The sequence below is a fragment of the Solenopsis invicta genome, chromosome 3 (genome assembly GCF_016802725.1).
Source record: "Solenopsis invicta isolate M01_SB chromosome 3, UNIL_Sinv_3.0, whole genome shotgun sequence".
NCBI lineage: Eukaryota > Metazoa > Arthropoda > Insecta > Hymenoptera > Formicidae > Solenopsis > Solenopsis invicta.
Genome location: NC_052666.1, coordinates 16,256,554 through 16,400,732, shown reverse-complemented (window position 1 = coordinate 16,400,732; position 144,179 = coordinate 16,256,554). Strand labels below are relative to the sequence as shown.

Below are 144,179 nucleotides of genomic sequence, written 5' to 3'. Positions count from 1 at the left end.
GACTTCCTGTCCCACCGTATAAAATATACAATCTACCTTGAAATCATCGCAAAGGATCTGAACAATGCGCGCAACAAGCGTGTCACCGTGTATCATCTACTTCTCTAATTAGCGACATTTAAAAGCGCGACAACAAAGTGTTCCCTGAATATTCATTTATGATTGCGTCATAAAATTTCCTGTGCATCTCGCTACTTCTATGGAAAACTACTCCTCTAAAAAAAAATTTCTTATGTTCAAGCAAATATATTTATTTTAATAACATTGTCTTGATTTTTAATTTGAATATTAACTAGTATAAAATAATTTATTTTTAAACGTAGCAAACATTTATAAATAAAAAAAAATTATAAAAAATGTCAAAATCAAATATATTTACTTAAACATGCAATTTTTGTTCAGTATATCTTTTCAAATCGTTAATTAAAACGAAATCAAATTACTTACTCTCCTAAGTTGTTCGATTAAAAGAATTAAAAGCGTACCTACAAATCTTCAATAATACAAATATCAAAACGACAAATGTATTTATTAATTTAGTAATTTTCAACTAAAATTGCCTTGCCTCAAAATCTCACGTTCCAAGTATGCTGTTACAGAGAATCATAGCTCTCGCCAGTAATATATTAGTGTAGATACACGTAAACCGGTGCGTAATGCTTAGCTTAGTAGCGTTCTAGTAGGCATCGACACTGCCATATACTCGTTACCGCTGACACTTTCGCTGCTCGTCCATAGCGGCAGCCGGTATATCCAGTCTCGCATAATTTCAACCGCAAGATATACGGAGTTTCACCCCGAGGTCAAAGTACGCGCGCATGCAAGCCGTGGACGAATGCCTAGACGATATTATTCCATCGATTCGCCAACGATTTTCGGAAGAAGACGAAAGAGATGTGTAAGAAAGTATGATAAATGATCGGCTCGTCGCTTTACACGTATAAATCTCCAAACGACTTAATTTCGCATAGCTAACGATTTGTCACGCCAATGAATTCTTGTCAATGCGATTCGAGTCGCGCTAATAGCGATTCTAAAAAATTTCAGATATTTATTTTCGCGAACTTATAGTGCATGGTTCAAATGGAGTCCACGACGACGCGAGAAGTATCCGTTCGTCCAATATTTCTGCACTATCATTTATTAATTCATGAATGCAATCTAAATTAATGTTACCCAGACAATACAAAGCCTCAAATCGGGTCATAAGATACTTTTAAGACGTTATTTAGATGCCCCTTTAAGACTATTTTTGGAAATGCTTTTAAAACATTTGTTGGGCCATTAAAATAGTTGTGTAGAACAGTCAAATTAGTTGTTAGGACGTCAAAATATTTTGCAATCTCGCTCATCATGCTTGAACATCCTACTACATAATTATTTTGATGGCCCAATAAAATTATCTTCACACAGATCTGTATTTAACTAAATTTTTAGGTACTACAGCAAAAACTGTTCTTTCCCTGTGGGGAACATGGCTATGTTAAAACACAGATTTGAAAATAATTATACTAAATCATTAAAAAATTTATATTGAACGTTTAAGCTAGATACTAGAATATCAAAATTTGTTGCAACAGTATCAACGTGCTTGAACTATTTTACATAAGTATTTTGATAATTCAACATAAAATAATTTTTGATCTGTATCTAAATTTAATTTTTAAATACTACAATAAAATTGTTTTTTCCGTGTAAGAGCAGAGTTTCAACAACATCCATTGGCTTTAGTCATAGTTTAATTTAGCATAAGATTTAGAAGCAATAAAGTCGATAATGTCATTTATCGAAGCATTTATCGAAAGTTATAAAATTTAATTTTATTCTATCAATTAAATTCCTATTTCTCCCGTCAAAGACAAGTAAAAGTGGACATCGTGCTGTTACTATTCCTATTAATTACAAGCTCCGATAGAAACGTGTTCACGCTCCGGAAGCGAACGTATCCCGACGCTCCCGTTCTCTTCGCATTTAATATTCTCTGGAAGCGCGTAATACAGTCGAGTCATCGAGTCACGGAAGGACGTACCTAATCCTCGTCATCGAGTGGACAACTCGTCGAAAATTAAATTTCCTGCGTGATGCGGACGCGCAGGTCGGATAGGAAAAGAAGCAGATCTCCCGCGGAAAGAGAGCATCTCGAACAAGACGAAGTGATGTAGCCCGCGTCACGTTTTCACGTAGCTCGACGCGGCCGCTCGTAATTCTGCGGAAGACGTACTGCCTGCTCCGTGACGTAAGACCGGTTACACAGGCGGACACGAAAAAGATGAGCGATCGTGTAACGGAGCATACGATGAGTCTGCGGACGCACATTTTTCACAGCAACACGGCTGTTCTCTGATAGCCTCGGAAACGAAATGGGAGCACGTATGTGTCGATAATAATTATTTCTTGTTACTTGATCACGACCGGAGGTGGTTACGTCGACGTTGCAGAAGAGCATATCTTCCTTAGAACCTATTTGTTATAATTATATACGTTATGTACGTTATATATATTATTTCTTATACAGATTCCAATAAAAACAAAGTAGAAAGGGCTAATTCATCTCACGGTCAGATTTAAATCTCAAATTAATTGATTAAAGGCTATCAAATTTATAATTTGTTAGTTTCAGTAATTGCTTAAAACAAGACGGAAGTAGACACAATATTAGCATCGCGTTCAAAATGTGATCTTGATTAGCTTTTACCTCGGGGCGAGTCTGTTGGCTTCATTTCTACGATTGCGTGTTGACGGTGCGACGCATTTTAAAAATGAGACTCAAAAGAAGGCGTGTTACGCAGCATGACTATAAAGCTAATGGTTACTATGCGAGTCACTAATTAGGTACCGGGGAGATTGATGGAACGCGCCGACTATCGAGACGATGGCTGCGGCGGCGAATCGGCACAGACGAATCCACTGTGGTTCTCTGCGCCGACGTAAATATTAGAATCAAATAAAATACCGATCGTTAAAGGTAAAGGCGTTTATTTCAGTTCAGGTTTTCAATTTTATACCAGGCTCCCTCAATAATGCGCGCGCGGCACCTTTCGCGCGACTGTTTGTTGCGCGAACGATGAAATAAAGTCGGTTGTGCGCGGGATATATAGATTTATTTAATTAAGTACGCTTAAGTGCCTCGTAAAAAGCCGCTTTCCACCCGGCGACCAGCCCGACGAATTTTTCTCGCATCTTATATTGCCTCGCGCAACGTAAATGCGGTACCCATGTCCTTTATTGCGTCGCGCTCGCGAAAGAAAAAGGGACGATGAGCCTTTGGAGATGAGCAGGAATTATTCTCGCGACCGCGCAAAACGCGCGACCAGGGAAATTATCGCGCGTGCGAACGTACGATGAAAAATACGCGACTGCTAAGTAAAATAAACACAATCTCGCGCGCGAGAGACGTGGTAACTTCGACGCGGTGTTCAATGAGCAATGAAAGTTCAATCACAGTTAATTACAGATGGTCTACAGAGAGCGAGATGTTCCTTCCTGCGCTCACACATCGTTTATTGGGAAGTGGCTGCAATGACGGATTCGCATTATGACCTCGCGGAGCTCTAATTACCGTGCGCGATATTAGCTATCGCGGACATGAATCATTGCTATCAATGAAATAGAACGGGCGCGCCTTTGAGTGGACTGCTAAAAAAATCGTAAGAATGTTAATAACTTCTCTCTGTTACTTAACCACGTGCGCGCCTTATAAGAGTGGAATTAGTTGCTAATCGAAAGTGTTTGTGTTAAACATACGCACCGGATCGTCAACGTCAAAACTTGAACGTTAGATTAATTAGCAATGATAGGTAATGACTTCGCGTAACATTACAATGCTATTTTCGCGCGTCAAACAGAACGAGACAATTTAATCATATGTGTCTCCGTGAATATGTGTCTCCGATCAAATAAAAAAAGTACAATTTATACACAAAGTATTTAATAAGAAAAAAGGTATTAATTATAAAAAAAAGTGTATATGAATTTAGAACTTTCAACAAAATTAAATTACTTTCAAAATTAAATTCAACAAAATAAATTATTTACGAATTCAAATTTAAAACGAGATTATTTTCTTATTATGCTAACGGAAAAAGTATCTTAATTTTATAATACAATTTAGTTATATATTTATATAACAATATACAATTTTCTAATTTTTCAGCAATGCATATCTGCAGATGTATTAAAATTGTATTTATAAATTGTTTGTTTTATAGATATTGAATTTTGCAAAGAAAATGCTCAATTTCTTTAAAATATTTTGTAAATAATAAATATTGTTTGCTATACGCACTTACTTATCGTGCAGGTAATGAAAGATCTCACTTAAAACAGAAACACAACGACAAAGCAATGCGAGTTCTCCGTGGGAAAGGCCGTTCAAGCGGCAAAGAATCTTAACGGACGCGGATTATGTCCAAAGAAGGACGTTGTTAGTAACAATTAAAGCGCGGACATACGGACGTGGTTTATAACCGAATATCGTCGGACTTTATAGATCCTGAGAATACGTACAGTCTGCGATCTCTAGTAGAAAATTCGCCTGGGGCATCGTTGACTCGTTTACGCAGTTAATAATTGTGCTATAAGTGCCTTTAAGAATTTCACGTTGACTTAATCCTAACGTTCAAATATTCTTCAGTTTAATTATTCAAGTTGCCCTCAATATTTTCTCTCGTCTATATACAAATTGAATTTATATAGTTTAAATTTTTATTGCAATGTGTGAATAGATTTATCAATTAGAAAAAAAATTGTTAATATCCCTTAGAAATCAAAAGTAAAAGACTGGAAATATATTCATATATAAATATAAACAAACGGAAATAAAAATCTTATTTTCTTAAACTTAACTAATTATATATCGTGTCAATTCATAGCTTTGAATGATATTGGTTTAAATTATACGATGAAAGTGTTTGATTAACTGCGGATAGGCTGCGATTTACTTGCGGATTAGTTGCAGATTAATTTCGGATTTATCGCGGATTAATTACGCATTAATTGCAGATCTGTTGCGGATATTCTTTAATAGCACATATAATTGCTCTCCTTTTTGTTTATAAATTTTTTTATAATAACATTTGATAAGTTTCCTAATCGATAAGTCTTATAAAGAAAAATAAATTTTCTTTTAGAGAGAGAATTTATTTCTTTTAATAAGATTACGAAACTTATCAATTGTTTAATCAATCTTTAACAATAAATTATTTATTGTTAATGATTAAAGATATATTATTATTTTAATACCAAATTATCTACTTGTTTTATTTAGCCTTTTTATATATCCTCTACTTTATATATCCTTCTCTACTATATATATTCCTATAGTTAAAGTTTTATAATTTTTTTCAATTTTAAGTTGAGAGCTTTTTCTTGTTAAAAAAAAACCGAGATTTGGGACCACTTCAACCAAATTCTAATTAACCTAATCGACCAATTAGTCCATTGGAATTAATCAATCGCATTTGTCAATTCATATAACAGACAAATGCGATTGGTCAATTCCAATGGATTAATCGGTCGATTAAATTAATTAGAGTTTGGTTGAAGTGGTCGTAAAATTAATTTATGTCGATAGAAATGGATATACATATATAAATGAACCTTACAGTACTTATTTATAATCACTGACGACTATGTTCACCAAGCTATTCTGGTATGATGACACCTTTAGGCGTAATATGTAAAATCTCGAATGTATTACATGTTTAACAAAAAACCTCTCGAGTCTCTCGAAAGAACGTAAGAACAATTTTGCATACCTCAAACATCGGAATCTGCTACTGACTGAAAGCGTGTAACGGCTTCATCCCGCGAAGCAACAATAACCGCGACAGTCGGAAAAGCATTTTAAATGAGATTCCGGACCAGCTGTTACATTCTGATGGTAGACCGTCACTTCAATCGATACTTCCGACAAGGATTCCTAGCATTTGTACATTTTTACGAGGCAAAATTTGTGATTGATCGCAGAGCGATTACACTTTCCACTTCCGTCCGAATTGCCGCGGCAAAACTGTCATGGCGATCGAACAAGGCGCGCGCGCGCGTTGCCAAAATATTCGAATTCAGGACATTTAAGATTAATATTCGCGATGATAATTAGGTAGCCGTCTTTTGACAAGCTACGATGATGAATAACGTTTTATTCGATATTTTGTGTAATTTGAACGGATACGTGGAGATTAACGAATAAAACAATCCGCGAAAGAAACATCCGAAAAGAGAGGACACCGACGATAGAGAAATACAAGAAGAAGAAAAAATCCGTTTATTGGCCCACTGACAAAGAGTATACAGCCATTTAATTTTACATTTAGTTCATTGCTAACGCAGGCGCTGTAGGTGTCGTTTACATCAAAATATTCATTGGAATACAGAACATTTGAATTTGTATAATCTATGAAATCGTATAGGAACAGGTTATATGGTTACCTTACAACTATTAAAATATTCTATAACTATCAATAACTCTTCGGGATTCATTTTTTTTAAGAATTTCTTTAATATCTATCGGCGTTCTTATTTTCAGTCTATTAAAGTTCTCGATCATGGTTCTTCTTTCTTTGGTAAATTTCTCGCACTCCCATAAAATGTGGTTTTCATCTTCAATTTGGCCACATAGGCAGAGATTATTGTCAATAATCTTAAATCTAAATAAACTATTTTTTAAAGAATTATGACACTGCGGAGTCTGTTAATTGTCACGATAGATTTCCTATTGAAATTTGTGTAGAAGAACCATGGTCGAAAGGAATGTTTCCAATAGTTCTCGAAGAAAAAGGTACCCTTGTTTTGTACACGCGCTTTTTGTTGGAGGAACTCCTCATTTTCTTTGGTATACTTAGCACTAAGGATATTTACAACAGCTGAGTATGGCACCTCTTGTTCGAGTAACAAATCCTCCTGTGCTGAACTTTTCGCTAGTTCATCAGCCTTTTCGTTGCCTAGTATTTTTTTATGGGATGGAATCCATTTCTATATTTTTGTTTTTATTTTTACAGTCGTAGAGAAATTTATTAATTTTTTGTATAATGAAAGATTGACTTTTTAGCTTTTTTGAGTTCATTAAAGCTTCAAGAACACTTTTAAAATCCGAAAAAATCAGGAAATCATTAAGATTTGAATTAACAATCATTTTGAGAGTACTCAGTATTGCAAATGCTTCCGCCAAGAAAATAGAAGTGATATCAAAAAGTTTAAATCCTTTAGTAAAGTTTTCATCAATACTCCAAATGGCCATTCCTACTTTGCAATTGATTTCTGTTTCGATTCTCGATCCATCCGTGAAAATGCAACATTTGTTTTTCATTTTGTCTTCAAATATTTTAATAAATTTAGTAGCGGGATCTTCAGCTTCATTAATTGTTTTTCCACTTTTCAGGTCAACATTGATTAAATTAAATTGATTGTTAAATTCCATCCGATAAAAAACAGGCATTTGTGATTTGAATAATAAGTTTTTGTACGGGAGGACTTCCCCATAATTGTTGACCAGCTTTGATTTATTGAAATTGTTCTCATATATAAGTTGTTTGGAGAGATTATTAATGTCTTCTAGTATGTTGATTAATTGGGTTTTTTCATTTGCTATGCATTTGAAAAGGAATTTGTGGCTTAAAACATCAAATCTGTAATCTAGTGTCATAAGTTTTGACTCACTAATAATTATGTTTACGGGCGTAGATTTTCTATAGCCCATAGCTAATCGCAGACATTTTAATTGGATTTTTTCGAGTTTGTAAAACAAGTCTGGTCTACAGGGAGACATAAGGAAGCCACCGTATTCTAATCTAGATCTTATTAAAGATTTATACAAGACAAGCATTGTGGAAGGATCGGCTCCCCACCATGTGTCTCTTATACAACTAAGAATTCTAATGGGAATATCACATTTTTTTGAGATATGTGCAACGTGTTGATTCCAATTGAGACGTTTGTCCAAAATCATTCCCATTTAATATGAGAAGATGGCTTAATTATAACATCCGCAATTTTTATACTAAAGTTATTAGCTTTTTCTTTTCCCCGATTGAAAATTATTAAATTACATTTTTCGAGAGCTAGAATTAAATTTCTGGAGGTCAGCAAATCAGACAAGCATTTGATTTGTTTTTCCAAGTTATTTAAGCTAATCTCTATTTGTGGGTTGTTAGTGTACAATGCTATATCATCTGCAAATTTTAAAATTTTAATTTCAGGACTAATTATGTTATCGATTTTCTTAATATAGATGTTAAAAAGAGTGAGGCTTAGTACGCTACCTTGGGGTAGTCCTTTAAAAGTGGGGCGAGATATGTTGCCCGGATAATTAATGAAGTGGATCTGCCTATACGAGATTAAATGATAAATAAAGAGTATTAATTTATTTAGAATATTCATATCTGTTAAATCTTTGATCAATATTGCTGGGGCAACATTATCATAGGCCCCTTTAATATCCAAAAACACTGCGGCTAATTGTTCTTTTTTGTAGAATTGTTTTTCTGTTTCCGAAATAAAAATAGCGAGACTATTAATACATGATCTATTCATTCAAAAACCGTTCTGTGAGTTATTTATTATTTGATTGTGTTCAAGCCACCAAACCAGTCTTTCATTGATCATTTTTTCTAAAAGTTTGAGAAAACAAGAGGACATGCTAATTGGTCTGACCTTTTTGCAATTAGCTTTGGGAATGAGAAAGCACAGATAGTTTCTCCATTCTTCTGGGAATAATCCCGTATGTAAAACATCATTGAAAATGTCTAATAATGTTCTTTTAAGAAATTCTGGGAGTTTTTCGATGATTTGATAGTTAATCTTATCGTATCTTGGGGCGGATTTTTTATTAATATTTTTTAAAGCAGTGGAGAGTTCACAATAGTCGAAAGGCGTGGTTAAGAAGTGATTGTCTGGTTGAGGGATTTCTGTCGAATTTGGAAAGTTACATTGAGTTCCCGGAGCACATAATTCATTGATACAATCTATCATTGCATCTAAAATTTCTTTGTTTCCTTCATAGGAGCTGGGTTTCGAAAATTTATTGTTGAAACGTTTAATTTTGTTGAAAACATAACCACATTTACTATTTTTATTAAGAGTCTCACAGAATTCGCGAAAGGATTTCTTTTTTTCGTTTTTTAATATTACCTTTGTTTGAGCTTAAATTTTTTTGTATTCAAAGAATTCTTCTCTAGAAAAATTATGTTGGATAGAGATCCATTTGGCCTTTCTGTTCTCGACTGCTCTAGCACAATTATCATTCCACCATATAGCTGGGATACTCTTTTTCTTTTTTTTATTTTTATTATTATTATCGGTAAGATTTGTATTATTATAACTTTTATTCTCTGGCAAAAATAATTCAACTGCTTCAATTATTTTGTATAAGAATATTGAATATCTTTCACAGACAGATAAGTTAAGATAGTTAACTGAATTAAAATCATTTTTATTTTGAAGAGTTTATAGAACATAAACCAATTTAACTTGTTAACTTTATATTTATATTGAGACTTAGGAATGTATTCGGCAATTACATCAACGTTAATTGTAATCGGAAAGTGATCACTCCTCCAATTGTCCGTTTCAACTCTCCATTCACAATCAATAGCCAACGCGGGAAAGACTATAGAAAGATCAATGCAAGATTTTGTCAAGTTGGGGCCTGATACATGTGTATATTTTCCATCATTTAATATAATATAGTGATCCGGATCAGTGTAGTTGTAAATGGTGTTGCCATTTCTGCAATTATGGTCACTATCCCACGAGGTATGGTGAGAGTTAAAATCTCCACCAATAATAAATTTATCATTTTTTTTTTGACCGCTTCTAGCAAGTTTTACCACTCATTGGGAAAGAGGTTATTGTTATTTATCGGTGATCTATAACATGCAATTAAAGAAATGTTACCTCTATTAGTATACACCGATATAGAGTCCGTCTTTAGAGAGATCGGGTTAAAATCTAAGTGAATAGTATCAAAAATGGTGTCTTTTTTAACTAAAAAAGCGATGCCTCCTCGACTATTGTCTAATCAATCGAAGCGGACAGTTTCAAAGCCATTAATATGAAAATCTTTTTGTTCAGGTTTTAAGAAAGTTTCGACTAGCATAATAATATCCCATTCAGTTGCAAATCTTTCTAGTTTGAATGTCTTACCTCTTAAACCTCTACAATTCCATTGTAGAATTCTCAAATTTACACTATTTGTCATTTTTGTTTGTACTGTTAACTAAAATTTTACTTGACTCTTTAATTATTTTAGGATATGTTCTAATTGTCTTTGGTAATGATAGGTCCGATGAACTGTTTGGATGGGTTTTTCCTTTCTTCTCTGTCAGGTGGGATGTTGGATTTATTGAAACATTCTTGAGAATTGGCTTTTGGGTGGACGGCTTCATATTTTCCTTTTCGCTGAATTTCTCGTGCTCTTCTGAGGTTGAAGATTTCGCAGCATTGACCTTGTCAACCATTGGAGATTTGTTCGCTTTAAGAAGAGCTATTCCGTTAGGAAATTGGGATAACTCTCTGGAGTCGATGAAGTCTTCGCAGTTATCTTTATGGAAGTTGTAAAATTGATTGGAATTGATTATCTTGTTTGTATGTTGGCTGGATTCTTTCTGTATATAAGAGGGGCTGTGATTCTTCTGCTTCCTCGCTGCTTTGCTGAATAAGGTGTGTGAATTTGATTGCAGTACAGGAAATTCTTCGATACTAGGTCTAAGCTTACTTTTAACTTTATATACCAGTTTTCTTGCATCACTCATGGCAATATTTTCATAAGCCATAAGTCTTTTGATTTCAAATTCCTTGCAGTAGATTACACATTTTCTATCAGTAGATTTGTGGTCGCCCTTGCAGTTTGCGCACCTTGGAGTGGGAGTATTACAGTTCTCGTTATGTTTATCCTCGCCGCACATGTTACATTTAGTCTCTCTTCTGCATACTTTACTAGGGTGACCAATGCCAAAACAATTGTAGCAGACGATCGATAACATTAATTCGACTTCTATTTTTATTTTATGAAGGAAAATTTCTCTTGGAAAGTTTTGACCAGAGAAGGTGATTACAACTGATTTACTAGGCAGCCATTTAGGGTCTTCTTCTTGTCTATTTGGATCCCTATTTCTCTTATTTAGTCTTCTTACGTTTAGAACTTTAACTTCTGATTCCAAAAATTCCTTTATCTCTTCTTCTGGTATGTCTTCATCTATGCCTTTAACTAGGCCTCTTTGTATCAATCTAAATCTTGGAATGAAAGCTTTTAAGTTGTTGCTTTCCAAAAAAGGATCAATAACCAGCAAGTTAGCTTCTTCAGAATATCTGAAGTTAATTTCAACTGTGGATTTTGATTTACTGTTTATATTAATAATGTTATTGTATTTCTTACATACTAGTTTTCCTACTTTGAACGGACTGAGACTCTTGGCTTGTCTTTGTTCGTTACCTTTATCGATGAGCGCAGATCGAACCCATACTGTGAAGGGACCCCTGTTATCGTCTTGGAAAAAACTAAGTATATTATTTGGCTGTATCTTACTATTTCCTGGATTAGACTGTTCTTTTTTCTCTATAACAATATCGATCGGTGTGCTTTTCTTGCATACAACTTGTTCAAAAGATGAGCTTTTTCTTTTATTGTTGATCACTTGGGACCATTCCATTTCCTCCACCTTGGAGGGAGTTAAGGGAGGCTTCATTGTCCTTGATCTGTCCGATCCTCCCCCGTAATCACGGGGGAGATCACTCAACACGTGGTGAGAATCGTACAGTTTTAGGTTATCTGGTAAGTTGTTTATTTGTACCAGCCCGCCTGCGATCAGACGGATAAAGTAATTTGCAGATATTAGTCCGGAGACAGTTTCCGGCTAGCTGGAACAATTACGGATTGTAGATCTTGCTTCTTTCAGACAATTTCAAATACTCAATCCTGCAATCGCCAGGTATACTCGATCCTCCTGCAATCGCGAATATCAGCTCGAGGGAAATACAAGCATTTTGAGAGTTATGTAGCGTCATCTGAACAGAGTGCCTTGGTACTTAAGTTGTGGAAACCTGCCGAGTTTCAGTCGATAATTTATTTGCCCACCTAATAATTATTAATATTACATTATATTAATGTATAGTATGTACACTGAGAGAAAAAAATATCATAAAACAACAAAATTTTACTTAACACAAAAGAATTATTTACTCGTAGATAAATAATTTATTTACTTGCAGTCAGATTAAAACTTTCTTAATTGAAATATCTATGTAAATAAAATAAAGAAATAATTTTTAATTAAGTAATTTTTCTTGCAATTTAGAAAAGATTTACTGTTAAACTGTTTTCATATTCAAGATGATTAGATTTTTTAATCTAAAAAAAATAACAATAATTTAATTAAATTTAATAATATTATTAGCTTTTTTATAAAATTATTATTTAAATATAAAGAAATGTACAAATAGAAAATTATATACTTAAGGTAATTTATCTTAAAACTAAATATTTTTATTTAAACTGGACAAACAAAAGTTTGCATCAAGATACATGGTTTTAGAAACAAACATTTTTTTTTATTTAAAACTTTTCTCTGTTTAAAACTTTTCTTTGTTTAAAATTTCTTTCTTAATGTAATAAAATAATGTAATAAATGCCCCAGTAAAAAAATTTTGTTAAAAAATTTGAAATTTTATTAAAAGTTTTTTAAAATTGTTCTACATTAACACTTTTTGGCAAAATTTTAGCAAAATTTTAACAAAATATCAACATATCTTCAACAAAATAAAATGTCAAGTACGAGAACATTTCCTTTTAAAGTTAGAATTTTAAAGGAAAGCAAAAAAGTTGATATTTCTCCAAATTACAAGAATAAAAAAGATTATAAAGTATTACGTTATACTAATTTTCTTTTATGCGTGCTGCATGGTGATGGCCTATGCATGTTTTATACAGATAATGCGGACAGAAACTCGCATACAGCATAGACAGTAATATTTTCGCACTTGTCTCATCGTGAGATCGTAAAAGCTGAAATAGTCTGCGCCCCTGCGTAGACTAACCGCAGAACAGTGCAACCATAATGTATTGCTCTTTAGTCAGCCAAGTTATTTCGTTATGACAGCTTCTAACACCTCCTGCAGACACAATTTAGACGCGATTGTTCAGAGTAGATTCGCTAAGCGGTTGTAACAAATGCAAACAGAAGCGTTTTATTTTTAACTTGTGCGACAGTACAGCCTGCGATCCACAATTTATAAACAATTTTGAAAATCTCGATATATTACTCTGAGAATAATTCATATTAAGAGACGCGGTAGCGTCTCGCGTTAAGTATATACCTTTTTTAATTTTTTTTTAACCAAGTAAATAAAAGACGCTACCATGTATCATTTACAGGAAGGAACTCAGTTTTTTACAAATAAATAATTGTCCTTTTTAAACAAATTAATGTTATTAAAAAATGAATGTAGGGGGGGTAAGTGTCGATTTTTCCGAGCACAATGACACAAGAATGATGCCCGTACGTGCATTTGATTCTGAGATATGAATTATACATGTATTTTTTAGCCCGATTTATGTCATTCATATACTCGTACGTCGTCGTCGTCGTCGTCGTCGTCTTCCTCTTGGCATTTCAGAATTGTCCCCTTTGGCGGTAATTTTGAAAAGCTATATGAATATATATAAAAAATATTTCAAAAACTTGGTCTCTCTCTCTGTTTCTCACTCTCTCCTTTGCTTGCTCTAGTTCTTCGACTCTTTCTCTCTCTACCCCCCCCCCTCCTCTCGCTCTTCCATTCTCATGATCTGTACCGTTCTTTTTTGCTCTCTACCGCTCTTTCTCTCGCTCTCCCATGCTTTCTCTCGTTGTCTATCGTTTTTTCTTACTCTCTCTCGCTCTCCTTCGTTCGTTTTTACCATTTTTTCTCTCATTCTCTACCGCTCTCCCTTGTTCTCTTCCGCTCTTTCTCGTCCTCTACTGCTCTCCCTCGCTTTCTACCGTTCGACTTTGCTTTCTTTTGCTCTCCCTTGCTCTTCTTCTCTACCGCTCTCCTTTGCCCTCTCCCGATCTCCTTCACTCTTCCTCCCTCTCTATCGCTTTCCTACGCTCTTCTACGCTTTTTACCGCTCTTCCTCGTTCTCTACCGCTCTCCTTCGTCCTCTACCGCTCTTTCTCGCTTTCTACCGTTCGTCTTTGCTTTCTTTTGCCCTCCCCCGCTCTCTCTCGTTTTCTACCACTCTCCTTCGCTCTCCCTCGCTCTCCTTCACTCTCCCTCCCTCTTTATTGCTTTCCTACGCTCTTATACGCTTTCTATTGTTTTTCCTCGCTTTTACCGCTTTCCTGCGCTCTCTACCGCTCTCCTTCACCCTCTACCGCTCTCTCTCGCCCTCTACTGCTCTCCCTCGCTTTCTACCGTTTGCATTTGCTTTCTTTCGCTCTCCCCCGTCCTCTCGTTCTCTACTGCTCTCCTTTACTCTCCCTCACTCTCCCTCCCACTCTATCGCTTTCCTACGCTCTCTGCCGCTGTCCTTCGTCCTCTACCGCTCTCTCTCTTGCCCTCTACTGCTTTTCCTCGCTTTCTACCGTTCGCCTTTGCTTTCTTTTGCCCTCCCCCGTTCGCTCTTGTTTTCTACCACTCTCCCCCGTCCTCCCTTGCTCTCCTTCACTCTCCCTCCCTCTTTATTGCTCTCCTACGCTTTCTATTGCTTTTCCTCGCTTTCTACCGCTCTCTTTTACACTCTACCGCTCTTCTTCGCCCTCTACCGCTCTCTTTTGCCCTCTACTGCTCTCTCTCGCCCTCTATTGCTCTCTCTCGCTTTCTACCGTTTGCATTTGCTTTCTTTCGTTTTCCCCCGTCCTCTCTCGTTCTCTATCGCTCTCCTACGCCCTCCCTCACTCTCCCTTCCTCTCTATCGCTTTCCTACGCTCTCTACCGCTGTCCTTCACCCTCTACCGCTCTCTCTCTCCCCCTCTACTGCTCTTCCTCACTTTCTACCGTTCGCCCTTGCTTTCTTTCGCTCTCCCCCGCTCTCTCTTCTTCTCTACCGCTCTCCTTTGCCCTCTCCCGCTCTCCTTCACTCTCCCTCCCTCTCTATTGCTTTCCTACGCTCTCTACCGCTCTTCCTCGCTCTCTACTGCTCTTCTTTGCCTTCTACCGCTTTTTCTCGTCTTCTACTGCTCTCCCTCGCTTTCTACTATTTGCCTTTATTTTTTGCCTTCCCCCGTTTTCTCTCGTTTTCTATCACTTTTCTTCGCCCTCCCTCGCTCTCCTTCACTTTTCCTTCTTCTCTATCGCTTTCTTACACTCTCCTACGCTTTCTACCGCTTTTCCTTGCTCTCTTCCGCTTTCCTTTGCGCTCTCTCTCTCTCTCTCTCTCTCTCTCTCTCTCTCTCTCTTGCCCTCTACTGCTTTCCCTCGTTTTCTACCGTTCGCCCTTGCTTTCTTTTACTCTCCTTTGCTCTCTCTTGTTCTTTACCGTTCTTCTTCCCCCACCCTCGCTCTCCTTTACTCTCCCTCCCTCTCTATCACTTTCCTACGCTCTCTATCGCTCTTTTTTGCTCTTTCTCGTTCTTCATCGCTCTCCACTCTTCCACGCCCTCATCCCTTGCTCTTTATCACTCTCCCTTACTTTCTTTTTTTGCCGTCTGCTCTCCTTCGCTCTCTATTGCTCTCCCTCGCTCTCTACCGCACTCTTTTGTTCTTTTTTTTCCCTTGTGTCCAGATAATTACTTTTGCAACTGTTTACAAAACATATACATTTTCTTTTGTGTCTATATACCTTACTATGTCTATGATACATTACTGTAACAAAATATTTACCAAAAATTCGTGAAATATCACATACCGTTTTGTGATTAGTTTATGATTTCTTAAAATAGACCAGTGGAGGTAACTCTATTACATAATTTTAGCATAGACTTCCAAGCATGTAAGATTATTAGATTTCAATAACAACTAAACCGATCAAGTTTAAGTAATCTGAAGCAATAGCTTGGATAAAATGGCATTATAAAAGTGTTTTTATTTTTTCTTTTCGTACCGTACGTGTAGTTTTTATTTATACAGATAGAAAAACTCACTTAAAAAATATTAAAAATGTAAAAGAACTTCTAACTATATTTTTTTTGTAATATTATTAATTTTTGACTTTATTTTGCGAAAGACAGGTAACAACACAGATAACAACACAGTTTGTATTTTTAAGATCGTTTATTATCCTTCTGACACGGACGCCTTCCTCCTTTGGAATGAATGTATATCATTGCGTCACCCAACGTGAGCGATGCAAGCGCCAGAACTCAGGAAAGGGTCAACCGAGTTATTACGCAACGGGAGCGCATTCGGCGCTAAGATTCAAATTCAACACTCCCTCCCGAGGTTGCACCCTCCTGTTTCCTCATTCATGGTTTACAGTCGTCGCTTGCGTCCAATCATATACTCTCAACAGAGTTCCGCTATATTATCTAATTTTCTAATAAAATCTTGTTACAGACTACTATACTGTCATTTTATTTCGGTTACAATACAAATTTTTATCATTAACTCGAATACAATCTGAAAGTAAACTATAATGGACTAAATTTCTCAACATCTACACTACAAATTTTGTATGTAATTCATTTCTTTGGGAAACTCTTCGGTCAACCTCCTTTAGACTATATGTTGATTAATTCCGAATTTACTTATTACGTACATCTGCAACTCATAAAAGAATGTTAAGGTCTGCTGACAATCTACACAATTTAAATAAACAATTACGCTAAAACAATTATGAGAACAGTTATTAAAGTGATCAATTTGTAAGTTTAGAAAACGGAACAGTCGTAATTCAGTATCTTGTCACGTAGTTTCGTATGAGTCTCGAAGCTCAGTGGCTTTGTCATTATGTCAGCCCATTGCTCCTTGGTTGGCACCCAATCGACTACTATTCTTTTGCACTTTACACATTCTTTAACGTAGTCTTCGTGTATTTCAGTCATGTGTCTTAGTTTGTTCCCACCGCTTGTTTTGGCACAAAAGATTGCAGCTCTGTTATCACAATATAAAGTAGCTGGAAGAAAACTATCGTTCAAAATTCTTTGGATTGACTTATCTATTGAGATCGTCTCCTGACATACTTGACTCATTGCCACATATTCGGCCTGACAGGTAGAAAGAGCTACATAGCTTTGTTTTGTTGTTCTCCATGAGATCGTATCGCCAAACAGTCGTATCACATAACCACAAGTGGAGATTGAGTTCTTACAGTCTGCGAAACTCGCGTCCGAAAATGCAACCAGATCATCTCGTCTGCCAAGGTAGTTTAGTCCCAATGACTTTGTGCCTTTTAAGTATTGAAACACTCTTTTGACCATGTTCCATTCTAACTCAGTCGGGTTTCGTTGGTGTCTACTCAGTATATTTATCGCATATGCAATGTCGGGTCTGGTCGTACCGGCAAGATATAGCAGACTTCCTACGGCTTCACGATAAGGAAAACTATCTTCGGTTAAGTTTACCTCGGAGCTGACATCCTCCGAATCTTCTTCTCTTTGTTTGCGTTCTCGATTTGCGACTTGACGCGTGACCATGGGGTAATTTTGGGGTATTCATCGTCAAATCCAAATTTATTTAAGATTTTATTTATATACTCTTCTTGCGTGATTAACATTGTCTTTATTTCTCGATTTCTTTGAATGTTCAGACTCAGAAAATTCTTTGGTTCGCCCAGATCTGTCATTTCAAATGCCTTCATTAGTTTAGCCTTTACTTCAATCAGTTTTCTTTTATTATTACTTGCTAGCAGCATATCGTCAACATAGATGATGAGAATTACAAGGGAATCTCCTAATCTCCAAGTGAATAGACATGGATCATTATCATCGTTTTTAAGTCCTACGGAGTTTGCAACTTCTGTGAATTTTTCGTTCCACCTCTTTGGACTTATACGTAGGCCATATAGCGCTCTTTTCAATTTACAAACTTTTGTTCTTCTTACTTGATCGGAAGCTTGCACACCTTCTGGGATTTCCATGAATATGTCTTCTTCGATAGTTCCATTTAAAAAGGCTGTTTTTACATCCAACTGGCAAGCATCCAAATTGTAATAATTTATCATTGCTAGAATCGTTCTTACAAGGGTTAGTCTTGATACTGGAGCATATGTTTCCTTCAGATCATAGGAATTCGTATCCTTGAATCCTCTTATTACAAGTCGTGCTTTGAATTTTTCTTTCCCATCAGTGTCGCTCTTCTTCTTGAAAACCCATTTAGAATCAATAATATTGGGTCTTTTCTCATCCTTTCCGTAAGTTGGTCTGTCAACCAGTGTCCATACCTCATTTTTGTCCATCGAATCAAGTTCTTCTTGAACTGCCTTTGACCATTCGTTTCTCTCGCTCGTATTCATAGCCTCTCCATATGTTTGCGGATCGTTGTTTAATTTTGTGAAGAGACAGTGCATTAGTTCGTCTTCTGCATGGTCTTTCGTTCGATCAAATTCATCTTCAATTGAAGGTACTTCATAATTTTCTATGTCTATTGCTGTGTGAGCAAATTGAGCAAAACTTGTATCCTTTATCATTCTGCTTCTGGTGTTATAGGGTTCTCGTGTTGTGTTAGACTGTATTTTATCTTTCTTCTTTTGTATAGTCGTTTCTTCTCCCTCCGTTTCTATTGATCGTTTACGTGGTCGGCCTCTTTTCCTTTTTTGTTCTCCCTCCGGTTTTGAGTTGTCTTCGTTGTCTCTTTCATCATTCTTCTCGTCTCCTTTCGTCTCTTTCTTTCCGAACTCTAAGGTCCAATTTTTCAAGTCTGTTCTCTCATTTGGTATTGGCCAGCCTTGTACAGAGTCTTTCTTGTATTTATCACCATACACGAGTTTCTCATTAAAACGTACATTTCTTGATTCAAAGAATTTCCCTGTCTCTGGATTTAGGAATAAATATCCGCTCGGCATGTATCCGACCAGAACACCACGGATTGCTCGGGGTGAAAATTTCGTCTCCGGCTTTCTGACAATTAACCAATAAGCCATACATCCAAATCCTTTTAGTTGACTAATGTCGTAATGAAAATCTGGTGCAAATTTTGTTAGTGGAGTTTCATAATTGATTGAGCTATGGGGTGTACGATTGTATACATATATACTTGCTCCAAGAGCCAGGTCCCACATGTTCAGCGGTAATTTAGAATCAAGCATGTAAGCTCGTACTTTCTTTTGTATTGTTTGATTAAACCGTTCTGAAACACCATTGTGTTGGGGCGTATCCGGACAAGCAGTTTGGTATTCAATGCCTTCCCTTTTTAAGACTTCGTTTGTATGACCTCCCATGTATTCTGTGCCTTGATCGCTTCGAAGATAACAGACTTTCTCGTTTCTACCCAAAAGGTTTCGAGTGCTTTTCAAAAATCTTTCCAGACAATGACCAGTTTGATCTTTACTTTTCATGGGATACGCTAGAGCCAAACGCGAGTAGTCATCAATAAAAACTGAAATATATTGATATCTTGCGGGATGTGTGAGTGGAGATATTTTACCCATCACATCTGAATGTATAATTTGTAAGGGTCTAGTTGCGCGTCTTCTTTCCGTTTGGAATGGCAACCTTTGCAATTTTGAAAGTGCGCAGATTTCACAGTCTAAAATGCTTTTATCGAACACGGCATTCTGCAAATCTCTATTAGTTTTCCATATTTTTTGTAATTTTATCAGATAGCTTAATGATGAGTGGCCCATTCGCGCATGCCAAAGCATAGCTTTGTTCGTTTTAATGAAGTCACTGTACGTCTTAGTGAATGGGGAGTCTGAGTCAAGTATTTCGATAGTTGGTAGCTCGTCTACGTTCGTAATTTTTCTGTCTGTAATTGTGGTGTCGAAATTTGAAAACAAAGAGCTTTCCATTCCATCGATTGTTGCTGATACGTGATCTGTCTGTTTTAAAGTGTTTACTGTCGTCGAACCGTCGTCAGTCTGCGTCACTTGCTCAGCAGCCTCAGTCGTTTTACATTCTTTATCTTGCGCAGAAATAACTTGAAGTTCGTTACTCCCCTCAATCGTAAACAATTCTTTGTCCTTCGTTACATACGTGTCATATGTATATCCAACCTTTGGCTCTGATCGCTTATTAATTTCGAATTCAATTAACCAAAACGGACTGTCATATTTCCCAGAGATAAGAGTTTCATTAGAATTTGGATCAAAAATATTAATGCTTTTATTATCTAATAAAATTTTCCAGCCTGCTTCAACAAAGTGTCTTAAAGAAAGCAAATTTGAGGAAAGTGACTTTGAGCAAATTACATTATTTAGTACAAATGGAGTTCTTTTGTCGGAGTTAGTGAATAAGTGTATCGTTCCTTTACCTTCAGCGATCAAGTCTGCATTACTGTTTTTATTTGCGCATTTGATAATATTTACACCTGCTTTATTAAGTGATTGGAAGATTTCTTCAGTATTGGCAAGGTGTTCTGTAGCCCCTGAGTCTGCTATAAATGACGCAAACTGTCTGTCGTTGCTGTTAAGAATGTCGCAAGTTTCTAAAACTGTTTTACCACTGTTGCTCTCGGTCAAATTTACACGATTTGTCCTACACATGTCCAACTGTCGTTTATCCGTATCAATTTTATTTTTGTCTAATTGACTTACCAAGCTAACATCGAAATGATTATTCTGTATGTTCTCACCTTGGTTATTATTTACTGAGCATTGTTGGTCGTTTGTTAAATTAGCTTGAGGAGTTGAGGTTGTCGCTGGTTTGGATGTTCCTCGCTGGTTTCGGTATCCTCCTCGGTAACCTCCACGTTTTGCGTATCTATTATTCCGGGAGTTCTGGTTTTCTTGCTCGTGATTATCTTGTCTGTTCCCATATTGGTGTTTGCCACCGTGAGATCGTTTAAATGACCTTTTATTGTTTGAGTGCAATCGGTTATCGAATCGCTCTGATCTATTGTTATCGTACTGTCTACCCCGACAACCGCCGCGTCTCCGTTGGTTTTTCTGTTCGGTTAAAGGTGCAGTATCCGGTAGATTTTCGTAAGTCCGAATAATCTCTTCGAATTTATCCCAGAACTGCAGGGCTGTCTCTTTATTGCGGTCATATTTGATGGAGTATAGTTGCTGTCTAATGGTATGGCTGGTGACGTTTACCTCGCATCTTTTGAATTCTCTCAGTTTTTCTATTATTTCGGCGGGATCTTGGATTTGTAGAATTTTTGAGTGGTAGGTCTGGTCTAGTCTATTGATCAGAATATCTCTGACCTTGTACCTTTGTTTTTCTCTTTGTTGTTCGTTCAAATTTTGTGGCGGTTTGACAGTCGCATCAATCACATGGAGTAGGTCGTTGGTACGTAGTTCAGAGGAAAGGAATTCATAAAAATGTTCGAATTTTACTTTTGGGCTTAACTTGTAATCCCGTTTTGTCCCACTGTCCTTGCTCAGCAACTCAATTTTAATTGTTTCTTTGATTCGGTTTGCGAGGTTTTCGTTGGAGTTATTTCCACGACTAGGACTGTTCGTACTGTCCTTCAAGAAGCGTGAACCAGAAGGCAAAATTTCAACTGAAGTGATCCTCGGTTTCTTAGTTGCTCCTTGAATCTCCACTTCTCTCTGCTTTTGTCGACTCTGCCCTTCTAGGTCTTCTCGCACCTTTTTATGCATAGCCATCGTCTTCTCTATTAACTTTTGGAGTGATTTATATTTTTCCGTTAAATCATCATAATTTAGAGCTGCGTGCCTTTCCTCGTTTGATTTCTCCATTTCGTTGTGCGGACCTAAATTTTCTGTAATAATGAATATGTTATTAGCGTTATTTTCTAAACAGTCGTTATGTACCTCTTATGTTGCAATTCTTTTACAGTCGTTACAATTCTTTTACAGTCGTTAGAGATTTTAAACAGTCGTTAACACATCTTTTACAGTCGTTACAGATCTTGTACAGTCGCTAACAGATCTTTTTCAGTCGTTACGGATCTTATACAGTCGTTAGCAGATCCTTTACAGTCGTTACGGATTTTATACAGTCGTTAACACATCTTTTACAGTCGTTACAGATCTTGTACAGTCGTTAACAGATCTTTTACAGTCGTTACGGATCTTATACAGTCGTTAGCAGATCCTTTACAGTCGTTACAGATCTTATACAGTCGTTCTTTACCTGTTTCCAATTTCCGCACAGGTTTAGTAACTTCGGAGAGAGAAGCTTGCACCGTGTTTTCGACTGTCTTTGCCACGGTCTGATCCGAGTCGTCGTTCGTTATACCGTCATTACTATTATTCTCTCGGATCTCTTTTGTCTCTATCTGCTCCTTCTCCTTAGACTCAACCATGTCATCCGTACTGTTATCGCCTGAACCGTCGCCTGAACCCTGGCTTCGTTCGAGATTCGCTATTTCCTTTTTCAAATCTTTCCATTTACCTTTCAACTTTTCTTTACCTAAAAATAACGGAGTGAAGTAAAATGTTGCTGTATAGACTGTCATTGTAGCAGCGAACTCGAAGTTATTTGCTTCTCGATTGCTTTCGTCGAACACAGACTCCAACAAATCGGAAACGAATTGTTCGTCCATAAACGTTACTGCCGTTTATTTCAGAGACAATTCTAGTTACTTTAGCCTTTCCACGATGAACACAACCATGTACGGGCCAAGCAACCCAGGATTCTCGTATTTTATTTATAAAACGGCAAATTGGTTGGTCTAATCAGCGACGGTTAAAAGTATGCATATCTTTTATTTTCATAAAGAAAATGTTGGTAAATAAAAAGAAATTTTCTTTTATTGTGCACAATACGTACTCAGTACCACACGCTCTCCGGCCGCAAACTGCACTGTGAAACAGTGCTCGTCAAGTTCTATCGTTGCCTGAATGTCTTCCTCGTCAATGAAGAATGCCTGTTTGCATTTGTCTACTATTTCTTTTAAAACCGACATTTTGGCCAATCAGTTCGATCGATCGAAAAATCAATAAATCAAATTTCTGAAAAATTGTCACTTAATTTAGGATATTGTTTCACTCAGTTTCTTTCCACGGTGCTTGCAAATATTCTCCCTTTCTTTCTACATGCATGCTCATATTCTTTTAATTCTTTTAAACGTTACATGCAATTACTTTCTCAGTTTCTTTTAACATTATATGCAAGCCTAATTCTAATTTCACGGGTAATTTTTCTCGGCACTGTTGCTATTTCCGTTCAAATGCACTGCAGTGGCGTCTCCCTTTACAAGGATCGCCACGCGGTCGCCGCACGTTGCGTCACCACGCGTCGCGTCGCCACGCGGTTGCCACGCGGTCCGCCCTCCATTTTGAACGCGATCCGCCTTCCCCAATTTCTTGCATCATGCTATTTCATCATTCTATTTGTATTATTCCCAATAAAATATACATGCACATCTCAATGTTCGATTTTACATAGGCACGATGCCTTCAATTTCCCTTAAAAAAGAATGCAAAAGAAACCTGTTGTGAGAGTTTTCAGATCTCGCCTATTGTCCTCCTGTTGCGTCCCGCAGCGCAATTCGTTTTCCTATTATCTCTTAGGGCTCCTTGCTCGTCTTTCTTCACTCAAGCTTCAGGCGCAGTGGAAGCGTGCTGGGCCCATAACCTTTTGACTTTATTTTGCGAAAGACAGGTAACAACACAGATAACAACACAGTTTGTATTTTTAAGATCGTTTATTATCCTTCTGACACGGACGCCTTCCTCCTTTGGAATGAATGTATATCATTGCGTCACCCAACGTGAGCGATGCAAGCGCCAGAACTCAGGAAAGGGTCAACCGAGTTATTACGCAACGGGAGCGCATTCGGCGCTAAGATTCAAATTCAACATTAATGTAACAAAATTCTTAGCAAAAATTCGTGAAATCCACTTAAAAAAACATTAAAAATGTAAAAAAAAGCGTTAAGTATATTTTTTGCAATATATTATTGAGGTAACAAAATTCTTTGCAAAAATTCGTGAAATCCGCCTAAAAAAGACATTAAAAATGTAAAAAAAGTATATTTTTTAAAATAAAAAACCAAATTAAACTAAACCAAAACTGCAATGAATGAAATCAAATATAATACCATCAAAAAGAAGCAAAATCAAAAATATTGAAAGTATGTTTATTATCGATGGGGTGGAAATCTTTTGACTACGTTGCGATTGACCACCAGCCACTTACAGTGTTAAACAGTGGAAAAACTCTAGACACCGGTTGCTCTAAATGACTGTGATCAATCGCAACGTGGTCTAACGGGACACTCCCGTACCAATGAGCAGCAAATTATGTGACAGATAAAATCAAAGATGGGCAAAATCTCTAACAGCAGCATACTTAACGCGCCCTTTTTTTTTATATAACTAATAGAGGAGAAGAGGGTAATATGGCACCCATTTTCATTTTATTGAATCATTTTGTTAATAATTAATATTTTCTATTGAAACTTGAACGATTACATTCGTCAAAATGTTGTTTGACAGATTCTAGGCTCAAAATAATGAGATATTTATTATTTAGGATGTGATTTATAAAAATCTAATGCTCTGCATAATCGGTGGCAGAAAAAAAGTGGTTGTAATATGGCTATCTATAAGAATAATTTAAAAAAGTTAGTTTAGTTTAGGAGAAACACAGTATCTTGTTACAAAATTATATATATTTAATTTTCCATTGTTTAGAATTTTTCTGATATAGAATTTTCTTGCGTTCAGTAATTTTAAAAATACCATTAAGAATTTAGTTAGAAATGTCATTTTATTCCTGTTTAACATTAAACAACAAGCATAAAATAATGTTTTTAATGTTTCTAAACACCGCTCTCTAGAATGACGATCGATTTATTGAAGAAATATTTCAATATAAAAATTTTGCTTAAAAGACAATATTAATAAAATTCCATGTTATTGTTTTAACTTTGTATAACTAAAAATGTGTATAGCTGAATAAAAAGGTAAATAATAAAAAAAACACTCAAGTGTATGTACATTTGTGTGATAATACACTCAAGTTTAAAAATAATGAGAAAGTATGAGTAATTAAAGGTTAAAGGTGAACCTTGAAAAAGTTTAGAAGTGCTCAAAAGTAAAAATGCCTTATAACAATTGTCACTTATTATGTATTGTCATATTAATATCACTAAAAAACGGCGGGCTACTAAATGAATAACTCCATAAGCAATTGTTAGAATACGTCATCTAATAACGGAGATAATAGGGGTAACCATATTGTCGACAGCAGCCATAATACCCTCTTCTCCTCTACCGTTAAAGTTATCTTTTATAACGATTTAGTAATAACGTTATAATTTTTTATAACAATAATAATTATTTAGAACTTAACAAGTACTGTTTTATTATATTTTTGTAATGTTCTAGTAAATCACGAAATTTTTAAATTACATTATTTGACGATTAATATTAAATGTAATGATAAATATTGTAAAAATTTAAACTAAACTATTCTGTACATTCAACAAGCTTATCTTTATGTTAAACTTATCTAATAATTTTTCTAATAATTTTTTAGCATACTGCATTTTATAATATCATTTTTACCAGAATTTGGATTAATTTTGTTAAATATTAATGTTATTATTAGAACTATGTTTTAATCAATGCCAGTAATAAAAATTGATTTAATTATTATTTAACAAGTTTTGTAAATAATGATTAAAGTGTAGGTTATATTTTAAATTAATATGTATATATGTATGTGCACATGCGTGAGATGTAAGTCAACATACACGCACACATACACACACAGCTCATTTTACTATTGTTACTCCTTAAATAACAAGGAAAACAGAATAACTATCATTTTATGTCTAAATTGAAAAGATATTCATTCCTAAACTTTATTATGGTAACAATAGAAGTTATTATTTGACATTTCTATTTTTTAAGTGGATTATATTGCTTTATACAAAATACAAAATTTCGTATTGAATACAAAGTTTAAATAATATAGATTTTAAAGAATAAAGCATGAAGAAGCAATGTGTGAATAATTTGCTTACTATAAAATTTCTTCTTTTATAAAATAAACTTTATTACAAGTATAAACATAATATTTCAAAAAGATTTTGTTAAATAAATTTTAGGCTTACAATGAATCTTAATTTGAATAAATATTTAATAAGTTTGTTAATGCATTTAAATGAACTTTATATGACATTTTCTGCACTAATAATCTTAGTAAAGATTATCGTTATTTTATAATTATTATTATTATAGTAAAAAATTATTACTTGTCGTAAAACGTTATTACTAAATCGTTATAAAAGATAACTTTAACGGTATTAGTTATATAAAAAAAACAAATTAAGTATGCTGCTGCTAGAGATTTTGCCCATCTTTGATTTTATCTGTCATATAATTTGCTGCTTATTGGTACGGGAGTGTCCCGTTAGACCCATAGACATAGGAATATAGAGACGGAGCATAAGCTCAATACATAGACGAGGAGAGTGAAGCCACTAAGGGACGGGTAGTGTGCCCATTTTTTATTGGTCAAAATATTGGTCAAAATGCGCATGTGCAATTCCGCTTAATATGAAAAATTGTCAATCATGGTTACGATTTCTTTTCTCTTTTAGAGAAATTAATTACTGTAAATATTAAATTGGTTAGTGATCAATTACTTTATGTATTGAAAGCATTAACAACAGTGCTCTTAATACTTAAATAATAAATTATTAACCAATTCTTTACATTACAGTAATCAATTTTTCTAAAGATGACTAATAACAATAAGGAAAGTATAACAGAAGATATCAATAAAAAATACACAATAACAAAAAACATTATTAAAATTAATTAAAAAATATTTAACAAAAACAAGAAAAAGAAAAAAAATTTTTAAACTATACACGTAAAAAATAATAATAGAAGAGGAAAGTAATAAAAGAGAGAGAGAGAGAGAGAGAGAGAAAGAGAGGAAGAGAGAGTTAAATAGAATTAAATACATCATTATATGATTATACAAATAGTATTTATTATTATATTATACTTACATGTTTATTATACAACATGCACTGTAAAAAAATATACATACATAGTTTATTACATACCTTTAAATAATGTTATTTTATTATACAATTGGCGATAACTAGGTTTATTTTTAAAATTTAAAGTTATATAGTGTAATCTTATTTTAATGTATTTTTGAATAATCGCTCGTATTAAATGCACAATATGATTTTCTAGAGGTGACTGATCATGTGTATGCTCTTTTAAGTCTTCAAATAAAGATATATTGATGAATAATTTTAAGACTTGATTAGAAAGATATGCCTCATGAAACTTTTTGTTCATTAATCCATTATTATCACTGACATGAAGAGCATGCCTAATCATAGTCTCACATTTATTACATATTATAATAACGTCATTCGACGGAAATATTAATGCTTTTCGATTTTTTATATTTATCAGATTGTTATTATTGTCATCTTTTTTTGTTAATGCACAAATGCATTCCTCACAACCTAGATTTTTTTTTAATTGTTTTGCAACATAGCCTGCTATACATTCAATAATATTTTGGGAAAAATTAGATATTTCTCTAACATCTGTTAAATAATTGTGATCATTTATTATATGAAATAGATTTTCAGCTTCATTTATATCAGCAGAAACATTTATATTAGTATCATTAATCAATCGTGATAAACGTGTGCTAATATTTATAACATCTTCAGAATTAGACAATTTATTAGCTGATGAAACATGCAAAATTGCAATGTGTTCTAATGGAATACAATTTCCGGTATGTACGTCACGTACTTCTGCATGAACTAGTATTTTTTTAATAGCTGCTTTAAATTGACGAACAGTGGGATTATTGTTATTTCCTCCATGACGTCTTATACATCCAAATAATAATTCAACATGATCCTGGCTTAATTTATAAAAAGGAATATACTTTAAAAGTTGAAGCTTTTCACAAACTTTTTCATACAATTTAAGCGTGCTGTGAATACAGATTAAAAAACCTATAAAACCTGTTTTTTTGCGAGAATTAATTAAAAATTGACCATTATTTGTTTTTAAAGATAAAATACATAACTTAATTTCATTTAATTTATTTGTTATTAATTTTATATTTTGCATGTTTAAAGGTTGCTTAAATTCTCTTTGTTTCATACTTTTTGAGTTCAAAATATCAAATAAATCATTAAAAACTCGCAAAAATTGAATTGTTCCTTGACAAAATTGAAACTCTTTTAATTTCAAATTGTCTTTACAAAAAGAAAGTGCATTTGCTAGAGATGTACTAAAAATTTGTGATGCTAATTTTACTTTCATTTTCTGCTTGTGATAATGAATATGAGCACTTCTTAATTTATTTCCCAAATGCATACCTTCATTTTCTTGAAGTTCATGTAATTTAACTATATCTGACCAATTAACAGATTGATCATTTCCATCAATAATGTTTTTAACATCTCCAAAAACATTACGTACTAACTTCAACATATGGCAGGGATCCGGAAATGCGAAAATTTCTTCCCCTGTGTCAGGATGTGGAAATGATGTCTGTAATGATGTAACATTATCAAAATTACACCCAAGAAGCTTAAATAAACTAAAATTTGTACTTGTTCCGTCACAAGTAACAGACACCACTCTCAAGCCAGTATTATGGATTGCGGAAATGCATTGTAGCGTAAGGTTTCTTTTTTGCTCGGCAGTTAGTTTATTTATAAAAAAATATGCTATAGGGATTTTCCATGCAGAATTAATGCATACAATAGTAAAAACTAAGGCTTCAGTTGCAATAACAGTATTATCACATGCAATATAATCACCCATATCAACGTAACCACAAAATTTTGAACCATCATATTCCACATGCTGTCGAATTGCCATTTCATCAAAAATTAAGGATCCTACTAATGGATAATCTGTACTTTTTACACGTTGCTTAATACAATTCAATGCTTCCGAATTTATACCAGGTTTTCCTTCAATGCTATGATACCATTTAGCAATAGTTTTTACATGTGGCAAGCAAGAATTAAATTTAGAGCGAACATATTCATATGCACGTAGAGAATAATAATGTATAGTTAAAGCAAAAGTGCGCAATTGCTCATCATATTTTCTAGGCAAACATTTGTTTTTCTGCTTTATTAATTGTTTAAAAAGTTTACCATTTGATTCATCCAAAGTTTCTAGAATATCAGCTTCTTCATTATTTAGTAAATTTTTTTGTTTTAATGTATTCAATAAACATTTTAACGTTGTTATCCGATTAGCTTTTCGACGCACATTTTGTTGTAAGTTTCGCATTTTCTTTTTATAATGCTGTTTCAAAAATGTTATTCTTTTCCTCAGTCTACATTTCTCAGGAGAGTAATATGTTCTGCTAGGTGATACCATGACTGCTTTGTCGTTTCTTGATGTTGAAGGTTGTGCTAAAAGTAATAATAATATAAGTATTTCATTATTATTATAAATTTCAAAAATAATGATTAAAAATTTTTACATTAATTTAAATTGTGTGTTAAATTTAAATTGTTATAATTTAATATTATAATAACTGCTACAATAAAATAACTATTTTTTACATATAAAATTATCCATGATTGGCGTTGATGGTCTCTCTGTTGATTCTTTAATAACTGCTATATTATGGCCTTCTGTTTGTATTTTGTAAATATTTGTTTCCATTTGTGTATTTGATATATTTATTTCACATTCTCTCTAAAATATATATATATTTAACAAAAAGAAATGAATTTATATTATACATATTTCAAAATATTTCTGTTGTTATTTAAACCTGTATACGTTGTGGCAAAACATTAGGCTTCAGTCGCACAATAGACGATGACGTACAAAATGCTTCTTCATCAAAATGATCAGAACATATACGTGCTCCCCTCCCACAGATATACATGATGAACTTATGTTTAAATGCTCGAGCCACAACTTTCGTGTTACAGAATTTCTTGGAAAGCTAAAAACATGGTTTTCCAACATTTATTGATAAAACAAGCTGGGCAAGCAAGTATAACACGAATTTATTACCTGTGAAATGAAATTTTTCGTTTTATTCCTCTGCTTTCAAGTCTTTTTTTCCAATTTCGATTATCAGATCTATTTTTACAAAAAGGGACGGAACATTGCACCATTTTATTTAAAATTATTTCACTTCACGTATTAAACTTCAAACTTCTGAATTTACAGTAGAAACGCTAAAATCCTAACCTAAGAAGCTGTGACTATACAATACGACGCCTGCGTAGAGAAACAGCCAATAAAAAGTGGGCACACTTTACCTCGGCACCTTCCCCGCAAAAGCTTCCACCGTAGAACGAAATGCTCCATCCCTATATTCCTATATCGATGGTTAGACCACGTTGCGATTGATCACAGTCATTTAGAGCGACCGGTGTCTAGAGTTTTTCCACTGTTTAACACTGTAAGTGGCTGGTGGTCAATCGCAACGTGATCAAAAGATTTTCACCCCATCGGTAATAAATATACTATCAATATTTTTGATTTCACTTCTTTTTGATGATATTACATTTGATTTCATTCATTGCAGTTTTGGTTTGGTTTAATTTGGTTTTTTATTTAAAAAATATACTTGGCGCTTTTTTTACATTTTTAATGTCTTTTTTAGGCAGATAGATCTTTAGGAAAACAAAATTTTTTGAGAAACAAAGAAATAAACAAAGTTTTCAAAAATCTATCAATGGAAAGATTCCATTTTAGCATTAATCGTTAATATTATGGATTGCATAACGATTGCATGTGATATTTAATGAGTTACTATTTGTAATGTATCTCGTAAATATTTTGGACACTCGCGAGTAATTTTTGAACATGCGCGAGCTTCAAGGCTCCTGAGTACTTGCCGCGCCTATATTGAAGTCGTGACGTTAGAAGTGAGAAATTGCGTGAAATGACACGTAATTTTGTCAAACATGCCATTTGTAAATGAAGCCAATTTGAATAAAACAGACTAAGCAGATGGCTTTAAAACACTTCTAAATATTGGTCACGACTATCTTTTTTTCGCCTAGCAGTCAGTAAATTGTCATAAAAATTACGTAAAGTGATGCCTATTCAGACAGGAAAACACACAGATAGCTATTGAAAGGAGTGAAAAATGTACTTTTATGTATAAAATTCAAAGAAATTTTACTCGCGATCCATTTTTACGAATTTGGTAAATACGAGACAAGTCATATTTTCATAATAACAAAGTGACATGCACGACAACATCTCATCGTCAATCTGTCACGTTTCACGTGTATTAGTTCTAATTTTGTCCGCGACGGAATGTCGCTACCGTTAACGCGGAGTTCTTGGCTGAAGAGTCAGGAGCCTTAATAGAATATATTATTTATTCAGTTACCATATTATTTTAGAAATGAATAAGATTAAAATAAAATATTTTTATATAGTATAGATATATTAATTCAATATATAAAGCAGGTCAATGATGAACTTTAAAATAAGTATAATAATAATGAATATAATTAACATTCAGAAATACGTAATGATGGATATTTTAGACTTGCTTGTTCTTCATCAGCATCTAATTATTAATTGTAACTTGATTAAATTAACATTTGTTAAATCAAAACTAATTACTTACAAAAAATGCCCAGTGTCTCAAATACAACTAAATAATCATAATTAAACTACAGACAATGTTACACATTAAAAATTGTCGGAGCCTAACAAACTTCTTTCTAAAACATCTTTTTGTAATATCACTTCCAATTATACTTACCATTTGCATCAAAAATTTGAATTGCTTAAGTCAATATCTTGAAGTCTGAAGTCAATAATGATTTTGAAAAAAACTTTTTCATACTTAGAAACAAGACGTTTTGTCAGTTGCTTACAAACTTAATGGGATTTTAATTTGTATCTAAATATAATAACACTGTAATACAAATCAATATTATTATATTAATCAACATTATTATATTAATGTTGATTTGCATTACACTGTCTGTTACTACGTTTAGATATAAACTAAAATCCCACTAAGTTTGACAGCGACTGACAAAAACATCTTGTTTCATAGTCTGAGGAAATTTTTTTCAAGATCATTATTGACTCCAGCAATTAAAATTTTTGATGCAAATGGGAGGTTTAATTGAAAGTGATATTACAAGATGTATTAGAAAGAAATTGTTAGACTCCAACATTTTTTAATATGTAACATTGTAAGTGGCTTGATTATGATCAATATTTAGTTGTATGTTTAGACACTAGGTACATTTTGTAAGTAATTAATGTTGATTTGACAAATGTTAGTTTAATCAAGTGGACAATTAGAAGCTAATAAAGAACAAGGAAGTCTGAAATATCCATCATTATGTATTTTTAAAAGTTAATTATATTCATTTATTATTACACCTATTCCAATAGCTCATTATTATTCTGCTTTATTTACTGATTTACTTTTGTACAATTGAGCTACACAATTACGATTAGATATATTAAATTCTCTTAGTTCTTGAACAGAATAAAATACATTAAATAATATTTTATAAATTTTTAGCAAAAGTATGAAATAAAAATGCATTTTTATATTCAAATTGCAAAAAATACGAATACAAAAACACGCAAAAGTACGTTTTACACATAATTAATAAAATAATATAAAATAAAATAAATATTCACCGAGTTACTCCGACGGATGCTGCTTTCTCGCCGAAATTCTGCTGTCATCTCATTCTACTACACTCCTCGAATCACACGTTAATATACCAATCACCCGAAATTTTTCAACATTATCGTTACTGCACGGATTAATATGTCACGCGATAAAACGGGTGCAAAAATGTAGCTTGTCGCAATAGAGCTCTATATTATAAGAGTAGCGCAATCCTTTTATCTTTTAGCGATGTCGACTGATGGACCTAATGATCTCTCATCCAGTGAGCACATTCAGTGATTTTAGTTTCTACACTTTTCAGCCAATCAGCATTAGGTTCAACAGGGCGGCGTTTGCACTGTTCTTATAATATAGAGCTCTATCTCGCAACGCAACAAGTGCTGATGATGCACGAGCATCTTATTAACGCGATTATTGGTACGCAGCATCACGCTGTTAAAATGATCGTCTACTACTACACGCCCCTTTCAATATCTATATTCACAACAAGCACTCGGAAAAAGCGAAAAGTACAAAATGCCCGAGCGAAAGCAAGTTACGAGTATACCGACAAAAATGGCAGGATGATGAAAGCAGAGCGACCGGCATATGATGTCGTGCACAACCTTGACCTTGCCCGAATAGCGACGAAAACCGTGTGAATAAATGCATAAATAGAATTGTTACAGACTAAACTCACTCCCGATACAGAAAATTTTGTGTCTAACACGAGTTTATTAACATCGCACGACGATTAGCAACGTATCATCGGCATTAGCCAGAAGACAGATAATGCATTCTATGCAAGAGCGCGCGAGAATCTGGAGTGCCACGACAAGCACATAGAGCCGCGTATCGCAAACGAGTGTAATCACTTCCGTACATGATATTATTGCCACTCACGTATCGAAACAATCAATTGTTATCACATTCAGCTCTCATTGGCCTAGTTTACATCGTGCACTTGATATGCGTATTAAACACTATATTCGTATCAAATTCGTACTAAAATTTTAGTACTCACAATGTAAACGCTGCCGGATTAACTTGGTACGAACGTATCAAGCAGGAGTATCGTACCAAACTGATACGCTCACCAAATGATACAAATGACAATGTAAACACTTGAAATGTATTTTGCAGGGGATTGAGTTTAATTTTAATTGACCGGTCTTAGTAGTCTGATAAGTAAACGACAACATATCTTTGAAAAAATGTCTTGCAAGAAAAGACTAAATTGGGGAGAAGAAGAAACAAGAATTTTTATAAAATTGTGCACAGAAAAACGAATTATTTTATTAATGGACGGGAAAAAACATAAACATGTAGATAGTTTTCAGTCTTTAGTGGAATGTTGCGTCGAATGCGCATTTGTGGGCCCACTATTACATATAAGAACGCCGATCTAGATAATTCCATGAACTTCTAGAGCGTACACGAAATTTCTTGTACATCCGTGCAGCGTGATGCGTCGCCACGCGTCTCCCTACCAAGGGACTGCAGCCAGGACTGCAGGGCAGCGATTGGCCGGCGCGGTCTTGTCTCCCGGTATATATATGAGACGTCCGTTGACGAAAACCCTCTTTTTATTTTGGATAGCAATCGTCACTATAGCTTTGCGATATTATACGAGCCCGAGAGCTCTCGTCGTAAAATGATATACAAGGCCGAGTCCTCTCACATTTTATTTACCATTATAAGGGCATTAATATACGAGGCCGTGTCCTCTCATAATTCATTGTATATCACATAATTCAAATCAGTGTAATAGATAATTTTTAATAAAACGAATTTTCTACACAACATTTTGGTGCCTCCTGTGAGGTACGTTCGTGACGCGAGCGTAGACGACCTCTGGACGAAGCTACGAGGCATACAGACGACCGGCTGGAAAATCGAAGCATACCTAGAGACGACCGGCTGGAAAAAACGAGGCACATAGACGACAGGCTGAGGGCAAGTACAATCCAGTACATTCCACGTGTTCATAAGGTCGAGTCGATTAAGCAATATTCCCGTTCCCTTACCATTTTTCATTATCAAGATGGATAGAATCGAGTTACTCGTTCAAAAGCGAACATCCTTAAAGGCGCAGATTACCAATCTAACAAATATTCTCGAAAAAGATCTATACGACAATAACGCGTTAAAAATACGCATGACACGCATGTTACCGAGCTTTACCATGCATACGAAGAGTTCAACGATGAACTAATATTACTTGATCCGAACGACTATCATAGAGACGAATTCGTGAACGTACAGGAGAAGTTTTATGCACTTGCGATTAGAATTAATAGAATAACAAACGATAACAGACCCGTCACGATCGCGAGCACGTCGAGTCTCCCCACCCCCCTTTCCGAAACGGGAACTGCGATCGTCACGAAACGACGTATAAAGCTTCCGGAAGCGTCTCTCCCCAAATTCGATGGCCAATACGAGAATTGGCTACCATTTAAAAACACATTTATAGCTATGATAGATTCACGTGAAGATTTATCCGATATAGAAAAACTTCATTATCTACAATCAGCATTAACAGGCGACGCGGCCAATAAAATAAAGATCTTGGCAATAGAAGGTTCCAATTATTCTACGGCATGGGACTTATTAAAACGTGCACATGAAGTGAAACGTATTCTAATCTCACGCCATCTTTCTCTACTTAGAAATTTGTCTGTTGTCGAGAAAGAAACCACCGAAGGTTTGTCGAAACTTGCCGACGATGCACAACAACACGTCGCAGCATTGACCGCGTTGGGAGTTAGTGTTAGCTCTGAAATGCTCTTAAACCTCCTAGAAAGTAAAATGCCGAAGAAAACGGCCGAGAAATGGGAAGAGACGCTTAGCCGAGACGACTATCCAAACATAGATGATTTGTATGAATTTCTATACAGAACCGCAGTCCGTGTGTCTAAACGCAGTCGAATAGAATTAAGCAAGCGTGACGAAGATAAGGATTCACCGCTCGCAAAAAGGGGTCGAACCAATAAAGCCTTTGTGACGGGCGTCGCGAACAATTGTCCAGCATGCAAGGTCCAACAACATCCTTTATTTAAGTGTGACAAATTCAGGCAGTTAGATACCGTTAAACGAATCGAGGTCATAAAAAACGCAAGACTCTGTTACAACTGCATGCGTTCACACAAGGGCAAGCCGTGCAATTACACTACTTGTACAATCTGTCGTAAACGACACAACACTCTTTTACATTTAAATAAAAATGCTAACGTGACAACGAAACCAGACGCGACCGATTCGAAAACGGAAGGTTCCGCATGACTAACACGCGAAAGTAATAACGACGCCACGTGTCTTGCAACAATTTCACCGGCAATCGTACCGCAATTAATGACAACAGCGATAATACTCGTACGTGATTGTGATTCTCGTTTAATTAAGGGTCGCGCATTATTAGACACGTGTGCCACCGCCAATTTCATTACAGAAAAATTCTCACGACGTTTAATGCTTCCCATAACCTCGTGCGCGCTACCTATTGGTGGAATTAACGCCATGAATACAATATCGAGAGGTGTTATTCAAATTATTATTCACTCTTTACATCACGAATTTTACAGAGAGTTAACATGTTTATCAATCACGTCAATATCAGATTTAGTTCCGTCCGAAGGTTTTCCGCGAGACTCCATTAGAATACCATCTAATATTAATTTAGTTGACCCGGAATTTCATATACCACAATCAGTAGATTTATTGATCGGCGCGGGAGCAACGTTGTCAATGATGTTAAATGGTCAAATTAATTTGTCGTGCAAAAATTATGATTTATATTTACAAAATACGCGGCTCGGCTGGATCGTCGCGGGAGGGAGCGCGTCGCAATCTTCAAAGAAGACCGTATGCGCATTCACCAGTTTAGATCAACAACTTACTAAGTTCTGGACAATTGAAGAGTTAACATCGAATTCGCCAAGATCTATCGAAGAACTAGATTGTGAAACGCATTTCGAAAAAAATGTTACTCGTGATAATAACGGACGTTATATAGTACGTTTACCTTTCCGCAAGGAGAGAAATCGCCTCGGTGAATCGCGAACTGCCGCTCTCAGACGTTTATATTCTCTCGAGCGAAAACTCGAATCAGATCCAGAATTAAAGATAGCCTATTCGCAAGTAATACAAGAATATTTAGAATTGAAGCAATGACTCTAATAAATGAACCATTAGAAGACGGTTTTCTTTATCCCACATCATGCAGTAATCAAATCTTCGAGCAGTACAACGAGAGTCCGAGTAGTTTTTGACGCATCAGCGAAAACAAAAAACGGTACATCTTTAAATGACATATTAATGACGGGACCGACCATACAAGACACTTTATTTACTCATTTACTTAGGTTTCGGACGTATAAATATGTTCTCACTGCAGATATAGAGAAGATGTATCGGCAAATATTATTGCACGAAGACGATCGAAGATACCAACGCATTCTTTGGCGTCAAAATAATGAAATTAAAACATTTCAACTTAACACGCTCACATTTGGGGTATCTTCATCACCATATCTCGCCATACGCACAATCCATAAATTAGCAGACGACGAGAACGAAAAACATTCTAACGCAGCGAGAGTACTCAAAAAACACTTGTATGTCGATGACTTACTTACAGGCGCAAATACGATTAAAGAAGCTCGCGAAGTACGAAACGACATTATCGCGTTATTATCACGAGGCGGTTTTAATATACGGCAATGGGCTTCAAACGAGAAACGCATTATTGACGACTTGAATTCGGAAGTCATAAATTCGAATTTTCTACTCGACAAAGACAATCCATTAAAGACCCTAGGCATATCTTGGGAAGCGAATAACGACACATTGCATTATAGAGTCCGCACTATCAAACACCCGGAAAGAATCACAAAACGAGTCGTCATCGCAGAAATTGCTAAGATTTTCGATCCTTTAGGTCTATTAGGACTCGTTACGTTATATGCTAAAAAAATGATGCAAGACATATGGAAGCGTAAAATAGACTGGGACGATTGCATTCCCCCTGACATATACACTGCATGGACAGAATTTGCAACTCAGTTGAATCTAATTAACGAATTATCAATAGATCGTCTAGGATTAATTCCTGACCATACCGATAGTGAAATTCACGGTTTCTGCGATGCCAGCAACACAGGCTACGGCGCTTGTATATACATCCGATCAATCGACCACCATAACAATGTACGATCCCAGCTCTTATGCGCCAAATCTAGAGTCGCCCCATTAAAGACAACGACGATACCTCGCTTAGAATTATGCGGCGCTCTTTTACTAGCTAAGCTCTATCGTGAAGTATGTAATGCGGTAGAATTTTCCATTAATAGAACAATAATGTGGACCGATTCGACCATAGTCTTACATTGGGTGAACACAGCACCTTACCTTTTGAATACATACGTGTCAAATCGCGTTGCTCAGATTCAAGAAATTACTGACCCTAAAACCTTTTTTTTTTTTTTTTGTTTACAGAGAGGAAATGCGTTACCGCATACCCCAGGCCCCGGGGGAGGCCTGGTGGTTATGTGGGGCTCTTCCCTGCCGACTAACGTGTCGACGGGGACATACCCACTAAAACCTCTCCGGGTGTCCTGCCCTGGTCCTTGACTGGGGAGGCTCCAGGAACGCGTGCAGCATACTTCCGGAGCCCCCCCGGACCGAGTCGGTCGAGGCCGACTCAGCACGCCGGGGGCACCCTGATAAGGGTTCCCCGGCAGGGCCGTGATACCAATCCGGTCTCAGGTCGGGGGAGAGGGACACCAGCCCTCCCCCGCCTCTTCCCCTTGGAATGTTTACAGGAGGGTAAAGCCCGGGAGTCCGGCCCCCCGGCCGGACATCCCGGGCCCCTTCGCGCCTGATCTGTCAGGCGCGGCGGGCGTTTTCACCCACGTGAGGGGGGGAGGATTGCCTCCTCTCTCCCCCTCACCCCGGCGAGGCGCTTGCGGGGGAGCGATGGCGCGTTGTAACGCGCGGTCGCCCCCCCGGACCGTTAGGTCAGATCCGCCTCGCCGGGCTCAATGGCAGCACGGGGGGCCCTCCTCCCGCGGCTGCGCGTTCCGAAAGCCGGGCCGGCAGCCGCAGGGGAGGAGGGTCGCTCCCTTTCGTCATTTCCGCGGCGGTCGCCATCGTCCCTCTCCTCCAAGATGGTGGGGAGGGTGGGGGCGACCGCCACGGCTCTTCTGCCCCTCCGCCTCCGTACAGCAGGGCCACTAGGGCCCGGAGGACGGGGGGCAGTTTTTCTTCGCCTAGGCGGCCGGGGCGGGAGCCAAGTTGGGTCATGGCTCTCGTCCCTGCCGCCCCTGCCACTGTTGGCGTTGCCAGGGGGCATTCGTCCCCCCGGCCGCCTCTCTCTCACCTTCTCGGCCTCCTCCTTCTGCAGCATTACTTGCTCGCAGAAGGAGGAGACCGCTTTCCAGGCACTCTCCCTGCCGACCATCTGACCAATGATGGCCGGCAGGGTGAGGTCATCTCCCACTTCGGCCCTCAGGACTCCGCGCAGCCCTTCCCACGCTGGACACTCTTCCAGCGTGTGCTGCGCGGAGTCCCGGGCGGCGCCACAGTGATGGCACCGTGTCGTCGGTTCCTTCCTTATCCTGCACAGGTACTCACCGAAGCAGCCATGCCCGATGAGCACCTGTGTCGTCTTGTAGGACAAGCCGCCAAACGGGCGGCCCACCCAATCGTCCAGGTGTGGTAGGACGGCCTCCAAGATCCGAGATCCGGCCGCCGGCGGGTTGTCAATGAGGCTCCTTTTCCATGCCCTCATCACCCGCCGACGGGCCCTCTCCCGTAGCAACGCAGCGGCCCTGGGGGTAACTACCCCCCCCTCGAGGCGGATGGCTTTTGCCCTGGCGTAAGTCCACGCCAGGGCATCGGCCGTATACTCCGCCGGGGGGAGCCCCGCCAGGGCCATGATTGCCGCGTTGGGAGCGGTGCTGAACGCGCGCGTGACTCTCCGTGCCAGCCGCCGCTGCACATCGTGCAACACCTTCTTAATGCGGTGGCTGGCCAGCGCCTCGCGGAACTACACCGGGGCTCCATACAGTGCCCCGGACATGACCGCGAGGGCATACGCGCGTCTAGCACCTACCCTCGGACCCCGGAGGTTGGGCATCAACCCGTTGAGGGCATCCACCCTCCTGCCCAACCGCTGGGCCTGCTGGTCAAAGTGACCAGCGAAAGTCCAGCGACCGTCCAGGTGCAACCCAAGATATTTCAGGGTTGCACCTACCTGAACACGGGTGTTGTCCACCAGGACGGAGGCCTGGGGCGGTACCCCGGAAGAGCCATCATGAAAAAAGATGGCCTCTGTCTTCTCCGAGGCCACCCTCAGGCCCAGGCCTTTAATGGCACCGACGACACAGGCCACAGCCCAGTCGCCACTCGCGACTGCTCTTCCCCAGGAGGTCCCCCCCGCTACTATGAACGTGTCGTCGGCGTAGCCTACGACATAGCAGCGGGGGGGAGAGCCGTGCGGAGCACTTTGTCATACGCGGCGTTCCATAGCAGGGGGCCCAACACGGACCCCTGCGGAACGTCACAAGACACGTCCCTCCGCTGCTGGAGTCCGTCTTTATCGCGGAACTCCAGCTCCCTCTCTCGGAAATAGTCCCGAACGATGGCGACGAGGTAGGGCGGCAAGCAAAAATGCTCACTCAGCGCCGCCACCACCTCGCCCCATGGGAGACTATTGAATGCGTTGGCGATATCCAAGGATATCGCCAACGCCACCATCCCGTCCCCCGTTAGGGACTCCGAGAGGGACCGGACTTGACGTATTGCGTCAATTGTCGATCGCGCCTCTCGGAACCCGTATTGTTCGGGGGACAGCTCAGGACCATTCCGAGCCATATGCCGGATGATGCGGTTAGCGATTATTCGCTCAAAAATCTTGCCCGCATCATCCAGCATACAGAGGGGCCTGTACGCGGAGGGACTCTCCGCGGGTCTGCCCTCCTTTTTAAGGAGGACAAGCCGGGCCCTCTTCCACCTCCTGGGGAACGTACCTTCTCGGAGGCACTTCGTGTATATGGCACGAAGTGCCTCCCCTACGATGGGCGACGCCCGGGCCCAGATCTTGGCGTGAATGCCATCCGGCCCGGGCGCCTTCGCCTTCTTGCTTCTGATACGGGCAAAGGCCGCGACCATTTCGTGCCTGGACACCTCCAGTTCCTCCGACCATCCTGGGGGAGGGCCGTATTTTTTCGGGATGTCCCTCCCCCGGGTGGGGAACAGTGTGTTCACCACCCTTTGGAGCAACTGGGGGTCCAGCGTTTCCGAGACTGGAGGCGCCCATGGGCGAAGCCTTTTCATCACAATACGATAAGGCCTGCCCCACGGGTCGCGATCCAGCTCGGAGATCATTTCCTCCCAGGTCGCGGCCTTAGCCCGAGCCACGGCGGTCCTCAGGGCCTTTCTGGCATCCCTGAGGACCGCCGCGGCATTGGTCAACGCTTCCTCCATGCCCCGATGCCTGGCGCGCGTGTGCGCCCGCCTGGCGGCCACGGTGGCTCGCCTGAGTTCCGCGAGCTCCGCGGACCACCAATAGGCGGCGCGGCGCGCCATTGGTCGGCTGCGGGGCATGGAGGCGTCGCATGCGCGCGACATTATCTCACATAAGCGCTCCGCCTCCTCCTCGGCTCCGAGGTCAGCCTCTCCTCCCGGCCAGGTAGATGCTAGGAGGCTGACCTCGAGGGCTTCTGGGTCGAGCTTACTCAGGACCCATCGACGTCCATCACGTTCGCGGCGGCGTAACTCGCGCACCTCCGCGGGGGGGGAGACGAGCTCCATGGAGATCAGTCTGTGGTCAGACAATTCCCCCAGAGAGCCCGTCTCCACTCTTCATCCCTTCACCCTGTTAAGGGCGTTGGGGGAAGCCCACGTCACGTCAACGATGGACTCCCCCCTTGCCCCCACGAAGGTGCTGACCCGGCCCCTGTTCAACAGGACCAGGCCGAGCCCCGCCGCAAACTCCAGGGCGAGGCGGCCCCTAAGGTCTGTGCGAGGGGAGCCCCAAGCCACGGCATGGGCGTTGAGGTCCCCCCCCACGACAACCGGCCTAGGAGAGCGAGCTATAATCTCGCTCTCCATGGCATCTAGGGCCGCCTCGTACTCCCCCCTATTTAGTCTAGGGGGGAAGTAACATCCCATGACGTCGATAGGTCCGTACTCGACCATTACGAAGCCCTCTCCAGCCGATATTGGGATCATCGGCGGAGCGCTCGGCACGTGATGGCTGGCCATCGCCACCCTCCCCGAAGGGTCCCCAACCCAGTTGGGGTTGCCCTCGGGGATCCTATACGGATCGGCGACGATGGCCAGCCCGCCACCCCCCTCCGCCAGGCACTGCGCAAGCATATCTTGCGCAGCCCTGGCGTGATTGAGGTTGGCCTGGAGGAGCCTAGGGAGCATTTTCGATTGTCCCCTGAGGCTCCTCCACCTCCATCTCGTTGTCGCGGGTCTCCGCGCCTCCGTTTCTGTGGCTCCTCTTCCTCTGCGGGAGAGGAGCTTCCTCCACTACTGTCATGGGGACCGGGGGGGAGGGCGGGGTTGGGACTGGTGTCACAGATGACCCCGCCTCCCTCCGGTCCTCGGTGCTCAGGGGCGCCCGTTGCGGCTTGTTCGCCAGGCACCCCTTAGCACCGATCCTGTGCTCAGCGGGCTTGCCCGCGTCACGGCAAACCGGGCAGCCCGCCTTGGCTGTACAGGCCTTGGCCAGGTGGCCAAGGCCCCCGCACCTGTAGCAGCAGCCGGATCTGTCGATCCGACTGCTGCACTTGGCCTGGACGTGGCCCTGGGCCAGGCACTTGTGGCACTGCAACCCCCGAGGGGGAAGCAGCGCCACTCGGCAGCTCGACCAGCCCACCCTGACGCGGGGGGCGACCAGAGCCGCCTTGCCGGCCTTGGCTGGGATGCGAACCCAGCAAGTGCCTAGCCCATTGGGAGCCGTTCTGATCTCCCCCACCTTGATATCGTGGGGGGAGCATCCTCCAGTAGCTCCCAAGGCCTCGGCCACCTCTGACCCTAAAACCTGGCGATATATTAGATCACAAGATAATCCAGCCGATGCATTATCGAGGGGTCAAACACCGAACGTATTCTTAAATAATCCGACGTGGTTCTCGGGCCCGTCGTGGTTAACTGACAAGGAAACTGAATGGCCTAAAGAAATTATAAAACTAAATAAAATACCGGAATTACGAAAAACTGCTTGTTTAACGCTAACTTCCAACGATCACAGTATTTTACATAGATATTCGTCATATTCAAAATTATTACGAGTAATAGCGTGGTGTCTTCGCTTTCGTCGCAAAAATGCCTATCGTGGACAATGTTTAGAGGCAAAGGAGATAGATGAAGCGGAACTAAGGATAATAAAAATTGTTCAATCCTCGTGCTTCTCGCGTGAGTCAAAAGAACTTTCAAATAAACGATCAGTAAGCAAGATTAACATAGCAGCACTAAACCCGTTTATCGACGAGAGTGGTTTGATTCGTGTCGGAGGGCGTTTAAAGGAATCAAAATTAACTTTTTCATAAAAACACCCAATCTTAATTCCGAGTCGTCACTTCCTTACTGACCTCATCATTAAAGCGACACACGAAAGATATTATCACGCAGGTATTCAAACAATTTTATACGCAATTAGACAAAAATTTTGGGTGCTCGACGGTCGAAACCAAGTCCGTAAGGTCGTGCGATCATGCATGCGATGCTTTCGATTCAATTCCGATACCGTAAATTATAAAATGAGCGATTTACCGAAGGTACGAGTTAGGGACGCATTTCCATTCACTAATACGGGAATCGATTTTTGTGGACCATTTTACGTCAAAGAGAAAAAGCACAGAAATAGAAATCGAGTTAAGGTATATATTTGCGTGTTCGTATGCATGGTCATGAAAGCGGTACACCTAGAAGTAGTAAGCGAGTTGACCACCGACGGGTTTCTCGCCGCCCTGCGACGTTTCATAGCTCGACGAGGTATTCCATCACACATCTATTCCGATAACGGAACAAATTTTGTCGGAGCAAATAATCATTTAAAGGAGCTGTATGTTCTTTTTAATTCGGATGAATATAAGAATCGAATAAATCGATTCTCAATAGAACATAAAATCACGTGGCATTTCATACCCCCCGTCGCACCGCACTTCGGTGGGTTATGGGAGTCAACCGTTAAACTATTCAAACACCATTTCAAACGAGTGGTCGGTGAATTCTTATTCACGTTCGAAGAATTGAACACCTTCACAGTAGAAGTCGAAGGAATATTAAATTCTAGACCCATTTCCGCTCTTTCATCCGATCCTAACGATCTTTTAACCCTAACACCCGCACATTGCTTAATCGGCAAGCCTTTGAACAATCTGCCCGAGCCTAATCTGTCGTCTGTCCCAGCCAACCGTCTAAGTACTTGGCAACACATCACCAAGGTGCGTCAAGATTTTTGGGCACGCTGGAGCCTGGAGTACCTTAACGAATTGCAAGCTCGTAGCAAGTGGATCAAGGACGGAGAGACAATCAACGTCGGAGCAATAGTCCTCGTCAAGGAGAGAAACCTTCCCTGTATGCAGTGGGCTCTGGGTAGAGTCGTGGAAACTCATCCCGGCGAAGACGGAATGACACGAACTGTCACCGTCAAAACCATTGCTGGCTTATTGAAGCGATCTGTGAAGTGTCTGTGCCCACTTCCAATCGAGCGATAATACCGTGCAGCATCATCACGGTAAAACGATTATACGAGGCCGAAGTCCTCCTATTCTTGTCAAGGCCGAGTCCTATCTACAACGAGGCCGAATCCTCTTATTGCGAAACATGAATTTGTTGATCGAATACTCTCTCAACGGGGGGAGTATGTTGCGTCGAATGCGCATTTGTGGGCCCACTATTACATATAAGAACGCCGATCTAGATAATTCCATGAACTTCTAGAGCGTACACGAAATTTCTTGTACATCCGTGCAGCGTGATGCGTCGCCACGCGTCTCCCTACCAAGGGACTGCAGCCAGGACTGCAGGGCAGCGACTGCAGGCCGGCGCGGTCTTGTCTCCTGGTATATATACGAGGTGTGTTCAAAAAGTATCGCGAATTTTGAATTTTCGCGGGTTACGTATATTTGAATTTCGATCTTTTTGTGGCGTTATGTTGGTACTCATGTCTCTCACTTATGCCGACAAGCTCGGCCATTTTGAATGGTTCACTTAATTGTTGACAGCTGCTTTGCTTGCACGTGTTTTGGATCGTCTTCGATTTTTACCTATTCAAAAAAATGGATCAAAGAACCTGTATCAAATTTTGTGTGAAAAACGAAATTAAGTGCGCGGATGCATTCCGAATGTTGACTGTGGCATACGGAGAAGCTACCTTGGACCGAAGCAACGTTTATCGGTGGTACAAAATGTTCTCAGAAGGCCGAGAAGATGTGAACGACGAAGAGCGTGCCGGACGCCCGAGCACTTCAACAACAGACGAAAAAATTAATGAAGTGAAGAAAATGGTATTGGCCAATCGTCGAATCACCGTTAGAGAAGTTGCTGAGGACCTAAACATATCGATTGGCTCGTGCCATTCGATTTTTATCAATGATTTGGGCATGAGACGGGTCGCCGCGAAATTCGTACCAAAATTGCTCAATTGCGACCAAAAACAGCATCGCATGAACATTGCTAATGAGATGTTGGACTCTGTCCGCGACGACCCAAATTTGCTCCAGAGGGTCATAACTGGTGACGAATCGTGGGTTTATGGTTATGACGTGGAAACCAAAGCTCAATCATCTCAATGGAAGCTGCCGCACGAACCAAGACCGAAAAAAGCGCGCCAAGTTCGGTCGAATGTGAAAGTTTTGCTGACAGTTTTCTTCGATTGCAGGGGCGTGGTGCATCATGAGTTCTTGCCACAGGGTAGAACGGTCAATAAGGAATATTACCTGCAAGTTATGCGCAATTTGCGCGAAGCAATCCGCCAGAAACGCCCGGATTTGTGGAAGAACAAAAATTGGCTTTTGCACCACGATAACGCCCCTGCTCACACATCGTTGCTTGTGCGCGACTTTTTGGCCAAAAACAACACACTAATGATGCCGCAGCCACCGTATTCCCCAGATCTGGCCCCCTGTGACTTTTTCTTGTTTCCTAAACTGAAGAGGCCCATGAAAGGACGACGTTACGCTACGCTTGACGAGATAAAGACGGCATCGAAGGAGGAGCTGAACAAGATAAAAAAAAATGATTTTTTGAAGTGCTTCGAAGATTGGAAAAACCGTTGGCACAAGTGTATAATATCTCATGGGGATTACTTTGAAGGGGACAAAATAGATATTCATGAATAAATAAATAATTTTTGAAAAAACACAAAATTCGCGATACTTTTTGAACACACCTCGTATATATATATATATTATATATAATATATATTATATATTATAAAAAACGTAAACTAAAACTTTTATTTAATAAATCTTAGATTCTAATTTGTACTTTGCATTGCAAATAATCTTTAATTGCGCATTTTAATGTATAACTTTTTAATTTGGTGACTACCCGACAGTGCGGAAAGCCAAAAGTCTCATTCACACTATTCACAGTGAATTTTCATATTTGTTCACAAGTCGTGAACATGAATTTTTATTATCAGTGACTAATTCACAGGTAGTGAATTTTTGCTCAACTCTATTAAAAATATGTATTCGAGGTCCGGTGACCGGTGATACGATACGGTCGCGAGTCGCGAGGTGACACGGTCCTGAGCCTCGCGCGGCTCGTTGGCTGCGCGCGGGACGTCGAGGTAAGGGACGAGCGCTAGGCGGAGTCAACTGAAAATCGGCGAAATGTGCATTTCTTGCCGAGCTCTGATCTACTAGATAGCGAAGTCTCTACAGAAACAGATTTCATGCAGAGCATACTATTAACTTTCCAAGACAATATGACAATTAACATATTGCATATAGTGTATGTACATACTATTTAATGCTGTTGACAAACTGCTGTCAAAAATAAAAGCATGGCCAGCAGACTTTATTTTATTTTGATTTGACAACAGACTTTGTTGATAGATCCTGAATTTATATTGTCAACACAGAAATCTATGCTGTCACTATCTACTCGAATTTACTGCTACTTTGCGCGTACAGTGTGCGCACAACTTGCTATGGGTATGTTTCAATAATGTAAATACTTTTGATAATTTTATTAATTTACAGGTATTTTGTGACTGGAGAGTCAATAAATTCTATTGCATTCTCTTTTCGTGCTGGTCAATCCACAGTGAGAAATATAATAAAAGAAGTTTGCGACGTCATTTCTAATGTTTTAAGTTCTTTACATTTAGCAATCCCAACGCAAGAACAATGGAAATATATCGTTGACGGATTTTGGAATACATGGCAAAGGATGGGTCCCGATAGCGCACATCCCGATAGCACACAAACCACTCACAATGGCAGATGCCTAGAGATTTTCCGTAAGTTGGGTTAGATGAGTCAATATGATTGGTTGGTGGGCTATCGGGATATGCGCTATCGGCACCCACCCCATGGCAAATGCCCAATTGTTTTGGGGCAATAGACGGCAAACATGTTAAAATAAAATGCCCATCAAATTCTGGCAGTTGCTATTTTAATTATAAAAAGTTTTTTAGTATAATTTTGTTAGCTATTTGTGATCATCTTTATAGATTTAAGTTAATAGATATTGGAGCCTATGGAGGAAATAGCGATGGTGGAATATTTGACGCTTCAATTATTCCCAGATAGCTAAACGTGAATACTCAATCTAAATCAAATAATTGCAGAAATTAAGTTGCTCGTCAGTTGCTATTATGTTGCCTATAATTTAATGAAACAAAAATGTTTTTGTTAATTCAGTATTAATATGCTGAGTTTTATTGTCAAACAACGGTAGAACAATTGTTGCAACCAATGTTTATAACAATCTGATAGCAATATGTGAACAACGATTATCATTCATGAGTTGTGAGCAACGTGTCGGCAACCGAATGGTAATATAAAGTTAACAGAAACATGCGAGTATTACTTTTATTCTAAGTTGTGAGCAACATGTCGGCAACCGAATAGTAACTCTACTATAATAATAATAATTGCTGAAAAGTTTTCAGCATTTAGTTGACAATAATGTGCATTATTATTGAGTGAGAGAAGTGCACGGAAACGCCAGTACCTAAGCGACCAACTGAAGCAAAGCATACTTGCGCATGCATCGCCTAACCTACTTTTTTACTCTTATTATGAATGTACATCATTTGTCGTTGTGTGTTTCATAAAACTAGTGAAAATTTAAAATGGCCCAGTGTCAACAATGCATTTTCGACTTTTAGCAGCCACACTAGTAGCATATGGAAAGGGAAGACTAAGGCTCAATGCACACAGGACGCGTCAACGCGTTACGCGTGGCGGATAGCCAATCATTCTTTTGCTTTCTTATTTCTTTCCATAAAAACGAAAAAATGATTGGCTACCTCACTACGCGTAACGCGTTGACGCGTGCTGTGTGCATTGAGCATAATACGTATGTATGTGGGCGCTTCGCGTTTATGTGTAGAAGCCGCGTGTCGCGCGCGGAAGGATACCGATTCCGTCGGTGTGCGTATAGTCGTGAGCTAAAAGGTTGCAACACATTTTCTTCGAAGGTTTTTTGAAATGTAGACTTGCTCATCAAACGGCGAATGTAATTGGTTCTTACCTATGGAGCCAACCAATTACGTTCGCCGATCAATGAGCAAGTCTACATTCCAAAAACTATCGAAAAAAATGTGTTACAACCTTTTAGCTCACGACTGTATAGTCATGAGCTAAAAGGTTGCAACACTTTTTTTTCGATGAGTTTTGGAACATAGTTTGCTCATAGAGCGGATGAACATTAATTGATGGTTAGATTCATAAATAAAGAACCAATCGCTCGGTGATCAGACTGCATTCCGAAACTCACTGATAAAAAAGTGTTGCAACCTTTTAGCTCATGACTGTACATACGCACCGGCAGAAATAGTGTCCCTCCCTTTGACTATATAAATATGGACTGCTGGTTGGCTCTTTTAGGCTGTAAGAAACATCTACAGCGCCATCATCTCCTAAGCGATGATTTCAAGTATAAAATAACATATGGTGTAGTGTGTGGCTTTTATACGCGACAGTAATAAATTTGTGCGATTGAGTGATATAATACAATGATAGTATATTGTTTTATAAATGGTTGTAAATTAACCAAATATAAAAGCGTAAAGGAGAAACACATTTCTGTACCATTTATTGGGTAAGTTATTAGTTAATTGCATTGTAACCTAAACTTTTTTCATTTTTTTAAATTAGAAAATAAATTAAAAATGAGAAATATGATTCCTACAATGATTCAAGAAACATTAAAAAATCTAAGATTAGATACATTATTTATTAACTTTGACACTTTCAAACTGAGAAGTCGCTATATTTCTACATACTTACAGTTCATGATTAACGTAACGACCAATAAGCTCTAGTCGTTTTATTAATCATGAACTGCGAGTATATAGAAAGTGGTGACTTCTTAGTTTAGAAAATTTCCCCATGGACAGAATCAAAGTCCTTGGGTGTACATACGTGTTTCTAGGTAGCGCGGCAAAGATCGGGGAGCTAGAGTCCCTAGAAGTAGAGAGTCTGGACATCTGCCCCTAAAATGTCGGTGATGAATATGTCAGTGTATGTACATCCAAGGACTTTGATTCTGTCCATGGGGAAATTTTCCAAACTGAGAAGTCGCTATCTTTCTACATACTTACAGTTCATGATTAACGCAACGACCAATAAGCTCTAGTCGTTTCATTAATCATGAACTGCAAATATGTAGAAAGTGGTGACTTCTTAGTTTGGAAAATTTCCCCATGGACAGAATCAAAGTCCTTGGGTGTACGTGAGCTTTATGTGTGTGTATGTTTATCATTGTATGCACTTGAACGTGTTGTATGCTGTTATCGCATTGGCTAAAGAGGATTAAACAGAGATCCGTATTGGTGCTGCTATTTTAGGTGCACAATCACGTGCATCCAATCACGTGGAACCCCGAGATGTCCAGACTCTCTACTTCTAGGGACTCTACGGGCGATTCTGTCCATGGGGAAATTTTTCAAACTGAGAAGTCACCACTTTCTACATATTTGCAGTTCATGATTAATGAAACAATTAGAGCTTATTGGTCGTTACGTTAATCATGAACTGTAAGTATGTAGAAAGATAGGGACTTCTCAGTATAAAAAATTTCCCCATGGACAGAATCAAAGTCCTTGGGTGTACGTTATCAATTTGCGCGCGATCACATAAATTGGACCGCTAGGGATTGGAGAAATGTATATTTCTCCGACGAATCACGTTTTTGCCTTTATGGCAATGATGCTCGTATACGTACTTGGCATCGACGAAATGAACGCTATGATCGACGTTGCGTTATGCCAATACGATCCTACAACGGCGGTTCCGTGATGGTGTGGGGATGTATATCACTTACAAGACGAAGTGATCTAGTGATCCTGCCACCTCCGGCAATGACGGGTGTTCATTATATCAACGATATTCTACGACCACACGTTTTGCTATTAAATCGAACCTGTCGGAACTTTATTTTTATGCAGGACAACGCTCGACCTCATACGGCGAATATAACGCGACGTTTTTTTCAACGACACGCAATTAGACTGTTAAATCATCCCACCAATAGCCCGGACTTAAATCCAATGGAGCACATTTAGGATGAAACGACGATTAAAGCGTCGCAAGGAACAGCCGCGAAATTTAAAAGAATTGGGAGAAATTTTAACGGAAATTTGGCACAATATTCCGAATGATCGTATTGCAAGATGTATAAATATGCGAGAACGCTTGCAAGTAGTAATTGATCAGAGAGGAGGAAATACACACTATTGAACACTCATGCGCGCACACGCATACACACACACACACACACACACACATATATAGCAGAGAGGGTTGGAGTTATTAAATACTGCAGAAGTGACGAACTGCAGGGTCCTTATCTCTGCTGTGATACATACACACACACACGCACACGCACACGCACACACACACACACACGATGTGCAAAAATCCGACCGACAACTTCCACGTGGTGCACATTGGGTAATGCTAATGTCGGCGGTAGACGTCATTTTTCGGAAAAATGTACTGTAAAAAATGTATATTTTCAAAGTCTTGTAACTCGGTCAAAAAAAATCATAGAAAAAATTTTAAACAAAGCATTTTGTAGAGAAAATGTCATACTTTATGGCACTTGCATTGGATTTGTCGAGAAAAATTTTTTTATTGAGCTACAGGCTGTTAAAAATACGTTATTTTAAGGAAAAAACAGTGTATCTTTTTTGAGGCATAGTACTAAGAAATTGAGAAAATTTTTGGAAACCATTAATAGCATGTTAAAGCTGAAACTTCGAGCTTTAAAATGGTTTTTTGATTTTTTGTCTACGATGATTTTTCACGGAGTACGGATATCATTTGTAAAAAATGCAGGTTTAGCTTCAAAGTTGCGTAACTCGGTCAAAAAAAATCGTAGAGAAATTTTTAAAAAAGCATTTTGTAGTAAAATGTTGTAGTTTATGAAATTTTACTTGAATTATTCGAAAAAAATTTGTTGGTCGATCTGCAAAGTGTCAAAAATACAAAATTTTAACGAACAAAACAAGGTGTGCTTTTTTACTGCGTAAGACAAGGAAGTTAAAAGAATTTTGAAAATCTGCTAGTAGAATGTTAAAGCTCGATCTTCAAGCTTCAAAATGCTTTTTTTATTTTTTACCTACGATAATTTTTCACCGAGTTAGTCATTTGAAAATAGCCTAATTTTTGGTGTCTGGAAAGTGTTCCCTATTTTTTTTTTAGTAGTGTATTATACAAAATTAGTTTTCTTTTTTATGTTAGAATACGTTTTTGCCATCTTTTTCGTTGTCTTCCGTCCTTGTCTCTCTTGAAAAAACGCGAACAAACATTTCTCTTCATTGTCGAATAACACTGAAAAAGCTACGTCACTCGTACTCTATCATGCCGTAAGTATATGAATTGAAGTTTTCAGGAAGTTATTTCAGGATCAGTGTTTTTTCATGTAAATTTCGTTCAGATTTAGGTCCGAAGTTTTTAGATTTCAGTCAGTCTGTCTTTGTCTTCCGCATTATGTTTAACACTCATACGCTAGACAAAGATAAACTTGAGATCTGAAAAATGTCTATGAATTCGGACCTTTATAATGATAATTTTACAGAAAGTTTATTCTATAAGTATTCTTATATTATATCCACTAGCATGTCATATTAATTACAAAATGTTTTTGTAGTGTCGAGAAATTTTATTAAAATCAAAATTATATAAAAATTTAATTAGAATTTCATTAATAATTCATAGAAACTCGAGAGTATTAATTGAATAAAATATTTAAAATATTATGGAAATATCATCGACATTTTGTTAATTTTTATTATATATATATATATACAAATTAATTTTCCTCTGAAATTTTGTATAACACTTTATGTCACTAAGCCACGGACTTCAAGGTTTAAATAATATTACAACGTAGTAAACGTTGTAATATTATTGTAAGTAATACAGGGTGAGCCATTTGAATCTATCACCCCAAATATTTCCATTTCCTTGCATTTTACAAGAAAATGTTTCAGACAAAAGTTGTATGGTTTCAAGGGGGTCATAAGACGGTGTCATTAATTTGACCTTGAATAGTTGCTTGAAGGTCACGTGAAGGACACCTCCAATTTTTTTAATGGGACTACCTACTTTTTATTACATATTCTTGTAGTTTATCTTGAGACCTTTCCAAAACACTACAAGAAAGTTTATTTTCGTTGAGTACTTTTTGAGTTGTGAATCTTGAAAGCTACGGTGTGCTGTAACTTTTAAGCGTCACAACTCGGAAAGTACTTAACAAAAATAAACTTTTTTGTAGTGCTTTGGAAAAAACTCGAAATAAACTACAAAAATATGCAATAAGAGATACAATGTTAGAGTATCGGTAGTTCCCTAATTAAAGGGTATCAGTACTTCCCTAACATTCTATTTTTTTTTGCATTTTCTTGTAGTCGATTTCGAGAGCTTTCCAAAACACTATAAATAAGTTTATTTTTGTTAAAGATTTTCCCAGTTATGACGCTTGAAAGTTACAGTACAACGTAACTTTGAAGCCTCACAACTCAGAAAGTACTCAACGAAAATTACCTTTCTTAGTGTTTTGGAAAGGTCTCAAAATAAACTACAAGAATATGTAATAAAAAGTAGGTAGTCCCATTTAAAAAATTGGAGGTGTCCTTCACGTGACCTTCAAGCAACTATTCAACTAGGTCAAATTAATGACACCATCTTATGACCTCCTTAAAACCATACAACTTTTGTCTGAAACATTTTCTTGTAAAATGCAAGGAAACGGAAATATTTGGGGTGATAGATTCAAATGGCTTACCTTGTACAAGTAAACATTCCAAAGTGTAAAATTATAATTTTAATATGAAACTTTATGTATGTATAAGTAACATAAATAAATGAATTCAGAAAATATTAATTGCTATCCAAAAACAGTTTTAAAGGGTATATCACCCTTTTCATATAAAGCGATTTTTTGTTAATTTAAAAAATTATTTAAGATATCAAAGATGTTTTATACAAGAGTTTTACAATAAAATTATTTCTATTCATTCCAGGTAATAATATTTTATAAAAATAATTTTTGAAAAATTTTTTTAAAATATTTAAAAAAAATATTGACAAGAATGAATAGAGGTAATTTTATTATTTTTTGTATAAAACATTTTTTGATATCTTGAATAGTTTTTGAGGTATAACAAAAAAAAAACTAAAAATCGCTTTACACAAGAAGAATGATTTTACCTCTTTAAAAGTTTTGGACAACAACTGATTTTCTAAATTCATATCTTTATGTAACCTATATGTAGTTTCATTAAAATTAGAATTTTACACGGAATGTTCCCTTATTGGATAATATTTTTATTATCTATGTTATTATCAAATTATTATCGACAAATTTCAAATAACAATAACTTGGTAAATAATAATGATAAAAAGATCTTTGAAAAAAGAAAATAATATATGAAATCTGAAACTTTCAAAATCATGTTTTAAAAAACTTTTTATCATTACTATTTATCAAGTTATTGTAATTTGAAATTTGGTGAATTTTTTTCCATATTTCACTGTACTGCTTTGTTTTATAAATTTAATTCCTAACTTTTTCAAATAAATTTAATTCACCCAATAAATATCTTTATACGACGCAGTAAAAATCGACGAACAAGAAAAGAAAGACTTATACCACAGAGCTTACAAGCTTCCGCATCATTGGTCCAAGCGACATGCAAGGAAAGTTTTAACGTCTTTGAAGAACGCAAGAAAAACGTTGACTAATAAAAGTGTTACGCAAACGAATACAATAGTTCAGGGAATCACATCATTGATTCAATCATCATGTCCATGCTTACTACACAATATTAATACGGATTCCATTTTCCAACAGGATAATTTCCAAGATGCTTCTTCCATTAATTCTATCACGAAAGAATACGAATCTATTATGATAGAAAATTCTGATTCTATTAACAATACTGTCCCATGTAGATCTATCAATTTCATTGTAGATAGTAAAAAAGAATATCAGAATAAATTAGCAGAAGCACTTTTTGATGTTAATCATGTTCAGGGAAATCGTATTCTCAGTGTCATTAGAATGCACGAATGTTTATCTTATTTACCGAAAGATATAAGAACATTATTATGTACCCCACGCGTTTTACTCAATTTATTAATAAAAGTAAGCCCCGGTGAATATCTGCACATTGGTGTTGAACAAGCTTTGTTACGAACACTGACACTTACTCATCCACAATTAATACCTACTATACTAGAAATTGACATCAACACCGATGGTGCGCAACTAGGTACACATGGAAAAAGTCAAATTTGGCCCATTCAATGCCGAATTGCCAACATACCTAGAAGTATGCCGGAAGTAATTGGCATTTATAAAGGACCGTCAAAACCTCACAGCGCTAATCAGTTTTTTGATACTTTTGTCAATGATTTCAACGATGTAACACAAAGTGGTGGAGTGAAATTTCAAAACAAGAAAATACCCATTCGTTTAAGATGCTTTATTGCTGCCCCAGCGAGAGCATTTATTTTGAATCATAAGAGTCATATGTATTCTGTCCCATGCTCAAAATGTAAAGTAACAGGTTCGCGATATGACAAATTTATGATTTTTCCCGGCATTGATCATGTTCGTAGATCTAATGATGAATATGCTAATTGTACTGATGAGGATCACCATAAGAATGGATATAGCCCAATAGCACGTTTGCCACTTGGTCTCGTATCGGACGTTACTTTTGATTATATGCATCTCGTATGTTTAGGTATAATGAAGAAGTTACTTACTACTTGGGTAACTGGAAAATACACAAAAAAAAAAAAAAAATTTTTAGCTCGCCAACTGTTTATTAACAAAAAGATTACAAATAATTGCAGCATATTGCCCTCGTGAATTTGCACGACGCCCCACATCTATTCAGGACTATCATAAATTTAAAGCAACTGAATATCGTCAAATTCTTTTGTATACGGGTGTCGTAATACTGAAAGATATTTTTAAAAAATCTGCTTACGTCCACTTTTTACTTTTACACGCAGCATTGAGAATTCTTGTATCCGCATCTGTTTCAAGTCATCAATTACAATTTGCGAAGTTGGCAATTGAAAAATTTGTTGAAAGATGTGTTTTGATATATGGCCCCACGTTTATGTCGTATAACATTCATGGTCTGTTACATCTTATTGAAGATGTTAGCCAATTCGGTCCTTTGGATTTACATTCGGCGTTTACTTATGAAAATAATATGATGTATTTCCGAAAACTATATAGAAAACCTCATCTTCAATTGCAACAAATCGCATTAAGACGAGCAGAAGAAGATAATATATCGCGACGAAACATTCCGATTAATGACATTAATATTAAAATATCGGGCAAGCACCAAGACGGTCCACTTCCTTCGGATAATATTCCCTTAATGAATTACCATCAATATAAAAGCGTGAAAACTCCTGAATTCTTTCTTGATCAGTCTCAACGTAACAATTATTGTATTTTACATGATTCAAGAGTGTGCAATGTCGTGAACATTCTATCAAATGGTAAAGACCATTATCTTGTAGTAAAAGTATTTAGTTCTGTTTGTGAATTTTATGATATTGGTATAAGTTCTTCGTCAATTGGTATATTTAAATGCTCCGAACTTTCTGATGAATACATCACAGTTTTCCTTAAAAATGTCAAAGCAAAATGTTTTAAAGTGCCTTTGGAAAATGGAATTTCTTCTACAAATTTGGATACAAGTGAAGATGAGGTAAATGAGACATCGGCACAAGAACATATTATTGCCACACTTTTATGATTGTGGTCGATACTACATTCGTTGTTTATATTATTCGTTATTTATATTATTATTGTAATCATTATTATGAATAAGCGTGACATTTACTTCAACGTTTTTCTTCAAAATGGATACGATGTAATCGCTGAAACATTTATGGGAATTAAGGTTTGTTTGTTATTTCAATAAGGTCTTATTTGGTTCCTTACTAGTCTGGTATAAATACGCAGTTTGTTACTTTCACATGATCGCTTTCTGCAAAATTGTTCATATATTTTTACTATACTAAATTTGCATTCTTTACATTTATGTCACTTAGAAATTTGCTAATATTGCTTTCTATGAAAATTTTAATTTTAAGAAATGTTTAACATACATTAACATTTATTTGCGTCTTTGATATATTATAAAATAAGTTTATAAATTGTACAAAAGAATTGATTTACGAATGTACCCGGAAAAAAATTTGTTTATATATAATTATATAATATGTATTTATATATAAAGGATGCATAATTACAAGTAATTATAATATATACAAAATACGTATAATTATATCTATTTTAATACGTATGGACATATTTTATTATACATATAATCATATGTAATTATATATAAATATATATAATTTATATATATATATATATAATTTGTATATATATAAATATATATGACAATTATATGATAATTATATACAATTATATATGATTATTCAAAAGTATATATAATTATATACCAAACCTTGCATTATTACATATCATTGTATATAATTATATATATTTTAATATATATGGCCATATTTTCTATATATAATTATGTATAATCATATATAAAAAATTGTTTCCCGGGTAATGCTAAAAATTTGAATATTTCATAATTGCATGTACTCATTTCGTTTACGTAAAATCAGTAACGTAAACCATGAAGTCTTATTACAAACTTTATTGACAATTTAATTGTTATATTTTTTTATATTATTTATGTATACAATGCAACTAAAATATTATTGTAATAAAATTGTTATTTCAGTAGTACACAGCGTCCAAAGCGACCTATAAAACCGCCCAGACGGTACAAACGCACTTCAAGTGATTCTGACAAATATAAAAGATCTAAAAAATGTGATGAACAGTCTATGGAACAGGTGCTAAGCCATGATATCGTCGATATAAAAAAAAAAAATGCAAGCTAACGACACAGCGAGGGACTCGGAAAATTCTGAATCCTGTTCTTCCGAAACAGAATCGTCGTGTTCGGATAAAGGACAAGGTTCTTCCAAACCTGGTGTTCATTCCGCTTGTGAAAAGCATACAACTTTAGCTCCGTCAAATGTTAACGTGGACAAAGAACGATTTCATTACGCTCCTCTACAAACGTTTCAACCAAATGCTGTCCCATCTACATCAGTAAACAATTCAAATAATTTATCTAGTTTAGTATATGCGCAGTATACAGATAATAGAAAAAATTATACGGAAGGACCATTTTGTCCAAGTGGAAATTCTTTCATGCAAGCTCAGCCAGGAACTGTTTTGCCAGTGATCGCCACATCGACAACGAGCTACGTGCAATCCCAGTCTTATGAAACACCAACCTACGGTCCAGTGGTCTTAAGCAGCCAGTCTAATGAAACGCCAACCAATGTTCCAATAACCTTCAGTAATCGTACTAAAAAAAATATACAAGTTTCCGAAAATCTACCAGTCAGCGAATCAATAGAAAATAATGCTTCGAGAAGAAACACATTCAATATGGCAGTACAGGAAGGACCCACGGAAACTGCGAGACCTTTAAGTCGCAACTTAATTATTTTAGATGAGATAAGGTATGCATAAATGTATGAAGATTCATATATTTTATGAAGAATATTCGATAAATAATATTTATATTCTACATGTACACCCAGCGTTATCAATTCTGTCCTTCGGACAATTTTCCAAACTGAGAAGTCGCTATCTTTCTACATATTTACAGTTCATGATTAACGTAAAGACCAATAAGCTCTACTCGTTTCATTAATCAAGAAGTGCGAGTATGAAAAAAGATGGAGACTTCTCATTTTGGAAAGTTTTCTGAGGAACAGAATTAATGACGCTGGGTGTACAGTGCGTTGCATTGATGCCTGTGATATTATACCGATTTTAGGGACCACGTTTCTTTCTTTGTTATTTTTACATTCATGACCGAATGCTGCGTCAACGATTACCGCAGCATTCGGTCATGAACGTAAAAATAACCAAGAAAGAAACGTAGTCCCTAAAATCGGTACCCCAGGCATCAATGCAACGCATTGTACACCCAGCGACTTTGATTCTGTCCATGGGGAAATTTTCCAAACTAAGAAGTCACCATCCTTCTACATACTCGCAATTCATGATTAACGTAACGTCAGGCTTACGATAGATCCCGGCCGCTTACGACCGCATTTAACACAATTTGACATGAGGTTAAGTAATTTGACATGAGGTTAAATAATTTGAGATTTGCGACTTGAATTCACTGGGCAAGAAGATACTGACGAAATCTCAGATCTGGCTGCAGTGCAACAAGTGTAAATACACCACGCATCATGATTCCTTTATGATGCATCGCATGAAAGATCATAACGAGGAAAGGGCAGCTGACGAACACATCTTCGAGAGCTAGGAGGAAAGTGAAAGACATAGTTACAACAAAGTGAATGGAGAACAAGGAGAATGAAACAGGTTGAGTAGCGTTAAATCCAAGAGAAATTGTTCAGATGCATTCTTGCTATCTGTTACAATTTTTATAATTATAAGTGACACTGTTGATACGTTACAAATAATTCTGACATCGTTATCAAGGATGATAAAGCGATGGAGGTAACACTTTTGGAGCCGATTCAGTCAGTTTTTCCTATTACTCAATCCACCCCACTACCACTGTTGGATTTATCAAATTGTTATCAAATCATCTATATGCTTCCGCTACATTACCAGCGAGTAGGTATTATTTACTGATTAGTTAATACATTACTGTAAATCTGTCTTAAAAAGGAATTTTTTCTTACGAAAGGTGTTTCCACGTTGTCCCCAGAACAAATGTATGTTCTGCAGCCGATTGACACGGCTAATATTGAAAACTTGAGGAAGATGATAAGATTGGACTTGGATCTTGAGCAGAAAATGGAAGTGAAGAGCGAAAGTAGAAAATGGATAACCTTGAAAGAGGATGGAAGTCTAGAACTGGTAGAGATGCCTTGGAACGAGACAGAAGGATCGAATATTGACGATGGTGTTTGATTAACTGTGCAAAAATCAAAGACACTTTTGTATTACATTTGATTGCTTTAACTTGAGATGTTACTAATTTCAGACATTACGCCATACATATATCAAGATACTAATTACTATCAAGAAAAATGATTTTACCTAACAATATTGGTGACTGGGTGGAATTTATTCTGATGCTAGAAATATGGATGTTTTTCTTCGCCAATAAATATACCGGCAATTTATATTAAAGAAATAATGCTTTATTTATTATTCTCTTAATTGTTGAAGCTTCAAAAATGGCAAGTGTTATGCATATTATATTTTTATATTAACAATAAATAAATTTATAAGAAATGACATAATATGATAAAAAATATTATAATATTAAAATTTACTACAACTTTTAATTAGAATACTATATCGAAGATTATAAAATTAATATTGTAAAACATTATGCATGAAATGTTAAAAGATAAGAATAAATATACATAGTCAAAATTACATAACTCTTTTCTCTTAGCTTCATTTAGAAACTTGTTATAATTTAATTATATAGTAATTAAATTATTTTCTTTATATCATCTTAATTTAACAATTAATAAATTAAAAAATTTATTGTAAAGTTATTTTTTATATATAAATAATTTAGCTTTATTTAGAATCAACGGATAAATTTATTATAACAAATTTTTCTATTTAACAAAATTAATTCATTAACAATGGATATAATTATTTATTAATTACAAATTATATTTTTCAGAAAATATGACATCACCAACGAACAACACACTGGATACTGGTCCGTGCCGGTGCCTGGTTTGATTAACTGTGCAAAAATCAAAGGCACTTTAGTATTACATTTGGTTGCTTTAACTGTTGAAAAACTCAGTGTAATATACAGAAATTTATTATAATTCTAATGTTATAAATGAAGTAACTTTATTCGTCATACTTGAATTTCCGCATGACACTCGCAATGATGTTTATTTTGCTGATCAAAGCTGTGTCATGTTGACAATACATCGATGTCAATTGACTCACTGTTGGAAAAATCGCAGTTTCGCTCTTTCAATTTTATTTATATTGCTAATTGTTATTCCTTTTAATCGTATGTTACTTCGTAAACAACCGTCGTTGTTTGAATAATGCATACTTTCATTAAATATAATTTAAGGAAAAGAATTATAATAAAAAAATTGCATCATAAAGGAATCATGATGCGTGGTGTATTTACACTTGTTGCACTGCAGCCAGATCTGAGATTTCGTCAGTATCTTCTTGCCCAGTGAATTTAAGTCGCAAATCTCAAATTATTTAACCTCATGTCAAATTACTTAACCTCATGTCAAATTGTGTCAAATGCGGTCGTAAGCGGCCGGGATCGATCGTAAGCCTGACGTTACGTTAATCATGAATTGCGAGTACGTAGAAGGATGGTGACTTCTTAGTTTGGAAAATTTCCCCATGGACAGAATCAAAATCGCTGGGTGTACATTCGACCATGGTAGAAAGACAAGGGTATGCTCTTGCGCATCGTAAGACGGCTAGCCAATGAGAAGCGTATCTTTCTACATACTTACACTTCATGATTAACGTAACGACCAATAAGCTCTAGTCGTTTCATTAATCATGAACTGCGAGTATGTAGAAAGTGGTGACTTCTCAGTTTGGAAAATTTCCCCATGGACAGAATCAAAGTCCTTGGGTGTACATTCGACCATGGTAGAAAGACAAGGGTATGCTCTTGCGCATCGTAAGACGGCTAGCCAATAAGAAGCTGTATCTTGCTCACGCTAAGTTAGGTCATATTAGGCGGCAAATTGAACTGTTCTAATAATGGGCATTTTCCAACAAGTAATACAATTGATACAGCATAACACAGAAAATCATTTTATCCTTTTTGTTCATTAATAAACAAGGATAAAGTGGTTCATTGTGCTGCACTGTGTCTTTCTGTGTGAAAAGCGCCCAATTAATATTAACTTAGTAATATTAATGAACTTTGCACAATTCAATATTAATTCAATATTAAATTACGGAAAGGTGCATATCTTAAGATATTTGTTAACGTTTGTGATTTTTATTTATAACTAAATATTTATTTTTAAATAATTAATATATAATGTATACATATATTGTCGTAATTTATTTTGAAATAATTTATGCATTTAGATTAAAAGGGATTAAAAAACAAAATTTTTAACAACATATTTCTAAAATTCACAGTATTTATATTATAACGAAATCAATGTACAAGCAATAAATATTTAATAAATATTTAAGATATACTATTTTTGCCAAGGAGATAAGCGTACGATTAGCATTGTTGTTGGCATTATTTACATATTTTGGAGGTATTAATATTAAAAAAAAAACAAAAAAGTCAAAATAATGTTAATTTGATGTTAAACTAATCAAATTTAATTTATATTAAATTAATCAAATTATCATTTTTTAAATTAGAAGAATAACACAAGAAATAAAATTTTGTCAAAAATATTCAAGTATAAGGGCATTTAAATAATTCCACTAATCAAATAACAGTAAAGGTAAATAAATGGGTCTTTAACAAGCAGATTAAATGGTATGGCAATCAATACATATTTATTTTGAAAAAACAATAATATACATAAATAACAACTTTGAAAACTTTAAAATTTTGCCAGATTTGATATATATAATCGGCACAGAGAATTTAAAAAGAATTCAGACTTATGACATTATGCAAAATTTATTTTTAAATGCAAAAAAAACTTTTTTAAAAAAAATAGAATTTCTTTTACATTTTAAATGAACTAAATTGATGACATAAGTCTGAATTCTTTTTTAATTCTTTTTGAATCTACGTGCCGACTGGGTATATTTGTAAAATTTAAAAACCTAACGCGTTTTATTCTATACTGAACCTTCATTAAGAGGCTTATTAAAAAATTAGTATAAAATTCAATAAATAATAGAATTTAACATTTATGTTTGTTTAACATTTATTGGAATAGCATCCCGGATATCACCGCGATTTACACAGAAATGTGCTCTAGATTTAAATGTGAAATGAACATGCAAATATATAAAAATAAATATATAAATAAATAATAAAAATAAATAAATACTTAATAAATATAATAATCTTTATATCACTGTTAAAAAGAATCAAACAAAACAAGAGATGCGTGTTTTAGGTTTCCTGTATGAATTGGTGCAACCTTTTACTGTACAATACATTTTCGGAAAAAATATATTTAATTTGAGTATCGATTCTTTCCGACAATAACTTCACAACAGATTTTTCGTACCAACCTCTTGATTTTCTGCTAATAACAATGTCATATGTATCACGCATCACGCTTTTGATAGCGGACAGCCACATGTTATCGACTTATAGAGTCGAAGCGTTCGTTCAATTTCCGCGCGAATGTGACGTCAGCTTGATACATCACGTGATGCGCAGAGAAGTCTTAAGGCTCGGACCTCGGAAAAGCATACTCTTGTCTTTCTGCCATGCATTCGACAAATAATATTTGTATTCTATATGTACAGAAAACTGAATGCACGCTTTGACCAGGTGGACCGACAATTGCAGTAAGTTTTGACTGATCATCATTGAATTATTTCTCAACTACTTATTACATTATCAAAAAATTTATGAAATGCTGTCATGTTATATAAATATTTTTGCTAACTACAAAGCAAAGTAAGGCTTCAGAAGCCTAGATATTAATTTCAAAAGCATAAAAAAGTAATTAAAAGAACGTATCAAAAAAATGTTTTGTATTTGTGATATTATTATTTGTGATACTATTATTATTGTGATATACGACGTTGTTTTTAATAATACATTTAATTCATTTAAAAAATCACCAATCCATTGTAATGAAAAATCATGAAAAACACTATATTTTTTAGTCTTTGAAGAGCATATACCTCCTTAAATGTCATAACGGTACATTTGTAAGATAATATATCATTTATGTTTGCAGAAAATAAAATAATATTATATCACGCCATATAGAGCACCGAATGCCAATAAAGCCGCAAATTCTCCATTTCAGTCGATCGAAGCGTTTCAAGAGTTCGAAAATGATGAAAATGTTTTTAATGAGATCGTGAGTTTCCGTTCACTTCTACATGTATTGTTCATATTTAATCAGGTCTGTGCGCAACTGGGACACTCCCGTTTTTTTTTGTCATTCCAATTCAAGTTGTGCCATTGCCTGGCATTTCACCGTCGCGGTTTCCCCCTCGATTATCATTAAAATCATTACGTTTAAAATCACTTTTCCCCCGTTTATCATTACCTTTGAATGAAGTATCCAAATCTTTGTCGCTATTTGCTTCGTCAGTATTGTAACTTCTTTCATTACTACCGAATTTATTTTCACCATCACGCGAGGTTCCTCTGTTAAATGTATTTGCATCATTCTCTCTCTCATGTATGTTGAACAACTTCCCTCTGTGAAATCCATTGTTCATTGGCTCATCTTTAATAAACCAATCGTTTTGTGGACTGTCACGATAAGAACCGCCAGTTCTGTTGTGTCTAGTGTCGTATTGTTTCTCTGAAGACCATTCATCTCTCCAATCTGGTTTATTGTCTTGGTTAAACATAGTGTTTTGATTACAATTCCAAAAATCCATGTTTTTTTTATATTTATCCTTATCTTTCCTGTAAAAGAAATATAGTTATTAAAAACGTTATCTTAGAAAAGTAACATTATCATTTTTTTGTGAAAAGTAACTCGTTACCGTTACTTGAAAAGTTCATATACACTGTAAGTCAATTCAGGACAATTATCGAGATGTAGATAATTTCATAAATATTGTAACAGGCAAAAAATACCAGATACTTTTATTAATAAATTTTATTTTATTAAGTAAATATTATTTTTCTAGTTATAGGCAAGTTTTTTAATTTATTGATTGATTAATCGCATTATGCGCAAATGCAGATTTTACAGAACCAAGTTGCATTTGTGTATAATGCGATTGATCAATCGATGAATTAAAAAATTTGCCCTATATTACTTATTCAAAATTTCATTGACTTAACAGCTGTACAAAGCACAATAGCAGTACGTTTAAACGATGGATATTTCAAAAAAATAATTGGTAAAATATTTACCTAATAAAATAAATTTTACTAATAAAAATAATAAATATTTGATATTTTCACCCGTTATAATATGCATAAAATTGTCTCTGATAACTAAGCTGAATTAATGTATATAAAATTTTCATGTTATTTTTATGTCTTGAACTTCTGAAGATATAACCACATGTTAAAATACCCTGTATACATTATAAATACATATTCTTAAATTTTTTATACAAGACTTGTGATGCAACAAATTATAATATTAAATTATAATAACTTTACCGAATGTTAAGATAAATATGTCACAATAATTTGTTAAGAAACATTTGCTTTAAATTTAATTTTATATATAATATTGATAACAGGTTTCAGATCGAGAATCGCAATTAACTTATTATCTTTATTACCTTTGAAATTCATTTGGCTTTACAAGCTGAATTTCTTCATTTTGTGAGCTTGTAGAATTGTTGGTTTTATCGCAGACTATGTTACTCAGTGACTGAGAATAAACGCTCCTCTTTAAGTCAAATTTGAATAAATTGACTAATAGGATTGGATTGTGTGGCGACTACTTTCATGATAAAACTTTTCTCAAATGTCAATCTTTCGAAAAGATTAGCCACTTCTGATCCAATAAGACTTTCATGGTTATTCAGTGCACACTGTATAGCTTGAGCAGGTAATTTCATTATCAAATCGTCACGAATAGCGCAAATAGATACTTCAGATAATAACTCCTTGTTTCCATAATCAACATATACTACTTTAATTTGGCCATTAACAATGGCAAGGATTTGTGCACGGTACCTAAAAAGAAAATGCGACACAATAATAGCAATTATTACAGAGAAAAAATAGTAGAGAAACATGCGCTATCTTAAAACTTACCATTGCGAATCATGTAGAGCGGCACAGGGTATTCCTGCTTTTAGTTGTAATTTATCTAACCTAGGCGCGTTTCTTGCATACTGCGCCAGGTCGGCCATTATTGACTCAAGAGGCTTTATCCCACTGTCAAGTTGCACAAAGAATTTTTTACTTGACTCTACATAAGAAATATGCACTTTATGATAATCTTCCGTCGATCGTCGTAATTGCAAGTAGGAATAATTTACAAAATTTATCGTGAATGATACCTGAAATCTTTCTTTTAATATATCTTTAACATTCAAACCATTTAAATACAAATCGCCATAATGACGTAAGATTATTCTGTCCGTTGACTTGACATGTAAAGTAAGTCCTGTAAATCTTCTGTGCACTAGTAGCATAAAATACTTTATCATTTCAGGTGAGATCACCAGTTCCTTTAAGCCGCTTAATGCAAACTTAATAGCAAATGCCTCAGGATCCATGTATTCAGGTGGTAAATGGAAAATGTCCGTGTATGGCAAAACTCCCATATTGCCATAATCAAGGTAATATAATTTACATAGGTGCTCCTTCACAAACAAGATAAGCGCTCGACGCATCACCTTGAAGCCTTCGTCATTGTAGCGTCCTAGGCAAACCAATCCTGGCAATGGTTTCTGCAGTGGTTGCTTTGGACACCTATTTATCTTGTTCTCAAGTCGAGTTAACTCTTCCCTTTGCTTCCCTTCAATCTGTACACAAAAGTTTTGTGGGCCATCTTCTGCATACGATACAGAAATGTGATGAGTCGAACCCACATCTAATGTTTGTAGTTGAAACCTGCATGCTACTTGAGCAGGCTGTGACAAATACTGCAGTGGCAGAGAATTGTGGTTGCTGCATTTGAGAGTAGCAGAGTAAGCTTCGATCTATAAATAATTGGTAAATGTTAATATCCCCACCACCTCCAATTTTGATGAAATTAGGTTCATTAGACGCATTTTCACATGAAACTAATAGCGTTCTTCCTTGGGAGAATTAGTGCGCACTGAGTGTGCACTCGCCGCAGGTAATTGGGCGTTTCCATTCAATGCAAAGTCTATGTTATTACACGAATTCAGGGTGGATTGCATCAGCAATCCTAATCGCGCTTTTTCACTCTATTGGAATCACCTTTACTGATACACGGTCGACCAGCGAATCCTTCTATATTAAATGGCCTTAGGCTCCAGGCGGAGCTCCATTACAGCCAGAATGAGTAACTGGTGGAGTAGCAATAGCGACTCCTTAGATTTGGACTAATCACAGTTGTAAAATTTTGTCTTTTATATGCGAGATGCAAAGTTTTAATATTGGATGCAGTCTTAAGCGGGGTCTACAATACACGGAGTAAGCCTGGTGTAAGAAGTAAAAGTAGGTGTAATGCTACGTAGTGCCGGTGTAAGGAGCTGGAGTAAGGGCGTCAGCAAATAAATTCGTTTTATTTTTTACTCAAAGTCCTGCCTTTACGCTTACTACGTGTATTGTAGACCCCGCTTTAATATTGGATGCAAAATCTTAATGTGGGATGCAAAGTCTTAATGTTGGATACAAAGTCTTAATGCGGGAAGCAAGGTCTTAATGAGATGTTAAAATTCTAGGTGGATTGCGTCAGCAATCCTAACCACACTTTTTCACGCTAAACACTAGGCTTGTTTTCTATTTCTGCACTAGACTACACTGAAACGTTCCTTCTTGCTTTCACTAACTTTCAAATATATATCTATTTCATTTTAAGTGCACACTAATTCAGGGAGTTCAGGAACAGAAAACAAACGGACTATTAACTTTATAATTGGTACACGGCCAACCAGCGAATGGTGAAAACACGGGAGTGCAGGCAGTATCTAAAAGCAGGAAACAACCGGGCCAGGCACTGGCAGGGCTGTGTTCAGATTCCCCACCTGGGTGCATCTAGATGTCGTTGTATCTTTGTTGTTTACCGAATGTTAAACAGAGATAGAATGATGTCTGGGTGCACCCGGGTGGGGAATCTGAACATAGCCCAGGATCGGGGATGAATGTATGCGCGCGCAGGTATAGCGAGTGGGACGTGATCACGTGATTAACCTAAGAAGAAGAGAACCAAGAGAACGACTGTGACTATGTGGCAACGGTAAAAAGGGTCAGAATGGCAAGTTGCAACTATTGAAAGTTGGAAAGTGATTAAAGTGATCAGGCACAAATTCTGTTTTGACATACGCTACATAATTGGTTTATGTTCTTGCCTATTATGTTAAGTGAGAATTTATTAAAACGTTTGGAAGATCTTATAATTGTAAGTTTAGTTATAAATAAAAATTAAGTAATGTATATTTGTCATTATTTTGTGAAATAAAAATATATTCCTATGTAACATTAATTAATTTACTCTTTTTTTGTACCTCTTATTTAATTGCACCTAATGTCTGTTATATATATTATATGTTTAAAAATATTTATCAATAAAAATTCTAAGTGTGGGCCGAAGACTTTAAAATTAATGTAGAGTAGCCATATATATATATATATATATATATATATATAGAATCATGTAGTATCAAGGCCAGGCCGCTTGGATCGCGTCGATCGCTTGTGTTCCTACCGTTTCCATCATTTAACATGAAGTTGCAGTCCCATGGGTGAAAACGCGTCGAATAAACCTAATTTCCTCAAAATCAGAGGTGATGGAGATATTCTTAACATTTACCTTATTTTCAATCCTTACAGGTTCCTTAACCGTCTTCCTGGGATCACCTTCTTCTTCTTCTTCTTCTTTTATTGAATTGGCACCCGTCCCCAGTAACTAGTAGGACAGGGACGATTTGGCCATTAACCAGAGTAATTTTTCGGGTAACAGAAAGGTATAAATGATGGGATGAGAGATGCAACGAGTAGACGATAATTATGATGATAGAAAAGAGTTGGTGATGGCGGAGGAACCGGAGCTCTGGGAGCACGGGCGCGCGCTCCAAACAGCTGCGGAGCCACTTAAAGTGAGCATTGAGCGCCCTCCCCTTGAATCGCGTCGGAGACGTGAACTCGTGTTTGTACACGAGGCGGGAGGGTTCAAATGTTGAGTTTACACGACTTGAAATATGAAAGTATGAGGCGACATAGTTTAGTAGTAGGGTAGCCAAGGATAGAAAAGATGTTGATTTGGAATGAAGGATATTTTTCTTTAAGGTATTGTCTGAGATTAGATGATTTCGGAGTGGTAATAGGACAATAAAAAATGATATGGTTGGCGTCCTGCCGACCTTCCCCACAGGGGCAATTTGGTGAGTCTGACATGTTTTTTCTGAATAAGCTGTATTTTAAGTTGTAGTGGTTGCTTCTGAGTCGGTTGATTATTACTATTTCTTCTCTGTTAAGAGGTTTGCGATGAAACCAAGGGCGTTTATGAAGAGTATGTTGGTATAAAGAAGCATGTTGGGTGCCGTTAACTTGTGCCGCTTCTTCCAGATAAGTTCTGAATTTGCTGGTAGTATTACAGTTGATCTCGGCAAAATAGTCCGCGTATGGAATGCGGAACGGGGGAATGAATCCTTGACGGGACGCAATTTTGGCAGCTTGATCTGCGTTTTCGTTTCCTGGAATTCCTTTATGTGCCGGGACCCAGCATAGTGTTAGGTTGAAGTTTAATTTATCTAGAAGAAAGAGCTTATGTTTAAGTCTGTATATAATGTGGTTGTCGGCCTTGTGATTGTATTGCGAGATAGCTTGAAGCACGCTTAGTGAGTCGGTGAAAATGACGGAATTGATCCAGTGAAGTTCTTCAATAATTCCTATGACTTCAAGCAGCGCCCAAGCTTCGGCAGAAAAGATGGATGTTTCTGCAGGAAGTTTATGCATTATGGCTTTATTTAGATTAGGGATGTATATGCTGGCTCCGACGGCCAGAGAGAGTTCAGATTTTGAGCCATCCGTGTAAAGGTGAGTGTGTTCTTTGAAGAGTTTATCAGCTAAGTGCCGGAAACATTGGTTGACAAGGTCCTGAGAGGCATCTTTATCCAACTTCGTGAGAGAATTGTTGATTTGTGGGGAGAATGAGTAGGCAGAATAAGGGTATTGGAATTTCGGAGGAATAGTGCTACGAAATATTTTTGAGTTAAGTCTCCTGAAGATTGGATGTAAATTCCAAAAATTGGGAATTTTTTAATGAGATTGATTTTATCCTGTGGTGACACCACCAGATCCCTGAGAGATTTAAGATAAGAAGTGGCAGGATTACTTTTATTGGCAAGGGCTTTGTAAATGTATTTAAAGGAAATATGAGAGATTCTGACTTCTAATGGGGGTTCTTTGGATTCGTATAGCATTATGTTGATAGGAGTGGAAATTCTATAGCCGAGGGCAATTCTGATGCATCTATAAATAAGTCTTTTAAGTTTCAAAAAATTTGATGAGTTGTTGCGAAATTGAAAGATCTGACCTCCATATTCAATAGAGCTTCTGAAGATAGCTCGAAAGATTTGCAGGAGTAGACGGGGATGAGCCCCCCACCAAACACCGGAGAGAGATGAGATAATGTCCGCTAGTTTCCTGCCCTTATGAATTAGATATTTCAAGTGTGTGTCTCCTTTGAGTTTTTCGTCAAACCAGATGCCCAAGAAACGGGCACTAGGAACTCTGGGAACTAGGGTGCCATTTATGAAGATATCCGAGGGACCTTGCATATTTTGTGAAGAGGAGCGCTTCCGGGAGAAAATCAGAAGTTGAGATTTGGCGGGAGACAAGGTCAAGCCTCTATTTTTAAGAAAATTGGAAACTCGATCCAAGTTGTGCTGAAGGGAGCCAAGCGCGCTGCTGATGTTTTCAGCGGATACAAACAGTGCGATATCATCTGCGTACTGCAAAATCTGGCCTTCTTTGGTTAAGTGTTTGCCGATGTGCCTGAGGTATATGTTGAAAAGGGTAGGACTTAATGTGGATCCCTGGAGGGTACCTTTGCGTGTAAGAAATGGGCCTTTGAGTTCCCCGTCTGTAATAAAGAAGAGTTTTCTTTCCATAATAAGGTTGGCAATAAATTTACAAAAATTGGGGGGCAGTCCCATGTCCACTAGATCTTGAATTAATATATAAGGAACAACGTTATCAAATGCACCCTCAATGTCTAGAAACACGCAAGCAACAATTTCACCCCTAATGAAAGCAGAATGTACGAAACTAGAGAGAGAGACGAGATTGTCAACACAGGATCTGTTTGATCTGAAGCCAGTCTGAAAATCTGGAACGAAACAGTCACCCTCAACAATCCATCTGAGTCGGTAGTAAAATATCTTTTCCAGAATTTTGAGGAAGCCTGACAAGAGTGAAATAGGTCTTACGCCTCCTTGAGGCTTAGGGATTAAGACTATCAATGAATGAGACCAACTTTCTGGGAAGGAACCTTCCAATACAATAGCGTTGTAGAGATCCGCCAGAGTGGAAAGAAAGGAGTCCGGGAGAGCTTTGATCATGTTGTATGAAAATTAGTCAAGGCCCGGAGCGGAATGAGACTTTATGTTTTGTAATACAAAAGCGATGTCTAAGGAAGAAATCTCAGAGTTCAGCAGTTTATACCTTTCGGTGTGATTTTCGTCTGAATTAGTATTAGGATGATGTTTTGTAAAATAAGAGGATATAGTGCGAAGTGCTTGGAGGTCGAGTAAGCACGAGGGTGGGCATAGTTTGTTAATACATTCCAGCTGTGAGTTGGCCACTGCCGACGAGTCTTGTTGATGTAAAGATTGAGCAAGATTGCGTTTTTTAAAAAGTTTTATCAGTGACCAGAGTTCTGCCGAAGGGGTCTTAGAGTTGAAAGATTTACAGCTGTTTCTTTTTTGTTTCTTAAGAATTTTGGAGCACGATCTTTTGGTCTGAATAAAAAGTCTGTAATTTTCAAATGTAGGAAAGCGTTTGTATATGGCAGTGGCCTCTCTTCTAGAATCAACAGCTTTCTGGCAATCAACATTCCACCAAGGAGGGGCACCTTTAGAAAGTTTAGATGTGGCGGATTTAGGAAATCTTCGATGCTCTGGGATAAAATTGAATATTAGATTCGTGATATGTGTAATAAAGCTGTCATATTTTTCATAAGCGTTGGCACCGGAGAGGTTCTCATAGGAGACTGGGTTGTTAAGACAGAGGGCTCCAAAGGCGTTCAATTGATCGCGAGAAAGAGACCATTTATAAATGAATTTTTTCTGCTTTGATAACGTGCCGTTAATTTGGGTAATTACGGGAAAATGATCACTGCCCCAAGAGTCACTCAAGGTCTTGGAAAGGCACAAGGAGGCCAATTTATGAGAGGAGAGAGAAAGATCAATGGTCGAATCTCTGCAACCGGGAGGGAGTAGAAGGGTAGGATTTTTATCATTAAGTATGACATAATTGTGTTGATCAATGGCCTTAGCCAACAATTTGCCTGGACCATCATCATATGAGTTGTTCCAATAGGAGTGATGACAGTTGAAATCGCCCACTAGTAGTACTAGTTGAAATTTGTCCTGAAGTTCTAGTATCTTGTAAAATACTGAGAAAGGTGTACGTTTACCAGGATGGCGATACAATTGACAATAAGGCATTGGATGTTGTTGAGGTTAATTTTAATACCAAGAATTTCAATAGAAGGATCCGCGATATGTTCGAGATTGACGATGGAATATGAGATGTCTTTGCGCACGAGTGTGCACAATCCGCGTTTGTTGTGAGTGTCAATGTCTTTTCTTATGATTTGGAAACCTTTCAAATGGAAGGAATTGTTTTCATATAAAATGGATTCTTGGATGCAAATGATTTCATAATTACAAGCTACAGTTTGTAAAGTGGGAATTTTACTGCGGAGGCCTTGGCAGTTCCATTGTAATATGTTAAATGTTTTATTTGAGGAATTGCGAGAGTTATTTTTGTGAGAAGAGAGGGAGGAGGAGTTGGAATTCATAATATTGTTGAATTAGGATAATCAGGGGTGTATAAGAGTGGATGGATAATAATATGAGTAAATAGAATTTAAATTAAGAAAAATTGCTGAATTTAAGAAGAAAGATTAGTGTTAACAAGTTTAGGAAGGGTTAAATTAGGTGATGAATGGCCTGGGCTATTCCTGTTCGATTGGGAAATTGGCAAACTTTCCAAATATTGATTTGGGGGGTCATCAGTGTTAGAAGTATCGGTGTCATTAAATTTGTAGTTAAAAAGGTTTTTTATTAAGCAGATAATATTATTCGTGTTGATGTGAGCAGACAGAAAGTTAAGTGAGGCATCAATAATTGCTGTAAAATCTTTTTTGAGTAATAAAGGTAAGAGATCATTTATAAAAAATTTGCTTAGATTATCCATGAAGTTATTGCGGTTAACAGAGTTATCTGATGAGTCTAGAGAGTTAAAAGGGCTTTTACGAGAGGAGGTCGGATTAGTGTTATGTTGTTCGAACATAACACCACTCCTAGAAGGAAAAGAGGAACGACCATTTGGATAAAGGAGGAATTCTTTGTGAAAGTCTGTTTGTTGCCTGGTCTGGGCGGGACCGCGTAGTAGCGAAGGGCCACCGCGGCCTTGGTTATAGCCATTGTTGCTTGTAGGAAGATGAGAAGGAGCGTATTCATTGGAATTCGAATGAGTGTGTTTTTGGTTAGATACTATATTTGCATAAGAGTCCGAGGAAGAATGTCGTGACGACTCGAAGAAGCCATAGGAATTTACATTATTTAAGGCTTCATATTTGTTGTTGCTATAGAAAGACGACGGGAGTGCGTCAATGTGAGAATGATGACTGTAGGAATTTTCGGATTGCTTGTTGTTTAGGCGAGGAAAGTTTTTATAGTCCGCTCTAGGGTCGCTAGGGAGGTCCGAGGAGCGAGAGAAGGTAACACTGGTCGGAGTGTTAGAACGAATAATTTTTCTCGCCTCAAATAGAGGGATGTTTTCGGTTGCTGCTAGAGAGAGGATTTGTTTGTGTCTGAAGAAGATAGGACAGTCGGGAGAGGTGGCAACATGGTTGCCTTTGCAATTTATACAAGTCGGGGGTTTGTCTGCCATGGGGCAGTACTCTTCTTCTTTGTGTTTGTTAGAGCCGCAGTTTGGACACCTTTCGGATCCCCTGCAAACAGGTTTGATATGCCCGACTCTGTAGCAATTGTAACAAGTGCGGGGATTGGGGATGAAGGGATTAACCTCTTGTCTAGTTTTGAAAATGTAAACAAATTTAGGAAGGATTTGGTCCTTGAATTTGACAGTAATTAGAGAAGAAGGAACAAGTTTGGTGGTGCCATCAACAGTGGCTCTTTTTTGCAATCTTTTGACTTCGATGATTTGTGAGGGATGAGCTTCAATTGACTTAGTGATAGCTTCTACACTAATACTGGATGGAATGTTTCTAATGATGCCTGTGCGCATGGTGCGGAAAGTGGGAATAAAAGCGCGTAAGCCATGTGCGTTTAATGTCTGAGATGAGACTAAGTTGTTAGCGGAACAGGCTGAACTAAATTCCACCATAACCTTACCTCTGCCTATATTTTTAATTTCAAGGATATCTTTAGATACGATATTGGAAATAATGCAGCTAATGTAGAGAGGGTGCGTGGATTCTAACTTGGAATTATCAGTACTATAGACATATACCGTATAAGGAGGGTTGTCTTTGTGAGAATATTTGTAAGGGGAAGAGCTAGAGCCATCCGAAGAGGGAGAGAGGTTGCGGTTGGAATTTTCTTCATTGTTAGCCAGCATGGGTGTAGGCGATTGAGTATGATTCAGAGTTGAGCTGGAATGTGCGCTGTTTGTAGACGAGCTGTTTTTCTTGACTGAGTCTGTTATGGTCTTGTTGGATTTGCTCACCTTAGTAATTTGGGGCTGTGCCGGCAAGTCCTCTGAAGTTCGTTTACGGATGTTTTTGGACGGTTCGATTTCCATTGGAACATTGGTGTACTCTGAGGTAGTGTTTATTGTATTATTATCTGAAGTGCCGATGTTTGATACGGTATGTCCTTGGTTAACATGGTCGTCAAGGTTCTTGTTAGCAATGGATGAAATAACGTCTTGAGATGAAGGGGTGTTCGCCTGAAATTGTTTTGTGTTGTCAAATGTTTCAGGGTTGAGGTTATTATTGCTATTCGATGTAGACTCAAAATCATTAAATTGGTCGGCCGGAACGCCAAACTTGGAAGGTGTGAGAATGGAAGGGCTAGGAGGGAGGGGGGGAAAGGAAGAAGGGTCGGGGGGACGAACAGGTACCTCAGGGTGCAAACGGCGGGACGTCGCCGTTATATGCACCCGTACCGCCGCCCCCTGCCAAAGAGGCAGGGGGATTATTATTCATTGTTACTTGTGTTCAGATGTAACCTCGAGATCACTATACGCAGACAAATAAAGCCCAAGCAGAGGGCAACGGCTCAGGAAACTGAGTAGCCACAGAAGACTCGAAGAAGATCGAAAATGCTCGCACAACAACTATGTCGCAGAGGAACACGTCCGCTCAACACGAGCCGCCATGATCGAATCTCCTGGGATCATCTGTGATCACGATCACCATTGAACCACAGTATAAGAAAGAACAGTAGGTCGACTCGGTGTCGGCACTTTTGATATGTGGTGCGTTCGGGGAGCTCGCTACCTAGAGTCCCTAGAAGTAGAGAGTCTGGGGTGTATTCCGAAAGTTCTATCGAAAATATCCCTTTTAATAATAAAGTTGATAACACTGTAACTAACTACGCTGTGTTCCGTAATAAAAGTTGAGTTTGTGATTTCATTAGCTTGCACAGACCATCGGAGAAGATTATAGTTTTAATTTCTTGTAATTTAATTATTTATAAAATTATTTTAATGTATTATTTATTAAAATAATTTTAATCATGTATTATTAAAATAATATTTACTAACAATAATTTTTATTTTAAAATAGGAATTAAATAAAAGATAGATTTCCAAAAATTCCGTAAAGTTAAAAATCGCAAGTTTTAATTAATTTTTAATTATTAATTGTAAGTAAATTAGATTATATCCATTTGTGTACACTATGAGTGCATGATAAAATTTATTCTGTTTAAAGCCTGCCGCAGACGATACGTTTCTTCTTAATGGATTTCTAACTGGATTTTCTTACTTGCTACCGTACGGGCAATGGTACTGGCAGTGCTACTGGCCGTGGCTTCACACGGTGTGAGTTTTCGTACGGGCTGAGCAACTGAAATTTGTTTCATAGAAGCGGCACGCTTAAATATGGATGAGATAGATGAGATGGATGAAATTATTGCAACAGTTGTACATTGTCGTAAAATTGCATTATTTTTAATTATTGAAAAATTGCGACAACAAAATAAATATCGCCGATGTTTATGGAGTTGACAGTCAATACATTCTTTAATGCCTTAAGCCTGCCGCAGACGATACGTTTTTTCTTACTGGATTTCTAATTGGATTTTCTTACTTGCTACCGTACGAGCAATGGTACTGGCAGTGCTACTGGCCGTGGCTTCACACGGTGCGAGTTTTCGTACGGGCTAAGCAACTGAAATTTGTTTCATAGAAGCGGCACGCTTAAATATGGATGAGATAGATGAGATGGATGAAATTATTGCAACAGTTGTACATTGTCGTAAAATTGCATTATTTTTAATTATTGAAAAATTGCGACAACGAAATAAATATCGCCGACGTTTATGGAGTCGACAGTCAATACATTAAATTCTTTAATGCCTCACTTTTACTGTGTTTATTATGGTAATTTTTGTGTTTATCGCATATAAACATGGTTCCTATTAGTAGGCCTCTATTAAACATAAAATACTTTTTTTGGACTATTTTGAAGTCTTTTCATTTTTGCACGACGTCATGTTTGCGAAGTGAATTCACGTTTGAACTTTGACAACACTTCGACAGTATAACCTGGTATAACCCAGTATAACCTATACAGACTGCGTCCTGATTGACTTTCACAATAAACCAGTACAGAATCACGTAAGAAAAATAGGACATGATCTATTACGAAAATCCAGTACGCGAGCCAGTAGCGTAGCCCGTAAGCTATCCAGTACGGGAGCACGTAAGACTACCAGTATAGGAGCACGTAAGCAATCCCGTAAGAAAAAACGTATCGTCTGCGGCAGGCTTTACATGATTCCGTGGAATCGTACACCCAAGGACTTTGGGTGTTTACGATAACCCAAGTTGAGTTGGTTTCCACTAGGGCCGTTAATTTTCAGTTTTTGGAAGTTTTTGTGCTCTTTAATTCCTATTTTAAAATCAAAATTATTGTTAGTAAATAATATTTTATTTAATAATACATGATTACAATTATTTTATAAATAATTAAATTACAAGAAATTAAACTAGTCTCTCTGCTGATCTTTGCAAGCCAACGATAATCACTAATTCAACTTACATTACGGAACACAGCGTAGTTAGTTACAGTGTTACCAACTTTATTATTAAAAGAAATATTTTCAATAGAACTTTCGGAATACACCCCAGGTTATACTGTCGAAGTGTTGTCAAAGTTCAAACGTGAATTCACTTCGCAAACATGACGTCGTGCAAAAATGAAAAGACTTCAAAATAGTCCAAAAAAAGTATTTTATGTTTAATAGAGGCCTACTAATAGGAACCATGTTTATATGCGATAAACACACCAAATTACCATAATAAGCACAGTAAAAGTAAGGCATTAAAGAATGTATTGACTGTCGACTCTATAAACGTCGGCGATATTTATTTTGTTGTCGCAATTTTTCAATAATTCAAAATAATGCAATAGCAATTTTACGACAATGTACAACTGTTGCAATAATTTCATCCATCTCATCTATCTCATCCATATTTAAGCATGCCGCTTCTATGAAACAAATTTCAGTTGCTCAGCCCGTACGAAAACTCACACCGTGTGAAGCCACGGCCAGTAGCACTGCCAGTACCATTGCCCGTACGGTAGCAAGTAAGAAAATCCAGTTAGAAATCCAGTAAAAAAAATCGTATCGTCTGCGGCAGGCTTAAGTAGTTGGAGAGGCTTAGTTGGTATGCTTACAAATGTTAGACTGTTTTATTAAATAAAATTATAATTTAATATTTATTTTATACAAAATTAAATAAGTGTAAGATTATAAAAAAATAATATCAATATTGGCAATATCAAAAAATTTATCCTACAAATAAACTTTGCAGTTAATAATTTTCAGTCTTTGGAAGTTCTTGTGCTCTTCAATTCCTATTTTAAAATCAAAATTATTGTTAGTAAATAATATTTTAATCAATAATACATAATGACAATTATTTTATAAATAATTAAAATACAAGAAATTAAACTAACTTTTCTGCTGATCTTTGCAAGCCAACGATAATCACAAATTTAGGGTGTTTACGATAACTAATCGGATCTCGGATTGGATTGAACAATGGTACTCAACGTAGGTATAGAAAATTTCTCTAGGCTAATCGGATTGCTGTCTCAAATGTAATCCGATTGATGATGAAAGCGTGGAGATCGAGAAGCATGCTTGAAAAGTAAGTCTCTTTATTTTTTTAAATAATAACACAAAAAATCAAAGATAAAGTTAAAAAGATTTGAATTTAGATTTATTATAATATTTTTTGTCTAAACACTAAATTTCGTTTAAATTTCTATTTATAAAAATTAATTAATCTATTCTAAAGTTTGTGGTTATATTGGAAACAAATCAAAATTAATAAAACAATTATTAATTGTTAGGTACAAATTAAAGCATATAATATTTTAAGCATATCATATAAAATTCCTGTTTATTATAAACTTAGTAAAAATAACTTTGAAATCATTCAACTACATTACACATTAATCAATATTAATTTATATGTTAAAAATCAATAATGTCTCTAAAAATGTTCTTTTTATTCTTTTCCAGATCGTAAATAAACTTCAACTCCAAGAATAAATAAAAATTACTGGAAAATAGATTGACATGAAAAGGGCATTATTAAACAATATCAATTTGTGCTAACTTAAAATTTGTAAAATCTGCTATTTTTTGTTAGTTGTTTATTAGAGAGTAATAATATAAGAACGGAATATACATAAATAAAATTAAAATAATTGTATGCATATATGATGCGTATATTCCATTTTTATATTATTACTCTCTAATAAACAACTAATAAAGAAAAGTAGATTTTACAAATTTTAAGTTGTAACGATGCACCTCCGCATCGTCCCCCCTGGGGCCACGAACCGCTCCCCTGTCCGGCCGAACACCCGCCGGACAGACGAACAGGCGCTATGCGCCGATAATCGCCTCACACACGCGCGCGCGAACGATCCGACAAGCGCGCCGTTAAACGCCCGAAGTCCACGCGCACGCGCATTAATTCGCACGCTCCTGGCGTTGGAGCGACAGAGAGGCATACGCTCAAGCGAGAGCGCGATACCGGACCGATCTCGGAGCAGCGGGGATGCTGTATTCCGGGGAGAACCGAGCTCCACTCGAACATCCCCGACTCTCCGAGATCGGGGTATAAAAGGCGGACGATCTCACAGAGAGATCGACTCTTCCCCGGTCCAGCCTCCGAACCAGACCCGGGAAATCCGCGTGGTAGAGTGAGCTCTGTCACCGCTGAGAGATCTCGGCGATTTCCGATCCCGCTTTCCCGGCACCCAGGGAATCCGAGTGGTAGAGCGAGCTCTGCGCTCTGCCACCGTTGAGAGATCTCAACGATTCCATCAAACCTATCTCCGTCCGAGAGTCCGCGGTAACGACTGCCACCCAGGGGATAGAGAGATCTCTGCCTCCATCGAGGGATCTCGAGGCAGCCGGCACCGACTCACGTCGGGGATTCCCTACTAGGGGAATCCCGCCGCGCACCTGTCGCGAATTCGCGGAACACCGGCGCGACTTCTAACGTAGAGCGTCCCGACCCGCGCGCGTCGCGGATCGACAAGGCCGGCGACGACGTAAACACCGTGAAGCCCTCGCGACGACACCGAACAAAGCTCGAGCAAGACCGCGCTATCGTGCGCTCTCTCATACCGGCCGCGGGCCGAGTACGAGCGACCGAGAGAATGTAAATAGATCGCCGTTCTGTACACACCGCATCTTATTATTGTGAAATCGTGTCACCATACCGTCGCGGATACACCTCGTGTATCCCCGAACTACGTACGCGTATTCTCAGCATTGTATCTCAAATAAAAGTAGTTTCTCATTAAACGCACGCCCGATCTCGGAATTAATTACCCGGCAACCTTTCTTCGAGCCCTGGCTTCCCTGAGCTCGTCCGCGCTCGGACAAAACACAGGTTGTTACAAAGTTAGCATAAATTGATATTGTTCAATAATGCCCTCTTCATATAAATCCATTTTCCAGTAATTTATATTTATTCATGGAATTGAAGTTTATTTACGATCTGGAAAAGAATAAAAAGAACATTTTTAGAAACATTATTGATTTTTAACATATAAATTAATATTGATTAATGTGTAATGTAGTTGAATGATTTCAAAGTTATTTTTACTAAGTTTATAATAAACAGGAATTTTATATGATATGTTTAAAATATTATATGCTTTAATTTGTACCTAACAATTACCCACATAGCACGTAATATTTCTGTGATATCACAGAATCATTGCAATATCACAGAAATATTACATATTATTGTGAAATATCACAGAAATATTACTGTGATATTACACAGTGATAATGACATTGAAATATTCTACTGATATCACAGAAATATCACAGAAATATTACTGTGATATTACACAGTGATAATAACATTAAAATATTCCAATGATATCATTGCATTTTTCCCCCACTCCCCCGTAGATAATTTTCTCCGCGCCGACTCCCCAGTAGATAGTTTTTATCGCGCCGACTCCCCCTTAGATAATTCTCCACGCCCCGACTCCCCCATAGATAATTTTCTTCGCGCCGACTCCCCCGATTCTCAAATAACCTATAGAATCTTCCCGGACTCTCCCATTTCGCTCTCTTCTCAGGAATCTCCGACCCCTGAGATTCTCAATTTGGAGGAAGATCAACCTCCTGCGGATTTCCCAAACGTAGAGCCCCACGAGGAGAAGGAGCAACCTTGCTCCACCCCTCCGATCCTCGGATCGCATGATCTCGAGGACCAGGATCGTTTTCCTAGCCCCGCGCTCAGTATAGAGATCGTAGAGGAGCTACCTCCACCTCCCCCACGTTGTTATTTTGCCCCTGGTCCTCTTCAGTCGCTAGAGTTAATTCTCTCAATGTTTCCGATCTCTTCTGTCCCACTCCCTCCTGGCGCGTTCTCTATCGGCCCTGAAGAATTTGACCTCGAAGCGGTCCGTGTCTTCCTTTCTCTGTCTCCCCCCGATGTACCAGTCCCCGTGTATCTCCCCCATATATATCCAAAATATTATCTAATTCCCAAACTAATATTTTTAAATCACTTCCGCCCCAATACCGCCGTATTAAATGAAGTCCCAATATAGACACACATACACACTTGCGAATACTCTGTTTGTTACACTAATATAGAATATTATAAATGTAAATATATATATATATATAACATTATATATATATATATATATATATATATATATATATATATATACGAGGTGTGTTCAAAAAGTATCGCGAATTTTGAATTTTCGCGGGTTACGTATATTCGAATTTCGATCTTTTTGTGGCGTTATGTTGGTACTCATGTCTCTCACTTATGCCGACAAGCTCGGCCATTTTGAATGTTCACTTAATTGTTGACAGCTGCTTTGCTTGCACGTGTTTTGGATCGTCTTCGATTTTTACCTATTCAAAAAAATGGATCAAAGAACCTGTATCAAATTTTGTGTGAAAAACGAAATTAAGTGCGCGGATGCATTCCGAATGTTGACTGTGGCATACGGAGAAGCTACCTTGGACCGAAGCAACGTTTATCGGTGGTACAAAATGTTCTCAGAAGGCCGAGAAGATGTGAACGACGAAGAGCGTGCCGGACGCCCGAGCACTTCAACAACAGACGAAAAAATTAATGAAGTGGAGAAAATGGTATTGGCCAATCGTCGAATCACCGTTAGAGAAGTTGCTGAGGACCTAAACATATCGATTGGCTCGTGCCATTCGATTTTTATCAATGATTTGGGCATGAGACGGGTCGCCGCGAAATTCGTACCAAAATTGCTCAATTGCGACCAAAAACAGCATCGCATGAACATTGGTAATGAGATGTTGGACTCTGTCCGCGACGACCCAAATTTGCTCCAGAGGGTCATAACTGGTGACGAATCGTGGGTTTATGGTTATGACGTGGAAACCAAAGCTCAATCATCTCAATGGAAGCTGCCGCACGAACCAAGACCGAAAAAAGCGCGCCAAGTTCGGTCGAATGTGAAAGTTTTGCTGACAGTTTTCTTCGATTGCAGGGGCGTGGTGCATCATGAGTTCTTGCCACAGGGTAGAACGGTCAATAAGGAATATTACCTGCAAGTTATGCGCAATTTGCGCGAAGCAATCCGCCAGAAACGCCCGGATTTGTGGAAGAACAAAAATTGGCTTTTGCACCACGATAACGCCCCTGCTCACACATCGTTGCTTGTGCGCGACTTTTTGGCCAAAAACAACACACTAATGATGCCGCAGCCACCGTATTCCCCAGATCTGGCCCCCTGTGACTTTTTCTTGTTCCCTAAACTGAAGAGGCCCATGAAAGGACGACGTTACGCTACGCTTGACGAGATAAAGACGGCATCGAAGGAGGAGCTGAACAAGATAAAAAAAAATGATTTTTTGAAGTGCTTCGAAGATTGGAAAAACCGTTGGCACAAGTGTATAATATCTCATGGGGATTACTTTGAAGGGGACAAAATAGATATTCATGAATAAATAAATAATTTTTGAAAAAACACAAAATTCGCGATACTTTTTGAACACACCTCGTATATTGTTGCAATATTTAATTCCAAAGAACAAGGTAATGTCAAATGACGTTTTTATTATGTCTTATTAATGCAACGTCACTATCTCTTTGATTAATTTCGATATTTTTAGTATCCTTAATATTCTTGGTAATTTCGGTATCCTATAGAAGAAATCAAGTTACAAATAAAATAATTATGTCTTTGCCCTTTCGTGGAATAAAAGTGAAAGTTAAGAAAAAAAATTAATTAACTTTATTATTAGTTTAGATATTTACTTAGTTTATCCCTTAAACTGTATATATGTATAAACTATAATATACGTTCTTCTAAGTAATCTATCAATTTAATTATTGCTTTACAACTCGATCAATAATGATTTTATTAAAAAATTACAGAAAAACCTTTGTATTTGTCTTATTGCCATTTATAATTTTTACAGGAGCACAAAAATCGATTTTAATTTTTAAAAATTTTTATCATAAGGTATTTAAAAAAAAAATGTTTACAAAAAGTTTTGTTAATACACATTTAATATTCACTTGGCAATAAATATTTCAAAGTATATTTAGAAGTTTTTGAAAAAAATATACATTTTTATGTCGTTTAATATTTACTGCTCGGTACATTATTTTGTGAAATAGTTTATTCATTAATTTTGATTAGACTATTAAACACTACAGTAAAAGGTTTTTCAAGTTTTTTAAAATATAAAATTTCCAACAAATTTTTCTTTAGATTTCATTTTTTTTTCAACTCTATTAAAAAATATGATTATATATATTCTATCATTAATTAGGTATTTTATAATGTTCATTAATTATATGTATGTATATAATGTTGCGGCTCCGGTCACCGACCGTCACAACATACGACGAAACAAGTGAGCGCATGCACAGCCGCTATGCGATCCCGCCGTGTGTATAAGACTCCACGCAAACAAGTGAGTGCTGGCACCACCGCTAGGTGGCCGCGCCGCTGGAGACCTTCTCGTGAGTCAAGTGCAGCCACAGGTGTTATATCTAGATGCCACTGCGGCCGACCGAGCTGACTCACCACGACTCACTAGCTCACACTTCAGTGAGATTTTAAAGAAAATCGTTGCTTGTTGTAATTTGGAAACGAATACTTGTTCTAATTTTTTTCCCAATGTGACGTCCCTTGAAAAAAAGGTTGATAAACTTGTTTTAATGAACTGATTTTTGATCAGTAACGGATTATATTTTGTCAGTTAACTGATAAAACATCATCAGTTACTGATCAGTAATCAGTTTATTGAAACAAGTTTATCAACTTTTTTTTCAAGGGGTACGTGTGGAACGCTGTTTTATATTTTTACATGTAAATAAAATTTTATATTTTTACATGTAAATAATATTTTGTATTGTTATTTAATCTTGAACATAAATTAAAATTATAATTCAAATTGAATCTTTTTTAACAAAAATGAAAAAGGATACAAGAGATTTTTTTTTGTAAATTAAACATTTATTACGTTTACATTATTGTATTGTTTTAATAAATATAATTATTTTTTTCTATGTCTAATATATATTACATATAACAATATAAAAATAATATTAAGAATAACAATAAAAATAAAATAAAGTAAAATAATTTATTTATTTAATTTCTTGCAATATTATTTAAATATCACATAAACATCATAGAAATATTTTGAAATATGACAGTAATATTACTATGAAATATCACAGTAATATTACAGTGATGCGTTTTCGCGGACATTTTGATATTACTGTGATATCACAGTAATATTTCGTGATATTTCTGCAATATTTCATTTGTAATATTGCAATGTAAAAGTGATATTGCTGTGATATCACTGCAATATTACGTGCTATGTGGGTAATAATTGTTTTATTAATTTTGATTTGTTTCCGATATAACCACAAACTTTAGAATAGATTAATTAATTTTTACAAATAGAAATTTAAACGAAATTTGGTGTTTAGACAAAAAATATTACAATAAATCTAAATTCAAATCATTCTTTTTAACTTTATCTTTGATTTTTTGTATGATTATTTAAAAAAATAAAGAGACTTACTTTTCAAGCATGCTTCTGCATCTCCACGCTTTCGTCATCAATCGGATCACATCAGATCACATTTGAGACAGAGATCGTCAATCCGATTAGTCTAGGGAAATTTTCTATACTTACGTTGAGTACCATTGTTCAACCCAATCCAAGATCCGATTAGTTATCGTAAACACCCGCTGTCTCAAATGTAATCCGATTAATGACGAAAGCGTGAAGACCGAGATAAAGCATGCTTGAAAAGTAAGTCTCTTTATTTTTTTAAATAATAACACAAAAAATCAAAGATAAAGTTAAAAAGAATGAATTGAATTTAGATTTATTGTAATTTTTTTTGTCTAAACACTGGATTTCGTTTAAATTTCTTTGTAAAAATTAATTAATCTATTCTAAAGTTTGTGGTTATATCGGAAACAAATCAAAATTAATAAAACAATTATTAATTGTTAGGTACATATTAAAGCATATAATATTTCAAGCATGTCATATAGAATTCCTGTTTATTATAAACTTAGTAAAAATAACTTTGAAATTATTCAACTACATTACACATTAATCAATATTAATTTATATGTTAAAAATCAATGTCTCTGAAAATGTTTTTTTTATTCTTTTCCAGATCGTAAATAAACTTCAACTCCAAGAATAAATAAAAATTACTGGAAAATGGATTGGCATGAAAAGAGCATTATTGAATATCAATTTGTGCTAACTTAAAATTTGTAAAATTTGTTATTCTTTATTAGTTGTTCATTAGAGAGTAATAATATAAGAACGGAATATACATAAATAAAATTCAAATAATTGTATGCATATATGATGCGTATATTCCATTTTTATATTATTACTCTCTAATAAACAACTAATAAAGAAAAGTAGATTTTACAAATTTTAAGTTAGCACAAATTGATATTGTTCAATAATGCCCTCTTCATATAAATCCATTTTCCAGTAATTTTTATTTATTCATGGAATTGAAGTTTATTTACGATCTGGAAAAGAATAAAAAGAACATTTTTAGAGACATTATTGATTTTTAACATATAAATTAATATTGATTAATGTGTAATGTAGTTGAATGATTTCAAAGTTATTTTTACTAAGTTTATAATAAACAGGAATTTTATATGATATGCTTAAAATATTATATGCTTTAATTTGTACCTAACAATTAATAATTGTTTTATTAATTTTGATTTGTTTCCGATATAACCACAAAGGTTTAGAATAGATTAATTAATTTTTACAAATAGAAATTTAAACAAAATTTAGTGTTTAGACAAAAAATATTACAATAAATCTAAATTCAAATCATTCTTTTTAACTTTATGTTTGATTTTTTGTGTTATTATTTAAAAAAATAAAGAGACTTACTTTTCAAGCATGCTTCTGCGTCTCCACGTTTTCGTCATCAATCGGAGGCTTGTTTTCTATTCCTGCACTAGACTGCACTGGAACATCCCTTCTTGCTTTCGCTAACCTTCAAATATATATTTTTTTCATTTTAAGTGCACACTAATTCAGGGAGTTCAGGAACAGAAAACAAACGGCGGATCACATTTGAGACAGAGATCGTCAATCCGATTAGCCTAGGGAAATTTTCTATACTTACATTGAGTACCATTGTTCAATCCAATCCGAGATCCGAACCTCAGTGAAGTTAGCCGGGCAACTTCAACGTATCGAACTTTAATTAATTGCATTCGTTTGGTGGTCTTTGGTAGTCTAGTCCGATCGTTTGGTGGTTAGTCGTTTTCCTGTAAAATAAAGAAGTAATTTTTGGTGTGAAGTTAGCCGGACAATTTTTATTTTTCAACCGATTTAACTCAAACAGGGCTCATTCGACGCGGAATCGTTTGGTGGTCACGAATATCGCGATGAAAACGTTTGGTGGTCAATCGTTTTTCCGGAAAATAGAAAAAACCGTACGCTCACGCCATGGGTTGCATGAAAACGTGACCTAAGCTGTGTAATTTGGTGGATAAATATTATTTTTCAACCGATTTAACTCAAACAGGGCTCATTCGACGCGGAATCATTTGGTGGTCAACTGTTTTGTTGAAAAATATATGTACAAAACCCATATGCCCATTGTCTTTTGCCAATAAAAGTCAAAGTGTAAATGTACGAATAACCATATTCAAAACGTGAGAAAGAAACACGTCGAAACAAAAGTTTATAAATATCGGATTACTTGATTTATATATCTTCCTCTGAAAGGTATCGCTTCTCAAATGATGAAAAACACAATTGTACTCCAATTTGCATTGTTTTGTATGGCAAGCACGCATAATTGCACACGAGTTGATGATGAAATATATCGTGACGGCCGGAGCAATAACTTACTGGCTGATTCACATCGCGTCCTGGGTACCTATTTTTGAAATCGTTCGTTATGAAACGAATCGTTTATGAACAAAAAAGTAGGCATATGGGTTTTGTACATATATTTTTCAACAAAACAGTTGACCACCAAACGATTCCGCGTCGAATGAGCCCTGTTTGAGTTAAATCGGTTGAAAAATAATATTTATCCACCAAATTACACAGCTTAGGTCACGTTTTCATGCAACCCATGGCGTGAGCGTACGGTTTTTTCTATTTTCCGGGAAAACGATTGACCACCAAACGTTTTCATCGCGATATTCGTGACCACCAAACGATTCCGCGTCGAATGAGCCCTGTTTGAGTTAAATCGGTTGAAAAATAAAAATTGTCCGGCTAACTTCACACCGAAAATTACTTCTTTATTTTGCAGGAAAACGACTAACCACCAAACGATCGGACTAGACTACCAAAGGCCACCAAACGAATGCAATTAATTAAAGTTCGATATGTTGAAGTTGCCCGGCTAATTTCACTGAGGTCTCGATTTACATACGTCAGAAGGAAGGTGTGATTTGCATGTAAGTGATATTTTTTAATATTTTACAATTGAACAAGTTTGTTGTTATATCAAAATTAAATATTAAATTGGAAAGGCTTAACAATAAGACAAGCAAATACAGTTATTTTCGCTCAGTTAAATTCTGAGCGTCCTCATTATTGTAGATTTTTAGCAATAAAAAGTAAATAGATAAAAAATAAATAAATAAATAAATAAATAAAAAATAAAAAAACAATAAAATTAAACCTAAAAAACATATAAAAATATAATAATACAAAAAGTCTTGTAGTCATTAAAAAATATATATACATTAACAATAGACGCCATAAAGCAGATATGGATGGGGCGCGTGTATAGCGATATAGATATTTTTAGTTTATTCTGAAAAATGTGTCTTTGAACTATAACTTTACCATACATGTTTGAATTTGTTGTTAAATATGCTATAAGTTTTGATATAAAATAAATTTTTAATTTTTCAGAAATTTAGAAGAGAAGAATTTCGAGAAAAATGACATTTTTAAAAAATCTAAACAAAGTGTCATAAAATACATAGAAATATATAAAACTTTTATTTGAAACTTTTTTTTTATTTTTTACTATTTCGACGGTATTACTTCAAAAATTAAAAAATCAATTTATTTCAAGAGCGTGTTTCATCTTCTTGACAATCATGTGGACCCGTTGTAATACATATAAAAATACATGTCCCATATTTTTATTTGTATTACAACATATTAAAGGCTTGTCAATTTCTTGCAAACTCTTATGCTGTTTCCTATTTCTTTCACACGTGTTCTCGCGATGAAGAGGAAATAGAGGAAACTAACCGAATGAACCGAATCTTCGGTCAAAAATTAGTGTGACACTTCATGTGCATAACTGTTCCCGATAGAAAGAGAAGCAGATACTTGAATAAGTGCTTGAAACAAGGACAGTTGACTCGGCATACCAACAGGCTGACGCTAAATAATTTTGCTTTTCACAGTTGGCTGTCTGGTTCATAATAACCCACCGATAGACAAAGAAGGCAAATTTTTAGAGAGAAACACGCGCGAACTGCACACACCATGTTATCCTTCCACCATGCTTGTAACTGCTTATAACTGTTTTGCATAGTAGCTGCAGTTAGCTGTTTGCTGTTTATAGCATCATTCTAACATGAACGAAGAAGTTAAAGATTTCTTACATTTGAAATTGAATTCTTGGCTTCTCGCGCAATGCAAATCTATGGGTAAATAATTCACTTTAAAAATAATTTACAAAGCATATTTTGTATGAATGCTCGATGGTACTCAAGAAGTCAATCTTTGAAAAATTGTCAGGTATTGTTTGTTTTAGGATTAAAAAAACCGACTCCAATTCAGGAGAATTGCATTCCTCGAATACTGATGGGTGAAGATTGCATAGGCTGTGCCAAAACAGGCAGTGGTAAGACTCTGGCGTTTGCCCTGCCCATTTTGCAAAAATTATGCGAGGATCCGTACGGTATATTTGCTCTTGTATTGACACCAACGAGGGAACTAGCTTTTCAGGTAAAAACTTTAACTTTTGATGTTAGTTGTGTAATTTATATGGGATACGTCGGAACATATCAGATTATTTAGTAATATAGCAATTTTAGATTTATGTCTCGAAATAATAGAGAATAATTTTTTTGTGTTTTAGTAGTAATAATAAACAAAAAATTCAAAATTTAATTAAAAGAAAATAAAAATAAAGATTTTATATAAAATGATAGCAATTATATAATTGATCAAAATTGACTCTTAACAGTTCTATTTTTATTTAAATCTAAAACTATTACTTTTAGGATATTTAATTTATGTAAAAGAGCTGCACTTGTAACTAATTATAATAAATCTTATTATATTTAATGGAACTGTTTTAGATTGCAGATCAATTTGCTGCTATTGGTAAGGTTATTAATTTGAAAAAATGTGTAATTGTTGGTGGCATGGATATGATGATACAAGGATTAGAATTGTCAAAACGGCCGCATATAGTTGTAGCTACACCAGGTCGACTGGCAGATCATTTAGACAGCTGCAATACATTTTCCTTGCAAAAGATCAAATTTTTAGTGTTGGACGAAGCTGATAGGCTTCTTGGTGGCCATTTTGACAAACAGCTGAAGAAAATATTTGCTGTATTACCTAAGCAAAAACAAATATTGTTCTTCAGCGCCACGATGACAGACACTCTTGATAAAGTAAAGAAAATGGCTTGCAATAAGGTAATATAATACAAGTGTATATTATACTAAATTGATATGATCAACTGTAATGGAAATTATAACTTTTAATCCAGGTTTTCACATGGCAAGAGAAAGATGACGCTGGTATTGCCACTGTAAAGGAACTAGATCAACGTTATGTGTTGTGTCCTAAAGATGTACTTGATTCGTATTTAGTAGAAGTGATTAGAACATTTCGCACCACTAATAAAAATGGCTGTATCATGATATTCACGGACACTTGCAAGTAAATGACAATTGTGTTTGTCATGTAAAAAATGTGGTTTCAGAAATTTAAATCTAATTATATACTATTATTTTGTTGTATTTAGAAACTGTCAATTATTATCGATGACATTGAATGATGTTGGATTTACGAACGTGGCTCTTCATGCAATGCTAAAGCAAAAGGAACGTTTAGTAGCGCTGAATAAGTTCAAGTCAAATCATATACAGATATTAATCGCTACCAACGTTGCAGCCAGAGGCCTGGATATTCCTGCAGTACAATTAGTAGTTAATCACGTAATACCAAATGTACCAAAGGAGTATATTCATAGAGTCGGTAGAACAGCTCGCGCAGGTGAAAACGGTATGGCGATAAGCTTGATAACTCCACACGATATTAAATTATTGCACGCGATCGAAGATGCCATAGGTACTAAATTAACAGAATATAAGGTAGATGGTGAGTACATGTCCTATTTTCCGCTTTTATATTCCTTTTACAATAAAAATAATTACATCTAATTATTTTTTATTTGATACTAGACAAGGAAATCGTTACTATCTTGACGCAAATATCGGTGGCAAAACGGGAAGCAGAAATCAAATTAGATGAGACTGATTTTTACGAAAAGAAAATGATCAACAAACAAAAAAAGTTAATCTTAGAAGAAGAAGAAGGTCAAGAGCCAGATGAAGTAAATATTGCCGAGGAGGAGAGAAAACAACCCAGGAAAAAAAGAAAAGTTGAAATCAAAGTCTGATGAAATGAAATACCTAATGTATATTTGATAAAATACCAAATGTACAATACATAATTTATACCATAACTCGTGATACAATAATAAATTGTAAATATTACTGTTATCTCTTTTTGTTATAGTCAACTCGTCAAATAAGAAATAAAAGACAAAAAATTATGCATTGTATGTCTTACACCCAGGATATTACAATTTGTATTTAAATAAATAATAATATATTGTTAAGATGCATTATTACTTTAAAGATAAAATGTATAAAAATATATGACTAAGTTTTATTTTCTTATTGTTTTTCAAGACGTACTTTTGTTTCGCCAAACTTGGTGTTGATTACTCGCAAGATACAAATATTTTGTAAATTTAAATATATAAAATCACGTTTCTACTGTCTATGTATATTTACGTGTGTATGTGGCAAGTTCTAGATATTACAAATGTACGGAATAAAATTTAATTGAAAAGGCAATTTATATAAAAAAATATCCTACGGTTATGTGAGTAAAGACTAACGTATTTTTTAAAGATAATTAGAGACGCGCTCTAATCTTTTCTTCGTTTTGTATTAAGTTTAATTTTTGTAAGAAAGCGTAAAGCTCTGCAACGTATTCCTTTGGATACGTGTAATAGTGGGCAACATGCGGCGACTTCTCGAATATTTTCACATACGTCTGCAACATATGAATATATATATACAATCCTTATGGCCTTATGTAATTCTCCCATGAAATCAGCAAACGTGAATCTTACCTTTATCCCTAAAGATTCCCAGGCGTCGCGCAAATTCAAATTGCTGGTTACAGCTCCGACAGGATCGGTTTTACTTACAAATATTAATGCTGGTACGCGTAGTACACTGGCCGAATGAAATACCTGACTGGATCGGATATAATATTGTGTCGCTTGCTGATGGAATGTCTTCATGTGATAACTGACAGCAAAATTAATTTATTTAATATTATGATAGATATTTACTTTTTGATGTTTATTCTTCTCTGTCTTTGTTACTTACTCTACAAATTTTCGTAGCATAGACTGCAGCATTATGTTTTTCGGGAATACTGCACGAGGGAAACCAATTGCAATTTGACTAACGTCGGCAATACTGTCCCACACTTGTCCAACAATTCTGTCTGTAATATTACTGTATTTGTCCTTGTTACTTTCTATCAAATCCAAAGCTTCACCCCACATGTAGCCACCCACTGAAAATCCGTGTAACAGAATTTGTTCGTAACTTTCGTTTTGCTTCAAGAAAGCTAACAAATCTGCTGCCACTAGCTAAAAACAAATGTCAGAACTTGTAATAAATAGACTAAAATCCACTTTAGACAATTTACATTTCCGATAGAGTCGGGAGAGTTCTATTTAGAATTTTATATTCCCCATAGATGTATTTTCGACAATCGTACTCAAAGATGTTTTGTTCAGATGTTCTTTATATCACAGGGAAGATATATAAAATATAATTGTGTTACAAATTGTAGATTGTCTAAGGTAGATTTGAAGTGAAATCTATGATGTATTCTTACTCTAGAGCCTTTTGTAGGCCACAAAAGTTGCCAAGGCGTAAGGGAAACTACTGCCACATCAAAATCTTGCTCCATATATAAATTAACAAACTTCATAACATGTTGTCGCTTTGATAGCAACCAAGTGAGAATAACTAACAAAGGACGATTGTTTCCTACACTCATTTTTTGGGCGACGTTCTTAGATGATACGATGCGATTATCCTGTGTAAGAAACTCAATGTTCTTTGAGACATGATGCGACGATAACATGCGTGTCAATTGTTCAATACCCTAAAAAAAAATAAAAAAAACAAAAATAAATATATAACAAAAGGCACAATTAGCATATAATTGCTTTCAAGCAACGTACAATTGCAAATAAGAGAATACATTACCAAATATGTGTTGCGTTTTAACAATTGTGACTGCACGCACAAACTAATTTGCCTCCTTGAAAAGGCATTGCACAAAGCTCTGACCATCATTATGATGAAGAATTTTCAGTCCTTCTCATAAATCTGTGATAACAAAACAAGAAATTATATTACTTATAAAAAATTATAGTACGTAATCATAATTTCTTACGTTACAAATAACTCATTATTCCTTTATTTACATAATGCAATGAAAATCAGACATGTGGAGCATCGAGATATATATATGTTCTCAATTGATATTCTAATCACTAATCAATGTATGCGATCAATCTTTACCAATCGACTTCCTTAAAGATTTCACTCAGCAGACAGCTCGAATGAACACCACTGATTAAACCTGTGTGTTTATTTCATTGGTTCTGCCAACTCTGCGTAATGAACGATCTCTTAGGATTGGCTTGTCGATTATATCTCATGTAATTATTTCATCTCCTACCTTCTTTCTCTCTTTCTTTTCCGTGTCGCTTCAAAGGGGTCAAATTCCACTTGCTCAAATAGTTGGTATTTTTTATCGAAGCATCGAACAAGTAGTTCTCTTGGTTATTCGAACGGAGTGACGATCAATGCCGCCATTTGCGCCTGCGGTGCTGGTGGCAGTCGTCGACGTCGACTGGTCGACTGGTGGAATTGCCAAAATTATATACACACTATTAAACACACGGAAATACAGACAAGCATATGTTAATGATACGAGAAGTAAAGACATGCAACTTATCGCAAGTTATTATCATAATAACTTCGCAGTTAGGTTCGAGGTTCGCGACGAAGACTCTCGTCTGGCGGTGATAAAACGAGCGTTCATCGAATTTATCTATTACAATGCGACGAGTTCCGGTATCAACCCCCGACGTAAGCAGACGTAAGCGCGCCGCTACAAACGTTCGTCTGCTCGGAACTCGGAACGGCTACCGTCTGACGCGACAGAATCTACCGCAGCGAGACGCGAGACCGCATACGCACGCATACATACGCGTTTACACACGCCGTTCACGCACACACTGCGTGCCGGACGTGCACACCGGATCCTCCTATTTTTTTCCCAGGGGTGCATAAGCGTGCATCCACACTACGGTCACGATCGCGACGAACAGAACCCGCTCCGTTACGAAAGAATTGAGACTATTTTGAGGGTGGAAGCATACTCAGCAAACGGAAATGGATTCAAAATATTAAAAATGGATAGAAATAGATTCAAAAAATCAATTTGGATTCGGCAATGACCATACGATTCCAAATTCTTGATTTTTTTGAACTCCATTTTTATACATTTTAAATATTTTAAATTCATTTTCGTTTGTTGGGCGTAAAACGCAAATTCAATCAGAATTCTTTTATTTTCTACCTCAGGGGAGAGATGAAGAATTCTGACTGTATTCCCGGAAAAAAATTTTTCATATAATACAAGTCAAATATGTCTACATATAAATAATTATATACAAAATTATATGAATATAAACTTGTACAATTATAATATAAATTATATGTTCAGTCATATTCATGACATATGTGTTGAATTAATATAAAATTATATATATATATATATATGTTAATATTAAATAAGATACTTGAGCCGAATAAGGCTCAGTACTAAATTATATATATATATATATATGTTAATATTAAATAAGATACTTGAGCCGAATAAGGCTCAGTACTAAATAAGGCCCACTTTTAAATTTACCATTTAAAAACCCGCTTTATGTTTGAAATATCCCAGCAAACGAGAAATGATTGGATTGGATAAATCCATATGAATCATGTTTCTGAATCCGCAAAAAAGTATTGAATTTTATAGAAACTGAACACATTAAATCCGTTTCCTATATCCCTAATTAAATATAATTCATTGCATTTTTTTTTTACATAAATCATTCAAATGGAATCTACATGAGCAAAACAACATTTTTGTAATAGCTTCAAAAACAATTTTTGCAAAAAGAAATCAATTTTTTAGGAATTTTTTCCGGAAATTTTCAAGCGGTCCCATCCAAGTCGCGACTCCGGTGAACGTTGCTTGACCTCGGTGATCGCTGCGAACTAATCCCTCATGATGACCTGTGAATACTTTATACTGATATGTGTATATAATTGTTAGATCAGGTTAATATACATTATCGAAAAAATGAAATATGTATAATTAAAGCATATTATTTATATAAAATTATAGTTTTTTTACTAATTTCTTTAATGTAAAATAGCATCTGGAATAATTTTTCTGTTATTTGTTTAAATAGAATGCAATTAGAAAATCAATATTATATCAATATAATACAATAATTAAATTAAATATGAAAAAATTTTTATTAAAAAACCAATTAAAAAATATTGTTTGTTTATTGGGATGTAGAGCAAGGTTTCTTCATATCCCAGCAAACGAGAAATAATTGAAAAATAGGATTATTAAATGGAACGAAATTAAATCCAGTTTTTGGATTTTTTGAATCCGTTTTCTATCCGTAATCCATTTGAATCAATAATTACGGATTGGCTATTTGCTTTCTGTATCTTATTCAATATACATAAAAGTAAAACGTGCGACCTATTCATTTGAATCCGTAATTGTGGATTGGTTATTTGTTTTTGATATCATATTCAATATTCAATGCAATGAACGTGAGTCTATTCGTTTGAATCTGTAATTGTAGATTAGCCATTTGTTTTTGGTATCATATTCAATGTATGTACAATGCAATGAATTATATTTAACTACCCTAACAGCACAACCATCTATATGTCAACTGTAAATCGATTTTTCTAAGTCAGGCTTTCGGAGTTGACTGCAAATCGACTTTGCATAAACGTCTGCAGACGTCCTTCAAATATTGACTTTACGACGTTTAGAAAAAGGCATGCGGTCCTGTAGTCCTGTGTATTGTTGAGAAACATAAATATTCATATCAATAGACAAAATAAGTCCATATATGAAGAAACCTTGATCTACATCTCAATGAGCAAACAATATTTTTTAATTGGTTTTTTAATAAAAATTTTTTTATATTTAATTTAATTATTGTATTATATTGATATATATTTTCTAATTGCATTCTTATTTAAACAAATAACAGAAAAATTATTCCAGATGCTATTTTACATTTGCGAAATTAGTAAAAAAAGTATAATTTTATATTTGTTTATATAAATAATATGCTTTAATTATACATATTTTATTTTTTTGATAACGTATATTGACCTGATCTAACAATTATATACACATAATCAGTATAAAGTATTCACAGGTCATCATGAGGAATTAGTTCGCAGCGATCACCGAGGTCAAGCAACGTTCATCGGAGTCGCGACTTGGATAGGTGACCGCTTGAAAATTTCCGGAAAAAATTCCTAAAAAATTGATTTTTTTTTTTGCAAAAATTGTTTTTGAAACTATTACAAAAATGTTGTTTTGTTCACGTAGATTCCATTTGAATGATTTACGTAAAAAAAAATGCAATGAATTATATTTAATTAGGGATATAGGAAACGGATTTAATGTGTTCAGTTTCTATAAAATTCAATACTTTTTTGCGGGTTCAGAAACATGATTCATATGGATTTATCCAATCCAATCATTTCTCGTTTGCTGGGATATGGACCTATTTTGTCTATAGATATGAATATTCATGTTTCTCAACAATACATGATGCACACAGGACTACAGAACCGCATGCTTTTTTCTAAACGTCATAAAGTCAATATTTGAAGGACGTCTGCAGACGTTTATGCAAAGTCGACTTGCAGTCAACTCCGAAAGCCTGACTTAGAAAAGTCGATTTACAGTTGACATATAGATGGTTGTGCTGTTAGGGTAGTTAAATATAATTCAATGCATTGTACATTGAATATGATACCAAAAGCAAATGGCTAATCCACAATTACAGATTCAAACGAATAGACTCACGTTTATTGCATTGAATATTGAATATCATATCAAAAACAAATAACCAATCCACAATTACGGATTCAAATGAATAGGTCGCACGTTTTACTTTTATGTATATTGAATAAGATACAGAAAGCAAATAGCCAATCCGTAATTATTGATTCAAATGGATTACGGATAGAAAACGGATTCAAAAAATCCAAAAACTGGATTTAATTTCGTTCCATTTAATAATCCTAAATATTTTTCAATTATTTCTCGTTTGCTGGGGTATGCTTAAAAGATATGTCATAGGAAGTAGATAAAGACTGAATAGCAAATTAATATCCCTGGCAACATGTTTATGCAGTGCAACGAAAGCTTGTAACAAAGTGGATAAATCAGTCATTTTTATAAAAATGTGTTGTAAATTTAATAAGTATACATTATTTTATTGCAACATACTATCCCTAGTAGCACAGTACATTGGCTTTACATTGGTTAACATTGGCGAAACATTGGTTATGTTGGGAGTACATTGGCCAATATTTCCCAATAAAGAGCCAATATTGGTCATAGAATCAATTGCACATGTACTTGTAATATTGCTCGCCAATTAATAAACAATATTGCATTTACATTGGAGATGCATTGGTCAAGATTTGCCAATGTAAAGCGAATATTGTTTATTAAAGAAATGACAATGTTTTACCAATATTACGAGTCAACAATTTTACAATATTGCTCTTACATTGGAGGTGCATTGGCCAAGATTTGCCAATGTAAAGCGAATATTGTTTATTAAAGAAATAGTAATGTACTGCCAATATTACAAGTCAACAATTTTATAATATTGCTCTTACATTGGAGGTGCATTGGCCAAGATTTGCCAATGTAAAGCGAATATTGTTTATTGAAGAAACGGTAATGTACTGCCAATATTACGAGTCAATAATTGTATAATATTGCACTTACATTGGAGGTGCATTGGCCAAGATTTGCCAATGTAAAGCGAATATTGTTTATTGAAGAAACGGTAATGTACTGCCAATATTACGAGTCAACAATTTTATAATATTGCTCTTACATTGGAGATGCATTGGCCAAGATTTGCCAATGTAAAGCGAATATTGTTTATTGAAGAAACGGTAATGTACTGCCAATATTACGAGTCAATAATTGTACAATATTGCACTTACATTAGAAGTGCATTGGCGAATATTTGCCAATCAAAAGCGAATATTGTTTTTTAAAGAAACGGTAATGTGCTGCCAATGTTACGAGTTAACAATGGTACAATATTGCACTTATATTGGAAGCGCATTATTGGTCAAGATTGCCAAATCTAAAGCGAATATTAGTTATAAAAGAAAGATTAATGTGCTGCCAATGTTACGAGTCAATAATTGTATTGTAAATATTATCAATAAACGAAATAGGTCCATAAGTGAAGAAACCTCAATCTACATTCCAATAAGCAAACAATATTTTTCAATTGTTTAAAAAAATTTTTTTACAAAAATTTTTTATAAAAATTTTTTATATTTAATTTGTATTATATTGACATATATTTTCTAATTGCATTCTTACTCAAACAAATAACAGAAAAGTTATTCCAGATACTATTCCGCATTTGTGAAATTGTAAAAAAACTATAATTTTATATTTGTTTATGTAAATAATGTGCTTTAATTATACATATTCCATTTTTTTGATAACGTATATTGACCTGATCTACCAGTTATATACAAGTATCAACACAAAGCTTTCACAGGTCATCACGAAGGATCAGTTCGCAGCGATCACACAGGTCAAACAACGTTCACCGGAGTCGCGACTTGGATGGGTGACCGCTTGGGTTAAAAAAAAAATTGGACTAATATTGATTAAAGTGTCAACCTTCTAATATTGGACCAATGTTGAAAACCCAATGCACAACCAATATATAATATCGTATTTATTTTTTTTTTTAATATTGGTTAAATAAGGGTCGATATCATACTTTGCAATATTGGACCAATATTAAAAATCAATTCACATCCAATAGATAATATTGGGTTGACATGATTTTTCAATATTGGACCAATATTGCAACTTCAAGATTGGTTACATAAGAGTCGATATCATACTCTGCAATATTGGACCAATACTGAAAATCAATTCACACCCAATATAGAATATTGGGTTTACATTATTTCCCAATATTGAACCAATATTTTGTGCTACTAGGGATAATATTATTCAACTTTCTAACTATAGGAAAAAACAAATGTATATAATTTTTTTGGAATAAATATACTTTTTTATAAATAATGTATTAATAAGGCCCACTTGTACATTAATTGTTATAGCCATTGTCATTTGTTTATTATGTATGTGGCTTGCAACTGAGAATAACGATTTTCAATGATACTAACTTTTCATAAGCTAAAATTGCACTAAAATAGCCAGAATTTTTTAAAGTTAAAATATTAATTATAGACAAAATTAAAAATAATTGTGATGTTTTACTAGTATAATAGATCTTAAGGCGATGCTGAACTGACGGTGGAACTCACTTAACGTCGATACTGCAGATTGCTGTAGATTTTTTTTCGGCGAACTGCGGGTCGCGCGTGAGGCGAAGAGTAAGGGGAATAGACTAGCGCACTTTGTCAAACGCACTCATCTGTCCTTGTTTTTTTTACTTTAGCGCCTCTAATGCAAGATCTCTGAACTACAATGAACCCAATTTCTGCTCTTTGCACCAATACACGTGCAAATTACATAAACAATTTTCAGACATCCATTTCTCTCATACTAGAGCTTCTAGAACCATTCTGCAAGCGTCGTATTGTTCTTTTATTTAATTCATACGCAATAAACTACTTATTTCATACATACAAAGTCTAAAACTTTTATATAGGGCACATGTTGTCACGAGTCGGCTGCAGAAGCCGATAATTAAACTATAATTTTTTAATTTACTTTCGTTTTTCGTACTAAATTATAGTTTCCCGTGTATGTTTTTGTTACTACTTTAATTGTGGAGAAGGATTTTACGATCTATAAAGCCAATTAAGAGAAATGCCTGTCCAAAAATATGCACGTATACAGACCATAGATCTATGGCTACATAGGATCTATAGACCGAGCATTCGAGGAGTGGGGACGTGAAAAACTAGAAAGAGATAGCAAGCTTTGGACCACTATTCTGTCTTTGTCTAATGACGCGCGTGGGGAATCTTCACTTGTTTTTTTTTTTTTATATTTTGACGTCTACAAAGGTAATAAAGAAACTGATAAATTTAACATTAATAAAACTAAGAATAAATGATTTATTTACTGAAAAGAAACATGCTTTTAATCAAGCTCCATTGATGGATCATAGAAATCAATTGATTTGTATTCTCTTAGAAAAGTTTTTCACTCTTTGTATACATCATTATGCTGCTTCTAAGAATAACAAAATTAGACAAATAAGATCTAAATTCACAAAACTCATTTTATTTAAAAATCAATAACATATATTATATATATAGATATATATGAAGATCAGCAGAGTTAATTTTTTTATTACTATTATGCCAGGTGCTTTAAATGTTTATTCAATACTTTATTGTTTAAATTTTAATACACAATTTTACATTATATATAATTTTATATTTTGGCACTTTTTCCAATGCTTTTCAATTCCCCTTCATTCTTTTTTCACATTCACTTACATTTCCCTTTTCTTTTTCCCTAACCTTACCGAGAGTTTCGTTACCTTTACTGTACCCCCACGCGCGTCATTAGACAAAGACAAAATAGTGGTCCAAAACAGGCTATCTCTTTCTAGTTTTTCACGCGAGAACTTTACCCCCACTCCTCGAATGCTCGGTCTATAGATCCTATGTCTATGATACAGACCGGTTCAGCATCGCCTTAAAGGATTTCGTATTTGTGATTAATAATCATTTTAACAGTGAGTTGGAAAATAATATTTAATTCCTCTGTTATTTTTAATTTATTTTTAATTCGGGCCTTATTAAAAGCACAAGAATTTAATAAGGCCCAATGTCAGAGTTTAAAAACATTTCTTTTTTGTTTACTTAAAAATGTTTTATATAGAAGATAATTTTATTTTGGCGAGTGGTTGAAATAAACATTTTATTCTCATTTAGTTTATTTTAATATCTTTGTGAATAGAATTTATAAAAAATAAAATAAGTTAGGTGGGCCTTATACGGCTCAGGTACTTTAATACATGACAAATTATTTTCCGGATTATGTAAAAATCTGTTTCCTAAAAACGTAGATCATAAATTGCAAATGCAGACACGACAACTAAACCAGAAATGCGTTAACGATAATATTAGCGCTTTCATTTGTGACTATCCGCATTTTCAATCTGTGATTCGCGTTTCACATTGTAATTATGTTAAGAATAATTTGATTCTATATATCACATGTAACAAAAAACAACGGAAGAAACGTACATCAAAACGTAAGCGTAAAAAAGTGTGACAAAGTACGGTTGTCATAAAATTTTTTGCGGCGCGAAAGAATTTAAATAAAAATGCGTTATGATTTATAAATCGTCTGAAATAGACTTTTAAATGGCAAATGAAGCGGAAAAGAGGGGAGGATCATGTGTCACGTGAAGTACTGAATATTGTATTTTGAAGGAGGAATTGTCTTTATTCGTGCTTATTTTTACGCGTTCAAATACTTCAAATAAAACTTTAAATGAGATCTGTAATTTATGTGGGAATGAAAAATGAATAAACCGTTTACGATTTTACATACCGTATAAAATACGAAAAACGTTCGAAGAATCGAAATACATGTATAAAGTAAAAATGTACGACATACGAAATAAAATAAAAAAATCGAAATTTTTCTGCGAGTCATAAACCATCTGAAGTAAGTTCGAGATAAGAACTTAACGAAATAAAGGATATTTAAAAAATATAATCAGAAAAAGAGCACAGAAAATGTCGCAAGAATGAATTAATTATGTGCTTTTACGTTTTTTTTTTCAAATGTGAGACACAAAAAATGTTTGATAAATATGAATATATCGATGATAAATTTGAAAATTTCTGGTTTGAATAGATTGATTTTTTTTTTAGGAAGAGTGCTTTCTTGATTTTTATTTTTTAGACAGAAAAAAACACGAATTTGTATCGTAAATTAGAATCTACACGTATACAATTTCATTTAAATGTAATTATATGAGACTGAAATGTTTATTCATGCATTTCAGTCTCATATAACTAAATTTAAATGAAATTGTACACATGTAGACGTAACCCGCGGCCAACAAAAATTTAAAAAATGCAAATGTAATACATTATATTTACATAATGGTTACATCTATTCGTAAAAACAGCTAGAGAAAAAAAAATGAGCCAAGTAACGGACATTAATATTCAAAGAATAGTGAGTGACATATATAATTATGAACGCAGTAATACGATAATCACCAGAACACTTAAGCAACCTCTAAAATACTTCGATGATTTAAAAATTACCTGTTAAGGTCGAGGAAAATTTTATTTACACGTAAGAACATAAAAAGGTTCAACGTGGCAGTTACTGTAACATTAATATTTTTTATATTTCTATGTTACACTTTTATCAGTGTAAGACCTTGCGCACAATACAGGAATATTAGATATTAGGAACATGAATAGGAATTAAAATTTTAGAATCAGTTTTCTTAATGAATACTGTAGATAAATAATAAGTTGTTATGTTGTATCTTGTACAACATACTTATATCTTACGTTTTATTAGTATCCATTGTGCGTTACATTTTTAATAATCATTAGAAAAACTCAATCTAAAATTCCTGTTCCTAATATCTAATATTTTCCTATTGTGCGTAGAGCCTAACAATCTAAAAATGCTTGTAGAAATAAATTCTTGAAGTGTTCATGTGAAAACTTAACGAAACGAAAAATTAATGACGTTAATAATAATCTCTCGCTATCAGTTCCGCCTTATTCTAATCGATTTTACTCCGTTGGAATTATACAATGTAATACTTAATATTATACACATTACATATATTTTTATTAATAAAATTTTAATACGACTCGCGCATATAAAATTAAATTTGTATCATTGTAAAAAACGTCATATAGAGAGAATTTATTCCTGACCGTACTCTTCCGCAAAACTGCAACAAAGCAAAACGAAAAAATATTCAGTCGTCCTTAGTCGTCGTTTCATGACGGGGTCAACGGTCGTGAGAAGAAAGAGAAAGAAAGAGGCACTGAATTTATTTGTCACGTCGCACAGCTACGTGCAATCGCGTAGCTCGTTAACAATCGTGTCAATATGCATTCGATTTTTTTTTTAATTTCACGCACTCGCAAATAAGAAAAATTATACGCTGTTATTGAACACAACATATAATGATGACGGTCGAACTGGATCGGCGAATTTATTTTGTAAATTACTTACGCTCCGATCGATGCCCCGCGATCCACCAGTCGCGACAAGCCAGTCGGACAGGCGACTGGACGGCTTTTATCGTATGTCCGAGTTACTTTAGGCATATAAAACGCGGTGGTCGTAAGCGTTTTGCACTTGCGCCTGTCGCTGTGCCCGACACTTCTTTGAGAACGGATCGCCAGCCTCCGGCATGCAACGTTTTGCTAAATAGATCCTCAAGGTCCTGAGTCACTCATGACACTGTGATTTCAGATGCCAGCAGAGACACGTCCTGCACATGTACTGTTACATGCGGCGACGTGCCATCGTAGAATTTGGTGATTTCTAGTATTCTCGAGACTTCCTTAAAATTTGCTAATAAATAATGCCTAGTATCATATTGCTGTACGACTAATCTATAATTTTCAATTCTTAACGACAGTATCGTTATCATTATATCATTACGCAGATGTATGATAAAAATAATTTGCCCAACAATATGCCGTTAAGAGAATAGGCTTACTGTATAATAAAATATTGGCTCTTTTATCTCACTATGTTGTACAATGTGGTACATAAAAAAAAAAGAGATTTAAACTTGTGAGAGAACTGCTATCTAATGAATCCTTCGATTTCTATCTTTCCTAAGTAATTCGCACAAAGAAACGTCAGGTTCAAATGAGTTTACAGCGTTCTTATTTCTTTATAGGAGGGAGAAGCTTTTAATATCGTGCGATTACGTAAAAGTTCTATTGTCGCTTGTGGATCAACGGAAAGGAGGCGGGAATGTTAAAGATTATATGTAATTTTGTACATTGTTCGCAACACGCGTGAATTCTCTCTCGAAGGTTTGGAAATATTATTGATCGCGATTTTAGAAACCCGTTCTTTGACAGTGAAGAATTCTCTGAGTGTAGGAATATTCCGATCATTGATTATGTTTCGAAGGACACTTTCCGTTCTTGTTTTAAAGAACGTAAATTCGATGATCATCGAGTCATTATTCATCTAAAAATTTATCAAGACTGAGAAATCTTAATTAGATACCGTATAAATTAAATATTAGTCTTAATTTTATATATATATATATATATATATATATATATATATATATATATATATATATATACACATACATACATACATACATACATACATACATGCATGCATGCATGCATGCATGCATGCATGGATGCATGCATGCATACATACATACATACATACATACATACATACATACATACATACATACATACACATACATACACAGGCTGGCCATAAAGTTCCGGGACGGTGAAATATCTCGAAAACTAAGCATTTTAGGAAAAAATGTTTCAGACAAAAGTTGTAGGGTTTCAAAAGATCTATTTACCGATTATATCAATTTGACCTTAGATTGACAAGGTCAGATCGTAATCACATTAACTTTTTTAAATAGAATACCCCATTTTGGATTCCAGAATCTAATAGCTGCTGTCAAGACCTTTCTAAAACACTACAAAAAAGTTTATTTTTGTTAAATACTTGTCGACGCTTGAAAGTTACAGTACACTATAGTTTTCAAGCCTCACAACTTGGAAAGTACTTAACGAAAATAAACTTTCTTGTAGTGTTTTGGAAAGATCTTATTGACACCAGCTATTAGATTCTAAAATCAAAAATAGGGTGTTCCATTTAAAAAAGTTAATGTGATTTTGATCTAACCTTGACGACGCCATCCCAGATCAAACTGATAATATCAGTAAATAGATCTTTTGAATACAACTTTTGTCTGAAACATTTTTTCCTAAAATGCTTAGTTTTCGAGATATTTTACCGTCCAGAACTTTATGGCCACCCTGTGTGTATGTGTATATATATATATATATATATATATATATATATATATATATATATATACACATACATATATATATATATATATATATATATAAATTCACGTTTTTTGCAAATTTACTTGATTTATGTGCAACAAATGCATTAAAAATGAAGAATAGAATAAATCGCGCACACAATCGTGTTCCGAATAGAAGCATCTTACATGCAGTTAACTGTGCATCGGTACGTAAAGGACCGTGTTAAATAACTTTAATAAACTCCCAACAGGGCTCAATTGATACGCTCGCGTGCAAAGAAGCGCTTCTACATCAAGACGACCAGCTGTTGCATTAAAATAGCCGGCACGAATGGCACATCGATGCGTAGTAAATCTCAAATATGGAAAAAAACAGAATAACCCGGTCTATATTACTTACACGCGTCGCTTCCATATTTGGAGAAATTAATACAACATTAGCGAAATATATAATGGTAAAATAAGATAACTTAATAGTGATACCATTACCAATTTTATTTCATAGGCATTCCTGAGACATAATATTGTTTTTGTTAAGTTTTTATTAATATATTGATACGAAACTGTTTAAAAAATTTTTTATAAAAAAAACACTTTATTTTTAAAATGCATAAAATTATAATAAACATGTGAGAAAAATGGAGATAATGGTATCTGTAGTAGTAACGAATTCTTGATCAGTTGCATTAATCTCACTTAATGTATTTTAAAGGCTACTATAATATATGCAGTTATTTAATAAAAACATAATATTAACGTTTTAACCAATAAAACATCTGACGTTTATATTTTTTATTAAATTTATAATATAATATTTTATTGATTAAAGTGCTTATATTATGCTTTTCCATTTAAATATCTTCATTTGTAGTAGTCTTTTTAGCACTGGAACAGAGTCGGTGTCTGTCGACATTGCTCTCTCTATAACACAATAAAGACTACAAGAGGCTTCAACTTTCTATATGCTGTATGCGGCAGTTTAAAGGATTCAGCACATTGATCGATTACGCACAATTAAGTACATAAATTTAGTATATATTAAGGACAGAATATACATATATTCTATTTTTTCTATAAATTCTAATAAGTTCTGTGATTGTACGAAATCGATCAATTTCCTAATTATATATTGAAATAATAATTTACGATCTATTAAATCAAATATAATTTGACATAATAGATCGTCGTAGCGAATCAACTTCATGAGCACAACAAACAGAAATGATTGATTTGGGACACACACATCCGGCATTTGTGATAGCCACGTGAAGGAATTTATTATAGGTTTTGTATGCTATTTAAATATTAAACGATACCTATGTATATATGTAAATTACGCTTGGACACGACATCGACATAGATTTGTTGGAACATTGTTATGTTAGTGACAAAATACCGAGTAGCGTGTAAAGGTAGTAATCGGTATATAATGACTATTCTAAGGTTTCCCCCTTACGAAAGAAGTGCTAGAAACACATTTGGTCTAAACGAAGGCTCTTGACTCGGATCTTTGTCTTACATTCCTATGCTACGTCTACCTTGTTCTGCAATCTAAGCAGATCCCGATCTCCACGAAACGGAGGAGAGTCATCATCTCTATGCATACGGGAGTATAGCTTTAATGACGTGATCTTTTTTTTTCTTTTACCGTAACGTCGCGAGAACGCCAGATTTCGCAGTAACATATTTACAATCCTCAGAGACGGTTAATCGCATCGCACATGCGCTCTTTGATTCAAGACTGTTACTGCGTGAACGCGTTTTGTACACCTGCAGCTCTCACTTATATAAAAACATATGGGCAACAATATTAAATCAATGACATAATTATGAAGATAGCGGAAAATAATATCTTACACGTGTCGTGTCACGCCTGATTTTGTATTACGCGCGATATAAAATAGCGACAAGATAATAATTAGTCTCTCATTCGTTACAGTCAATCTGATGTATCCATCCGCAACTTAACAGTACCTTCTTTACAAGCCATTAATAATAAATTACTTAAATGTACGTCATATAAAACACACATATGTAAGTTTGTGTATAAATAGTTTCTACGCAGTTCTAGTATGACATAAGAAATTTAATTGTACAATTTAATTGCCAAGACCAAAAGTATCGAAAGAGATGCAAAAACAAAAAGCCTAATTCAAAAATTCATATTCTTCATCAAAGATAGGTATGCAAGATCGAAATGCAAAACATTATTGTGCGTAAGACACATTAATAATTTGTATAAGATACGATATAATGATTCCAATGATCCGCATGAACACAAATAGATGAGTTTTTCTTGCATATAAATATGTATATATATATTATGTATCTCGTGTTTTTTTATTTCCCATCCTTTCTCCAATTTCTAAATATCGTACTACAACAGACTGCCAAATTTATCATATCATGCGCAGTGTGGCCCCTCGCATAAGAGTGTAAGAGATATTTTTTTTTCTTTTTCCTGACTATCATAATTCTAGATTCGATTAAATTCGATCCTATGGTCGATCGGTCGTTCACTTTTTTTCACGCCAAAGTGACTGACATAAAAAAATATATCCAGCCACCTTCTCCATCCGGACGATTAGTTATAAAATTACATTTCTCCGTACGCGTATATAAACGTTCAGAATCTCTAAGTCACACTTTCCCTCGTAAACTTCTCCTATCATAATGTAGACTTCATCAATGTCGATAAGTTTTGTAATTCTTATCGACTACACTAATCCTTCTATGTTTTATTTTCTAATAGTTTGATGGCCACAGAAAATTATTCACTTGTAGATTTACAGGTAATGTTCTTTCCTTAACTTCAAAGGTGGACGTTTTCCATTACCCTTTTTGCAATTGTTGCATGATAGTAACATAAATCATTTTCTGGTATCTGGTATATGTTTTGTTTTGCATTTCAACAAAACCAACAAAATTCTTCATATCATAGGACTTTGCAGATGTCGCGATTATATTTACAACATTTTGTATGTCAATTAGTTAGAAATACAATATAGAACTAATAATTATAGTACATAGTTGAATCTGATTTCGTCAATAAAATTAATGGTAAAAATTCTGAAAGAGAAAGTATACTGTAGAGAATACTTTCTCTTTCGCTCTCTAAGTGAATTGTCTTTTTTGTGACTTTCATCCTTACAATATATTGTGCAATGTTCTCTTTGTATTATAATATTGTTCGTTGGGCATTAGATTTTTTCTCTTGTTAGATAATGAGATATCTGCAAACTCCTACAATATCAGTTACAATAAAGTTACAAAGTGTCATTAAATGGTCACAATGAATATAAATATATGCATTCAGATTATATACGTATGCGTATACATATACGATCAAAATTATATCATGTACGATGTATATAGGTTTTCCTGTTTACACCTGGATTTGTGCAATATATGCATGTCTAAATTTAAATATATAAATGTAGATATATTACTTATGCGTAAACGTTAATCAATTGAGCATTATGATTATTATATATACAAGTATACCCTCTACATATTTATACACGTAATATATGTACAATTGATGTATATAATTATTGAATAATATATTCAAATAAGGTACACTTTTGCGACTTAATCATAAACTCTAAAAGATGTGTAATTAATACAATGCTAATTAATAAAACATTTTTTAACGGCATAAGTATAAAGATTTATAAAAACCGATTGCGCAAAATTGTATAATTAATAAGAATAATAATAGAAAATATAAAGAACATAACAAAATTTATACCTATATCATTAATCAGATAATGGAAGCACTTTAATTTATTGGATATTTATCTCAAATTAGCTGCTTAAACAGCTAACTTACCATCATGCCATGGATGTTTGCGTGACTTTATAAATTAGAAAACAAGTTATAAATCGAGTTATAAAACAGTGTATACAAAGTATATAATAATACATCAACATTGCGCATATCAAGGCCATTTTCTAAATATCTTAGCTAAATTGCCTAAAACAATCTAAATTGTTTGTTAAAATAGAACATCTTCCTTTATACGGCGGGGGTATATAATGGATATACCCATTAAGAAAAAATATTCATCTAATCTCGGTCAATAATTTCAAAACACAATCCAGTCTTAATGTCAATAATTAAATTATTGGTTGTGCTCTTGTATAACATATTTTTTGATACGCAAGCATATAATAAGTTATCGGCAATAAGTAAGCCGATTGTCTACAATGGCAGATGAAGGAAAAAAAATTATATAAAATTCAGTATGACTGATAATAAATATGGATCACAAATATTCATAATCCTAAATATCTCAGGATCAATTCTACAGATATCCATGTGATAATGCGCTTAAATCTCGTTAAAGTCGAAAATGATGGAATTTCAAGTTTCAATTGAACTATATTGACTTTATGCACGGACATATACAGTCCTAAACAATAGCAAATACAATTCCATCATTCAACACTAGTGGTGGAAGTGGTGGAAATCCAACACTACCACATAAACACATGTTTGCACTTATTGTTTCGTATTATATATGCGTTTGCTCCGAGATATTTAGACTTTTCTAAAAAGACTCCCTCTTCTCTATATGCAATTTCTTTGTTTATTCTATAATTCTACTTTAATTACGTGTCATGAACGATTTGACCGGCGTAAGCTTGATTATTACACAACCCATATTAAATCTCTTTTATACGTACTGCGCGTGTTTTGAAAAAAGACAGCAACTTTCGTAGTTTAAAATGAGATATTCCTTCTCTTATGATCAATTAGTAGTTTAAAATGAGATATTCCTTCTCTTATGATCGCAAATGGCAGTAACGTGTAAAATGAATTCGTTATCTTGTTATAGTTACGCACGCCTACATAACCGATGGCAGTATAAGTTCCAAATAGTTATAGCGTCGTGTTCGTACTATCCTTCGTCATTTCTCGCACATATTTACATGTAAAATATGTATAATTACTTTGCGCTAAAATTTCCTATTGCACCCATCGTGTGAATGCGTTCATTCAGTTCGACGCGTCGTTGATCACCTACGCGACGGTTTATTACAACACGCTCATTAATGGCCCATTAAGTTCACACAATGGCTGTACGTACGTTACATTGCACAACTCGAGATACAGCATACATGCATTAATAGCTTCGAAGTCAATGATATTTCAGAAAACGTCAGTGAAAACCAAGTACGCGTGAATACGTATCGAGAAGATCCCCGATTTGAATATATCGTGTAAATACTTACACAAAAGGCCAAGTTATATACAAGTTTCTAACACTAGACGACCTTGTATCGGGTCTCAGAAAGCTTCCACAAAACTAGCCGGAAATAGTCCGGTACGGCCGGTACGTTGCTGCATACCTTTGTACCATCCGTCGTCACGCTTCTTTTGCACGTATATTATGTCACCCACACGAAGTTCCAACTCGAACTCGCTATTAGGTGGATACGGTACGATACAACGGAATCTATATCCCGTGCTGAAATTGAACACAGTTATTACGAAATGAACGTAATATCTTATAATTTTGTGACTGAATAGACGAAAGTTAACGACAGTTAAACTCGGAAATTTGTGGGACAAAATTATACCTACCGATCGCGCGACGATTGCTGCTTCATTTGCTTTCCCATTCCAGCGTCTAGCGAATTACTCTTGCGATGATGGTTTCCAACAGTCGAGCATACCATTGCACCGGATTCGTTGGATCTAGTTGGGAATAAAGAGCCAATTTGTATAACGAGACTATCGCTATAATATAGAGAATTGTGGTAACAACTTGTTATATGAATACAAAATATATGCAATGCTAACGAACGTTATATATCAAACGGTTCAGCATTACACAAGCATAAATAAATGAAATGTATATAAATTAAGGTATTTCGCACAGAGAATTATTAATACAGAGCTATATACGAAACACTGAATGGATTTATCACATTGAGGATTTTTCGAACATGCAAATTTGCAATCAATGTTTCTCTAACTAAATTACTATATAAAATAAAGTTTACCTTGTGTGCGAAAGAGCGTGCTCTAATTTGGTGATATATATATTAAAAAAATGTGTGTATACTGTTAATTAATGCAAAATAAAAATGATCTAAATTCTCTAAGCTTCAAAATAAAATGCATTTCTATTTCACAATAAATTGCAAAACACTAATATAAAGAAAACAAATAAACATGATAAAATTATGTAATTTTCAAATGCATATCACAATTCGACTTACAAACAAAGCGTGTCTTCACCGTAAAAATTAAGAACTGACTGCTTAAAATAAGAAGGTATTAATTTTATACAATTTATCATCGGATTATGTTAGTTTTATTATTAATTATCGTAAAATATAAACAATATCGCTTTTCTAATGTCTTTTCTAATGTTCTCGAAGAAATATACGTTTCTTCCATAGTTCATGAATAATTATAACTCATTTGCTAGCTGGTAAAACGTACACGCAAAAAGTTCCGTGAATTTAGATGCCGGTTCATGTTTAGAATTACAAACGACTAACCTCTGGATTACTGACACTGGTAAGGAGGGTCTCTCCTTGTATTTCAGTCTCTGTGAGGATGTGACGTGTCCCTGCACAGAGCCTGGACATAAGCGGTGTGGGCTGTTTGAAGCATTTAATTCCTGTGTGGGTACCACCTGTAGCAATTGACTTGGACAAGACCCCGATCTGCGATTGTCAATTTGCCCCGCCCACCCATCCCGTCCCAACATAATATTAGAGAAACATTTCAAGGCGTGCAGTTTGTGTCATGCTGCACAAAGCATGATGTATAGAAAACATTTACATTATTCGCGCGTGGAAAGAAGGGGGACTTTTTAACCACTTATCTATCTATTCTGTAAGTGTGCATAATTATTGGCAATGCAACGATCATGCAACGTTCTTAGCAAAAAAAAAAGAAAAGTAGCTTTTACTTAAACACTTAAACTAATGTTTCGACAAACATTTATACGCGCACATACAAATTATTTGACAATCTGAGAACACGGTCTTTGTAATGTACACGATAATGCATATATGTGCATATGGAAATCAGCGGGATTAGAAGGGATATATATCAAACAAAATCAATTATCAGAACGTGCAAAATTACAAGTCAATATGGTTCTTAACATGTGGATTATATTACAGATTATACACATACATACGTATCTAAAAGTGATCGCGATAATCCTAATTAGCTGTGTACTCACCGAACGTGCATCGGATTGACGGAATTACCATCGTCGAATACAGGATTATCCATCGAATATGTAGTGGGTGGAGGCGATTTAGATTTTTTAATATTGGTCAAACGTCGCATCAAGGAAACACATTTATCCTTCTTTTCTTTCGGCTGTAATTTATTAAAAAAATAAATATATCTTAGTATTATTACATTATTGAAATAATACAAACGCTTATCGAATGATACCTTTTCCGTGGTTCTAGATGCTGTCGCGGCTGCATTCGAGGAAGTGATACCACTCGCTACACGCAGAGTATTATTCGGGCTTCTGTTCATGTCGCCAGTGGAAGAAGAAGGAGCGGGGATGGTAACGCGGCTGCAATCGTTGTTAGTGCTACTTGCCGGTTGTAGCGACGATGTCACAGTAATTTGTTTACCGGGGGAAGCTAAAAAAGGACACCGCATAATTGTAGCATCAATGAAAAGTACGTATCCAACACTATATACTTGATGAAGTACGTACAAATATTTGCCGTCATCACTGCGCTATGACTGCGCCCGAGCGGAGTAGTATTCTGATCGTTGTGTCGGGGCGGACTAGTTTCTTGATTCGATCCCTGATTCGACTGAGCGGCGCCATGCCAGGACGAAGATACAGTTGTTGTGGATGGACTTATGGCGCGCGGCGGTAATTCAGGTGGCGGCAGTGTGCGAGGATTATAAGGTTGCGGCGAGGGACCCTTGCTCTTCGTGTATGTCACTGCCAAACGTGACTCGGCATTTGACGAGGCATTCGATAGTGGTGATCCTTGGTGTTGGCTCGGTGAGTTTGGAGATCCGCGACACAGCCCGCGTTGACATCTGCTATAAATATATCAGACTGTAACGTGGATGACTAATTTACAAGACAAAGATTGAAAGATAAATACGTACTTAGCAGGTGCAACGTAATTCCCAGGAAAAACTCCACACTTCTGAGTACGATTGGACGTTCCTTTGAACCATCCGTCTTGACAACGTTCCGTCACCATGTAAATTCCGCCCTTTCGTAACTCGAGTTCGTCCGCTTTTTGAGGCTTGTACGGATACAATGCTACATACGCCGCTGGTAAATGCGTCGCACCAGATGCGCTGGTAGTTTGGCCAATGGGTATACTTTGTGACGCTTGAGCGAGAACGAGATCGCTGCTACCACTTCGTCTATGACGAAGATTGTGATCTGTGCAACTACCGCTCGTCTAGAATAGAAAGAAATTTGTTTAAATTTACCATAAATTTCACGAAAAGAAAAAAAAAGAGATGTTAAAGTATACAAAAATGACAGAGCATTATGCATTGATTATATGTAGCTATCCACACAAAAATTATTAGAAAAAAATGTTTCCTTACTTGTAAAGAGGTAAATGATTCATTGCCTCCGCTATTATTGGCGTTATTAGGGGTATTGTCTACCGGAGGACTAAGTATTTCAGCACTATGTCTATGATGGGGATGTGCATGATGACCTGTATTGACAGCAGTAAAACTATGACGTTTAACGCTATGTCTGTTGCCGACCGCGGGTGGCGACGTCGCGGGACTGCCAGGGCTGCTCGGAGCAGTACTGGAACTGCTGGACGTGGTCGAACTGTTAGGGGTATTTGGTGTAGTAGTCGTGGAGCTGCCACCAGATGATACGTTCGAGACAGAATCAGATACCTATAATATAACAATGCAATATCAAAACATGTCTTTTGAAACATATCTTATGTTCAGTTGAGCATTAATCAATTAATTTATCTATTGACTAAATAATTTCTAAAATAATTTCTTGACTAAAAAGATAAATATAATTATGATTAAAGTAATCAATTAATAAAAATTATCATTAGTTAAAATTAAATTAATTAAAATTGTCAAATATTTTAGTGTATTTATTTAAATTTTTACTTAAATAATTGATTAAAAATGAAATAAGTATAATCACAATTAATTTAATGAATTATTGAAATAAATCAAACAATATTGATTAAAAAAAATTAATTATCAAGATTTATTTCAAGGCCAAAAATTTTAATTATTTATTATAATCAAAAATTGATTTTTTTAGTAATTATTAATTAAAAAACCCCGCAGAATCCTTATGGAAAATGGCTTTCGACGGAATTTTCTGAAACTGTGCTATATGATAGTTCTTGATGTGTAGATCAAAAGTGTCAATGGGCACAAGATCTGAAAAATTATAGTTTTTGAGTTACAGCCGTTCAAAGTTGGCGATTTTGCAGTATAAGGCTGCAGTAGTGATCACATAAAATGGTTTTTGAGAAAGATACAATTCAAACATATTTTTATGACACATAATAAGTGAACATTAATATAAGATTCATCAACATAACGAAATGTAAACATAAATATACATGTAACATATAAATAAACATATATATATATATTATACATATAATTGTAAAAAGTTTATAAATATGTACGTATGTAAGTAGGAAAATATATACAAGCATAATTATGTATGTACAAAGCTTTATATACCACTTTATGTGATCACTACTGTAGCCTTATACTGCAAAATCGCCAACTTTGAACGATTGTAACTCAAAAACTATAATTTTTCAGATCTTGTGCCCATTGACACTTTTGATCTACACATCAAGAACTATCATATAGCACAGTTTCAGAAAATTCCGTCGAAAGCCATTTTCCATAAGAATTCTGCAGAGTCTTTTAATTAAATTTTTCCCAACATTGCTTAATTGAACTGTACAGATGTTTGATTAAAAATATGTACCTGTACCAGTTGTGGTCGAGACTGACTTGTTGTTTGCACATTACGTGAGTGATCAGTTGGTATCAACGGTGTAGTTTCTTCGTTTGTTGGAGTTGGCGGAGCTACTCTTGACGGTCCCGGTTGTACGCTAATTAAAAGATCAATTAATATATACATTTACTTTAAAAAATACAATTATATTAATTGACTGTTTTACTTACTTGGTTGAAAGTTTCATCAAAGCTCTGGCAACACTGTTCAGCTCGACAAAAGCTAATGGAAAGATACCAATTCTGTCCAAGAGTTTACCTTCTGCCCAATTTTCATCAACTCTTCTGATAACGCTGATAACTTCCCCCTACAAATACGTTCATAGATAGATATATACACTCGACAGTAAAATTAAAGGATCACTTATTTTGACTCTGAAAAATTAGTGTAGTTCAAGAGAGTGTAACTTTGTCAAAAATAATCATAAAAAAATGTTCAAAAAAGTATTTTAAAGCTTGAAATCTCTATTTTTGAGATTGATAAGTCATTAAACGATTTACAGATTGTTTACGAAGTTACGCAGATTTAAATGGGGCTGTGTCAAATCATAAAATTTTTTATGAACTTTGCAAAGCTCCATGGCGTCAAATAAAAATTGCACGTAAATGTAGTTTACAGTAATCGAAAACGTGAATCTTTACCTTTAATTTGCGTACTTGTTGAGCTTTGTACGATTTTTATTCACTGAGTTATTCAATATTGAAACAAAAAAGGCCATTTTTGCTTCAGTGTTGCATAACTCAGTAAAAAAAAATCATATAACGCTCAATAAGTACGCAAATTAAAGGTAACGATTCACGCTTTCGAATACTGTAAGCCGCATTTGCGCGCAATTTTTTTTCACGTTGTGGAGCTTTGGAAAGTTTGTAAAAAATTTTGAGATTTGACGCATCCCCATTTGAATCCACATAACTTCGTAAATAATGTGTAAATCTTTTAATGACTTATCAATCTCAAAACTAGAGATTTCAAGCTTTAACATGCTTTTGTTAACATTTTTTTTTACGATTATTTTTGACAAAGTTACACTCTCTAGAATTATGCTAATTTTTTGGAGTCAGAAATAGGTAACCCTTTAATTTTGCTGCTGAGTGTATATATACAAATGTGGCGCAAATGGTAAAATGAAAGAGAAAGATAATACATAAAATTACCTTATTAAAAGTTAGACAACCATCCTCGTCATCATTTGTCATCCTAAAATCGTATAGCGCTTTACATTGAGGTACATGCGGTGTCAAAGGCGTCATCACCTGGAAATTGCAATAAAGCAAATTACAATTCATTCAAATTTATAAGAAATAAAATAGTATTATACTTAAATACTTCAATACTTAAAATTTGTGTTATACCTGAACGTAAGACAGAGGAAAGACACCATGATTATTGCCACACTCCCCAAAGTACCAATTGTTGTCAATCTTCTTCCGAAGGATGACTATATCACCCTTCTTAAAGCTCAAATCGCTATAAAAACGAACAATAACATTCACATAGTAGACTAAGAATATGTAAAGATAAATTAAGAATGTACAGCTTGCAAATATTGATACGTACCCTGGCACCTTGGAGACATAATCATAGATCGCCCTTCCATACGCCTGATTGTGTAGATGCACCTGCTTGGCAGCGGCATTAGAATGTCGCACTGCTGGTTCCGAGGCGATAGCAGGCGCGAGGTTGCCGGTGACGATGGCGGGTGCCGGAGCGACCTGATGACCGCCAAACAGTCGTTGGGGCACGGCGGTACCGCCTGTCGAGGTGGATCTCGACGACAGCAACGCGGCCGACTTGATTTGGTTCTTCGGCGCGGCGTTGCGCATTCCCTCGAGGATGCGCATCAGCAGCACGTTTGGCGGCAGGTCATCCACTTTGGCGTCCACGAGGACGCGGCATTCTGGGCAGCGTAGTTCGCGATGAGTGCTAACGATCTCCTCCAGGCACTTCTTGCAGAACGTGTGCTGGCACGGCAGCACCTTGCTAGATGTGTCGAGCCGCTCCAGACATACCGAGCACTCCAACAAGTCATTCAGCATGCACTCGTCCATCGTAAAGAGGTGGCTTTCAAGGCTAATCCGTCCACGCGCCAGCCGATCGGTCGGTCCTTCGCTCGTACCACCTACCGTCCGGACGTTCCTCGTCGTCGCTGGCTGTGATTGCACCGCTTGCACTTGCTCTATCGAAACGTACTCCCTCCTTCATCTAACCCTCCCAATTGTTCTCTCTCACTCTCTCTTTCTTGTTCCTTCTTTCTCGCTATTCCCCGCCCGTCCGTTCAGTCTGACAGTCTGTCTCTCTCAAACACCCGCGATTTGTGCTGTCCCGCGCAGTCCCGCGCGGAGAAAAACTGACGGTTTGTCGCAGTTTGTCGGGCTGCAGTTCCGGCACCGTAACGTTACCACCGAGCGCAGGAATTCAATTCGTTTTTATTCGTTCGTTCTCCCTCCTCCTGTTCTTTTTTTCTCCTCCTTTCTCACTCTCTCTCTCTTTATCCGCCCTTCGCGCTCGTTCGAGGGAAGGTGTGTGAGCCGCCCCGTCCCCCGGAATACGCACGCTCGTCGCCTATTCGCTCGGTCAATCGACGGTTTGATTAACGACGTCTCGGCTGTCGTACGGCGGCGGCACGGCCTCGGCGCGCATCGCGGCCACGGCATCGATCAATCGCGTGCCTCGTCGATTCCGTTCGCGGTGGGTTCATTGGGTTCATGCACCCGCAACACCGCCGTCATCATCGTCCACGCCGATGAACCCTTGACGGCGACGTTACCGCGACGTTACCCGATCGTTGACTCCAGCAGACTTCAGTGACTCCACCATCCGCGGCGTTTCCGCTTCTCTCTCTCCCTTTCTCTCTCGCTCCCTCTCCTTCGCGCGTTTTTAAAAAGTCATTCGCCCTGCACGCAGGCCGGTGTGTACGCGCCCTAGCTGTCACACAAACGCCGTACATGCGGCAATTTCAGCGCATTCTCTTTCTTAATGTCATACTCGCGTGCGTCATGACCATCGTTTACAAAAATTCAAAACTAAAGTTTTATCGATTAGATTACTATATTAATTATTGAGTAAACAACAAAATTATCTTTAATCTTGCGTATTTAATCTCTCGTTCATACGTCGACGTTCAGACTCATTCCGAGTCGATTTGCTAAAAATATACGATAATGCCAATTGAATGATTTATCGGTCAAGATGTTTACGTTATAATTTTTGTAATTAAATAACTTCATGTATGTATATAATACAGAGTTCACTAATATAGTGTATTTGTCAGGAAAAAGGAAGATGAAAAGTACATACATAACCATTTCTGTCAGGTCTGTTCTTCGTAGTTGCATCACGTACGTTGTACTTTCTGCACTTAAAATAAAACACAATTATAGACCCGTATTCAGGATATAAATATATTATAAAAATATCTTTATCATTCATCAGATGTAAAACAAGGACTAACGAGCACGTTTTCAGAACGTACACACATTTGGGGCAGAAAAAAGGGAAGAAGAGATGAAAAGTGCAAAAAGTTCAACTTGAAGAACAAGCCGCTATGTTCAATGCTTAATACGGGGAATTATCCAAACACGAACACACCCGCTCTCGTATGTGAACTCACACGGTCACACCTCACATCCGTGCACATCCGTGACTCCGAGATCGGTTATGCATCAACAATCAACAATCTGTTCCAGATGAAAGGGAGTGGGATCTTTTCCGTTGTAGTGCAGCTGGTGGGAAAGTCAATAGCGTACGTACACTAGTGTAGCTCGGGGAGGTAAAAGAGATAAGAGTTGGATAAGAATACGCGCCTGACAAAAAGTGCGTGACTCAGGCTCGGAGTCAGAGAGTGCCTTCTCCGTCGGGTCTTTTCTTTCACGCGTCACGCAAAACGACGTTGCCGTCTGTGGACCAGTTATCAAAAGCGTCGTGTTTACTTCTTTCCAGTAGGTCATGATTGAAATTCCTCTAGAAAGGAATCAGTAATAAAATCATGATCGTTCTCGGCGTCGATTCGACTCTCCTTGAACATTGGAGCACTGGTATTGTGTTAGAGCCTCTGTTACGAATGAAAGAGTTATCCTAGTTGGCTGTTAAGTGTGGTTAAGCTGCTCTTGATCTCATAACCAATCGCAGTTGGCTGATACTCGTCAATTGATAAAGTAATCAACGCATTTTTTGTAACACTTAACCTAGATGTTATCATAGAAACAGATAAGAATTAGTGGACTTTGTTTCAGAGCAATTAAAAGTGGCAATGGTTTTAAAGACACTTGGAACAGACTTACAAGTTTATTAAGAAGTTAAAATAATTAAACAATAGAACTAGAAGTTTAAGTTGAAAACGCTTTGAAAACTATTGTATATTAAAAAAATGTAACTCTGCTGTGTTACAGAAAATCTTGGAATGTTAGAAATTTCTGTTAGAAATTTTGCTTTACTTGTTGAGTGTGCATAGTTTATTTACATAGAAAGAATGCTCATAAAGTTGTAAAGACTAAGGATCTTCTAATATATTTTGATTATGAAATAGCTCAGATGGCATTATAGTTTTGGATATGCCGCCAAGATGCATCGATCAGGACAAATATAAAGATTATAGCTGACCAATTTGTTATACCTTGCTTAATAATATGGGTAAGTATAATACACAATACAATTTTTACTAGTTTTCTAACTAATTATAATACTAAAATTATTCTTTTACAATTACCTAGTGATGGCAGGAAACGAAAATGTGCCAGGAGCCTTGGCAGATGATTCGTTATCTACAAGACTACAATGGCTACGTCAACGCAGAGAAGCTTTGCAAGAGAAGCTTGTCCAAAAAAACAATGAGTTAAAAAATCTATGTGTGGAAGAGGCGGAAATAACAGGAATTTTACCACCGGAAATACCTCTGGAGCCTGGTGAAAGTCCACCAACTTTTCATAGAAAAGTGGACACTTTTTTTACATATCCGCAAAAATTGATTAACAAGCTGAAGACAACTGATGTTGTAAGATAAAGATTTTTAACTAATATAACAAGTAACAATATAACAATCTAATATATTAGATTGAAGTCACATCACATTTATATGTACAGGAGGAATCAGAATTAGAGTTGGAAAGGCAAGTACAATTAGAGATTGTGGAAACTGCATTGGGTATTGTTAATAACCCTACGGAAAGTAAGGCTACGCGACGCAAGCATAGGCTCGCTTATCAGCAAAGTCAACGAAGATTACAAGAGCTGGAGACAAAACTGAATTTTATTAGGCAGACGCGTGGTAAGGTACAGCGGCCAACGCAATTGCCAGTGCATGGAGGAAATTACAATACGCACCCACATTCACATGTTAACGTGAAACATAGGACAAAGAAACCACGGCCACCGTTAGATAGTACAGGTATTACATGTATATGTGTATGTTTGTGAGAGGAAGAAAAGTTAATTATAACTTTTTAAAATAATTTTACAAATTAAAACTTCAATTTATAACAGAATTCATAATTGTATACAACAGGAAATGAGATAACATCTCCGAAGTCTATTGGAAGAGGTATACTTCATGAGCCTGGTATTAGTTTAAGCCCTTTGGCATCTGAAGACAAGTCAAATACTTATGCTGGACATGGATATGAGGAGCAGTTGACTGTACCAAACGTTTGCAATCCTCATAGTGGCACTTATCCCAGTGTAAGCCCCATCGAACAACCGAGCATTAAGATTGTAGAACACGATCATAATGATAATCACAATATTTACATTTTACCCGAACAATTTCGCGCGCGTACATATTCCCATGGGAGCGGCGGATCTCGTGGCCATTATCAGGATACCGAGAGAATGCATCGACCTTATGTACCAAACACCTACACCGAAGACGAGCGTCAAATGCGCTACCGTCAATTTCAGCATCTACAGAAGCAACAGCAATTGCAGGACCAGATGCAGCAGACCCACAGGCTACAGTACACAGACTCTTTTGAATCCTACAAGCATCTAGATAACGCGGATACCATACGGAGAAGCGGTTCAGGAACCTACGACAGGGATTTTCGCGCGTCTCATTACTTACCCATGGATTATCAGGCATACTATAAGAATAGTGCTCAATCTCAGCAAATTTTACAGAGACGAGATCGCGACTTGTTATTACCGTCCTGTGTGAAGAATACCTCGCGACACAGCGGCAGCAGTGCGTCAATTGAGGCGCAATTAGCTCCCGGCTATTGGATTCGCCACAACGACGATATTCATTGGGTGAGCATGGATGAGCCTGACAGATTTGGTAGTTTAGATCGCAGACGTCGGAATGCTCAACACAATAATGGGGTTGGTGGCGCGAATCTGGATATGCAATCACGTTACCGCACTGTCGCTGTCGCGTGTAATAAAAATTTGTCGAGTAGCAACGTCACTGCATCATCTCATCAGCATCACTCCGTTCACTTGTTGCCATTGTCCGAACAACAAACACCGACGAACAATAAGATGCTACTGCGCACACAATCATTGGGAAGCGTGGAGACTTGGCAATCAAATCACTTGCACGATTTGCATGACGGTAAAGATGCAGCGGAATACGTCAACAACAATCGTAAAAGTCGTCAGAAGGAATGGTACGAAACGTCATTAGATGCGGGAGCAAGTGCGGACTTAGATCATAATCTGATTGCCGCGCGAAAGAACGTGCATTATCAATCGAGTCCCCCACTTGCTCGTATCAAATCTACCATTAATGAGAATGCGAGAAATAATCAGACAACTGATGGACAGCCGCCGCCGATGAGTCCAGTGAATCGTCATAAGAGAGATAAGCTTGAGGAGCGACAGCACGTAGTACAGCAGTCTCATCCTCGTTACGATCAACCTATGATGAAGTCGAAGGTGTTGGAGATACCAGCTGAATCAAAACCATCCCTAGACGTCTGCGACAATGCGGTACAGCCCTTAGGCTCGCCGCAGAACTGCACAGTTGTGCAACCGGGAAAGTATCAGCCATATAGAGAAGTGACAAAGCCTTTTGAAATGTCGGACTTTTACAAGTATTCGACGAAGTTCCGTAAGAGGAACGAAGTTGCCGCGCAGTCTCAGGTTGGAAGCGCAGATTCGCCACTTCAGGAAAACCGTCCCGCAGAAACGAATACCACTGATTTATCCAGAGATCCTAATTCTTACAACTTTGGACAAAACGGTAATGTTACCGCCAGCCCAGTACAAAGAAGACTTTATCAGCCGGTACAGCGCATGACTTGTCAACCTTATCTTTCGTCGTTGAGATAATTGTCTGCATAATGTAAGGTTTATTACTGTCATATTAATCACACAAATGGTCTGCAGAATCATTCGTAGGATAGGCTGGTCCTATCGATAAATATTTTTTGTTCTTTAATCAATCAATTCACTAATTGCAGCATATAAGCAGAGTGTCCCACATTTTAATGCTTCTTCTCTCATAATTTTTGATTCTGAAATTGGTCAAAGATTGTATTATAATATTGGCGTGATGGCAATAAGATCTGTGTGAATATACATACATATATATGCCGAAGAGACCTAATGACACAATTCTGTGTTCATATATCTTTCGTTTCTCTTTTGAGACTCGATCGTTTATTAATATCAATCTTGACATATCTCTATTATATAATATACATATAGGAATTCTTATTTTAAGAAATTTCAGTATCTGAATTACGTATGTACGAGATATGTTCGAAAAAATGAAGAAAGGTAAGAAATGGTAAGAATCGTACAATTCTGATCTCGATTAACATTAACTGATTAATATTGGGACCTGAATAGTGCCTTTTATTAATAGAAGTATCAAGTGGATAATAAAGTTACGTTATAATATTGTATTTTGAAATATACTTTAACATAAATTAATCATTTTACTGAAAATTGTTCTCCACTTATTAACTTCTAATATAACTGTTCATAATTGCGTTCAGTGATGGATTATGTATCTATTTTTCTATAAGTGATATATATGAACGATATGTTTTGGATACATCATCAGATTGACAAGATAATGTTGATCATTAAATGCAGTTTTTTCTCGTTCATTAAATAATTTTGAAAGTTTGCAGTTCTGTTATACGCAGATTCTATTTATATAGTTTTAAATTCTATCACGAGTCTATCTCTTATGACTGAACATAAAATATGAAAATATGCATTTTTATATTGTTTGATATTGTAATATTCAACACTTCTCTATAAGAAATAATGAAATTTGCGTTCTTAATCCTAGAACAATAATACTGACATATATAAATGATAATATTTTTATATATAATTGTTCATATTTGCGCGTATATTATTGTATACTCCGCTCGGCGTATAATATTGAAAAATAAATCTCATTAGAGATTTTGTTTACCACAATGTGTTCGCCGGGAAGCTTAATGTTAAACATATGCTTGATTCATAGGCAAGATTCACACATTAGTTGCTAGAGCTTGTTCTTGTATGTATCATAATTTTTATTCGAATTCTTTGGCTATAAAAATATATGCTGCTACTGTATATAGTGTGCGTTACCTGAAATGATTTAGATTTATTTGATCCACATGTTGGAAACGCTTTAGCATCACAGACGTAGAAGATAACGGCCTTATGTCTCAGCTGTGATTAATTATGCGTTGCGCATTGTATGCTATTTTTAAGAAATCTTTTTGTATTACTTTATACGATCAGTCTTATGTTAATAAAGACGCTAATTGAATTATATCACCATGTATATGTAGTAAAAATTTGAACAAGTGAAAAGCAGTATAAAAAAATTTTTTAAATGACAGGAGCACTAGATATTCTTAAAAAAAGGGATTTAAAATTTATTTTAAACATAATTGCTAATATTGTGAAGCACACGTAATTGTATTGTTTAAGAAAATGGAAGGAAAGGTAGATAATCTAAAGCATAAAACAGACGAAAAGATCTCGAAGAAAAAGATAACTATAACTGTAGATGAAGATGATCCTTGCCTCAAAAAAGACGAGATTCATGAGGAAGAAGGATTTAAATTTTCTCCTGGTGATGACCCGAGGTACACATAATGAGCTATTCATATTTAATTCAGTGATATATCCTTTTTCGTCATCTTCATTATCCTTTCACAGATTTCAACAACAAAATCAGACGCAGAGATGTTTTGTGATGTATACAGACTTCTATCGTTGTCAACATATTTTAGGTGAAGATTCCGAAGCATGTACGTGGTTTAAAGACGTTTTTACGTCCATATGTCCGAGGGCCTGGGTGGAACGTTGGGACGAACTTAGACTTACAGGCAGATTACCTTGGCACAAATACAGAACTCAAGGCCCTTTCCCTGGCAACAAATATGGTGAATAAAAAGAAAGAGAAGAATCAATCTTCTAGAATAAAATTAAAAAGTTTTATAATATTTGAAGTGGAATTAAACTATTATGATTAACATCATTATAGTAGTGACTGATAATTAAGATAGATAATAGTTATAAAAACTTATACAAAAGTGACAGTACAGTATAGAGACCAGGGAGGGAATATATAATTAATTTACACGTTACGTAAGAAAAAAATATACAACTTTTATTATACAGGTACAAGATTCATTAATATGAGGTAACTTATATATTGAAGTACGAAGAAAAAAATAACTGATCGTCCATTGATGATTCGTAATTGCTGGACTTCTCTTCATTTTTAACTCTTCTTAGTATGGTCGATAGATTCTTCTTTTCTATCTGTATACCACACTGATTGTTCTTGCAGTTTATGACACTTTTTTTTACTTACAATCGTAAAAAATATACACTGTTAGAAATTTTCTTTGAACCTTCGATAAATACGAATACCGCTCGAAATCCCGTAGTGGCCCGACTTTTTTTTTTTAAGTAGAGATCTTACGAAAAATATAAGATTTTACGAAATAAAACGTTATTTTCGGTATTGTGCACTAGAGCCTGCCGTGGATGAAGACAACTTACCGATCTTCGAGTGTTGATTCTGCATAACAATGTAATCCCGCCTACATCAATATATTTACTTCCTAGATGATACCTGCAAATGTGAAATCAAAGACATTTGCTTGAAGGAGACGATTAAAGCTATTTTCTGTACATTTATGATCTATACTTGGCTCTATCTTGTATGTAATGTACTAATGTATATATCGTAAATGACTAGAATTCAAATGTCAAAATAATCAAGAAACTAAATGCGCGAGAGTTTATAATGAATGGATGCGATCAATATAAAGTGTACAATCCACATTGACACATTTGACGGGAAATTAGAACCACCTTACGTATGTCATGTTGAGTATGTGCGGTAGTATGTAATGTGTTATTTCAGGTTTGATTCCTCGACTGGTGAACGTATTGGCAATCCTCATCCCTGCAAATGCCCATCATTTCGTACGGACATAGGATTCCATGAGGATTGATGTTCCTGACGAGAAGAGTAACAGAAACCACAAAAATCCTCAAGATTTTTAGCACAGTCCACAAACAGTGGACGATTGAATAATGTGATCATTCCTCAAAAAAAAGCACTCACCTTGATTTCTTTAAGTGCATTAAAATTGATACATAAGGTGTAACCGTTGTCTTCGTTGTCTTCGTCGTCGTCGTCGTCGTCGTCGTCGCCGTCGCCGTCGCCGTCGCCGTCGCCGTAGTCGTAGTCGTAGTCGTAGTCATAGTCGTAGTCATTGTATTTGTCGTTGTTGCATCTATCATCATCGGCATTGTTGCATCTGTTGTCAGTGATGACGATGACGTTGGCGATGATGATGACGTTGGCGATGGCGATGGCAGTTGCGGTGAAGCTCTCTTGTTACTTTGTTTATTGTGTTCTTGATTTAAAGTATCCGTCGCTGATAATTTTGATTTTGAAGACATAGTAGGATCAGACTCATTAGTTCCACTTCCTTCTCTACGCTTATTATTTTGTTTTATAGAACTACTTTGGTATTGCTTTGGTTCAGAAGATAACGCATTATTTTGATTAAGAGGTAAGACTTGTTCTTCGTTACGATGTTCTAATGTATTTGATAAAGTTTTTTCTCTTTTTTCTGATGTCGATGGATATGAAACTGCTTGCGAAAAATTCAAGGTTTCCGTGCACGAGTTCTTACTTTTATTAGATTGCGCGAAACGAGAAGTATCATTTTTCGATCCCGCCTTCTTAATCACAGCGTCATTCGATTGTTGCAACAAAAAAGTGTTCTCAGTGACCGCGTCCTTAGATAATTCTGAGCTCATTTCTTGTGACGAACTGGAATAGGAATTTTCAGAAATATCATTAGCTTGGAGTCGTTTCTTCTTGGTAATCTGACGGGTATGATTAGCAACCTCTTTGAGTTTATCACTCAAAAGTTGAGCTACCGCCTCTGGCAACCTAAAAAAAAAATCTTTATAGTAGAAATACACTAAACAAGGAACGTAAGGATTTTTTTTCTTTAAACGCATATAAGAAAATAATTTAACTTATGATATGTAAATATATAAATGTACGCCACATGCATCTACGGCTCTTATACTTGCGTACTTGTAATTTTTCCCCATGAGCCGGTTACCTAGGGTCGAACAAATTCCGGATAGCTTATCGCATTCGTGTCGTCCAGTGTTGATCTTTTGACGTGCAGCTGAAACCTTTGGGCCCATGCTGCTAACGCGATCGCGCTGCTGTTGTAATCTATCCTCGGCTATTTTCAGTTGTTCCTTAAGTTTTCTCACTTCGTTGGCCAAGGTAGACTGCACGTCCTTTTCCATATCCCATTGACGAAGGTTTCCTGACATTTCTGCTAAATGATCTAAAACCATGTACCTGTGCACCGTATACATAATTTAATATTGAAGCTTTGTTGCACTTTACTCGTTATTAAAACTCATTTCTTTGCAAAATTATTATATATAATTACCGTCTCGCAACTAATTTGTGCTCGGTTTCTCTCAAGTATCGCTCTTGCTCCACTTCTGGAAGACTCGCCAAGGAATCCAATTCCGCTTTAACATCTTTTTTAAACGCATCCAAAACATCATTTCTATTACCGTCAGATGTTGAATCAAATTTACGAGAAATATTGCTGCTATCATTATTTTCTGTAGATGTTGCTGAAATATTACGATTAATCTCTTGCTGACATTCCGCTTCATATTCAGAGAGTGTTATTGTAGTTTCCATCGTATCCTCGTGCTGGTTTAAATTCGCAGAATTTGAAAGTATTATGGTAGACGCTTTAGAAAAATTACTATCATTTAGATTTACATTATTTGTTTCTGGAATTTTTGTACTGACATCAGGCTCAACTGGATTTTCACTTTGGCTGACGATTGCCGTTGTGTCGTGTTGCGAGAATGATTTATCATTTATAGTAACGACTCGCTCGATCGTATCCGGTTTCAATACTACTTGCACGTATTTATGATTTATTTCTTCTTTACTTAACGCTTTCAAGATAGACTTGTGCTGCTCTTTCGTAGATTGCGTCTCACGCGAATTCTCGACCATTCTACCTCCAGGGTGATTCGGAGAGGTAACGTTAATAATTCGGATGCTGAGATCGTTCGGTATCGCTTTCTTACCGCTTTTAGCTTGCAGATGCGTAAAATTAGTATGTTTAGTGATATTCGCTGAAAGTTTTTTATCAGCAGACATACGATATACATTTGATTCCGACGTATCTTTCGCCATATCGTCGCTTTTTCTTTCGATTTCCATTGACGATACCTGGGAATTTTTCTCTATGGTTTTTATTTTATCCTGATTTTGTGTAACATGTGCTTTCTTTTCGCACAATGGCAAAGACTTTACTGGTGAACTCGCTACGTTAGCGTTTAATAATTTATTACTGCTACTACTACTATTATTATTATTTGCTACCTTTTTCTGGAGTTTCAACTTTTCACGCTCCAAGATCTCCTGCTTCAAACGACGATATTCCTCTTGTTGCGACACGGGAAGATGCCTCACAGCCTGCAACAAATAAAAAAAGCTGCAAAACAAATTAAGAAAGCTTCTATGATCAATCAGTCGTGCCATTTTGCACCGGGAGAGACAGATCATTAATTTTTTTTTCTTTTTCAATAAATCCTTGAATTGTGAAAATAATAATTTCTAATAATTAATCTCTCTTTCTAAATTACTCGCTACTAAAAGGGGTCAAACATAATAATACGCAATCGCCTTACCAGTGGCGTGTGCATATTAGATGAACTGTTATTCGTTTGTGGCACATCTCGTTTTGTCGCTTGCGTGGACGAACTGGATGATTTCGCCGCAGCAGCAGTTTGTTCTTGTTCTGTTCTCACTTCGCGAAGAAACTTATTCAAGTTCTTCTCGAAGTCAGCGGGAATCTCTTGAGGCGCCTGCTTCTCTGCGATCGGTACAGGTTCATTTCTTTCGCTCTCGGACTCGCTGTCCGTACTGTCGGAACCTAAACTTATCACAAAACGCTGAGTGTCGGACACGTCCGATATTTTTGACGCGCCAACGTTAGGCTTCGCATTATTATCAAGTTTTCGTAGATTCATTCTTCTCTGCACAATCATATTCTGATATTTCTTCTTGGTATTATTCACCACTTTTGTGCTTGTGAGCGCTTTCTTCGGCACTTTCTTCGGCAGACTCTTTGCTGCATCCACGCTATTGCTTTTTTTCCTGCCGCTTTGCATCGGGAGAGACAGATCATTAATTTTTTTCGTTGCAGTTTCCGACGAAACTGTTAACGGCTTCGACGGCAGCAACGACAGCGAGTTATTGCTCGTTGTTGCGTTAGCGTTCACAGCTATTACAGCATCTGCCATTGTTTTTAATGTAGGCGTTTGGACATTCGTTGCGGCAGAGTTTGTGACAGGAATAACTGGAGCAACTGAAGAACAATTGGTGTCTGGGCTTGATTTAGTTCGTTTCAAAGACGCCAATAAGAGTGCTCGTAATTCGTTCTCATCCTCATCGATGCTTTGTCTCCTATTGCGAGCACACTTGGTCGTATTGGCTTTGTCGGATACGCCAAGGTTAGAATTTTCTGACGCGAGACGTGTTGACAAACAATGGGATTCAGTATGTTCCCCTTGCAAATATTCGGTAAATGTTAACAGCGCTGCACGATTGTTTCTTTTTACGCTTCTCTTTTCTGTTATAACTCTACCGGAGTTGACAGGCTCCTGAGTATCAGTGACATTTTGCAATCTTGATAGCTCCTCATTTATTAAATTTTTCTGCGCATTAATGTTATCGTTGCTCTTACTCCGATCAGGTTTGGTTGCAGTCTCCCGATTTAGAGTAGATGCATCCACAATATTTGCATCTCTATTCATGTCAATAATCGAACACAGATTCTTTTCATTTTCAAGCAATCTAGTGTCTATACTCTTGCGCCAGTTCTTTTTGACGCTTTTCCGCTTTTTGCTCCGTGCAAGAGAAGCCTCACTACTCACGGACGGTGTAGCAGAGACATCAGAATGCTCCGATTCATTTGTCTCGTGATTCTTTTCGAGCAACTCTCTTTGATCCTCATAATTATTTAAAGATTCGTTCGTCGAAGTGTCAAATGTAGCAGCCGCTGATAACACGGGCGCGGATTTTTTCGCTACTTGTAATTTTATCGGTTTGAAGATATTGCTACTCGTATCCGCAGCGATAACAACCACTGGCTGCATCTCGGCACTTTTGAAAGTTGGCTCTGGATGCGACATTTCGAGCTTCCTCTTCAAATGTTGTCGCAGCTGCTTGTTTGACTTCAAGATTGGCACGGGTACTAGCGTCCTATTGATCAACGTAGGTATTTTATTTTCATCCTTAGTAACGTCTGAAACATCTTGCATATACAGAGGTTCTCGCAACGTTTCCTCCGTGACTTGACACGATATCGCTTCCTTTGGAATGTAGTCTGTGTCCAGTAAATTTCTATTATCATTAATGGGACAGCTTAACGCATTATTCTTTGGATCGTCGATCGTTATCGACTCGCTAGGCGATAATGATTTGGCGTATCCTCTAGCGTATGCCATTGCTGTTGGAACATCTGCAATGGAATATCCGGGATCTCTTTGCGTTTCGTAAGCGGACTCATCATTTCTAAACGTGGAGTCCGTGTTTACAATTGCGTCGTTGGAAGATTGCTCCATCGTCTGCTGCGCTTCAAGCGAAGGAACAAAAGTATCATGGAGAGAAACAGGAGATGGGAGATCTTTAGATCCTGGAAGAGCATGTGACGTGTCCGGCACGACGGCCGTCGAAGAATAAGTTTCTTTTCGACAGCAAATTCCATCTATCAGATCACAGACAATATCATCGCCGTGAGGATTTTCGAGAGCTTTTCCCATCGCGTCGTTTAAATCCAAATGGAATGTCTCGCTGCCGTACTGCGATGGAGAATACGCATAGCACTTCGGCGTATCTGGTAACGCCTGGTAAGACAAGTAAGTATCATCGTAGTAGGACGTGTTCGATGCGAGTTCGTCCGTCACACCGTCGTCGAAGACTGGGCTACCAATCGCATCGTTTACATTAATAAACGACACATCGGATGGCTCGAGACCAAGCAAAGCTGTATCGATAGGAACATTCTCGGTGATCTTATCGGTTGGCGAGTACGGTAGTTTCTCTTTCTCTCTCTCGACATCGGTATCCAGGTCCATGTCTTCGATGAGATTGCTGTCATGCGATGGGCTATACGGCGACGACACGTCTAACCGCTCGTCATTGGGTACAGGTATGTCATCGAGAAAGCTCGTAGTAAACGGACTCTCACTGCGAGTGGGCCTCTTAGCTTTAATACCGCGTCGAACACGATTCTGATGCTTCTTCATGACCGCCGAACGAAGCGCGTTCATGCGCAGCTGCAAGACCTCCTCGTCCTGATCATCGTTCACAGCCAATCTCTTTTCCGTTTCTGCCGGCTGGTCCGAGGATTTATTGGACTTGTTCTGTTTTGTTTCTAATGCCTTTTGTCGCAGTAACGCCAAATCGTCCTCATCGTCGGCATCGTTGACGTTTGTTTCGGATCGAACTTTCGATTTTCTCTTTAAATGTATCACGTGGTCGTCGCTGTTGACTTTCTTCAGCATGTTCGACAGTTTGTCCTTCAGCGATGACGATTCTTTAGTTCGATTGATGCTCGGCTCCGACGCGTGTGCGCCTATAGAATCTAGACGTTTCACCTTCTTCAACAATCGCGTCACTTCGCCATGCCTGTCGATGTAGGAACGAGTGGACGACGGCGAACTCGATTTCAACGATCTCTTCGCCGCTCTCACGGGCGAGTGACGCCGGGGACTACGTTTCGGTGATTTGATCTTTCGCGGGGATTTCTTCAGTATCGGTGATCTGGAATGATTCAGCGGAGACCGGGACGATCGAAGGGACGGTCGTGCTACTAGCGGCGACTTGTATCTTCGGATCGGTGATCTTGAGATCACCTTCGAACGGCCGCTCGGTCTGCGAACTGAATTTACTTCTCTATATATTTTCAACGCGCTGAAGTCTGCTATAGGCAAATCGACGGAGGACGGAGAGATCAAGTCGTCGATAGTGAGGGGTTCGTAATCCTTTTTCTTCTTCTTTTTCTTTTTCACTTTGGCTTTCGAGCGATTGGACGTGTCTGTGAGACCGACGATCTCCATGTCGCTGTCGCTAGAGATGGGCACTAGGTCGTCGTTTTTCTCTTGCAACTTCGATGCCGTGTGCTTTGTCGCGACGCATCCCGTTTCCCTGACATGGTGTCGGTTTTCCTTCCCTTTGACTGGATCTTATAAAATAAGATTAGCTGCTACTTGATTAAAAAGCAATATACCAGAATGGATGGGGATCACTCTAATTATTTACATTTATCTATTGAAAGGCATAATTTTTATTATATGTTTTCGTAAGACTCGTAAGACTAGTTTTTAAGAAGATTTCATTACTAACAATCCCCATATAAAAATCCTTACATTAAATATTATATCCTTACATTAAATAATATAAAAGTTAAAAGCAAAAGTACGTACAAAATATCGTAGCATGACAATAATTAGAGAAAACTATATTAAAGTACAAGGATCTATATTGGAAAATCAAATAACAGTTGTGAATTGTTTCTGTATTCACACACACATATATAATAATTATATATATCCAAAATCTATCAATTCCGACATAACTATACTCTTCGCTTATTTTATTTACATAAGTAAATAATATTTATTTTATTTATTTACTTATTTAAATATACTCTAAGGAAATAATGTCTCTAAATTTCTTAATGATAAAAGCAACTGCAAAACAGTCGGAAGAAAAGAAAGTTATTTCGAATGGTAGATAGTATCCAGGATGATTTTACCTCTTCTGCTCTGACTTTTGAGACGATACATCGCATTGCACCAAGTTGCGCACTCGCCCCAGGATTTGCACTCAGGACACGCGCGTGTCTTGCCCTGGACGACGTAGCTGCTGGTCAGGTGGCCCATGCCACCCTCCTCGGATGAACTGACATCCTCCAACGAGATCTCGCCTTCCTCTTTCTCGTCATCTAGGATGTCTATCGTCTCCGTGCATCCGCTCGATAAATCGCTCGCCATCATTCAAACTTACCCGGCAGCGGAGAGTGGAATTTATATTGTCATCGTCTCTTAACGAAACGCGCTCGCGAATCACTCCTTAAGACTTAAAATTAAGTTACACGGAGGATACGATCAGGAAAAAAGGAATGTGACGTACCCTTTTGACAAACTATAGCCACAGGTGGAAAGAAGGGGAATGGATATATGTGTCTGGTCGTAGATTCTCGTGGCGTGCAAGATTACTTTTATGTACAAAAAAAGATGAAGATAAAATGGAGGCGAAAAGAACGTCCGACGTCCCGGAAGTACGTGGCGGCCAAACACGAATTTCGTTATTCCAAATTTAATGGTGCTGAGACGCGAATAGTTAACGTGCACTGTCAGCAATCATCAGCAATGAGCAATCGCAACCTTCATTAAATACCTTGACCCCCCTTGTCGATCGTCCAACTAATCAACGACGTTCGAGACCATGGCGGCTATATTGCATATATGTCCGTTCGCACGTAGAAAATCTACGTTGTGTGTTCCTATTGGCTACGTTCAACAGAAAAGCAGCTCGATCATTGCTTAGTGATTCGTTAATATAATTAGATCTTACTTTCAGTGTTCCTCTCTAATTAGTTGAATTCTAATCTTTAATATCAAATTTATAGCCTGATATAAGCTTTAGAGTCCATTTTCATGATATATGGTTAATCAAAGAGTTAGTATAATTAAAAAATGAATACATACTTTCACATAAGCTTATGATTAAATAAATTAATGGTACGTATATACGTATGTATATACATACAGTCATTAATTTACTTAATCATAAGCTTATGAAAGAATATATTATAGCGTTTTCGACTCCAATGGGTTTTAACACAGATTCGACGCCATTTGCCGGAATCGTCCAATTAGAACGGATCGTTTGACGTTCTAATTGGACAATTTCGACAAATGGCGTCGAACCTGGATTAAAACCCACTGCAGTCGAAAACGCTATTAGTTAATTTTCAAGTTAATCTTTTATTTTTATATATTATGAAAACAGACTTGAAGCCCGTTCTTTAAACTCGATTTAATTTTCCATTTTTTCTAATTTTCAGAAAAAGAAAGTATGCTAAACCGAGATTAAATTTAAGCTACACAAATGGATCTACAACGTTTAACAATTAAAAGCAACATTTATGTGTAAATACAATCAGTTCATATTTAAAATTATATCAAATACCAACTCGAAATGCTGTACTGCCATTGGCTGAATAGAATCTCTATCGAGTATACAAGACTAAAATATAAGATAATCTATTATATATATATATATATATATATATATATATATATATATATATATATATATATATATATATATATATATATATCATATATATCACACACACGGTGATTTAGAACGACCCATGTGCCCCTGTGAAGACGTGTTCTTGGATAAATTCTGAGACGATTTTTCCTGTACGAAAATTTTGTTTGATGCTTACTTTTTGAATAATAAGACTCAGCGAATCACGGGCCATGTACACATGGTAGACAAAGGCGGTGCAACATGGGTAAGCGCCCGCGTCAGACGGTGAGTTGCGCCTTTGTCTACCATGTGTACACAGCCCGTGATTCGCTAAGTTTATCGTCTTATTATTCAAAAAGTAAGCATCGGACAAAATTTTCGTACAGAAAAAATCGTCTCAAAATTTATCCAAGAACGCGTCTTTACAGGGACACATGGGTCGTTTTGAATCACCCTGTGTGTGTGCGTGTGTGTGTGTATATATATATATATATAGTCAGATAAATATCGTTTTAAAAATAAGATCAAACCATGAATAGCACCCTAACAGTTGTTAATTTTAATTAAAGTACATTTGATCCAAAAATTTGATAAAAGTGAATTACTATAAAAAATAAAAACGATGACATATAAATATAATATAGAAACATTGTATATCATTAAAAACAATAAGCCAATATTTTGTGATTATTTGTTGAACTTTCTTTGCAAGGATTTACTTTTCAGAACATTGAAATCGGGCTTAACGTAGTTCTCGAGTAGATTCTTATCAAATTTAAATCTCGCCAGTGCCTGATCTCCAACGCCCGATAGCACAGTCATTAATCTTCCTAATTCATTCACGCTTTTCATTTGATCCTCCATAAAGCCAGTGATGATAAAGTCACTTGCGTTCAGATCGCCATGCTTTTCCGCTATAGCATTCACTGCTACCAGTTTTCTACCAACTTCAATTTCCAGTTGCAAGGCTGTCTGCAGAAAATTTATATGAACAAAAGATATTAACTAGCTATGTTTAATTGTATTGTTTAAAATTGATTAAAATTGCTAACGAAGTCTGATCAGCTATTACTAAATGGAAATCTCCTATTAATTCTTAAGATATATATTTTTTATACCTTTTGAAATATTATATTGCTTAAAATTTTTTTCAATTATAACATGCTTGACTGTTCAAAATAGATTTACTTTGAACGCGTGTAATGGACATTTCCAATCTTGATCGTCCGGTGGTGATATAACTCCTAAGTGTACCTTGCCACATCGCATTTTTACATAATTAAAAAATCTCAAGGCATGCTCATGCTCCTCATGATGCATTTGTATGAAAAATGATTCACAGCCAGGCAAAGCGACGTCTACTCGACCAAAATATGCAGCCTGTATAATGAAATAAATATGAAAACATGAAATGAATTAAATTGTGACTTAAAATAATGGCAATCAATTTTACATGAAAAAGATAAAAAAACAACGTTTACCATTGATAAATAATAATAAAACGCCATTAATTCTACATTTATCTGCTGGTTCATCGCAGCTTCGGTTTCTTCGTGGAAATCAAAACTGATCCTCTTTCCACTCGGCCACTTTATCGGTTTGTCGATACACGCTTCGTTTCGATTGCAATTATCATTTCCCGATTTTTTTCGTGTTATGCTACATAATTTTTGTAGAATAAGAAAGAATTGAACACTTATATATCTTCTCTCAAACTAAATTTGAATAAAATACATGTTTTGTAATAAATTCATAATTTCAAATTTAATTTGAAAAAAATAAGCTTCTAAGAAACTTTTTTTAGTTAATTTTTTAGAATATAATTAAATATTTTAATTATTTAAAATTCTAATTTATCAATATAATTACCTGATGTAACCTAATCGTCGAATTTGCGAATATAATTCATAATTGTGAAATTTTAAAAGATTGTAATAAGGTTTACGAATTAATGCTCGCAACATTTTCTAATGCATTCTTCTAGATTAATCTATTCACATTGATATAAGATTTATTTGTAAGTCACAATACGATGATGCCATTAATTTTAGAGGATCTCTGGCATGTATACAAATAAATGAACAAATGTTTATAAAAAAATTTCTTGTAGATAATTTTAGAAAATAAATTCGATAGTCGATAAAAAATATATTATTGATTGTGGATAAAATAAATTCCTTTAGTAAAATTAAATTGCAAAAAAATCAATTTTTAAAAATCGACAATGTATCAGGAGAATATAATCAGCAAAAGGGTTACGCTATGTATAATTCCAAGAATTTTCCAAAGTTTAGAGAACTCAAATTGCAAAAATATCAAAAATTTGGAAAATTAATAAAATACTTCAAAGATAGCAGTTCTAAAAATTTCTATTTAATTTTTTTCTTTTACATCTATATCATATGCATAATTAATCTACAATGTAAAATGTTAATATTATTTCTAAATAAATATAGATTGAGTAATATATATCTTCTAAAGAGAGCTCACTGTAAGAAAATTATTTTTGTCTGTAATGATTGAGAAATTGTTTTAAACTATAATTTTAATACATGTAAATAATTTTAATATTTTATCAAATTTATATCTTTGCTATAAATACAACTGTACTCAAATATTGTAAATATGTAAACTAATGTTCTATTTAGAGTCTTAAATATTTTATAATAAAATTTGTTAAGACGATTAGTTATAATAATTGTAATCGTCTTTTAAACATGAAATTGATATATTGATTTAATTTTACAAACTGTAAAAATGGTTTGCAAGTCAAAATCAAATAATTACAATAAATCAAAAATATGTCATTGATTTATCGAATTAGGTGAAGGATCTGATAGCTGATGTGTGTTATTTGAAGGCACGGTGTTTATAGAACTAAGGCTCTCTTGTTTTATATTAGAACTGTTAAGATTCATATTAATTACAGTTGTCAATGTAGGATTTTGCATATCTAATTGACTTTGTGCAATATCCTGTAGAGCTGCCTGGATTCGCTGAAGAAGTGCCTCGCCTTGTCTTACCACTTCTTCCAGTTGCTCACCAGCCTGTTGATTCTCCTGCTCGAGTCTACTAAGACTGGCTACTTGTAGCTCCTGCGATGACTCTTCACTAGGCAAACTCTCTATTAATGTATCTATATCTTTGGCACATCTCGCAATAAGGTTTGCAAATAAAGCAGCGTAATCTAAAACAAATAAACTTTAATTTAGTCAATATATATATTTAACGTAGCATCATGTATCAATACATATCGAAACATGGGAAAACCTTCTTGAGATTGATGTGGCTGCGGAGTACCAATACGATCAAAACCAGGAAATTTACTGGGCGTAGAATACTGTTGTAGGATGCCAACGCTATTGCAGAAGTGTTCTGCTTGCTACAAAAAAATCAATGTTAATTTAAATTCGTTGAGCCATCTAAGTAATAAACGATCGATAAAACAGAAAAAATTAACTACCTGATTTATGGTATCTTGTAATTGTGTCAGACGATCTGCCATAGTGTCGAATTAATACACTGGATCATTCACAAATAACTTAGTTAAAATTTTTCGCAACAATCGAATGAAAAGGAATCATCACCTGCTACTGTCGTTTTAACAATCTTAACGATTGCTAAATAAAAATTCGAGGAAATCTATTAAAATTTCGCTTTATTTTCTATTCCTTGTGACCACATTGTCAGAACGCAATCGAAACTTTGCTTATATCTGTTTTTTTAAAGACAAATTTTAAAACAACAATCCTCCAACAAAGGAGATTGCAGAAAATCCATGACCTAACCTATAGGCTTGTTTTCTATTCCTGCACTAGACTGCACTGGAACGTTCCTTCTTGCTTTCGCTAACTTTGAAACATCTACCTATTTCATTTTAAGTGTACACTTATTTAGAGAGTTCAGGAACAGAAAACAAACGGTATATATCACGCGTTTTCAGCACCATCTTGTAAAGTCAAATCCACATTGCACGTTGAAAGATTGGATTGATAGTTTGATACAAAAAATTCTACATTCTATGGACAAATTTTTTAGAATTAATTTTGTTTACAAAATGTTGGAAAACGATAAAACAATATAAAAAATATATAGCTATATATAGGGCTTTTAATATAGGGCTATATGTATTTGTACAATTAAACATATATTTAATGACAGTCTTAAAAAAAATTAACATTATGGAGATTCTTGAGGCTCCTAAGGGTGCCGTCACATGGGGCGTAACTTACGTAGCGTAATTTGTGTATTCTAGTAACTTCTAAAATATGTTACGCCATTTTAAAAGCCTTCTTTCACATGAAGCGTATTTCGCGGATTTTCAAGAAATGCGTATCTAATGCAACCAATTGCTGATTAGGGTTTCTCTTGTATGTACACCCAAGGACTTTAAGGGTGCAGTCCCATGGAGCGTATCAGGCGTATCGCGGATTGCGCGTATCGAAAATCTGACCAATCGCGAACGTTCCGCTGCTTTCGGTACGTGAACGTTTTGTTCCTACGGTCCCATGAAGCGGAATTTGCGTAAGCGTATTAAGCGGATGCTCAATCACGAAACGAATTTTGTTATTTCTCTCATCCAAACAGTCTTGTGATTAGTGAACCGCTGATCCGCTTACGCGAATTCCGCTTCATGGGACCGTAGGAACAAAAGCAGACGGAAGAATAGTAGAATATTCACAGTATATATAAAGTGAATTTTATTTAATTTATTAATTTATTTAGTATAAGTAAATAAAACATTTGACTTTTAACAGGTGCAGAATGAAATCGAAAACAATATTGTTTTCAATTGCTTTATTAATAAAACGTTTAAAACGAATAAATTACGATGTTTTTACCAGGCATGAAATACATCGTAAAATTATTAATCTTTATGCGCTTTATTATTTAGCATTAAAAAACGAGAGAAAAATTGCGAATAAAGGAAAACGGAAATATTGGGTCAGACCAATATTTGTAATTTGCAATTTGTAATTTGCAATTCATAATACAATATTTATATCCGTATTTATATTAAACTGAAATAATCAGTGTAGACTAATCAAAAATATGCTTCGTCAAATTCTAAACTAACCTTAAAATATTATAATTAATAAGTATTACAAAAATAATATTTTAAAATGCTATATGCTACTCACAGGACTTATATTTCCTTTGTTCATAATTGTTTTAATTGTATCAATTACAAGAAACTGCTATTTTTCTTTATGTTAACCTCAATCCGCTCTGATCCGCTCGATTGAATACGCTAAAGAATAACTTCGGCGGAACGGTAGCGAACCAAGAACAGCGGAAGCAGCGGAACGTTCGCGATTGGTCAGATTTTCGATACGCGCAATCCGCGATACGCCTGATACGCTCCATGGGACTGCACCCTGATTCTGTCCATGGGGAAATTTTCCAAACTGAGAAGTCACTACTTTCTACATACTCGCGTTTCATGATTAATGAAACAACTAGAGCTTATTGGTTGTTACATTAATCATGAACATTAAGTATGTAGAAAGATAGCGACTTTTCAGTTTGAAAAATTTCCCCATGGACAGAATCAAAGTCCTTGGGTGTACATACTCTCTAACAGAAATGCTAAACAAATTTACGATTGGTTTTTGTAATTTACGCGTCTCGGAAAGTACGCTTCATGTGGAACTGATACTCTGCATACTAGTATATGTGAATCATCTATGTGCGAATCTAACCTGTGCAGGCATACATTCCTGTTACTTGTAATTTTCAAAAATTTATGTATTTAAAACAAAATAAATATATTGTTACGAGCCGAGCCGTCCCTGCGAGGCGAGTTCGAGCTGCGGTGTGAATAAGGCCGTGAAGCGGCCTTTCTCCTTGCAACGGCCTTGTTTATTAAAAAAATGAGCTGTCTTTGATTTTGGAGTTTGGTGTGTGATGATATGGTCGTGTTTGGTGGTTAACAATTAAAGTGATTTTGTGTTTGATAAAGAAGTCTAGTTCTTTTCCGGAGTGAGAGCGCGAGTAAACAAGTACCCCTTTTGCTCGTAACATTTTGGGGGCTCGTCCGGGATCGAACGGACGGACAGAGAGAAACGACATACAATGCCTCTTATAAATACCCCACGCCGAGGGATCTGCACATGTTCCTCGGGAGACGCCGGGCATGCAATGTTAACAACGGGAATTGAGCGGACTCCTAAAAGTGTTGAAGGTGAAACGTCGAGCGCGGAGACGCTTCTTCAGACGGCGATGGAGGAGCTTAAACAGATGCGCGAAGAGCGCGCGCTACAGATACGGCAGCAGGAGGATCTTGTGACGCTTCTGCGACAACGAGAAATGGAACTTCGGTATCTTCAAAAAAACCAGCTAAGTCTTTCTTGTAATAGTGCCGCTAATAAAACCAGAGATGCACGCGATCAGAACATTTTGCCTCTTGAGAGAAAAACTGTTATCACGGGAGAGGGGGAAACCTCTCGAATTTTGTTAAACAATGAGTCGGGTCTTAAATTAAAACCAGATACTTTTGACGGAAGTACTCCGTTACGTGAATTCTTTTCGCAGTTTAACTTAATTGCTCGGGCGAGTCGTTGGAATGAGGAGACGAAAACTGCCGTGCTCGTTTCGTGCTTAAGAGGAAAAGCTCGCGCGGTATTAGAAAATGTTCAAGATTTGGATAATTTTAAATTCGCGGAATTAAAATCAAAATTAGAATTGCGATTCGGGGAAATTCATTCTCTACAAAGTTATTACTGTCAATTTACGAATAGGAAACAAAAGTTTGGGGAAAATTTTGCTGCTTTTGGGGCAGAAATTGAGAGATTGTCTCAATTTGCGTATCCCAAATGTCCACATTCCGTTCGGGACAAAATTGCTTGTGCACAATTTGTTTCTGCGATATCGGACGGTTTCATAAGGAGAACTCTTCAGTTAGAGGGAATATCATCCTTAAAAGTAGCGATCGAAAGAGCCAAGACAGTAAAATCTATCCAGGAAAGTTACTTTGAACAGAAAAAGAGAAGTAATTTTAATTTTTATAAAAGAAAAGAGAATTATTTCAGTTTAAGGAAAGGAGAGAGTGATGTTGAAAAAGAAGAAAAACAGGGTAAAGATGGAAATAAAAGTAAATTCATAAAACAAAATGGAAATGGAAAAAGATACGAAAATAAAAACCAAATGGAATGTTGGCTTTGCGGGAAAGAGGGACATTTACGTTTTGAATGTCCCGGGAAATTGGGAAACGGGGTATAGTCGAACTTGACGGGGTGAGTTTGATTAAGGGAAGAAGAGCCCCGAGGGTTATGGGAAAGAGAATTAAACATTCCTATAGATTAAACAGAATTAAATGTAATTTAAATGAGTTTTGCTATTCTGGAGAAGTAAATAATAAATATTGTGTCTTTAAAATAGATACGGGCTCTGATGTATCAATTTTAAATAGTAGTTTTGTCGATTTTAATAAACAGAAAATCGAGATTTTTGATTGTAGTTTGAAATATCCTACGGGGGAGAAAATTTTAATTAAATACAGGACAGTTGTGAAAGTTCAACTTGGAGATTATTCTGTAGAGATTCCAATGTTAATTGCTGACATTAGTGATGATTGTATTTTAGGAGTAGATTTTCTTAAAATCGTGAATTTAAAAAATGTATTTGATTCCGCTTTTGGAACTCAACTTTTATCTAGTGAAAAAAATATTTTAAGATGTTCTCGTATGGAAAGTTTTTCCAGGGAAGTTCCTGATATTTTGAAAGAGCTTTTTATTAAGGATTCAGAAAATTTGGAGGAAAGTCAGAAAGAAATTTTTGCGAAATTTTTGATTGAATTTCAGGATGTATTTTCTGATGAAATTGTTGCAGGGAATTGTGATATTGTTGAACATGTCATTAATGTAAAAGATTCTTCCCCGATAAAACAGACACCTCGACGGATTCCAATTCATTTGCGAGAAGAGGTAAAAAAAATTATTCAGGATATGAAGGAACATGGAGTTATTAGAGAATCTCGAAGTCCCTGGGTTTCTCCGGCGGTCTTGGTAAAAAAGAAAGATGGAACTATCAGATTTTGTGTGGATTATAGGAAATTAAATGATGTTACTAAAAAAGATTCTTTTCCGTTACCGAGGATTGATGACATCTTCGATCAATTAACAGGTAACGATTGGTTTTCCTCTTCAGACTTAAAAAGCGGCTATTGGCAAATAAAAATTTCTTCAAAAGATAAAGAAAAGACTGCCTTTTCTATCGGTAATGGTCTTTGGGAATTTAATGTGATGCCTTTTGGATTGTGTAACGCCCCTGCGACTTTTGAAAGATTAATGGAGAAGATTTTGCAAAATTTATTATCAAAGATTTGTTTAGTTTACCTCGATGATGTTATTGTATTCGGCAAAAATTTTGAAGAAATGTTGGAAAACATGAGAAAGGTGTTTCTTCGAATTCGCTCCGCGAACTTAAAGATTAATCCTAAAAAATGTGTTCTTTTTGGAAGAAAAATTAAATACTTAGGTCACATTGTATCAGTTGAGGGCGTTACAACGGATCCAGAAAAGATTGCAACTGTAAGAGATTGGCCAATTCCGCATAATAAAAAGCATATTCGTAGTTTTTTAGGATTTTGCTCATATTATCGTAGATTTGTTAAAGAATTTTCGTCTATAGCTAAACCGTTATATGCTTTAACTGAAAATCAAGTAAAATTCTTTTGGGATGAGGAATGTCAGAGAGCTTTTGATAAGCTGAAACTTGCATTAACATCGTCTGCCATTCTTTCTTTTCCAAAGGGAGACGGGGAATTTGTTTTAGATACTGACGCTTCAAATGTAGGAATTGGCGCAGTCTTGTCACAAAAGCAAGGTGAAGAAGAAAAAGTCATTGCTTATTTTAGTCGAGTATTTTCCAAAGCTGAAAGGAATTATTGTACTATACAACGCGTCGAGAATTGTTAGCTATTGTTGATTCTATAAAAACTTTTCGTCATTATCTTTACGGACGGAAATTTACAGTCCGAACGGATCATATTTCTCTAAAATGGTTAATGTCCTTTAAAGATTTAGAAGGACAGCTAGCCCGTTGGATGGAAAGGCTTCAGCAATATGAATTTGAAGTGATCCATCGGAAAGGTCAATATCATAAAAACGCTGACGGTCTTTCTCGACGACTGTGTGAAGATTACGGGTGTCAATATTGTACTAAGGTGGAAATGAGAAATAGCTTATTAAAGGAAGGGATTGTAAGACGTCTTATTTTGGAAGGAGAAAACTTAGAGGAGTGGCAAAAAGATCAAAAAGAAGATCCTAGCATTTCTTTCATCTATCAAAACAAAGTCTCAGGAGAACGACCCTCGTGGACAGAGGTTGCTTCTAAAGATGCTTCTTGTAAAATCTATTGGTTATATTGGGATGCACTTGTTTTGAGAAATGGTATTCTTTATAAGAAATGGGAGTCTCCAAATTTGAAATCAAAAGTTTTGCAACTAGTTGTTCCGCGTACGCATATTAGACGAATTTTAGAAGAAGCGCACGATTCTTCTACTGGAGGTCACTTTGGGGTTAATAAAACTCTGGAGAAAATTCGTAAAAGATTTTTCTGGGCTACGTGTAAACAAGATGTTGAAGAATGGTGTAGAACTTGTAGAATTTGTGTTTCTAAAAAGGGTCCTTCCGGAAAAGGAAAATCTCCCTTACAAATTTATAATGTAGGAGCTCCATTCGAGAGAATACAAATGGATATACTTGGGCCTCTTCCTCCAACTTCTTCTGGAAATAAGTATTTACTCGTTATCGTTGATTGTTTTTCCAAGTGGGTAGAAGCCTTTCCACTTAAGAATATTAGGACTAATACGATAGCAGAGATTTTGAATTGAATGAATGAATGTTTATTTTCTTCAGCTACATACAGCCAGGAAGAGGGACTTGGTTTACAAAAGATCTTATCTCACACATCCTTCCATACTATGCATGCATGCGTGCGAGTTTCTTCCCCCCCTCCCTACGTCCTCCGAAAGTTTCCCCTTTCTCTTCTCCTCCTTTCTTTGATTAACTCTTTCTTCTCTTCTCATGTCTTACCTCTCCCCACTTAAAACTAGAAATATAAATATCTAAATCTAAATATCTATGTGAGATCTTTCTTTGTACTGGCGTTTCAGTTTGTACTATGCTTGTAAAGTCTATTAATTCTATAAACTAATACTAAGACTAAAACTAAAAACTAAAAAACTAAAACTATTACTAAAACTGTTATTAGATGTTCCTTTTCTATTTCCTTATCTTATCTTTATATACATTATATACTTTACATCCTTGGCCTTGTATCCTACCCTACTATAGACTAAACAAATAAATCCAATATACAGAATACAATACAATACAATATAATACATATGATTACATTATGTACAATATTATTTCCAATTTTCTTCTTTTTCTTACTTTTCTTTATTATTTGAACATCTTATTTCTCCTTTTCCTTGGTTTTTCCCTTCTTCTTTACCCTCAAGCTTCTCTTTTTCTTTCCAAAACTTAATTAATAATTCTTCTTTCATTTCGTCTAGCTCCTCATTTTCTAATTTTCTTATTCTATCTCTTACATTTTCTCCTAATCCTACAAACCAATCACCTGTTACCTTACATTCACCTGTAAAATGCTCCATATTGTCTTTCCCCTCCTTACAAAATATACAAATCCTATTTTCCTCCTCTAACCAGTATTTATTATCATTTTCCATGTTTCCGCATCTTAATCTAATTAAAGCCCTTATTCCTTCCCCTCTTTTACCTCCACTTTCTAATCCTTCTTCTATGTATCTTGGGACACCATTTTCTTTTCTGAATTCCTTGTATCTTTTATTATACCTCGCTTCTTTTATTCTGCTTTCTTCTTCTTGCGCTTGTACATCCCTTTCTCTTTCTCTTAGCTCCTCTATTAGATTTCTCTCCGATCTTGGCATGTCATTTATCGCTATTACTCCCCAGCCATTTCTATTATAATACTTTTCTCTTTCTTTACCATATAATTCTTTCCACCCGTCCTTTTCTTTTTCTCTCCAGCATATCTTTACCCATCTCTCCTCCTCCATTTCTTCAATCTTTTCTTCGTACTTTCTT

At 36.0% G+C, this 144,179-nt stretch overlaps 12 protein-coding genes and 1 long non-coding RNA gene across 35 annotated transcripts; 4 read left to right on the top strand and 9 right to left on the bottom strand.

Moving 5' to 3' along the window:
* Positions 1-21,960: 21,960 nt before the first annotated feature.
* On the bottom strand, positions 21,961-23,784 carry LOC120357105. Of its 2 annotated transcripts, XM_039446805.1 has the most exons (3): positions 23,408-23,784; positions 22,746-22,927; positions 21,961-22,385 (listed from the first exon to the last, which is right to left on the bottom strand). In XM_039446805.1, exons 2-3 carry the CDS (start codon positions 22,879-22,881, stop codon positions 21,997-21,999), a joined length of 525 nt encoding a protein of 174 aa, XP_039302739.1. In that variant the 5' UTR covers positions 22,882-22,927; positions 23,408-23,784; the 3' UTR covers positions 21,961-21,996. The 2 variants fall into 2 exon arrangements, with proteins under 2 accessions (XP_039302739.1, XP_039302738.1); XM_039446804.1 differs by having other exon boundaries at positions 22,746-23,784.
* An 11,255-nt stretch (positions 23,785-35,039) lies between these two features.
* Positions 35,040-35,846, top strand: LOC105202752. The gene has a single exon (XM_011171414.1). The coding sequence runs from the start codon at positions 35,040-35,042 to the stop codon at positions 35,844-35,846; it is 807 nt and encodes a 268-aa protein (XP_011169716.1).
* A 24,075-nt stretch (positions 35,847-59,921) lies between these two features.
* LOC120357113 lies at positions 59,922-60,720 on the bottom strand. 2 transcript variants are annotated; one of them, XR_005574330.1, is made up of 2 exons: positions 60,220-60,720; positions 59,922-60,140 (listed from the first exon to the last, which is right to left on the bottom strand). It is a non-coding gene; the product is annotated as an uncharacterized LOC120357113 (long non-coding RNA). The 2 variants fall into 2 exon arrangements; XR_005574329.1 differs by having other exon boundaries at positions 59,922-60,093; positions 60,220-60,719.
* Positions 60,721-63,804: 3,084 nt separating this feature from the next.
* Positions 63,805-68,248, bottom strand: LOC113005741 (maternal protein tudor-like). 3 transcript variants are annotated; one of them, XR_005574365.1, is made up of 4 exons: positions 67,940-68,248; positions 65,248-66,140; positions 64,767-65,166; positions 63,805-63,930 (listed from the first exon to the last, which is right to left on the bottom strand). XR_005574365.1 is itself a non-coding variant. In XM_026141613.2 (2 exons), exons 1-2 carry the CDS (start codon positions 65,829-65,831, stop codon positions 64,884-64,886), a joined length of 867 nt encoding a protein of 288 aa, XP_025997398.1. In that variant the 5' UTR covers positions 65,832-67,881; the 3' UTR covers positions 64,754-64,883. The 3 variants fall into 3 exon arrangements, 1 of the variants encoding a protein (XP_025997398.1); XR_005574364.1 differs by lacking the exon at positions 67,940-68,248 and having other exon boundaries at positions 65,248-67,881; XM_026141613.2 differs by lacking the exons at positions 63,805-63,930; positions 67,940-68,248 and having other exon boundaries at positions 64,754-65,166; positions 65,248-67,881.
* A 50-nt stretch (positions 68,249-68,298) lies between these two features.
* On the bottom strand, positions 68,299-69,084 carry LOC120357423. The gene has a single exon (XM_039447621.1). It carries the CDS (start codon positions 69,082-69,084, stop codon positions 68,299-68,301), a length of 786 nt encoding a protein of 261 aa, XP_039303555.1.
* An 18,941-nt stretch (positions 69,085-88,025) lies between these two features.
* On the top strand, positions 88,026-90,468 carry LOC105195039 (probable ATP-dependent RNA helicase DDX49). 2 transcript variants are annotated; one of them, XM_011160240.3, is made up of 6 exons: positions 88,026-88,255; positions 88,363-88,556; positions 88,913-89,257; positions 89,332-89,504; positions 89,590-89,945; positions 90,029-90,468. In XM_011160240.3, exons 1-6 carry the CDS (start codon positions 88,183-88,185, stop codon positions 90,244-90,246), a joined length of 1,359 nt encoding a protein of 452 aa, XP_011158542.1. In that variant the 5' UTR covers positions 88,026-88,182; the 3' UTR covers positions 90,247-90,468. The 2 variants fall into 2 exon arrangements, with proteins under 2 accessions (XP_011158542.1, XP_025989694.1); XM_026133909.2 differs by having other exon boundaries at positions 88,045-88,255; positions 88,347-88,556.
* LOC105195040 lies at positions 90,244-102,739 on the bottom strand. Of its 8 annotated transcripts, none has more exons than XM_039446614.1 (8): positions 102,483-102,739; positions 92,628-92,838; positions 92,468-92,559; positions 92,150-92,272; positions 91,773-92,045; positions 91,253-91,521; positions 90,991-91,171; positions 90,244-90,911 (listed from the first exon to the last, which is right to left on the bottom strand). In XM_039446614.1, exons 4-8 carry the CDS (start codon positions 92,237-92,239, stop codon positions 90,771-90,773), a joined length of 954 nt encoding a protein of 317 aa, XP_039302548.1. In that variant the 5' UTR covers positions 92,240-92,272; positions 92,468-92,559; positions 92,628-92,838; positions 102,483-102,739; the 3' UTR covers positions 90,244-90,770. The 8 variants fall into 8 exon arrangements, with proteins under 8 accessions (XP_039302548.1, XP_039302551.1, XP_039302549.1 ...); XM_039446617.1 differs by having other exon boundaries at positions 92,628-92,809; positions 102,483-102,727; XM_039446615.1 differs by lacking the exon at positions 102,483-102,739 and adding an exon at positions 92,929-93,157.
* Positions 102,740-105,551: 2,812 nt separating this feature from the next.
* Positions 105,552-117,282, bottom strand: LOC105197986 (E3 ubiquitin-protein ligase SH3RF3). 3 transcript variants are annotated; one of them, XM_026141195.2, is made up of 13 exons: positions 115,860-117,282; positions 115,655-115,769; positions 115,457-115,555; positions 114,473-114,609; positions 114,273-114,399; positions 112,883-113,191; positions 112,427-112,731; positions 112,017-112,357; positions 111,740-111,939; positions 111,519-111,661; positions 110,824-110,991; positions 109,898-110,011; positions 105,552-109,781 (listed from the first exon to the last, which is right to left on the bottom strand). In XM_026141195.2, exons 1-13 carry the CDS (start codon positions 116,348-116,350, stop codon positions 109,601-109,603), a joined length of 2,730 nt encoding a protein of 909 aa, XP_025996980.1. In that variant the 5' UTR covers positions 116,351-117,282; the 3' UTR covers positions 105,552-109,600. The 3 variants fall into 3 exon arrangements, with proteins under 3 accessions (XP_025996980.1, XP_025996981.1, XP_025996982.1); XM_026141196.2 differs by having other exon boundaries at positions 112,017-112,354; XM_026141197.2 differs by lacking the exon at positions 110,824-110,991.
* A 133-nt stretch (positions 117,283-117,415) lies between these two features.
* On the top strand, positions 117,416-123,017 carry LOC105197987. 7 transcript variants are annotated; one of them, XM_011164609.3, is made up of 6 exons: positions 117,771-117,898; positions 117,989-118,044; positions 118,828-118,931; positions 119,012-119,292; positions 119,382-119,685; positions 119,803-123,017. In XM_011164609.3, exons 3-6 carry the CDS (start codon positions 118,928-118,930, stop codon positions 121,563-121,565), a joined length of 2,352 nt encoding a protein of 783 aa, XP_011162911.1. In that variant the 5' UTR covers positions 117,771-117,898; positions 117,989-118,044; positions 118,828-118,927; the 3' UTR covers positions 121,566-123,017. The 7 variants fall into 7 exon arrangements, with proteins under 7 accessions (XP_039303624.1, XP_039303625.1, XP_011162911.1 ...); XM_039447690.1 differs by adding an exon at positions 117,416-117,640 and having other exon boundaries at positions 117,735-118,931; XM_039447691.1 differs by adding an exon at positions 117,503-117,640 and having other exon boundaries at positions 117,768-118,931.
* Positions 123,018-123,062: 45 nt separating this feature from the next.
* LOC105197989 (cytochrome c oxidase subunit 6B1) lies at positions 123,063-124,099 on the top strand. The gene is made up of 2 exons (XM_011164611.3): positions 123,063-123,334; positions 123,408-124,099. The coding sequence occupies exons 1-2, from the start codon at positions 123,180-123,182 to the stop codon at positions 123,640-123,642; spliced, it is 390 nt and encodes a 129-aa protein (XP_011162913.1). The 5' UTR covers positions 123,063-123,179; the 3' UTR covers positions 123,643-124,099.
* Positions 123,841-132,308, bottom strand: LOC105197990 (serine-rich adhesin for platelets). Of its 3 annotated transcripts, none has more exons than XM_011164612.3 (7): positions 131,597-132,308; positions 127,464-131,023; positions 126,194-127,248; positions 125,821-126,099; positions 124,831-125,670; positions 124,575-124,722; positions 123,841-124,332 (listed from the first exon to the last, which is right to left on the bottom strand). In XM_011164612.3, the coding sequence occupies exons 1-6, from the start codon at positions 131,835-131,837 to the stop codon at positions 124,623-124,625; spliced, it is 6,075 nt and encodes a 2,024-aa protein (XP_011162914.1). In that variant the 5' UTR covers positions 131,838-132,308; the 3' UTR covers positions 123,841-124,332; positions 124,575-124,622. The 3 variants fall into 3 exon arrangements, with proteins under 3 accessions (XP_011162914.1, XP_025996979.1, XP_039303623.1); XM_026141194.2 differs by having other exon boundaries at positions 124,580-124,722; XM_039447689.1 differs by having other exon boundaries at positions 123,841-124,722.
* A 1,473-nt stretch (positions 132,309-133,781) lies between these two features.
* Positions 133,782-135,458, bottom strand: LOC105197992 (ferritin, heavy subunit). Its single transcript, XM_039446881.1, has 4 exons — positions 134,974-135,458; positions 134,586-134,763; positions 134,293-134,484; positions 133,782-134,076 (listed from the first exon to the last, which is right to left on the bottom strand). The coding sequence occupies exons 1-4, from the start codon at positions 135,066-135,068 to the stop codon at positions 133,792-133,794; spliced, it is 750 nt and encodes a 249-aa protein (XP_039302815.1). The 5' UTR covers positions 135,069-135,458; the 3' UTR covers positions 133,782-133,791.
* A 361-nt stretch (positions 135,459-135,819) lies between these two features.
* LOC105197991 (mediator of RNA polymerase II transcription subunit 21) lies at positions 135,820-136,964 on the bottom strand. Its single transcript, XM_011164614.3, has 3 exons — positions 136,568-136,964; positions 136,375-136,486; positions 135,820-136,291 (listed from the first exon to the last, which is right to left on the bottom strand). The coding sequence occupies exons 1-3, from the start codon at positions 136,607-136,609 to the stop codon at positions 135,909-135,911; spliced, it is 537 nt and encodes a 178-aa protein (XP_011162916.1). The 5' UTR covers positions 136,610-136,964; the 3' UTR covers positions 135,820-135,908.
* Between the last annotated feature and the right edge of the window lie 7,215 nt (positions 136,965-144,179).

Bases quoted from the DNA above. Each gene is read 5' to 3' on its own strand.
- LOC120357105 (XM_039446804.1), bottom strand. From the start codon at position 22,881: ATGTCGGTTTTAAAAGAAATAGTAGACAAATGCAAACAGGCATTCTTC. The intron at 22,386-22,745 runs GTACGTATTGTG...CGTTATTTTTAG, and splicing joins CGGAGAGCGTGTGGTACTGA to GTAAAGAAAAGTTGAAAGGT.
- LOC105202752 (XM_011171414.1), top strand. From the start codon at position 35,040: ATGATAGATTCACGTGAAGATTTATCCGATATAGAAAAACTTCATTAT.
- LOC113005741 (XM_026141613.2), bottom strand. From the start codon at position 65,831: ATGCGTCGAGCGCTTATCTTGTTTGTGAAGGAGCACCTATGTAAATTA. The intron at 65,167-65,247 runs GTAAGTTTTAAG...TTTTCTTTTTAG, and splicing joins GCTCTACATGATTCGCAATG to GTACCGTGCACAAATCCTTG.
- LOC120357423 (XM_039447621.1), bottom strand. From the start codon at position 69,084: ATGCATAAACTTCCTGCAGAAACATCCATCTTTTCTGCCGAAGCTTGG.
- LOC105195039 (XM_011160240.3), top strand. From the start codon at position 88,183: ATGAACGAAGAAGTTAAAGATTTCTTACATTTGAAATTGAATTCTTGG. The intron at 88,256-88,362 runs GTAAATAATTCA...TGTTTGTTTTAG, and splicing joins CGCGCAATGCAAATCTATGG to GATTAAAAAAACCGACTCCA. The intron at 89,505-89,589 runs GTAAATGACAAT...TGTTGTATTTAG, and splicing joins ATATTCACGGACACTTGCAA to AAACTGTCAATTATTATCGA.
- LOC105195040 (XM_039446614.1), bottom strand. From the start codon at position 92,239: ATGATGGTCAGAGCTTTGTGCAATGCCTTTTCAAGGAGGCAAATTAGT. The intron at 92,046-92,149 runs GTAATGTATTCT...ATTTTTTTTTAG, and splicing joins TAAAACGCAACACATATTTG to GGTATTGAACAATTGACACG. The intron at 91,522-91,772 runs GTAAGAATACAT...ATTTGTTTTTAG, and splicing joins GGCCTACAAAAGGCTCTAGA to CTAGTGGCAGCAGATTTGTT.
- LOC105197986 (XM_026141195.2), bottom strand. From the start codon at position 116,350: ATGGACGAGTGCATGCTGAATGACTTGTTGGAGTGCTCGGTATGTCTG. The intron at 113,192-114,272 runs GTACATATTTTT...GTTATATTATAG, and splicing joins CTCGACCACAACTGGTACAG to GTATCTGATTCTGTCTCGAA. The intron at 111,662-111,739 runs GTATCATTCGAT...AATAAATTACAG, and splicing joins CATCTAGAACCACGGAAAAG to CCGAAAGAAAAGAAGGATAA.
- LOC105197987 (XM_039447690.1), top strand. The intron at 119,293-119,381 runs GTAAGATAAAGA...TTATATGTACAG, and splicing joins AGCTGAAGACAACTGATGTT to GAGGAATCAGAATTAGAGTT. The intron at 119,686-119,802 runs GTATTACATGTA...TGTATACAACAG, and splicing joins GCCACCGTTAGATAGTACAG to GAAATGAGATAACATCTCCG.
- LOC105197989 (XM_011164611.3), top strand. From the start codon at position 123,180: ATGGAAGGAAAGGTAGATAATCTAAAGCATAAAACAGACGAAAAGATC. The intron at 123,335-123,407 runs GTACACATAATG...ATCCTTTCACAG, and splicing joins TCTCCTGGTGATGACCCGAG to ATTTCAACAACAAAATCAGA.
- LOC105197990 (XM_039447689.1), bottom strand. From the start codon at position 131,837: ATGATGGCGAGCGATTTATCGAGCGGATGCACGGAGACGATAGACATC. The intron at 125,671-125,820 runs GTACGCAAGTAT...TTTTTTTTTTAG, and splicing joins CTCATGGGGAAAAATTACAA to GTTGCCAGAGGCGGTAGCTC. The intron at 124,723-124,830 runs GTGAGTGCTTTT...TCTTCTCGTCAG, and splicing joins ATGCACTTAAAGAAATCAAG to GAACATCAATCCTCATGGAA.
- LOC105197992 (XM_039446881.1), bottom strand. From the start codon at position 135,068: ATGTTGCGAGCATTAATTCGTAAACCTTATTACAATCTTTTAAAATTT. The intron at 134,764-134,973 runs GTAATTATATTG...AAAATTATGTAG, and splicing joins CGACGATTAGGTTACATCAG to CATAACACGAAAAAAATCGG. The intron at 134,077-134,292 runs GTAAATCTATTT...AATTTTCTGCAG, and splicing joins GTCCATTACACGCGTTCAAA to ACAGCCTTGCAACTGGAAAT.
- LOC105197991 (XM_011164614.3), bottom strand. From the start codon at position 136,609: ATGGCAGATCGTCTGACACAATTACAAGATACCATAAATCAG. The intron at 136,487-136,567 runs GTAGTTAATTTT...ATTTTTTTGTAG, and splicing joins TACAAGATACCATAAATCAG to CAAGCAGAACACTTCTGCAA. The intron at 136,292-136,374 runs GTTTTCCCATGT...TATTTGTTTTAG, and splicing joins GCCACATCAATCTCAAGAAG to ATTACGCTGCTTTATTTGCA.